Source organism: Papio anubis, chromosome 12 (assembly GCF_008728515.1).
Source record: "Papio anubis isolate 15944 chromosome 12, Panubis1.0, whole genome shotgun sequence".
Lineage (NCBI taxonomy): Eukaryota > Metazoa > Chordata > Mammalia > Primates > Cercopithecidae > Papio > Papio anubis.
Window position 1 is genome coordinate 69,896,522 of NC_044987.1, and position 144,179 is coordinate 70,040,700.

The 144,179-nt window shown below is 44.2% G+C and overlaps 2 protein-coding genes across 2 annotated transcripts; both read right to left on the bottom strand.

Moving 5' to 3' along the window:
• Positions 1 to 13,412: 13,412 nt before the first annotated feature.
• Positions 13,413 to 29,648, bottom strand: LYVE1 (lymphatic vessel endothelial hyaluronan receptor 1). The gene is made up of 6 exons (XM_003910226.4): positions 29,155 to 29,648; positions 24,838 to 25,009; positions 24,575 to 24,714; positions 16,751 to 17,053; positions 16,074 to 16,152; positions 13,413 to 15,548 (listed from the first exon to the last, which is right to left on the bottom strand). The coding sequence occupies exons 1-6, from the start codon at positions 29,237 to 29,239 to the stop codon at positions 15,362 to 15,364; spliced, it is 966 nt and encodes a 321-aa protein (XP_003910275.1). The 5' UTR covers positions 29,240 to 29,648; the 3' UTR covers positions 13,413 to 15,361.
• A 3,833-nt stretch (positions 29,649 to 33,481) lies between these two features.
• MRVI1 (murine retrovirus integration site 1 homolog) lies at positions 33,482 to 121,200 on the bottom strand. Its single transcript, XM_021926088.2, is given in 21 exon segments — positions 33,482 to 36,974; positions 40,824 to 40,958; positions 42,236 to 42,355; positions 51,643 to 51,707; positions 53,597 to 53,704; positions 54,255 to 54,304; positions 61,007 to 61,148; positions 63,261 to 63,392; positions 64,550 to 64,690; positions 66,875 to 66,905; positions 69,876 to 69,999; positions 84,715 to 84,793; positions 86,883 to 87,500; positions 88,626 to 88,673; positions 88,879 to 88,931; positions 89,656 to 89,733; positions 90,447 to 90,620; positions 92,887 to 92,957; positions 93,520 to 93,626; positions 111,395 to 111,589; positions 111,592 to 121,200. Coding segments are annotated over 21 exon segments (2,784 nt in total). The 5' UTR covers positions 111,661 to 121,200; the 3' UTR covers positions 33,482 to 36,730.
• Positions 121,201 to 144,179: the final 22,979 nt, after the last annotated feature.

Sequence of the window (144,179 nt, forward strand, 5' to 3'; positions counted from 1 at the left end):
TTTCCTCATATAGTCACATATAGTCCCCTATATCCTTGGAGTGTTGCTTTTCCAGCCAGAAACCTCTGTGGCCAGTGGCTCCTTTGCCTGAGTTTTGCTCAGGCCCACTGGGTTTGTTCTGCCCATTTGGCCTTGCAGGCTGCACTCGGCTCACACTACTGGCCCAGATCCCATGCCTGCCAAGGACGAACCAGGCAGAGTGGTGAGGGGTGTGTGAGCAAGTGAGCATGAGGTCTGGCTGCTGTGCACAGCCAGGCACACCAGCTGTGGCGGGGTGGGCGGCTACAGGTGCCAGCATGGGTACCGGCTCCTGCAAAGCTGTGGCTGGACCCGGAGTACCACAAGTGACTTCCACTGCTGGTACCAGGGAACGTGGTGGCACCTGGATGCTTTGAGATGCCAGGAAATGCAGAGCTCCAAAGAGGGTGTTACAGTCCTGGCTCAGGGAGCTCTTAGATCTGGGCTCCCAGAAGTGTCAGAGCTCTTCTGTCCTTCTCTCTTTTCTGCTTCTCGTCGCTTGCAACACGGGGAGTGAGGGGGTATTTCAGCCCTGTTTGTGTTACAGCTCTTTCGGTCCTGCCATTTGGCAGGTCCCGAGTTCTTGTCCCACATCCAGGAATAATGAGGTATGCAGACAACTGGAGGGTGAGTAGGGGTGAAGAGGTGCTTTATTGAGTGACAGTGCAGCTCTCAGGAAACTCTAAGTGGGTAGCTTCTTTCTGCAGGCAGGTTGTCCGGATGTCTGACCAGCTCTCAGCTGAGAGGAGACCCACAGTGGGTGGCTGCTTTCTGCAGGCAGGTGGTCAGGATGTCTGCTCAGCCCTCAGCGGAGAGGAGACCTAGAGTGGGCAGCTCCTACATGCAGGCAGATTGTCCCCATGTTTCTTGAGTCTGGCTGGCTGAGCCTAGGGTATTTATGGGCTCAAAAGGGAGGAAGTGCATGATGATTGGTCCATGGGCAGCAGAAAAAGCACCATAAGTTCTCACTCCAGTCTGAGGACCTGGCAGCCCAGTCCCCAGGCTTCAGACTGTCAGTTACGTAAAGGTAGGGTTTCACTGAGGACCCACCCCTTTTTGCCCAGGAGTCTGTCTACCTCATGTCACTGTCCATGGCACCCAGGCTGTTTGGGCCAAGGGGAGCCTGCAGGCCCACACTGAGCTGCCCTCAGTACCCCCTCAGTTTCCCCTCCCATGCTCATCAGCATCCAAAGTCCAGAGGGGGCTGAAGTGGCAGGGGGCTAGCATGTCAATGTTGCCCCAAGCATGCATGCACCTGCCAGATTGTGACAGCATCTGAGCTTGGCCACAATTTTGCTCTGCCCCAGAAGCAGGGAGCGGCCGGACAGCAGGAGCAGGCACTTTCAAGCCTGTGGGGGCAAGGGGCTTCCTGGGCCCCTGAGAGCACAAGGATGCCCAGGTCCACAGCTGTGGTTGGGCAGCTGCAGCTGTGCCAGGAGGGCAGGGCTCCCACCCCACCAACTCGGAAGTGGGTGGGGCTCCTGCCTTTTCCTGTTTTCGTGGTTCTGTGGAGTGTGCAGCCCTGGCCAGGCCTCCCTCACTGCAGCTTGCATCTTTGCAGCAGCTGCTTCAGAGGGGCTACCACTGCCATCAATACTATATATAAAAATTAACTAAAAATGGATCATACATCTAAATGTAAAAGAGCTAAAATCACAAAACTTCTAGAAGATATCTTAGTGACCTTGGATTTCTCAAAGACTTCTTAAATATGGCACAAAAAGCACAAACTGTAAATGAAAAAAAAGGATAAATTGTACTTCATCAAAATTAAACGCTTCTGCTTTTTAAAAGTCTGTTAAGAAAATGAAAAGGTAAGCCACAGACTTGGAGAAAGTATTTGCAAAACATATATTTGGCAAAGGACTTCTAACTAGGATACATAAATATCTCTTACAACCCAATAAGAAGACAACCCAACTTTTTTAAATGGGCAAAATATTTAAACAGACATTTCACCAAAGATTTATAGATGACAAAATAAGCACATGAATTAATACCATTAATCATTAGGGAAATGCAAATTAGAAAAATAAGATTTCACTGTGCACTGTAGCTACTAGAATGGCTAAAATTTGAAAGACAGATCATATCGCATGTTGACAAGCATGTGGAACAACTGAAATTCTTGTATACTACATGTTGGAAATATAAAATAATACAACAATTTTGGCAAAGAGTTTGGCTATTTCTTAAAAGCTAAATATACACCTACCACATGATCTAACCATTCTACTCCTAGGTATTTACCCAAGAGAAATGAAAGTGTATGTCTACACAGAGGCTTATACATGAATATACATAGCATTAATTGTAATAGGCCCAAACTGGAAACAACCCAAATGTCCATCAATAGGTGAATGGAAAATAAATTGTGGTATATCCACAAAATGGAATATTACTAAGCAATAAGAAGGAATGGTTAGTGTACCTCAACAACGTGGATGAGTCTCAAAATAACTATTTTGAGTGAAAGAAGCCAGATCCTCCCCTGCAATAAAAGAGTACCTGTGGTGTGATGCCATTCATATACAATTCTAGACAATCCAAACTAATCTGTAGTGACAAAATGCAGGTCAGTGGTTGCCTGGGAATGCGGGGGCAGTGTTGTGGAGATGGGTGGAGCAGTAGTACCACAAAGGGGTGAAAGGAAACTTTTTGGGGTGATGGATATGTTCATCTTCTTGATTATAAATGATGGTTTCACAGATGCATATGTTGAAACTTGTCAACTCATACACTTTAATCATGCATAGTTTATTGTATGACAATTATACTTCAATAAACTTGTTAAAAAAAAAGACATAGCTAGTTGAATTTTAAAGGGCTTTGTATTGTGACCTAAACAGTCATGAAAAGTGCTCTGCAGTAATAAAGACAGTAATAAAGATTATCTTAAAACCAAAATAGAAGATATTAGAAATCCTCTGTGGAATAGGAATTTTGAAGCTACTTTGCAGCAGAATAAGGAAACCTTTATTTTTCTTACATATAAAAAAGTATGAGAAAACTATTTCTAGGAAACCACATGTATAAATAGTAAGAGTTATGGAAGAAGAAGCCATTAAGTTTTTTATAAGTTTTATAAGTTTTTTGTAAGAAGAAGGATCATTTTGCCATGAGTCTTGTAATTTGTATGTTCAGATTTTCATAGTTTTTTAAATAAGTATTTTTCAGTTAAAGAAAACACAGAGGCTTTGATAAATTCTAATAAACATGGTCCTGTAGTGAAGATCAGGAAAATTGGCGACTTTTGGAAGGGCATATTTTTTCATTTATTTATTTATTTATTTATTTATTTATTTATTTATTTATTTATTTTTGAGGTGGAGTCTTGCTCTATTGCCAGGCTAGAGTGCAGTGCCGCAATCTCGGCTCACTGCAACTTCTGCCTCCCAGGTTCAAGTGATTCTCGTGCCTCAGCCTCCTCAGTATCCGGGACTACAGGTGTGTGCCACCACGCCCAGCTAATTTTTGTATTTTTAGTAGAGATGAGGTTTCACTATGTTGGCCAGGATGGTCTCAATCCCCTGACCTCGTGATCTGCCTGCCTCGGCCTCCCAAAGTGCTGGGATTACAGGCGTGAGTCACCGAGCCCAGCCTGGTATTTTTTTTTCTAGGAAAGTACGTCCAGTGTCTCATGCTTTTTTGTAAGATTACTAAGCATCTGTGTTAGGACTGTGGGAATATATGAGGAAGACCCTAAGTTGCTATGGATTATAAACATTTTTGACTTTCTGTATGTAATTCATAAAATCATAAAGTTGAAAAAAACTGCCTAACAATCACCTGGTCCAATATTCTTCTTTTAGAGGTGAGGAAGCTGAGACCCAAAGATGGAAAGTGATTCATCTAAGGACTACAGAGCAAGTTAATTAAACTGGGCTAGAATCCAGATTTCTTGGCCACTAGTCTAGTGCTTTTCCTAACAATTCATTACTACTTTTAATTCTATCAGTGTAGAATAAGAGGAACACCTAGTCACCTACAATTAAGATGAAAGCTTCATCATTTTCTAGGACTTTGAAGCTTTTCTATCTCGTTAATTTCTTCTTTCTGGCTGCATCTACTCAAACTTTGTTCTCAGCCCCTCTGCTCTAATTTTTTAAATGTTTGTGGGGGGTGGGGCAGGGCTCATGCACTCACAGCTTTAATTTTCACCAGAATTCAGATGGTTTCCAAATCTACATTGCCAATTATTATCTTTCATTGGTGTTCTAATCCTGTATTTCCATATTTACACATAATACCTCCCATAGGAATGAATGTACCACAGCAAGGGTGCCTTGATTTCCATACTAAAGTGGCTTCAGAATTCCAGCATATCCATGCTGGTTTCAGTCAATAGCAACCACAATAGTACTTGGCAGAGATGGCAGAGCCTGGAGAATTCTGTGGTTGCTGTAGGAAAAGGCAGCAGTCTCCATTGGACAAGACATCATGTAGAGAAGTAGCACTGTTACTTGGTAGATGCCACCTAGGATATTACCAGGGAATCAGCAGTAGAGTCTGGGAGAGCCAGCAGTGCCTTGTGGGTGTGGCAGTGCCCAGAAGATATAGAAGCAGCTAGATGTGGTGATACCTAGAGGAAATAGTTATGGAGGAAAATGGACAAAACAAGTGGAAGTGGTCAGTATGCCTAGTGGGAGATATGATAGTACTCACTGGAGTAGAATTAGATCAAGAGCAGTGGGAAAACACAATGCCATATGTAAGCTGATCACACTTGTTCGTGAGCATATTTGAGTCACCTGCTTCCAGATATTTTAGAAGTTTGTTGTTTTGTAGGGAGCAGGATTCTGCTTTAATCGATTCAGAGAAAAGATTACATTGGCACATCCCAAGCCATCATTCTGGGAAAGGAGAATAAAAGAAGTTTGGATATTACAACAAAAATAATTATCTTTGCCCCAATCCATACTTCATTAATATCAACTAATAACCCTCAGCACAGAGTTCTCTGAGAAAACTCTTTTAAGCATATGGCTTAGGCCTGGAGGCCTAAGTAGGATCCACAAAGAGAAAGATGCAACAGGGGCTATGAGTCGAGCTATCTAACTCCATATGTAGAATAGAAGTAATGGTAGAAAGTGGCTAACCTGCCTCTAGGGCTCAAGTCCTGCCAGAGGCGGAGACAGGAAGCAGACAAATGAGTACCATGAATGGATGCTGAGCTTTAAGGTAGCTCAGCTACCTAGAAGTTTAAGGATAATCTCACGCATCAGTAAAATGTGTGTGCTTACAGTAAAAGTCTTGGTCTTTATCAGTAGGCTTAGCAACTCCTCTTCCTATAAGGGGGGAATTGGAAAGTGGACATGAAGAAGTGGGAGCAAGGATGGGAATATTCTACTGCTTATGTTACAGTCTGAAGTGTTCCCCAGCTCCGATTGTCACCACATGAGTTTTTTCCTTCAAGCAGATGCAGACTCCCCAGCTTTCCCACTGACTACTGAATGATTATTATATCGTTTTGATTGAGTATATTGGTGCTTTGATCTACCTGCCTTGGGGTTTCAGGCTTGGGGCGAGATCTCTTGCAGGCAAAGTCTTGTTTCTGTCCAAATCAGGATCAAGTTTGCCTCTTGCCTCTGCGCAGATGCCAGTCAATACCAAGTGTGAGTTGACATCATCTCTGATGCCTACTAATGGTGTATGCCTCATCCCACCCTCCTTTCCAGATTGACCACCCAGACATATTTTCCATGCTGGATCTTCAGATTTGAATATTCTTTCCCGATATTTTTACTACATAGAAATTTCTATTATGTTCTTTAACTTGCTAGTATATCTTTGATACATTCTTTTACTAATATTTACTAATGGAGAAAATGTAACATGATTTTAAGATATTTGGTTATACTATAACATCGTATCGATGTTGTATAACATCAATGTTTTACAACATTGAAGTCTTTATTATTACTGTTATCATTTATGATGTTGACTTTGCTTAAGTGGTGATGATCTTCATAGGTTAAAAATATGCAGAGTGGAGTACTGAATTAGGTCTTTTGGTATTTTTTTTTTTCCCAAGACAGAGTCTTGTTCTGTCACCCAGGCTGGAGGGCAGTGGCGCGATCTCTGCTCACTGCAAGCTCCACCTCCCAGGTTCATGCCATTCTCCTGCCTCAGCCTCCTGAGTAGCTGGGACTACAGGCGCCCACCACCACGTTTGGGAAGTTTTTTGTATTTTTAGTAGAGATGGGGTTTCACCGTGTTAGCCAGGATGGTCTCCATCTCCTGACCTCGTGATCCCCCCACCTTGGCCTCCCAAAGCGCTGGGATTACAGGCGTGAGCCACCACGCTCGGCTGGTCTTTTGGTATTCTTAATTGGTTTTGTCTTTTTTCTATCACAAAAATATTTTCAACTTCACCGAAGGCAAAATTCAAACGAAATAACAGTGGAGTTGTAAAATGAGTCTGGAAGTTATCAGAAAGGATTCTAATTTTCAGAAAATGATAGCATGTAGTGCAGAATTTCAGATTGCCAAGAAAGCATCCTAGGCTTCAAACACTAAAATAGAAATATGGAGACCAAGGAATCAAATCTTTGCCAATACTTACTAGCTTTGTTGTTACTGAGGGAACTCAATTTGTTCTTAATTACCCACATTAAGTAATTAAGAATTACTTAATTGCAGTTTAGTTTCTCTATTAAGATAAATATCAGTTTGACTCACAGAAGTGAGTCAATGGCCAACTCAGAGAGTAAAGTTCAAGTATAGTAGCCTTTATGCATTCTTCTGGCTTGTTCGCAGTTGCATTCTACACCAAAATAAAGTCTTCAAGAAGAACAAAATTTAAGTGGACAGAAACAGCCCTGTACTGAGTGATCTTAGCACTTAATGCAGATAACTGGATAAAGGTATAACTTGCAGCTCATGAAATCTTAATGAATGAATGTATACATGATGAATGTATATACATGTATTCATTCAACAACATTTACTCACAGCCTACTCAGTAAATGTGCTAGATTTACATATACTACCCAAGTGCTAAGAATGCAAGGAAAAATAAAATATGTACACAATTAACATAATAGAATGTGGCATATAACACAGATATATAAACAAATTTTAAAAAGAAGGAATGAGAAAAATTCATTAATGTGGTAGGAGGCAGCCTTCTAAAATGGCTCCCAATGATCTCCACATCTTGGTATTCATGCCCTTCTATAATCCCCTCCCCTTAAGCATGGGCTGGACATAGTGACTTGCTTCCAATGAATAAAATATGGCAAAAATAATTGGATGTCACTTCGAAGATTAGATCTAAAAGATGATGACTTTCATCTTGCTTGTGCATGCTTCCTCTTTGGCTCTTCTTGCTTGTTGTGCTGATGAAGCAAACTGCTATTTTGTGATCTGTGTCAAAGGAGAGGTCTGCTAGGAAAGAACTGAGGGAGGCCTTTGGCCAACTGCAAACAGGGAACTAAATCCTGTCAACAACCACGCGAGTGAACTTGGAAGCTAATTCTATTCCAGTCAAGTCCTGAGATGACTAAGCCCTGGCAGACACTTGAATTGCAGCTTTGTGAGAGACCCTGAAGCAGGGGACCCAGGTACCCATGCCTGGTTTCCTAACCCACAACAATGTTAGATAATAAATGCTGTAAAAGTCATGAAGTTTTCAGATAATTTGTTTTGCAACAATTGATAACTCATACAATTAGGAAGAAAAGGAAGGTGATTAAAATAGAAGGAATGGCAGTTGCAAAATGAGAGGGCATCGTAGATATTAAATTCTAGAATGGTAAATGAATTTGTGTAGTCATAGCATGAAGTATCCTTGCAGGAATGAATAAGGTTTGAAAAGAGGATTCAAGGTCAAATTGTAAAATGCACTCAGCGTCATTTATTTTAGTGTTCTCTTACAGAAACCTCGCCAACTATTTTAAACAACAAAAAAAAGTTTAAGACAGGAAATTAGGTACTTATAAAATCATTGGAAAGGCTGGAGTAATTCTAGTCTCAGCCCCAGGAATGCCTCCCAGAATAATTATCTCTGAATGGGTCTACTAGGGAAGTTTCCATCTCCTCCATAATAAGAAAAGTAGGGAAGCAGGAGATGCAACTGTAATAGGTCTGTTGCTCAATGTGTATGGGAAGTCAATATGCCAAGACACGGGGGTTGCAGCAGAGAAAGATGTTTAATCATAGACAGGGCTGCTGAATGAGGAGACAGAAGGAAACTTCAAATCTGTCTCCTCAGGGAATTTGAGGCTAAGGTTTTTAAGGGTTTTGGAATGCGCCAGAGTATGGAGATCATTGACTGGTCAAGGAGTGTGGGGAAGTCATGTGACAGGGAGGTAAAGAAATGATATTCTCTCTCTCTAAAGAAAAGGAGGGAGCAAGAATTCCTTGAAGAAATGGTTGATTCTAGAACCAGGGCAAAATAAGATACCAAAAAAAGATACAAAATAAGAGGACACTGGAGCATCTTATAGTGCCAGAAAGTAGGGAAGTGCCCAATAAAAACACAAAGAAGGGAGTATGTCAAAGGGATACAGGAGCAAATGGAAAGAGCTCCCAATAGTCAGTCTTGGAAAACATTGAGCAACAGCATAAATAAAATAGTATTGCATTATTACCTAAAGTAGAAAATATTCTTGAGTCCATAGTGATATGAATAAATTATTTAAAGAATAAATTAATGAGGGGGAATAGATGAATCTCCTGTGCAGGAAAAGCCCAAATAATTTATGTAGATATTCCACTTTTGAGGCAGCAGAGCATAACTCCTGTCTAATTAGGTGTGGGTTGTGCATAGTGATGTCTTTCCAAAGAATATGGTATAGAGAAGAGTAACTTTACGGTGGAGAAACCTGACAAACACTACCTCAGCGAGGTGCGTAAGGTGAACATCAGCAGTGATAGATCATGTTTATATTATGTACCCTTGATATAACACGATGAAAATGGCACTGTATTTCTGTGGTCTTCCTTCCCAAAACATATAGCCCCAGTGTAGTCATAAGAAAACATCAGAGAAATCCCAGCTGAGAGATATCCTATATAATACCCAAATACTCAGAACTGACAAAATTATCAAGAACAAGAAAAGTCAGAGAAGTTGTCACAGCCAAGAGGACACATGATGACTAAATGTAACGTGGTGTGCTGGGTGGGATATTGGAACAGTAAAAGGACATTAGGTAAAAACTAAGGAAATCGGAATAAAGTATGGACTTCAGTTAATAATAGCATATCAGCATTGTTTCATTAGTTGTTACAAGTGTACCATCAGATAATGATAACGGGGAAACTGGTGTGGGTGTATGGGAACTCTTGCACTATTTTCACCTTTTTTTGGTAAATTTATTCTGAAATAAGTTTATTTTTAAAAAAGTAAATAGTCTTCTAGATGCTAAAGGAGGAGATCTTAAATCACATCAGCACTGTTTGGAAATTTGGGCATTTCCTGAGGAACATAGAGACAGGAGAGAATTCCTATTTGATATTAGTATTACGAAAAATGCTCTTAGATCAAACTTGACCTTATATATAGACTATTACAGGAGTAACCCACTAAATTTTATTTACTTTAACTAGAAAATCCAACTAACAAATAATTGCTTTTCCTCGTGTTTGGAGGCTATGATATTACGATTATATAAATATTAATATATTGGTTTTCATCCACAGTTCCTGGCTCATAGCTCCCAGAGTCCTTGTTACAGTCTTTTGTTACAATGTTGAGGTGCTTTAGGGCTCAGGAGCAGGTCTCAGGAAACAGAATCTCTCTCTCTCTCTCTCTTTTTTTTTTTTTTTTTTTGAGATGGAGTCTCACTCTGTCACCTAGGCTGGAGTGCAGTGGCGCAATCTTGGCTCACTGCAACCTCTGCCTCCTGGGTTCAAGCAATTCTCCTGCCTCAACCTCCCGAGGAGTTGGGACTATAGGTGCACACTGCCATGCCTGGCTAATTTTTTGTATTTTTGTAGATTGGGTTTCACCGTGTTGCCCAGGCTCATCTCGAACTCCTGGGCTCAGGCAATCTGCTCGCCTCAGCCTCCCAAAGTGCTAGGATTATAGGCGTGAGCCACTGCGCCCAGCCAACAGAATCTCTTTCTCTGACCTTCTCCTGTCCCCCTTTTACCTGCTTCAAGGCAGGCCTCTAATCTGATTGTGGATCAAAAGACCATCATTGCAGACAGAGTCCTGACCCATACTCTGGAGGAAGAAAAGCTGCACAGAGAGGCCAAGGGGAACCCCAGGCAGAACATGCGGTGTTTGGTTTTCTGTCCTTGTGATAGTTTGCTCAGAATGATGGTTTCCAGCTTCAACAGGTATGCCTTGCTGGGCTTCCCAACTCAGTCTATTCGTATGAGGTCATACCCTTTTTGTCCAATCACATTTCTATTCAGTTGTCAATCATGCCTATGTGAAAAACAAAAAGGACAGGGTTTGGAGAGCTTCTGGATGGCTGAACACATGACGATTACTGGAGGATGACAAGGGCATGGAATCTCTGTGCCCCTTCCTCCCTGCCTGGCCCTACGCATCTCTTCAAGGTTATCCTTTGTAACAACCTTTATAACAAATCTGTAAATGTGTTTATCTGAGTTCTGTGCGCAGCTCCAGCAAATTAATTGAACCCAGAGAGGAGGTCATGAGAATCCCTACTTAAAGCAGGTCATTGGGAGTTCTGGAGGCCCAGACTTGCGATTGGTGTCTGTGGGGTGGGGGGCAATTTTGGGGGCCGAGCCTTCACCCTGTGGGATCTGACGCTATCTCCAGGTAGATAGTGTCAGAATTTAATTAGAGGATACCCAGCTGGTGTCTGCTGCTTGGTGTGTGGGGAAAAACCCCCTTACCTTTGGTCATTGAGTTCTTTGTTGATGACTGTTTTGGTGGTGTGAAAGCAGAGGAAAACCAAGGCTCAGGAGGTTTTCTGAAACAGAGGCTTAAAACATTTTCTTTTTTCTTTTATTTTATTTTCTTTTTTTTTTTTGTACAAGCATGATATTTATTTATTTATTTTGTCTTTTTTATTATTATACTTTAAGTTCTAGGGTACATGTGCACAAGGTGCAGGTTTGTTTCATATATATACATGTGTCATGTTGATGTGGTGCACCCACTTAACTCATCATTTACATTAGGTATATATCCTAATGCTATCCTTCCCCTCTCCCCCACTCCATGACAGGCCCTAGTGTGTGATGTTCCCTACCCTGTGTTCAAGTGTTCTCAGTGTTCAATTCCCACCTATGAGTGAGAACATGTAGTGTTTGGTTTTCTGTCCTTGCGATAGTTTGCTCAGAATGATGGTTTCCAGCTTCATCCATGTCCCTACAAAGGACATGAACTCATCCTTTTCTATGGCTGCATAGTATTCCATGGTGTATGTGTGCCACATTTTCTTAATCCAGTCTACCATTGATGGACATTTGGGTTGTTTCCAAGTCTTTACTATCTAGAACTAGAAATACCATTTGACCCAGCCATCCCATGACTGGGTATATACCCAAATGATTATACATCATGCTGCTACACATGCACATATATGTTTATTGCGGCACTATTCACAATAGTAAAACATTTTCTTTTTGGTGTGAGAGACCCTCCCATTCTTTAGTAAAAATGTATTTACTTGCATGTTATTATTGTCCTTACAAACTTGTTTTTCCCTAGAGCAATTGATTTTGCTTTAGGTACTAGCTGAAGGTCTAGAGGCAATACAATTTAGGATTCTTGTCTAGAAATCAGTATGATTCAATTCTGTTCAAGCCAAATGATATCCGTAGACTCTAACTGTGTGCAAGCCCTGTGTGGAGCCTCAAGTCATCTGTGTTAGTCCAGCTTCCTATTCTTGGAAATCGGCTTTGCTTGATTGGACCTATATTGGCAAGTTAATGTTTGATAGTGGCCTGGCCTTTATAAAAGCATACAATTTTGCAGACGACTCCTTCTCAGGATAGAGTATCTTTGCTCGAAGGAGTGGATTTATTCTGTGTGAGCCAGGGAGGCAGGCATGAAGAAGGGGCATTCTGAAAGGGCAGGGAAGATCTTTTGCAACAGCTGAAAATGCCATCACATGGCTCTCCACCTGCCTCTTTTGAAGATTGACTGTGGAGAGGTGGACTGTAGGTCTGAAGTGGGGAGATACCTTATATTCTTCCAATTTCTCTTTGTTCAGTGGAGAATAAAGAAAATTTAAATAAAGAGAAGATTTCTAGACCAAGTGCTAACTTTAGTTATCTGTGACATTGGGCTTCATTTTATTTACTCTGTGAATGAAGGGTTTAGAGGAAATTATTCTGGATCCTTCTAAGTCTTACATTTTCTGACCCTATGAGCTGGCTTAGGTAGGTCTTTGTTGAGGTTGGTGTCTACAATGAGGAGGCAGTTCTCAAAGTTCTTTAGTGGTTCTCTTTTTCTTCTTGTCATTGCCAACGGTTTTAAGATAGATTCTGTGAAGTTGACACAGGAGTCCTAAATTGTTTTCCTTACTTCACCCCTGTTGTTTTTGGTAAGTGTCCAATTTCAAGCTTGCGTATTGGAATAGTTTACATTTCTATATTGTCATTTGCAAGAGAAGCACTGTAGTGTAGGGAAAGGAGCATGGGCTTTGCAGTCACTCTGACCTTTACCATTTAACTAGACCTGTGACCTCAGAAAGTAATTTAACTTCTCTAAACATCCAGTTTTCTAATTAATAAAAATGGCAGTAATTATTCTCACCTCTCAGGGAAAGTGTAGAGATTAAATGGGGCAACATGTAAAATGACTATCAGTAGATGCTCCATAAATCAGCCAGCCCTCCCTTCCTTCCTTCCTTCCTTCCTTCCTTCCTTTCCTTTCTTTCTGTCCTTCCTTCCTTCCTTCCTTCCTTCTTTCCTTCCTTCCTCCCTCCCTTCCCCTCCCCTCCCCTCCTCTCCCTTCCCCTCCCCTCCCCCTTCCTCCCTTCCTTCCTTCCTTCCTTCCTGCCTTCCTTCTTTCCTTCCATCCTTCCTTCCTTCCTTCCTTCCTTCCTTCCTTCCTTCCTTCCATAATGATGGAAATTACATTTTTATCAGTATGTTTGCACATATTTGGACTATTGAGGGATTCTATGTGGCTGGGTGGGGTTTTTCTCCTCCCCCCTTCCTCCTCCTGGATAGGGCACAAACCCGTTTAACAGGAGAAGACGGTAGCATTCTAATCTGTAGTAGATGCCCACAAGATGGGAGATGTGGTGTGGGAGATCTGGTTTTTTCAGCTAACACACAGAGAGAAGACCACTGCTTAGGTGCTTTCCCTCTTTTCTTCACTCCCTGAGAACTGGATGAAGCTGATAAAGCTTAAGGATTGACAAACCAGTTTCAAACTCATAGACCTACAGGGCCAGGCAGGTGATATATATGAGGGACATGGGCTGGGTGTGAAAAAAAAGGCAACAGCATGAAAGTTCATAGGAAAGGACACCTTTACTTTGGCATGAGTGTGCAATAGAGAGTCATGAGGACTGTGGTGAAACAGAAAGCAGACCCCATTGAAAGGGGACAGCCACTACTCAGTATCAGATAATGATTGCTATGAGGGAACATGGGTTCTTTACTTCCAGATCTTTCCATTTTTAGAGGAAACCTAGAAATGTAAACATGTGAAATCTCTTGATTTTTAGTGCCTGGCAATGAAACCAAATTTTAAGATTATACTCCGTGGGCCAACTGAAAAAGATTATGCCAGTAGGTTGTGGCATCTGGGCTAAAGGAACCACGGAGCTGTGGGAGTCACTGGTGAGGGGAAGAAGATAATTAGCAGTCTAAGGGAGAGGGAAAGAGAAAACTAGAAAAGCAGGGCTGTCAAAAGTGAGACAGGTGAGCCATCCTGAATCTCTAGCTCCCTGGTGAATTCTGAAATGGATGGAAATGTAGGGCCAGCATCTTGAGTAAAGGACTGCTTAATGTGTATGTACTCGGCCAACTCAAAATAAAATGTTTGGAGCATGAATAGCCCCATATGATATATGCTGTTTGGTTGACATATGCTTGTATTTTAACAACCAATGTTGTCCCTTTTATTTTTGCAAACAATATGGTATGATCTGGTCCTCACTTTAATTTTACATGAAAGGTATAATGCATCTATGTAAATAAGAGAGCAAAGAAGTTTTCTAAATGCTTTAATTTTTTGTCACAAATATTTCTGCCTCTCTCAGGCCCTCCTTGCTGGAAAAAGGAGGGCTAGTGACACATTTGTTAATGGCACTTTAAAAATGTGCTTTGGTATATAGAGGTAAAAATGTACTTCTTGGGTATGTTAATAATAAATTAAGGTTATAATGGTTGCCATATTAGAGAAAATGAATAAGATTAGCCTCAGCAGAAGTAAAAATTAGTTTGGAAGTAGATAAGCTAGGGATATCAAAACTGAAAAAAAAAATAGATTCCCAGATAGCATTCTACTATATGCAATTTTTTGATGAATAATATTCAATTACAGAGTGTAATACCTTGCACAGCACTTGACATATAGTAGCTATTCAGCAAACGTTTGTTGAATTTTATTACGTTTTAAACAAATTACTGAGTAATTTCCCTCAGTAATCATTTCTGTAACTCAGATAAAAATAGAAATTTATGTTTTTATTTTTGTTACTTATAAAAGTATATTTCCTAGAGAAAGTATCAGCAGTGGTAGAGACCAGAAAAAGTAAGTGTGTGTGTTCTAAACAGTGATTCCAACTCAGTGTGTTCAGAGAAGAACACTTTGACCCTGTCTGTGTTTACAGTCCCTGATGACAGTGTTCTGTCGGTTTCCTCAGCCTTGTTGTATTTCTTTCTTTATTTTGGCTTTACAGACATTAGGTCTCAAGTTATGAGAATCTCCCTGGCCTTCAGGACCTAAACTTTTCTGTCATTCTGTTGCTTTTACCAGGCTCAGAAGGACATGCCAGGTGGGATACGTGTTTCTCTTCAGAGCTGAAGAAAAGGTCTGAGCTGTGGAATCAGTAGAGAAAGCCTTCGTCTCAGTGACTCCTTGGTTTTCAACCCACCTAGCCTCAGGCAGCCCGGAGGCCCTTTTACCGCTGGATACTGATGAGATGTTTTAGGTCCTTGCACTTTGCAAAACTCCTTTCTCCCAGTGGGATATTATTAGGACATAGCCAGGCTAGAAAGACCGTGGGAAGCTTTGGAGGTAGGAGGATAGGATCCAGACAGGGTTGCAATAAGAAGTAGGGCATTCTCTTTGGTGCACTCCATAGTCCAACGGCAGTCCTGAGCTGATTCCAGTAAGGAACTAAGGGTGGACTTTCTTCTTTGGTTCTTTGGCCCGTTTGATTTCCTCAGCTGGGGCAGGGTGAGGATGGTGAAAGAAACCAGCCTCGGGCGTGTCTCCTCATTTCTGTCTCATCTAAACTTCAGCTTCCAGGCATCGCACGGTAGTTTTGCTTGGACTCTTGGGCTCTTCTGGGTTGTTATCCGTTTTCTTTGATTCTTCATTAAGGTTGATATCATCGGCCTTCTCCTCCTTTACTACTTTGGTTTCAATCATTTCCTTCTGCTGATTCTTGTTTGTAAAAGGGAAGGCCTTCACATACCTTTAGGCATAAACATGAAATAAAAGTGAGAGGCTGTGTAACACACATAATAATAGATAACACTTTTTTGGTCATGGTACATATTGGCACAGTACACTGGATACCTTTATTTCAGGGTGATGCTAGCACATGCATGCTCGAATACATTAACACATCACCACCTTAATGGATTCATTTAAGTGGGAAAATATGTTTGCAGGCCAGACTTTAGGCTGACCACATAATTCTTCCCATAAAAACAAAGAACCAAAAATCAAATAGAGCATATACATTTTCCCCAGATGTCAATTTTTTTTATTTCTTGATTTTCAAAGGACAGTCATTGACTGATGGCTAGATGACATGCATGTGCTGAAATAGAAAAGACTGGGCGGAAGGGAGAGAGATGAGATGAGAGAGAAATTTACAGTATAAGAGGACTGCTATCTCCATTTTGATCAGCAAAATGCCAATAGCGACCTTGAAAAAGCACAGGATAGAAACTTGACAAAGATTACAAGACTATCAGTGCACCAGTAACCCTACCTTTTGACATAGCAAAATCCAAGACCAGCTGCAGCACCAAAAAAGAGGAGAGCAAGCACTAGCAGAGCCGTGGGGACACCTGCAAGGAACAGAGACATGGCCTGTTGGTCCTTCACTTAAACATTGTGTGTAATGCTCATTGAATGATCCAGGTGATTGAGACAGTAGATAGTGCAGGAGAAAAACCTTCTCTGTAGCCCTTTACGATGTTGGGCCCACACCAGCTTCTTTGCTTCATGCTTGTAGAATCATTGGCCTTGCCTCTCATACTCTGTCAATTCTATCAGTTGCAATATGACAGTTCATTTCTCCTCCATGGCCTTGAGACCTACTCTAGTCAACAAGCCTGCCTGAGAAAGCGATGACTGGAATAAAGTCATAGGCCTTTAGGGTATATATTTTAAAAAGAACTTCTACATAGGAACAGATAGTGATTTATTTTTAAAAGTCTTGAGTTTTCAACAGTGAAATTCTTTTATACTTATACTTTTTAGCTTAATCACTAAGGTTCTTTACAGCTCTCAGATTCTATGACTATGAAAGTTGAGTTTGTGTTAAGCTTTTGTTAGTATTTGACAGGTCCTGAGTGCCTCATCTAGAGACAGGCAGGATTCTACGAATTGTCTGTTATACATGAACATACATATATATGTAACGTAGACACAGAAACCATTTACCTCCAAACCCAGCAGCTTCATTCTTGAATGCTGCTTTATTTTCAACAAATGGTTCAGTTTCTGTAGACATGGTGCTAGTTTCCATAAAAACTTCTGTAATGCAAATCAATTTTTTTCTCCGTGGAATAGAAGTGGAAGCTGGAGCAGGAGTAGTAGTAGGGGCAGGTGCTGTAGAGTAAGGGGACGCCACCGAGTAGGTACTGTCACTGACAATAAATTCTGTTGTGTGTGTTGCATTTTGAGTGTTGAATATGGGATCTTTGGTGGTGATAATTTCTGGAATGCACGAGTTAGTCCAAGTATCTGTCGGGAGAGAGAAACATGAAATAAAAGTATTGCAACAGCCTCCTAACTGTTCTTCCTGCCTCTAGTCTTACTACCTCCAAATCCCTTATACTGCAGCTGGAATGGTCTTTAAAAAGCACATCTAATCATATCACTTCCATCCTTAGAAGCTTTAGTGGCTATCTCTGTTATATGGCCTACAAGGCCTTCTGTGATTTGGCCCCTGCTGACATGCCAGCCTCATCTGCTCTTTTTCTCTCATTGCCCCTGCCATACTGAAATTACTTGAAATTCCTTGATAAGCTTTATCTTACATCCAAGCCTTGCACCACGATGCTTTATTCACCTTTATGACTCTTTGCCTCTCTTTATTTAGCTTACTCTGACTCATCCCTCAGGTCTCAGATTGACCCTCTATTTTTCTCAGGCAGACTTGTTGACTTGATTGGGTCCCTAGGCATATGTTCTTGTACCTCCTTGTCACAGTTCTCATTACACTGTTCCCCACTGGACTGGAAGCGGGCTGGAAGCAGAAACCCCGTCTGTCTCGGTCATCATGGTATGAGCACTGTGTGTGGTACACAGAACGGGCTCAATAACTATTTGATGAATAGGGAAGGAAGGAAAAGGGAAAAGAAGGAAAGTATAGATTGGAAGACCAAATATACACATGTGGTGTCACTTCAGGACAAAGATATGCTAAGACTTATTATTTTTGGGCTCATTAAAAAAAAAGTGAACAAAAAGGGGCCAGGAGAGGGATAAGGGTTTGCTTTCCAATCTGTTGAATATGCTAGAGAGGAAACACTTGTTAAAGCGTCTTAATCTGAGTTGATCATGGCAGTAAGTGTTTAAACAGGTACCTCATTGAACAATATTATCAAACCTTTGTTTACACAGGAGGGAACTGAAGTTTCGAGAAATTGAATAACTCACCCAAAGTCACATGGCTAGTAAATGGCAGAGCCATACAATATATTATAATATAAATTTGCATCTATTTTAAGTCCCTAATTATTTATGGCAGTGGGTAGCATCAGTTGAAATGTTTGCTATGAATAAATCATTATTCTATTAAGTGATTCATTTTTGAAAATTAAAATAAATACCAATCAAAATAATGATACTATTGATAAAACATTTTGACCACATGTGTACTGTTTTTACACTATTCATTTTACTTTGAAAAGACCTCCATTCAAATACATATAATCCTTGGCCTTATCTTCCCGGAACTGTTAACTACATTTCTCATTTTTAGCACATGCTAAGCCCTTCCTTCAGAAAATGAACATTTTTGAGTGTCAGGGGCAAAAAACATACTGCGCTCAATATAACTGAAAATACAGAGAAATATAAGACATCGCTCCCACGTCCAGAAGAACAGAGGATGCATTTTGATAAGGATAGGGGGAGATCACTAGGGAGTCAGAGGACATGGCATTTGGGCAGAGTATGGAGGATTAATGTGTTCATTCAACAAATGCTTATGGAGCACTTACTCTGTGCCAGGCATGGTTCTAGGTGCTAGGGACATGGAGCAAACAAGACAAAGGGTCATTCATGCTATTGGAAGGATAGAGATAATAAAAAATAGTAATAAATAAGCCAGAAATTTCAGAGGATAATAAATGTTGAAAGGAAAATTAAGCAGGAGATGAATTAGACTGATGAGGTGGATAATGGAGGACAGAGGGTGATAAGTGAAGGTCTCTTGGGGAGGCAATATTTACACTGAGTCCTGAATGATGAGAAGTAGTCAGTCATTGAAGATCTGGGGCAGAAACATTCAAAGGAAAGAGAACAGAAAGTTTAAGAGCCCATTTGATGAATAAGAAGGTCAGGATGACTGAAACAAAGAAGCAGCACATCTAGTATAGAAGAGGGAATAGGATATCCCAGTCAATAGGAATAGCATAATCTGAGAATCCAGAAGTTTTAATGTGTAGTTATGTTAGAAAAATGACAATGAGCACAGTGTGACTGGAATGTAGGGGGGGTGTGTGTGTAAATGGAGGTATGAAAGACTGCAAGCAAGAGATGAGACTGGGAAGATAGATTGGAGTCAGACTATCAAGATTTATAATTGCTATGTTAAAGAATTTGGAATTTATTTTGTAGAAGAGGGAATTTTCAACTGAGTTTCACAAATCTTCCAAATTATATACAAAAGTCCTCATATATATGCACTTTCATGTACAAAAGGCTTCACAATTTACATCATATTCTCAAATGGGAGGTTATCTGAGGCTATGGAGCAGAGCGGTAAAATAATTATCAATGGAAGTGTGTGGAGGATGAGATGCAGAGCAGAGAGGGTATAGTCCAGGAGCAAAGAAGGAGGTTATTGCAATTCCACCGAAATAGGAGAATCAGAAGTTTCTGGACTCCTAAAACCTAGAGATCTTCTACGGAGAGGTGATTCCCACCCTTGGCTGCAGGTTAGAATCACCTGAGAAGCTTCTAAAAACTACTGATGTCCAGGACTCACCCCAGGCCTTGTATATTACTGATATGTGGTCATCATCCTGGAAGGTGCTACACTGAAATAGCATGACCCAATACAGTTTAGCTCAAGATTTAAATCCTGGCTCTGCCCCTTATTGACCATGACCACAAGAAAGGTACACTCTAAGCATCAATTGCTGCTCCTGAAAGTAGAAATGATTCACAGGTTTCATTTTACTGAGGATCAATGAGATAGTAAATATCTAGGGCCTAGTATAATGTCTGGGCGTAATGGTAAGATCTGCAAGAATTTGTTTCCTTGACCTCTCTGTTCATACATGTGCCTGAGAAGGACACAGTATGAAGGAGTAAAAGCAATTAGTGGTCCCTCCAAACTACAAACAATTTCTGTAGAATGTGTTGAGTGCTCTGATAGATATTAAACACAGGGTGCAGTGGGAGCCCAAGGGGAGAGAGAGGGTTATGGAAAATGCATCTGGAGAAGATGGTACTTGATATGTGAATGAAGAGTAGGAGCTGGCCAGGTGATGAAGAGGATGGGCATTGTGGCAGCAGGAACAGCACTACACAAGTGGTGTGTGCAGAGCATTAACAGCGCTTTGATCCCCAGACCTCACAGTAACAGCAATAAAAAAATAAAGTTAGGACTAGGAGTGGGGTTTGATCCCCTATTCTCACAAGGATAACAACAAGAAAGACAATTAGGATAAGGTTTATATGGAGGGTTAGGGTTACTCTGATCCTCAAATCTCACAAGATAGCAATAAAAAGGAAATTACAAAAACAAAGAAAATTAAGGTAAGGTCAGGATTAGCATTAGGATCAGGGTTAGGGAACTCTAATTTTCACCAAGATGTCAATGGACACACACACACATGCACACACACGAGTGCACGCACACACACATTTTGAACATCTAGGTTTCTATCCTGATGATATATCTCCATAGATGTGAAACAACATATTTTCAAGGTTACATACCTTTGAATTACTTTGAATAGAAAAAGATTGGAAATAGCTCAAAAGTCCATTAATAGAGGATTAGTTGAATAAACTATGATACAGCCACCCAATGGAGTACTATGCAGCCATTAATAAAAGAGACAAGTCTGTATGAACCAACATGGAGTAATTTCTAAGACTTGAGTGGAAACAGTTAGGTGCAAAGTGGTGTATATAGTATGCTAGTTTTTGTAAGAAAGGGCAACAAGACCACATACAAACACACTCCTTTATACACAAAGCAACACAGAGGAATAAACCAGAAATGAATGAAAGTGGTAGGTGGAAACTGTGGAAGGCATGAGAATAAGACTTCTTTGAATACAGTTTTTAAAAAGTGCATTTTGGATCATTGAACCATGTAAATATTTTAGTTATTCAAAAAATAAAAATAGGACAAAAGTCAAACCCTAAAATTGATTACAAAGAGAAGTGAATGAACTTCAGTTATTTCAAAATGATAATATAACTGCACAGAGTAGCAAATGTTTAAAGTCACTCCTATACACAATTCACTGACTGTACATCCTTAGAGGAATATCTTCTAAGGACTAAAAGATAGGCAAAGAAGTCTTAATTTTACTTAGTAGGTTATTATTCCCAATGCTGGTTTTGTAAGTTTGAAACTTGTAGGATAAGAAAATATATTAATATTATTTATTGTGAATTAATATTTTCATTATAAGAGATACAAACATAAAACAAAGTAGGCTAACAAGGAACTTGAATTGTTAAATTTGAGTTGGAACTATCAATATAAACTTATGTACATAAAATTGTCTATCTGTCCACTGATAGGACTGAAAAGCAATGAAAACTCCAGGAGGAATGAGAACAACTTGTATCCAAATCTTGGTTTCTAATTAACATTTCCCTTTAAAAGGAACTAAGGCTCCTTGGAGAAATAAGTAGCTGATTCCATGCCCGAGATACAGAAAGTACGAAGTGAGCCTGGGACATGGTATTGTATAGGGAAATCAGGAATTACCTAAAAGCAAATGGGATAAAGGACACACAAATCAACTAGAAGGGGCTCCCACTTGCCAGATTCAGGACAATTTGAGCATCCAAACAAACAAAAGAATAATAATTGTAAAATGGATTATAAGACGTTGAACATATTGAATAAGTAAAATGCATGTGCCCATGATAGTGTAAGAGGGAGGAAAAAAGGGTGTGTGTGCATCTGTGTAGGTGTGTGTGTGTTTGAGAGAGAGAGAGAGAGACAGAGAGAGAAAGATTCTTCATCAAAGATGCCAACTAATAAATGTAAAAGGAAGGATAGATTTAGAAAAATCGCCATTTTCAGTCCCCCATATAATAACTGATTCCAAGAAGGATCATCAATGACTGCTTAAATGTCTAGGTAAAAAGTAGTTAAAGATCAAGATATTTGCATGGTGTCAAAATATCACATTGTAGATCACCCACTAATTGCAAAGGCAAAGATATAGTGTTACAGTTTTATAAGCGAGATAGGGCAGTTGCCACTTTAATCAAGTAATCAAAGTTAGCACAATTAGTAGTGGGAAATACTGACATTAAGTGTCTTTTGTTGTGATGTGATCCAAAATACATAATATAATCTATGAAGTACTTTTGCCAAAAATATTGAATATGAGCCTAATCAAGCCTCTAGACTTCACTTTCAGCATAAGAAATACACAGAAAATGTGGCACATATACACCATGGAATACTATGCAGCCATAAAAAAGAATGAGTTCATGTCCTTTGCAGGGACATGGATGAAGCTGGAAACCATCATTCTCAGCAAACTAACACAGGAACAGAAAACCAAACATCACATATTCTCACTCACAAGTGGGAGTTGGACAATGAGAACATATGGGCACAGGAAGGGGAACATCAGACACTGGGGCCTGTTGGGGGGTAGGGGGACTAGCGGAGGGATAGCATTAGAAGAAATACCTAATGTAGGTGATGGGTTGATAGGTGCGGCAAATCACCATGGCGCATGTATACCCATGTAACAAACCTGCACGTTCTGCACATGTATCCCAGAACTTAAAGTATAATAAAAATAAAATAATAAAATAAAATTATCTCTGGAAGAAAAAAAGAAATACATGGGATAGGAGTACAAGTTAAATGAAACCATGAGGAAATAGACAAATCCAAGTCCTCTTTCTCTGGCTCTTCTCTGTTTAGTCAGAGGGCTGGGTATCATCACATTGCGGGCTGGCAGGAAGGCAGCTAAAAAGCAAAGTCATTTGACAGGCATGGGCTGGTATGAGGTATGCAGGCATGTAGCTTACCAATTCCCCAGCCAGTGATGAGAGACCAAAGAGGCAGAGAAGGGAAGGAGGATGGCAAATACAATGTTAGGAAAAGCCCTATGTTCCAGTCTTGATTCTGCCACTAACTGACTGTAGGACCTTGAACAAGCTAAATCCCTGTTCTGAATTGTAGTTGTTTCATCCATGAAGTGAGGGAACTGGTCAAAGTTTCTCCATGGGCCTTTTCTGTGCCAAAGCCCTCCGGATCAGAGAACTACTTGGATCCTATATTGCCTTTCTGGGACAGCTTTTGCTAATATTGGCTGGTGCACATTTATCTCTGGGATCTTAGAGAATGATTTTGAAATCTATCCTGCGTATGACCTCTCAGCCACCTAACCTTCACAAGGTCAGATAGATGAGTATGTGTGAAGAGTAATAATCAGACAGGGGTCCTTATGACAAACTGAGAACAAGTGAGTATTTATTAAAAGAAAAACTTTCTGAGAAGTGCTTAGGTGAAGCACTTGGGCTAAGGCAGCCAAGGTCTTCAAGCAAAGTTAGTGGGTGACTTCATGACCACGAAAAAATCAGTGCTACCCTCTAGGTGTCAATTTCTTCCTTCATAAAATGGAGACTGGGTCTGGTTCTTAAAATTATAAAGGAATGTTGAACAGTAGAAAGAATGTGGTTTGAGTTAGACCTGAGTCTGAACCTTTACAGTAATGAGACCTTAGACAAATGCACTTAAATCCTTTGAACTCGGTTTTTTTTTTCTTTCTTTCTTTTTTCTTTCTTTCTTTTTTTTTTTTTTTTTGAGACAGAGTCTCACTCTGTCACCCAGGCTGGAGTGCAGTGGCTTGATCCCGGCTCACTGCAAGCTCTGCCTCCCGGGTTCACGCCATTCTCCTGCCTCAGTCTCCCGAGTAACTGGGACTACAGGCGTCCGCCACCATGCCCGGCTAATTTTATGTATTTTTAGTAGAGACGGGGTTTCACTGTGTTAACCAGGATGGTCTCAATCTCCTGATCTCGTGATCCGCCTGCCTTGGCCTTCCAAAGTGCTGGGATTACAGGCGTGAGCCACCGTGCCCGGCCTGAACTCGGTTTCTTTATCTGCAAAATGGGGGTGATAAAGCATACCTCACAGGGAAGTTGTCAAGGTTCAGTGAGATATCCTAGTACAGTAAGCCCTATGGATCTGTAGGTTCCATGTAGGCGGAATCAACCAACCTTGGATTGAAAATATTTGGAAAAAAAAATAACAATACAACGATAAAAAAGCAAATAATACAGTACAGTGACTATATAGCATCTACATTGTATTAGGTATTGTAAGTAGCTTAGAGATGATTTAAAGTGTACAGGAGGATATGTGTAGGTTATATGCAAATATAACCCCACTTTATATCAGGGACTTGGGCATCTGTGGATTTTTGTATATGATGGGGTGCCGGAACCAATCCCTCACTGACACTGAGGGATGACCGTGCATTGCTTTGTCCATAATGGATGCATTAACATATCATCTGTACCTTTGTTTCCTTCCCTTCTGCCTGCTTATCTTATAGGATGCAGGGATGGCGGCAGTGGTAATTGAGCCTCCTGAATGTCTTCTCCTGTGTCGCTATTCAGTCACATTTCTCCTAACTTTTTCCTCTGAGGGGCATATTGCCACCCCTAGCCTGGCCAGAGAGACAGTTTTGGGAGAATCAGATGACCGTGGCTGTGATTGCTTCTGCTGCTGCTCAGGGTTACTCTTTCCAGACAGGTCTCAGATTGAGAGATACCCAGAGAATGCCACATGGAAAGGCTGCAGATCAGACTCACCAGAAGAGTTGTAACAATAGGCTGCGAACTGTCGGTTCACTGCAACTTTCCAAATCAGGACACCCACCCCATTTTTCCCACACTTGGGGTTTGGGCTAATCCTAGAGATGACCACGAATCCATCTCCAATCCAGCCATAGCTGTAAAAGAATACACACTAGTTGAACAGAAAAATGATTAGAAGGCATCATCTCTATTGCTGAACAAGAACACAGAGCTAAAAAAGAACTCCAGCAGCGACAGTGAAACCAGCTGTTTCTCACCTGCAAGTCTCAAAGCTAGCCTTCCAGGCTGTTTCAACTTGATCTTTGCTGGCCAAAGTTAGTCCCAGCAGCCTACAGGCCTCCTTAGCTTCTGTGAAATTCAGCTGTGGGTTTGCTTTTTTGCTCACAAGGGTGATCCCCATAATTCTGCATGACACCTGGATGGAAAGCTCTGCAAAGGAATCATATAAGTCCTCAGTTTGCTGCTGTCCTTGTTTCCAGCCCTTAGGCTCTCCTTCCTAGCAGAGCATATTGTCTTGATGCAGCAGGGAGGTCTATCTGGCTGGGACTGGGGTTTAGAATAACAGGACATAGACCAGGCATTTTCCACAAGGACCATCTGCTGGGCTAGATGGATGCTTGTTCTTGTCCAAGCTGTAAATGTCACCCGATCAAAGTCTATCCCATCCCACTGCATTAAGATGCCTTGCCTTGCTCACCACATGGGGGCTTTGGCTACCAGTTGTTGGGGTGCAGTCTAAGGGATGAAGTTACTGCAAACCTTTCTGGAGTCTATAAAATGAAGCATCCAAGACTTTGAGAAAGATAGAATTCAGGGCTCTAGTTGATAGCATAGTTAGCAATACTCCAAACCAATGTGGTTTGGGGACACTACTATTTGTGAGATGGGCTGAAAATGTCACACTTGTTATAAAAGAATGTGAGTGCTCTCAGTTCCAAGTCTTTTGGCCATTGGGGGGCAGGCTTACTCAGAAGTTCCTGGAGGAGCTGGCAGTAAACCTTGCATGGCAGAAAAACTAAATAAAGAAAGCAGAATTTTAGAGTCAGACTTGGGCTTAGATCTAGCATATGTCACTTGCTAGCTCTGTGACCTTAGCCCAGATACTTCATCTCTTTAATCTTCAGCTCTTTGAGCCTCCTTATTTATAAATCAAGAGAGTCACAGTGTCTACTGAACAGGGTAGTGAAAGTTACATGAGTAAATTCTAAACAAATGTTTAGCATAGTGCCTGCCACATGGTAGGTGCTTAATAAATCACACATAACATTATCATTGTCTTTAAAGCATTTTTCGTTTTGGTCTGCTAATGATTGATTACCCCGCAGAAGCTGAGGCTGTTGAATAGGTAAGATGTGAATAATATTTCTACTCAAAATCTAATGGATTTGGAAATTCTTTTGAACCCTTTTCTCTGGGTTCTGGGATGTACAGACCTGTATGAAATTGCCAAGCTGTATTGTATTCAAGTACATTATTCCTACTGGGCTTCATCCATGAACATTCATAAAAGGGCATTTAAATCTCTCAAATAATTGCTTGTACACAGCTCTGCGTATTGGATGCTCAGTCAAATGCTTTGACCACTTTCTAGGTTGACATCTAATGGAAATTTTTTTTTGAAAACATGAAAGGAGCATTTCTAAGTCCTCCATGTGAACCTTGCTGTGGTGGCAGATTAGGAGCACACACTCAATTATGCCTGATTCTAAAACCCCATTTCCTTTTTTTTCCTTCTTCTTTCCCAAGGATGGATCTTGCTGTGTTGCCCAGGCTGGTCATAAATTTCTGGGCTCAAGCGATTCTCCCGCCTCAGCCTCCCTGAGTAGCTGGAACTACAGTGTGCACCAGTACGGCCAAGTAAGAACCCCAGTTCTTTTTTTTTTTTTTTTTTGAGACAGAGTGTTACTCTTGTTGTCCAGGCTAGAGTACAATGGCATGACCTTGGCTCACCATAACCTCCACCTCCTGGGTTCAAGCGATTCTCCTGCCTCAGCCTCCCGAGTAGCTGGGATTACAGGCATGCAACACCACACCCAGCTAATTTTGTATTTTTAGTAGAGACAGGGTTTCTCCCTGTTGGTCAGGCTGGTCTTGAACTCCCGACCTCAGGTGATCCGCCCGCCTCAGCCTCCCAAAGTGCTGGGATTACAGGCGTGAGCCTCTGTGCCTGACCCTTTTTTTTTTGTTTTGAGACAGAGTCTCATCCTGTCACCCAGGCTGGAGTGCAGTGGCATGATCTTGGCTCACTGCAACCTCTGCCCCCTGGGTCCAAGCAACTCTTGTGCCTCAGCCTCCTGAGTAGCTGGGACTACAGATGCGAGACACCATGCCCAGCTAATTTTTGTATTTTTAGTAGAGATGGGGTTTCACCATGTTGGCCAGGCTGGTCTCAAACTCCTGACCTCACGTGATCCACCCACCTCGGCCTCCCAAAGTGCTCAGATTATAGGCATGAGCCACTGTGCCCAACCCAGCCCCCAGTTCTTAACAATGACACTGTTTTACCTTTCACCGTGCTATAAGGAAATGAACACACACACACACACACACACACACACACACACACACACCCCTAGGTTGAACCCCCTGAACACACCATTTACCCTGAAATTTGGCTCTTTTAGCTCACGAGCTTGCTATTGCTCAGGTCTCTTATATAGCTACTTCTTTGGGAATGGATCGCAGAGGTTTATTTGTCACATTATCAGGTGGTCTTACTATCCTCTCATCATATGTCATTTGTACTCTAAATACTATTATTTAGAGCAGTGATAGACTTATTCTAGGTGAATAGACTTAGCTTTGAATATTATTTTCTGTTGTTAACTGGCTGTTGGGACATCAAGCAAGTCAGCATTCTCATCTGAAATGGGGATGGATATATCTTCTTCACATGATTTTTATCAGAATTAAATTAGATAACTTGTACCTAGCAGAGGCGGGGCCCAGTAGGAAGTCAACAACATTAGTCATTTTATGCTTTCCTATTTCATTTAGGGATCAAGAGAGGCAGTTGGAATCTAAGGGGGACTCTAGTAACTCCTCCCTTAAGATTTCTCAGGAAACAGCAAACATAGTAGAAATAGTGTATGCTTAGGAATTAGATATAAGGATGTGGAATCAGATAATAGTATATGCTTAGGAATCAGATAGGGCTGAATTCAAACCCATTATTTATTATGTACTGCCTGCATGACATTGGGCAAGTCACTTCACCTATAAACTGTCTTCTTGAGAGGATTAAATGAAATCATATATACACACCTAGCTCTGGATCACTATATAATTGGCCCTCAAAAATAGTTCCCACCCCCATTCACTTACCTTCATCAGCTACTTTATTCTGATATGGTTATGATGACTTTTGGTTGTTGCCAGAAATGTAATTTCCTTAAGAATTTTTTTTCCCTTGCTGAGTGTAGTCCAGAGTGTGATGGAGTCATTTTCAAAAAAACAGTGTCCAATAGTTTCAAAAATGGCAGCTTTGTGGGGAAAAATAGTCTCCCCAGAGGATTTAAAAGAAGACCAAACTTATTTGAAAGTAACAGTATTTTAAAAAAACTAATCATATAACTCTGACCTCCCTTATAAAATGTAATGCAACAATACATAAATCAACTCTGGATGTCTGTTTCTAGCATATTTTATATCTCAGGTCATCTTCCAGCATAGGAACACACATTTTCCTATTAAAGTGCTCAGATTTTCATTTGCCCAGAGCTGCAATGAGTGATTTGTGGTTACAATTTTTTGCCTACAGTGCAAAATGAGGTTTCCATTTAGGCATCTGAAAAGCCCAGCAATCACTTTAAGTCATTCCTTTAGTAGACAGCCGATGTCTTAATTTTCAAACTTATATTTTTACAGATTTTTTTCCTGTTAACTTGCTATTTACTGAATGTTTTTTTGAAAACATTGCACTTCATTCATGGTATGATAAAATTAAAATTAAAATAATTATGCTAACACTCCCAAAAACATAAAAATAGGCCAATTGTTGTGAAAGTTACCCATTATTCCCAAGCTTAGTGATTGCTTTACATTTTTTACAATCATGGTTTGCTTCTTCAATGAAATCTTAATAAAAATTATTACTTTTAATTTTTATAAATAATCTTTAAAAAAAGTATTACTTCTGGATGCAGTGGCTTATGCCTGTAATCCTAGTACTTCGGTAGGCTGAGGCGGTAAGATCACTTGAAGTCAGGAGTTCAAGACCAGCCTGGGCAACAAAGCGAGATCCCATTGCTACAAAAAATTTAAACACCACCCATACAAAAAAGAGTAAAAATCAAATGGTTTCTCTTCAATGTTTTATTTCAAAATGTCCTCATTAAAAATATTCCATAACCAAAAGTAAAAGTCAAGATGATTCAAAGGTAAATGTCAATCATTTTGGTGAAGCTGACAATATGGTAAAATATTTTTGCCAGAGCAATACCACCAATTAGACCTGCTGTTGACATTGAGGGTCACCCTCATTCCCAGAAATCCATAGTCAACAGCTTAGGAGGCTTAGGACAGTTTGCAAGATCTTGCCTTGCTTCAGTTTGGAAATCTGGTAAGAAACCTACCTTCTGCATGCAAAGAGCCTTGGACCAGGAGCCTCGTGGTCCAGATGGAAACGAGAAGCAACACCAGGCTGAAGCACCTGGCCATCGTGCCTACCCCTTCAGGGCCAGGGAAACACCTCAGATGGCCACTGGTGGTATGAGAGGCAGATGCTCAATCACTAGTCTGGATGGAGAGTTCGGGAACTATGCTGAGGCTCACACTCACTGCTCCACTTCATAACTGAGACATCCGGATTTCCCTGCTTTCAAGCTTCTGACTTGTCAAGGTCACTGGGGGAAATGAGTGACGTCCCTTGAACGCCCAGGCTGTACTTTGTGGATGGTCTTCTGGAAAATTTAGCTAATGCTGACTCAGAAAACACACAAATGAGGAAGGCAGATAGCACAGTGTGAACTGCTAAAGGTTCTCCCAATTCCCATATTCCCTGCCGTTCCTCCTCCCCCAGCAGCTCAGTTCTCACACCATTCACTGTTACTGCCTGTGGAGTCCATCATTTATGTACTCCTAGAAACATCTCTGTCCCTAAAGGAGACTGAGCATAGGTCGTGCCTCTTTTCCTCCCACAATTAGTGATTTTTCCACCCAGCTGTTCAGCCTTGTGATCTGCAGGGTATGATGCTGAAGCTCATGAAAGTAAATGTCCATTGAAATACTGAGTCTAGAACCTTCTGCCTTCCTTTGAGTCTCCTTTTACACATTTGAAATCTCTACACCACTACAGGTGATTCCTTTTTCAAAGAAACCAGGCACATATAAACATTCACATTTACATAACACAACTAGGAGGGCAATTTACAAAATTAAACGTTTTACACTTTCCCCAAGGATTTTTAACTTTACAATAGTAATCACCGCAGGGGTGCTTTATAAAATAACTTTCTCTTAATAACTCCTTTAATATTCTGGTAGGCCAGAATTCAAGTGAGACTCCACCTTTCTTGTTCGATGAACACGAGGTTTATCTGTGCTGTGTACTAGCAGAGTGTACTCTATGTTTTTCTAGCTGGATTTTCAGTGGTTTGTGCTTCATGGTAATTATGGAGTTCCGGCTTGTAAGCAATGTCTTGGGCAAAGGTTTATGAGATTTTTCCAAAATGAATGTTTTTTATAGGAAAAGTATATGGATAATGAATTCTTTTTTATATAAGTGGTACTGGTCATAAAGTTAGATATTTTTTGTGAAAAATATCAATTAAAAAAAAAAGAATCTGCTCTAAACAAATGCAGGAAACTTCTAAGAGACCAGGGAAACAGCCCTTACACATCTCCAATACAGACCTCATGACCTGGGTGAGCACAAGCTCCAGTTTCCCAGAGACATGCATGAGTCTATCATCACAGTACCAGGGAGGCAGACAGTCAGAGTCCTGGCCTCTTCGTGATTGTTCTTAAAACCTAACACCATGCCCGAAAGAGAGCTAGCTTTCTAGCATTTGTTCACTTATTACAATAAGAACGAAGGAAGACAGGAAGGGGAAGAATGAATCATGGAAGGCAAGGCTTTGTGTCAAGGAGGAGAATGAGAGCCACAGCGATCACCAGCCATAGAATTTCTGGAATACCAACGAAGAGGCCTGAGAAAGGCTGCTGTGCCAGCTTTCTATTGCTGTCCAACAAATTACGATAGACTTAGTGGCTCAAACAGTACTCATTTATCATTTCACAGCTTCTATATATCAGAGGTCTGAGTGGGTTCAATTGGGTCCTCTGCTTTGGGTCTCAAGAAACTGACATTAAGGTGCTGGCTGGGCTGGGCTCTTACTCAGAGGCTCTGGGGAAGAATCCACTTCCAAGCGCATTCAGGTTGTTGGCAGAATTCATTTCTTTGAGGTTGTGGGAATGAGGTCCCTGTTTCCTTGCAGGGTGTCAGCCGGGGACCATTCTCTTCTCCCATAGCCCTTCCATTTTCGAAGCACCAATGACGCACTGAGTCCTTCTCATACTTCTAGTCTCTCTTTCACTTCTACAGTTAGCCAGAGAAAGCTCTCTGCTCTTTTAAGAGACAGGGTCTTGCTCTGTTGGCTGGAGTGCAGTGGCGCCATTGTGGCTCACTGCAGCATCTACCTCCTGGGCTCAAGCAGAGTTCTCTGCTTTTAAGGACTCATCGGCCCACCTGGATAACCTCCCTATCTGAAGGTCAACTGTACCATCTAATGTAACACAACAAGAGTGACAGCTCCTATTCAAAGGCTCCAGGGATTGGGGTGGGACATTTTTGGAGGGCTATTCTAGAAATTCCGCCTTCCACAGTCACTTAACCTTGATTTGATTCTGATCTGCTTTCTGAGAGAAACTCCCACATCCACTGCTTTCCTCAGCCCTTTGCATCCCTCTGGGAGATTAATTTGTATATAATCTTCCTTGTCCACATTTGAAGTGGATATTAGGGAGTATGCCCTCCTTGGGAATAGCACAGCCTTTGCAGTCTGCTTCCTGCTGGTGTAAGCTAAGATCCCAAAAGTCTTCTTAATTTTTGTTAAAATTTTATTTTTAATCAATACATAATTATACACATGTACATTTTGATGTTTCCATACAAACAAGATGTAGTGATCAGATCAGGCTAATTAGCATATTCATCATCTCAAACATTTATCCTTTGTGTTCGGGGTGTGCAATATCTTCTCTTCCAGCTATTTGAAAATGTTATCATTATCTACAGTCACCCTATAGTGTCATAAAACACTACAACTTGTTCCTCCTAATTTTATGTCCTTTAGCAAATCTGTCTTTTCCTTTTCTCTTCCCTTTTCAGCCACTAGTATCCTCCATTCTGTTTTTTACTTCCATGAGGTCTTTTTTTTTAGCTTCCATGAATTAGAACATGTGGTGTTAACTTTCTGTTCATGGCTTTACTTCACATAATGGCCTCCATTTCCATCTCTGTTGCTGTGAATGTCAGGATTTTATTTTTTACGGCTGAATACTATTCCGTTGTGTATGTACACCATGTTTTCTTTATCTACTCATCTGTTGCTGGACACATGTTAATACCACATCTTGGCGATTGTGAATAGTGCTGCAATAAACATAAGGGTGCAGGTATCTCTTTGGTATATTTTCTTTCCTCCCAAAAGCTGTTTCCTCACTTGAACAATCAAAGAGGATTTTAGTCCTGACTTGTGTTTCTTTGTAAATTTCCTCACAAAGTTAGATTTCTGCTTCCATGTGCCAATAATCATACCCCAAATCCTTTCCCAGTCATAATTCCCAGAAGTATTTCTTGTTTCTCAGCACCATACCCCTCAAGTTTAGTGGTGAATACACTAAGTTCATTAGAACTCACAAAGGGCCACATCCTTAATCTAGCCTTTGCCATAAGGCTGAGTTGATCTGTTCGACTGAGACATTTTATTGGCTCCCACTCAAAGCTCTTTTTAGTCTGTCTGGGATTTAGAAGTTGTCAGATTTTCTTACCCTTCAATCTTTCACATTTCTGAATGCTCTATATTCTTTTTCATTTCTGCTCCCACATAGCCAATTATTTCTCCTATAATACCTTGCTAAAGGCAGCCGAGTTTCCATACTCCAACACTGATCCTTTCCACCACTTATAAAGCAATAGGCTAACCATGAGATGCTTTCCAAGTAATCACAGGTAAGACTTTACCATCTTACCATCTTTCTAGCAGTTTTCTTGTTTCTCACCACGTAGCTGGTAAGCTAGAACCTCATATTTTGGAATTTTGCTATTAAAGTACCCAATTTCTGGTTCAAATGTATGCATTAGTAGGGTAGGCTAACTATTATAAACATTCTGGAATCTCTGTGGCTTAATACATAAAAATCTTATCTCTTATTCATGTCACAGTTCAAAATTGGGAGTGCTCATTCAAAGATCCAGCTTCCATCTAGTGGTTCTGCCATGTTCTTGGGTCTCAGTGTTCTCATCTGAATCCTCTGGCTTTGGTAGGCAAAGAAGGGAGTAAAAAAAGGTGTGAAGTATTGGGCGGGAGAGTTTATTTTTAGGGAACTAGATTTAGAAAGTCCACATTCCCCTGCAGCTAACTGTAAGAAAGACCAAAAAACAGTTCAGCTGTGGAAATCAGGTTGGTTAAAAACTCAGCAAACTCAATCACAGCAAAATGTGTTAATTTAAAAAATCATAGACCAGAAAGATACAGGAAACTGGGATCAGGAATGGGGAAGGGAAGAGGAGTAGGAACTGATCCAGCCCCTGTGAGGTAGCCCATAGTACAACGACCAAGGGTTGGGGACCTCTGACTTGGTTCTGGGATGCACTAATATATCCAAAGGCATCTAATTCTTGGTTGGGGTAAGACTGTAACTCAGCTCCATAAATGAGGAGGCATTTGGCTGCTGCCAGAGGTTTGGAAATGTGCTTTTATTTTCAAACTCAGGTATGTGACACTCTACAGTTCAATGCTAGCACACCTGTGTGAGGCTTAACAACACGAGGAACTGACAGCCAGTGATACACAAATCCAGCACTCCCTCTCCATTTACTCTGTCAGGCTGTATATGGGGAGCAACACATATGGCTTTGTGGCAGCCAGAAAGTGAAGGTCTTTTTAGGAGGTGACATCAACAATGACACAAACACATTACTCTGCAACTGAAGGCAGGGAACCAGACTCCTAGGGCTAAGCAGAGATGTCAGACTTCAGAGGCATTTGGGGCGACTCTTCTTTCAGATCCACATCCTCATTGAAAATCCAGGGCCTGTTTCTCTCCAGTTCACTACTGCTTGGGCAGCAGCTCCCACTGCTTCAGGCTGGTCTTTGCTTTCCAGAAAAGATAGACCCATGAGCACTTTTTCAGTCGTGCCCTTGCACATATGGCTACTCTTATGCTCCCTTTTGGAGATGTCCTTTTCCTTGACCTCCCTTCTTACAAATGGAATAGGGTGGGAGAGGGCCTGTGCCTGGAAGTACTCTTGCAGGCCTTTCTGTGGGGCAGCTGGAGGTGCAGGAGCTTCCACATCTGCCTTCCTGGCTGTTACTCATCCAGAAACAAAGGTGGGAAAATTGTGACCAAGTGAACAATAAGAGAGGCAGAGATTGAACATTCCCCACCCGGAGTCCTGCTTCCATGGCCACTCTCTGGAACTCCATTTGCATCCTGTCTTTGGCTCTGAGGGCCTCATGTAGCTAAAGCTCCTTCAGTTGTATCCAGACCCCCTGAAAGAGGCCAGGAAAATCATCCACTTGTGCCTCCAAAGTCCCTCTGCCCTGCTCTGTAGCTCTTTACCTTAATGGCACATCCTTGATCAACCCTGGCTTGGGCCTCAGTCATTTTCTAGCTACTGTAAAGGATGCCCCCTTCGGTAAACATCCTGTTTTAAAGTGGGGCATCCTTGGGATGGGGGTCTCTCTGAAGGAGTGACTGCATTGAGCCCAGTCCTTGAGCTTGGAAATGATGTTGCTAGTCTGGTCTCATTCCTGCTCTCTCACAGAGTAGACTGAGAAACAGAATAAGCTGAGGTTAAGAGAGATGTTGCTTTTTGCATTGTGATGGTGGTGATGGTGCTGGTACTGGGAAGCATGCAGCATGTCAGCTGTCCCCAGGCTGCTCTCCACCACCTTGAATGTTTGTTTGTTCTTTTGAACAATATTTACCGACCAACATTCGAACAATGCTCCCAAGCGTCAGCCACCATGCTAGGCACTCACCCGAGAGATGGGTAAGACATGGTTCTTGTCTTTGAGGAAAAATGCTAGGGGAAACATAAATAAATAGGCTGTGATATACTATAGGTAAAGGTCAATAATAATAATGTTTAAAAAGTGCCAGAAAACACAGAGGAGAGTGACCTATTACATTGTGTCTGGTAAGGAGTATGGAAGGAAGGTCATCAAAGTTGGTATGGAGGGGATAATTTTTGCACTTGGTCGAGAAGAGTAACCTGAAGAAAAGAGAAGAACAGCTGGAGAAAAACTAGTGAGTGGAGGTCCAGTGCTATGAGAGAAACTGTTTAGTTTGGGAGCCAGAGATGGAGTAGCTGATGGGCCACTTTGGGGAGTGAGACTGGAATGTGAGGCTTCCAGCTAGGAGACTATCAGAAGAGTCAAGGGGAGCACAGCTCTGGAGCCAGCCTACCCTGGGGTTGAGCTCCAGCCCCATGATTTACTAGTTGAGTGTCCTTGTCAAGTTACTTGTTCTTTTTGTGCTTCAGTTTCCTTATTTGAAAATGGGAAGGGTAGTATCCACTTCATATTTTTTTTCTTTTTCTTTAGGACTTAAATGAATTCATGCCTATATAATACTGAGAACAGTGCTTGGTTCATAGTAAGTCATATATGAGTTTTAGCAATGAAAGCAAACAATATCAATAACAAAACAAAACTGCAAAACAATGACAATAAAACCCACATGGAAATCAACACCCCTACAAAACTGATGAAGGCAGTGGCTGTAAAAGTGGGGAGAGAAGTTGAAGAGGGGATGTGCTCTTTCCATTCTGTGCTAAACAACTGGGGATGCTCTGAAACATCCCCAATTATACTTGGGTTGGAAATCCTATTTGAACTGAAGCACTGAGGTGCAAGTTTACCCTTGCATGTAGTCACACACAGAGTAAGAGACTGAAGCAGAAAGCACATCTTCTCTCCTCATTCACCTGTGAGGTGGGTTAACTGCTTTCAAAGAGAGAATAGGGAATAGATTGTGCTGTACAGCAGCTCAGAGTCAGCGTTTGAAATGGAGACTAGTGAGTCTGCCATTGAAGCCATGAGTTTTCAGTGTTTTTAAAACATCTTCAATCCATGTGGACAGCTCATTGAACAGGTGCCTGGTAACTGCCCCACACTAGTGAAAATCTGTGGGTTGGCTTGGCATGCATCTTATTTATCCAGAGGTACACACCCAGAGCACACTTTTGAAGGGTTTTTGGCTCTGTGCACATGCATGTTGTATGTGTGTACACAACAGTGTGTGTGGACAGATGCATATATATAATAATTCATATCTTCCCATTTCAAGCACTGAGCTAAATTCAGCCTGTACTTTTTTTTCTGAGAGCCTTTCCTACTTCTGTAAAAAGAAACTCTCATTCCAAAGGAGAGAATGGGAGGCTGAAGTTATTGAAAATGAGATGGGAAATGGGAAGACAGTCACTTTGCAACTCCAAATTCCAGGTCTGATCCTTAGGGTATTAATCATTAAGCAAATTCTTCCTGATAACTGATTACAGAGAGGAAAAAAGAGAGTAAGTTTTTTACTGCCCGCTACCTCCTCCTCCCCTATGCCCCGCTCCCTACCCCCAACCACCAGTGAAGGTGTTTTAGTTCTCCCCAGCCACCTGAGCTAGGGGCAGGAGACCTTCCCTTCCAATAGAGCTCCTTGGTGAAGGTGACTTCTTTATCCACTGGATGCTTTCCCAGGGCAGTTTTGTTGATCCTCAAAGAATATCAAGTCACTGTGTATGAATAGCTCCCACAGAAGTGCCAAATGTTAAAAGAAACCTTCCTCATGACCTGATGGGATGGGATGGGATGGGATGGGATGGGATGGGATGGGCGGCAGTGTGTCCACACCTGGGCCTGACGTTATACTTGGGGAAAGGGTGGTAGTCTGAGTGTCTCACAGCAGGGCACTGGCTAGGTGTGAGGTTTCCTACTGCTCTGTAGGCTGCTCATGCTGGAGTCCTGAGCTCCACCAGGAGTCCCTCTGGGCTGCAGAGCAAGTGGATCTTCCAAGGGGCCCATCAGCCTGCTCTGCACAAGAGTTATAGGAATTGTAGAGCCCCAGCACAACAGTCAAGACCAGCATCACTGCAGCCATCATCCAGATCACTTGCCAGTGCTGACACAGTTTGGGATACATGACTTGTAAGAAATGGACCAATTCTTCAAATTTGCTGTCAATGAAAAAAACAGGCAGAGGCTTTAGTATACGGGGCACACATATGATACGCAGACCCATAGTTCTCTCTGCGGGTAGCTTCTATGCTGTCTTGAGCAATAGTTCTCAAACTCAGCTGTGCCTAGATTAGGTTGGCAGTAATTGTTCAAAATACTCCAAGCATACTGAACGAGGATATCCAAAGTTACGGTCTAGGAATCATTGGCTACATTTTCCCAGGTGATTTTGATTCCACCAGTCCACAGCCTTGATGTTGAGAGCTACTTGTCTAGATCATTCTACCTACTTGTTTGATCATCCATCCATACATGCCCTCATCTATTCATGGGGCGATTCCTGATATCTGCACTCTCCCAAGCCTGGGAGTACAGGTTTGGCTGGCCATGTATCTTTTTAGCACCTAGCTGCATTAATGGTCAGTTCCAAGCTCTAACCTGTCCCTTGCCTCAGATGCATAATTCATTGTTCTCAGTTCCACATCTAACTGTGTCCAGAGTGGAAGGACTGTGCTAAACTCTAAGAAGCTTGATATCTAGTGATAAATGACAAGGGACTAGATCAACCTCAAGAGTTCCCTTCAAAACATTCAAGAGCAGGCAGAAGATTAGAAGCCTCTTGCAATGTCTGGGTGGTTTGTTCATGATGTTATCTCGACCTCATTAATATTTATTCTCTAATTTCTCCCTCTTCCTCCTTTTCTTTCTTCACTCTCTCCACACTTCTTTCTCCTTCCCTTTCATGTGTCTCTTCCTCTCCATTTTTGCCCCTTTCCCCTCTTGATTCCTTCCCAACTATCTTTCATTTTGTCCTCTCTCTCTCTCTCTCTCTGTGGTGTGGTGAAAAGACAACAGGCAGATGGCCTGCTTTGACAAGTCCATTCTAGAGCTCTCTGAAGAAGCCCTGAGCCCCTTCATTAAGCTAGGATTTCCTGCTGTTTTTAACCTCTAATTCAATTTAAAAAAATAATATGAAAAATGAGAATACTGAGGATTCCTAAACCAAGGAGGTGGGGAAAGTGACGAAAGTGCTTTCTGAAGATCCTGAGGCTCACACACACACTGCAATGACCAAGCCATTGGCTGAGAAGCAGAGAGCTCAAATTCAGAGCTAGCAGAAAATGCATGACTTGCAATGGATTGAAAGACCCAATAAATGCCATCCTTAGAAAGGGACCAGTTGCTCAGAGTGCCTGCCTGGGATGCTAAGGCCACAGGGAACATTGACAGGTTTCTCTTCCATGTGGGAACCCCATCAGATCATTTCAGTCACAATTAAGGGAAGCACGAAAGTGAGCACATTTGCTGATTTGAAAATCATTAACTATTTTCACAACTGTTGGGAAGGGAGGGTTTAGAAGTGGAAGCTTTTTTTCTCTCAGCCCTTTGTAGATTCTCTAGATTCTATTTAGATAGAGTTGGATGCTAAAATGGAGACTTTGGGGCTGTATTTCTATCCTCCAAAACAAGCTGCCGGAGAGGCCTCTCCCTACTCTAATCCCACTCTTAATTATGGCTCCAAAGGAAGAGACCAAGATCTGGCTGTGTGACCTTAGCTGGTCACCCCATGCCTGGCCTATAAGAGAGGTTAGAAATAGATTAGAAATAGAATTTCTTTAGAAGTCAATTTTTGGCTGTTATAAGTAAACTTCTGTTTCTTGAGAGTTATTGGAAAAGTAAAGGAACCAGAATGTCCTCTTAACCCCACAGAGCTGGTTTGAACAGCTGTTGGGAGAAAAGACAAAAGTTTTATTTTGTCCCCTTATGAGTCTCACTTGTTCAATGTCAGAAGGCTGTGCTCTCTTTTTTAATATGGTTAAGATATTGGGGTTCACCCAAAGTTTATTTAAACTGATCCTCAGGAGAGCAATATTTGTAATATAAATTGTTATATATAACAGATATGTGACTCAGACAAAAAGACTTTAATGTGTGATGTTGAATCTCTTAAGTGATCAGCAGCTGGGCTGAACCCAGTGTTTTAAAAATGCAGTAAGTAGGACATGGAACTTTTAATAACCTCAAACCTTGCTTGTGAGTGAGGTACCAACATTTCAGGGGAGAAATCATGTTTGAGAGCAGGTGCATGATAAATGTTACAGGCACCATTGCCACGCACTGATGACCAGGAGCTGGACAGAAAGGAACCAACCTAAGCCTTACTTCCCCGGGGGGTTTCATGAAATGGGAGGGAGCCAACAATTGCCTGAGATTGAACTAGTTAGATAAGACATTGATCCCCTTGCTTTGCAAACCAGACTGTTTATATTCCATGTACTCTCTCTCTCTGTTTATTTCTCTTTTGTTCTTTTTCAGTGTTTGGAAGTGTTAGAGGTTCCAGTTGGTTTCTGCTGTATTCACGGGTGCCAGAGGAAGGGCTTTTTGTCCAGGGCTTTGGTTGACCGCATTAAAGGGGAGGAGGGCAATGTGGTGGCCTGAGAAATACGAGCAGAGAACCCTCAGGAGGGAGGTGAGGCCTAAGGAGAACAGGATCTGGTTGCTTGGAGTAGGGATTGCACTTTAATTGTTAAACCTGGAGGTTCTTTCACTGTGAAGGCAGTGTGTGATTTGTTTTCAGTGGAGAAGCGTTTCTCCAGTTCTCCTAGTGGCTCTTCCCTTGAACAATAGGGTTGACTAGCATGGGTGGAGACCTCTCACTTTAGTTGAATCCTCCACCAACTGGGCTCTGTTGGTAGCTCCTGTGTGCCTATCCATTTTGCTTCTAATCTTCACTTCATTACCTATTTGTTGCATGCATGTGGTTTCCAGAGTTTTCCAGCAATGAGGCACAGATACATACCCGGATTAGATAATATTTCAGCAGCTGGTTAGATATTTTGTCTGGAGCTGCCCTGGACCCCAAGATAGCCCAGGGGTCTAAAAGCAAAGATTTTGGTAAAGTTTTTCCAAGGTGGCTATTACTACATTTTAAAAAATCAAGATTCAAGACTTGTGGTTTAAATACACTAATAGAGACAACACAGCTGAATAAATGAAATTGGGCTGTCCTGAAAATCCAGAATGTTGGCATGGTTATTATATCTATGGGGTAGAGTGTACCTCTTCTATGGGTGCTAGTTTATCCTATCCCTAAGCATGTACTTCTGCGGGATAATTCAGGCCAGGTGGGGCGAGACCTCATTCCCATAATACTTTATTGCATGGAGTGCCCTGGAACTAAATGAGGTCATTTCTATGGTTCTGCATCCTAAAGGCCAGGCAGGAACCACAAGTGGGACAAGATACAGGTCTATATTCTCTTTATCTACATGTTATATTCTCCTCCCCCAACTTAGGGGAACGTACCTTTGAAATAGAAAGTATTTTAAAAGAAAACCCCAAGTATTTCCAAACTAAAGTGAAAACACTGTCTGGGTGACCAAGCTTGATTGGTCAGCATGGTAGGCACCTGCTGGAGACTCACCTTTGCCACTGAGCTGAGTTTGCCCTCTATTCCATGTGTCCTCCCTGTCCCTGTTCTTGTAAGAAACACACTCCAGGCCTTCAAGTCAACTCTCTTGGTCTTGGGCCTTTTCATGCGGATGGCTATCCATAATTTCGTCTGGGAAATGAGCTAACCATGGCTGGGCTGGGAGGGACTCCACTTAGGGCCCTTCTCCCTTCCCATGACTGCCCCTGACCTCTCAAGCTCTTGCAAACTTCTCATTGCTAGCTATCTTGGCTCTTTAGGATTTCCTCTACTTCCTTCCCAACATGCGTGCCCTCTTGGTTTCTTTGGCTACTCACTGGGGCCCGAGATTCACTGCTGCCCTGGACTGGCAATTCCAAATTAGACGAATTGTAACCCATTTCAGCAATGGCAAGGACTCCAAACACAGGCTTCCTACCTGCTTCTTGGGCCCTTTTCCTCTTCCTCAGTTTCTTCTACCTCTTCAGGTTCCTCAGGACTCTCACTCTTCTGTTCTTCCTCCTCCTCCTTCAGGTCTTGAAGTTCTTTGGTCTTCTTTAGACCTTCTTGGAATCTGGGGGGCAAAAAGGAACAGTTGAGTCTGGAAAGGCCAGGTGCAATGCATCCTCTCCTGAGTTCCTAGGGGAGGGGACTTGAGCAGCACCTCCAATAATTATGCGCTTCCTGTGGTTCCACAAAACAGGAAAAAGCTGGGAAGCTCCACTGAATCCCAAGGCAGCTCGTGCCAGTACCATTTCCCCTCACTCCTCAGTCATCCTTCCTGTTTACGTGAAAGTGTGATAAAACTGACAGGGAAAAAATGTGGCACAGGGTCTCCTGACTGGGTTCTTAACCCACAAAACATTCTGTAGGGCTGAGGTTGTATTTGTTCTCCACGTGACCGTGGAGCTTCAGCCTCTCATCTGTAAAAGAGGAAGGGTGACACTCATTTCGCAGGGTGTTGGAATGCTTTTTGGAAGCGCCAGGCGCATGGCTTAACCTAGAGAGGTACTCAGTAAATGTTTACAAAACCAATGAAGGAGTTCATGCCTATGCATTCCAAGGATAGAGGACAGTGGTGGGTGAAAAAGGCAGACTTTCCAAGAGAAACCTTTGTGGTTTTTCTCCCCCAGGATCAATATTACCCCAAACATACTCTGTTCACTTGTCCTACGCTGAGTGTCTAACACTAGCAGTTTGGCTGGGCAAACCTACCACTGAAGTCCATGGATTCTGTGTCAGTGGGAAGCTACGTCTTTCTCATGAGCTATGGAGACAGGAGACGCTTAGGGCACCATACATGGTTGGAGGTCATTCTCTACCTTGAGGCTTGGGCCCTGCTCAGGACTTGGTCTCTCCAGTGCTGACAATTGGCCATGGGTGCTATTGAAGCTCAAATGGAGGAGGAGGCAGTTGGAAGTTGAAGAGACTCCATTTATAGGAGGAAGGAGTAACCAAAGCAGTTTTAGGAAGCAGAGCTGCAGCTGCTCCTGGACACTGCTGGCTGCAACATGACTGCTCTGAGCACGTGTCAGGAAGCCTCAGGCACCACCAAGAGGAACCCACCCAGGGCCCCTGATTTCCAGACTATTCTTAGCGGTGGCATTCTGGTGGCTCTCTGCCTAAAAAGAGGGCAGTCTCGTTATTGTCTAACCACACCCTCTGACCCTGCTTCCTCCTGTCCTTCCTGTGGAACAGTCTTGCTCTTTCCAATGTAGTTCCTTCCCGTGGCAAGGAGGTCCTGTGGCCACTGGTTACTTCCCTAAAGCCTCTAAGAAACGGGAAGGACCTGTGGGAAGGCATCTTCTGAGACCTGCCAGGTGCCCTCCAGGTGGCTGAGGTCTGACTCACCCCTTGCTGTAGGCTTCTTCCTGCATCCTGGCCTTGGTCTCCTGACTAAGCTCCTCCAGGCAGCTCAGGGCCAGCGCAGGAGCACAGGCTTCACAATCTGGGTCCCCATTTGTCTTTCCACTAGTGAGAAGAGAGAAGTACAGGGCATCATTTCAGAAAAAGGTGGAGGCCTAAAAACAAAACCATGTTTTTGGCCCGATTCCTGATGAGGAGTGAGGAAACTCAGGCTTTTTCAGTAGCTTTCAGATTTTTTCTCAATCCTTCTACCCTGAGACAAGATTTTATAAAGGTCCTAGTCCATGAATAGTCCCCAGCCCATTAAATACCTCACCAGCTCTCCTTCTCCTCATGCTCCCAAACTGGCATTTATTCTTATTCCAGGAGGTGCTGTAATGGGTGCTCTACAGCACTGAGATAAGGAAAATGGGGGCAGACCAGCATGTTTAAGGTCATTCCATTCCTGTTGTCTTTCACCAGAAGACCCTCACTCATTTTTTCAAATATCCACTTATTTTTTCAAATAAGCCACAGGCACATTGTAATGTGCTGGGGGCACATTAGAAAATAAAGAAATGGTTTTTACCAACATGGAACTTAGCAGAAGGAAAAACCCCAAAAAAGGAAAGAAAAAATATGTGATTAATTACAAATTATAACTTTTATGAAAGAAATACTGTACAATGACAGAAAATAACAAGGAGAGAATGTGTTTAGAGTGAATAGTTAGAAAAGGCCTCTTTGAGGTGCTGAAGTTGAAGTACAGGCCTGAAGCATGAGAAGTCAGATGTATTAATAGCAGACAAGAGGGCTGGGAGCAGTGGCTCATGCTTGTAATCCCAGCACTTTGGGAGGCCGAGGCAGGTGGATCACCTGAGGTCAGGAGTTTGAGACCAGCCTGGCCAACGTGGTGAAACCCCTACTCTACAAAAAATTCAAAAATTAGCCAGGTGTGGCGGCACATGCCTTTAATTCCAGCTACTCGGGAGGCTGAGGCAGGAGAATCACTCGAACCTAGGAGGCAGAGGCTGCAGCGAGCTGAGATCGCACCACTGCACTCCAGCCTGGATGACAAAGTAAAACTCAGTAAAAAAGCAGAGGAGAGATCATTCCAGGAAGATAATGCAGGTTATTTAAAGACTCTGAGACACAAAAGGTGCTGAGTTGTTTGAGAACTTAAAAAGAGGCAGAGTGGCAGGAGTTAACTTTTGGACAAGAGATATTTGCAATGCCTGTGAGGTATCCAAAGGGAAATGTCAAGTATACAGTTGAATTCATCAAAGTGAGTCAGGGAAGAATTTTAGGCTGGAGATATTCATTTGATGTCATCAGAACATAAATGTTACTTAAAGCCATGGGGATGGACAAGATTGCTTAGGGAGATAATATGAGGAAAGACAAGAAGAGGAGCCAGGACCAAGCCATGAGGCTTTGCCACACTTGGCTCAGGTGGAAAAGAAGGCATCTTCAGAGGAGGCTGAGCACTAGCAGCCTGAGAGGTAGGAGGAAACCCAGGAGCGGGTGGAGTCTTGGGAGCCAGGAGGTAAGAGCACATCAAGGCGGGAAGAGTTAACAGTGCCACACACTTCTGAGTTTGAAGCACACAGACAAGATGACTATTAGATTTGATAATACAGAGGTCAAGAGGAGCCTCTATGTAATGGTGGGAGCCAAGCACAGGTTGGAATGTAAAGTAAGAAGGGGAGGTGGGAAAGGGGAAGTCACAGACACAGCAATTCGAGTAGGAAGGAGTGTAGAAGTGTGTGTTGGAGGGAGTGTGCAGCTGAAGTAGGTCAAGGGAGGATGCACATTTGAAGGTAGGTAGAAATGATCTAGTAGAGAGGATGAGAGAAAGGGATGCCCAAAGGAACTCAGTCTTTGCAAAACGAAACAGGGACAGACTTTGGAAAAGTAGAGAATCTCTCCTTGTTTGTAACAAAGGGAAGATGATGATGAAGTTGTTGGGCTGGAGATCTGGTGAAGGAAAGTGAGAGGGCTCCTATGGGAGTGTAGCTTAGGTATTCTCTATAAAGTAGACAGCAAGGTCATCTGCTGAGAGTGAGAGGTAGAGGGGTCTAGGAAGGTCTGTGGAGAGAGGAGAGGTGTAAAAGAGTTATATGAGAAAGAAGAAAAACAGACATGCTAGAACATCATGGTAGGATGTCTGGGTGGTGCTGGGAGATCATTGCGGGTATGAGATCACAAGTTTAAAGGAAGTATCCAGACGGCTATGCTTTCCCTAGAAATCCTGCAGCCCACCTTCGTGTCCTGATTCCCAATGGGAGCAACGTCGTCATGGAGGAGTCCTCCAACAAGGCAACACTGTGAGCGGAGCTTTCTAGCCAGGACTCTGAAAGATCACAGCTGCCACCCTCCCTGACCTCTTAGACAGGGTTTATGAGTGAGCCTTGTATCTTCTCCTCATTCTTGGCATCAGTTTCCCATCTCTTAGTTTTCCTCAGACCTTTTAAAATTTACATTTAGTCAGGCTGGAAACCACAACCCATTGTGAACAAGAAAGATAACGCTCTAAAAATACCAGCTATTCATAACATTTCTCCTTTTGCAAATTACATTATCCACTCCCTTCCATGTGACCTTGGCCTAATGTGCAGTTTCCTATTTATCCAAATCACTAGAGCAAGAGGAGAAAAACATAGCTACAGCCAAGGGCAGGGAAAGTAATTCTTTCATGAAATATATATATATATATGAAATGAGATACTGGTATTAGACTTCTGATTTATACACAGCTGTCAGCCTTAGAGGTTCCTTAAGGTTAAGCATGCATGAAGGAAGACAGTGTAGTATAGAGGAAAAAAACTTGCCTGAGGCAAACTTGGATTCAAATCCCAGCTCCAAGACATGTAAATTATTTAATCTTCCTGAACTTCAGATTCCTCAACTGTAAAATGGGGATAGTAATACATACCTGATGGTGGGGGCGTAAGAATTAATGAAGAAATGTAAATAAACTTTCTGGAATATGTTTATTTACATACTCAAAAAATTATTATATCTGCTATTATTATTGTTATATAGGAAATGTATTGGTTCATTTTGGGAGCAATCTGAGCTACCTCCAAATATGACTCATAAAAAATCCAGGCAATTATTTATATCATCAAGGAAGAATTTGTTATATATTACTGAGACACGTCAGAGTCAGAGGAACCCTAAATGTGAACCAATTTAAGGTATGGTAAAATTAAAATTACATTTTCATAAAATGGCTTTAGGAAATTTCTCAGGTGCACATGTATTGCATGTCATCACACACTATGCACCTTAGAATTTTGCAGAAGAGTGACTGTAAACAAAGCTCTCATTGTCCTTGGGTCATTGATCTCTAGAGAAGAAAACTTTTCCTTAGCAGGGCCAGGAAGCCCATTTCCTTGACCCTTTTACATGCAGATCTTCTGTCCATTTCAGCTCCCCTATAGGGCTCTCATATACATCCTCTCACTTGATCTTTCCAATGATGAGAAGAGCTAAAAATTAACTTATATGTATCAGACTGTGGTCTAACATCTCACTTACGGCTCACCAATGACCCAAGAAGGTTTTACTGTTCTCTGTTTGACAGATGAGGAAACCAAGGCTCAGAAAAATTAGGCTGAGGCATGAGGATCGCATTTCAAGTGATTTCATATCTGTCATATGATCTTGGGACCAGCCCAAGATCATACAACCAGTGTGTGGTAGAACTCAAATTTTACCCTGTGCAGTCTGATATGCACCCATTCTTCTGACTACACTATCTGTCACCTAGGTGGGGTATTATCCCATTTCACAGATAAGAAACCCGAGCTCACGTTGACTAAGTGACTTGCCTAAATTCACGTTATTGGTGCTGGGACTCTCATCTTGGTCTTCTACCTTTGTGTCAAGATGGACTTTCTAGCCCCCATGAACCCCTGCCTTTCTTTCAATAGAAGTCTCTTCCTTTCACTCTGGTGAGTGAAGCCCTTCCTGCCCTCAGACTGGACTGTGGCTTCTATGCTGTCCCTCTTTTCAAGGCTGCTTGTCTAGAGTGTAAGTGGTTGGGAGGGCCTTTGTTTAATGTGTGTGTGGGGGTTAGGGGGGAATGGAGGGGTTGTGGGTAGGGTGGGAAGTGGGGAAAACACAATATGTAAAATGTTTGCTGTCCTCTCCTGACCTCTGAACTGAGCTTGTAGTTTTTTAAATATCTTATCTAACTATCTGGAAGTTTCTCCCTAAGCATCTTTAAGACTAAGCTCAAATGTCTTCTCTGTGAAACCTTTGCGGGTGTTCTCCCCTCTCCCACACCCTCTGGTTAAAGTTGATCTCTCCTTTTTTTTTTTTCTTGAGACTGGGTCTCGCTCTGTCACTCAGGCTGGAGTACAGTGGCATGATCTTGGCTCACTGCAACCTCCACCTCCCAGGTTCAAGTGATTCTCCTGCCTCAGCCTCCCAAGTAGCTGAGATTACAGGAGTGCACCATCATGCCTGGCTAATATTTGTATTTTTAGTAGAAATGGGGTTTCACCATGTTGGCCAGGCTGGTCTCGAACTCCTGGCCTCAAGTGATCCACCTGCCTTGGCCTCCCAAAGTGCTGGGGTTACAAGTGTGAGCCACCGCACCTGGCCCTCTTTCTCCCTTTATTCTGCAACCACACCTCTATGACAGCGTGACTCACAGGGAGGGCATTGATGTTTCAGATACCTGCATATGACTGTAATCATAGGAAGGAGGATGGTGTTTGGGTCAGAATGGTGCCTGGCACACAGTGGATACCTTTAAGTGCCTGTCAAGTTGCATCGGTTTCACTATGACTTATCCAGTCCCCACCTAGGAATGTTGTAAAAGGCACAAGTCCTCTCTGTAAATGGTTATTTCCTGAGAACCCAGTGTTTGGGTTGGGCTAAAGAAATCTGTAATCATGGCTGTAAACTGGAGCTGAGCACAGCCTGTGCCTACCCTAGGGATTTCTGGCCCAAAGGCTCATGGATCTTGGCATCTGTTCCCTGCCTGAAATCCTATGTGCTTTCTTTCTGAGATGATTCATGGAAATAAGGCTCATTGTTCTCACACATGCACCAGGTCAAAAATGTTTGTCATTGTGCTCAGCTCTCAGTAATGTGAAGAACTATTTAGTCAAAATATGTTTTTGGGCAGGCAGGTATATTAGATTCAACTTTTCCCATGTGGAAAATAATATTTGAAAGTGACTACTATCCTTTGTGATGGGCATATCTTCTTGGGCTCAGCAATGTTTCCAAGTCACCCCCACTGACATGGTTCCCTCTGACAAGCCCAGCCCAGGGAACCCAAGCTTCCTTACTCCCCGTTACTCAGTCCTAGATACCTGGGGTCCTCCACAAGTTTATTGGGGGGGGGTGGGGGGGCGGAATTCACTCCAAAATACCACCAGCAAAGGGGAGTTGCTGACTGTACACATTTAGCGTCCTACGAAATCTTTAAGGAATTTACCCTGGGTGCTTCAAGAGTATAGAAACATGGCTAGTTTTAGACAGTTAAAATTGCTCTGTGATACATTAACATAATAACCCCTTTCTGACACTAACGCTGTGCATCATCTACATCCTGGTTTTGCTGATCCCTGTGTGAACGGTTCCACGCATACCCTGTCTCTCACCCCAACTCTGCTCTCCATTCCATGCCCAGTTGGTCACCAGGCTCTTTCAAAAATAGCCCTTAAATTCATCCTCTTCTCTATGGTCACACTGAACTTCGTTTTATCCTTCCAGTTGGGCCGTCTATTAAAAGGGTAAGGGCATGTGCTCTGCTATCTACCAGCTTTGTAACCTCAGGCAAGTGACGATTTCTCTGAGCTTCAGTTTCCTCATCTATAAAACAAAGATATTAATAGTATACCTACCTCATGGGATTACTGTGAGGATTAACTGAGATTCTTAATACAAAGCACTTAGTAAAGCACTTGGCATAAAACAAGGTGCAGTAAATAGTTAGCAGTAATTGCCATTGTCAACAGTGCAGTAAATAGTCAACAGTAATTACCATTGTCATCGGTTACCATTGTCATCCTTATCATTATCATCATTCCTTGAATACTCCATACTTTGTCACATGGACAAAGCCTGGAATGTTGCTAACCTCCTGGTCACCTAGTTAATTATGTACCCTTTAGATTTTACTTTAAAAGTAAGTTCCTAGAGGAAAACTTTGTGGGGTTTTTTGGTTTTTTTTTTGAGACAGGGTCTTGTTCTGTCACTCAGGCTCCAGGCTGCAGTGCAGTGGTGCAATCTCAGTTCGCTGAAACTTCTGCCTCCTGGGGTCAAGCCATCCTCCCACATCAGCCTCCTGAGTAGCTGGGACTACAGGGGCATGCCACCATGCCTGGGTAATTTCTATATTTTTTGTAGAGATGGGGTTTCATTATATTGCCCAGGCTAGTCTCAAACTCTTGAGCTCAAGTGATTCACTTGCCTTGGCCTCCCAAAGTGCTGGAATTACAGGCGTGAGCCACTGCCCAGCCAAGGGGAATCATTTCCTAAACTCCCTCTTCCCCCTACCTTCCCCACTTCCCCCAACCTTACACCAAAATCGGGTTAGGTGCTCATTTTCTGCTGCGTCCTTCCCTAGCAACCTACACTTCCTTACGATCCCACCCATCGTGTTGTATTAGAATAGGCTGCTTCCCATCTGTCTTTCCCGCTAGACTGTGAGCTCCCTGAGTACATACTATGTGCCTGGCCCTTGGTGATTAATTGTTAAAGGAATGAAAGAACAAAAGACTACAATTACATAGCTATTTCTACTTGCAGAACTGCTCTTGGGCTTTGTTTTCTCTTCAAGACTAATTTTAAATATCACTCTCCACCCATATGTTTAAGTCTACAGGTTTCTAGGCCCTTGTTGAGTGAAGAGCAGTTCATTACTAAATGACCTCCAAGAACAAGGCTCAGCATTCTCTGAAATCTCACAGAGCAGTGTAATCAGCTCTCAAGTATTTTCCTGTCAACTAGCCACAGGGTATTTGACCTTCTTATCCTTTGCTTAGCCAGCACCCTTCCTGCTTCGTCACTGTATGCTTAGGAAAGGTGAAATCATTTTAATACAAAGCTGAATACAACAATCTCTGAAGCAATGTATATTAAACTATAACACATTATTTCTCTTTCACAATATGGCTAGGGCAGCTAGAATTGACTAAGTATTTGTGTATAGGACAGAAGATAAGAATTCACTTTTACTCATATATTGTCTGATTGTTAGTCCATTGGGAATCAAGTAAATGTTTCCAGTTTTTATTTATTTATGTATTTATTTATTTGTATTTTTAGTAGAGACAGGGTTTCACCATCTTGGCCAGGCTGGTCTTGAACTCCTGACCTTGTGATCCACCTGCCTTGGCTTCTCAAAGTGCTGGGATTACAGGTGTGAGCCACCATGCCTGGCCGTGTTTCCAGTTTTAAATGGAAATCACTTAACATCTTCGAGAAATCCAGAAGGGGAAGCTGTTGTTCATCCTGAACCCCTCTTAATCTGAAGATGCCCTCCCCTCTTTGCAACCATTCTTACATGGGTATATTCCCAACTGGAGAGTCAACCCCAGTGTGCTTGACTTGCCTTAATCCCCACTCTGTCCCTATCTCTTCAGGTTCTATAAACCCCTGGAAAGGTGATGGCACTATTGACCATTACCCATTGACGCTCCTAATTTGGGGCTGCTGCTTCTTGTCTCCAATTTTGTACCTCAGTTTCCCTTACCAAGGATAATTCATGTTTTCATGATCCCCACTGCCTTGGACAGAAGTGCTCAAATGGCTTGGCATAAGTTCTACAGAGTTCAGGCCCTGCTCTGTCATGATTAGAGTCTGTTGAAGAGATCTTCTGCCTTGAGTGGCTCTGCAGGCCTAGAGTTGGGAATGGGGCTAGAGTTGAGGGTTCTCTGAAGTAGGGATTCATGCACCCAAAGGGAAGGTTGGCAAGGAGAATTTTAGTGGGTTTCTCAGTCAGAGCATCAGGTGACCATTTCTGGAGAGATTCTATGACTCTAGGGTGAGGATGAGGCCCTATGACTCTAGGGACTTGGTAAGTTTCTGTAAACTCGGTCACTTCCACATGGTCCACATGGTGGTGGTTGTGTCACCTCTTGACAATTTCCCTGTAGGGATCAAGAAAAGACAGAGAGAGAGACCCCAAGAGACCCTCTATAACACGAAGGACCTGTGAGCTTATGGGGGTGAGGTGGTAAAGAGAAGAAATGCTGGGCAAACTTCAAGACTAACAGGGGGCTAATCACTGGGTGATAAGCTGGTGGCTGCACATAATGAGAGATGTAGGAAACAGGCTGGGTCTGGAGGTGGGAGCCTGTCTGTATTGAATAGGGTCCCAACATACACTTTCCCTGCCAGATAGCAAAACTTTTCTGACAGCAAAGAAAAACGAAGGACTAAAGCTGTCTTGAGGCAAGAAAGAAGGAAGAATAAGGTATATGTTCTACCAAGTGAGAAAAGACACAAGGGGAAAATTCCGAGAGGCAGCAGGTGTGATCCAGATGTTTCTCAGCAAACAAATGAAAAAATTCGAAAAGTAAGCTATGAAGTCCTCTGAGTGCATAGAAACAGCCTGCCTTCCTCTGGCTGAGGATGAAAAGATCTGCACATTGCACAGATGCCTAGAAAATCACAGACACTGCTGGCTGCCAATCCAATATGCATTTTCCTTCCTCGTTCCCAACAGCAACATGATTCTGTTCAGGAATTTACTCTTCTTCATGGAGTCATTTTGCTTTTTGGGAAGCTGACCCTCTCACCAATCCCAGGGAATAGTGTAAATCCCAAGATGACAATCCCATTCCCAAAGTGATTCTTTTAGAAAGGGACCTCCTTCCAGATTTGTCAATGAGATAATAGGGAAGACTGGCGAAAGGTTTCTGGGTTTATTCCTAAGAAAGGAACACGGCAAGAAACAGGCCCTTTCTTCCTCTAGGTATTGTCTTGTCTGGAGTGGATGCCAGGAACTACCAGCCGTTTGCCACAATCCTGATGATGAAGTTAACATACAACGTGGCCAGAGGCAAGGAAGTTGTAGGCATGCTGAGCTAGAGCCCTGCTGTGCCGTACCAGAAGCAGCTCTACCTCTGGACTTACTAAGTCCCATTGAGTTGGGGCTTTCTTTTGTCTGTAGCCCAAAGAATCCCAACTGGCAGAGAAGGCTCCAGTCTTCTCTGGGCTCTCTCAGATTGGGTACACTTGGCCTCAGTCAGGGCATCTTCCCGGTTCAAGAATCTTGCAAGCGGATTCTGAAATCTTTGTGGGTCTCAGACTCTCATTCATTTCCCTTAAAACTTAATTTGCTTTCTCCTGCATTTTGGGGATGAAAATGGGAGGAAGGAAAGTAAAATGGGGAAATTTTCCTGAGAGATCCCTGAAGCAAAGAGGAAAATCAACAAACTTACTTTTCCAAAAGTGCAGGCAGTGCTGAAGTGACAGGTAGGCTGCCTTTCCCATTGGGTGATTCCGACTGAATGAAAAACAGAAGACAGAGAACTGAGGATGTGCTATGCAAGGAAGAAGCCAGAGCTGCTGGGTTTCTGATGATGGGAGGGGGGCTGCTGCTTCTCCTCTTTCCTCCATGCCCCCACTTTCCAATCTTCATCTGAGCCCAGACCTCGGCCCTTTCCCTCGGGCCTTCCCTGTCCTCCTTTCCTCAGCATTCCTTTCCTCTACGGCACATGCAGCTTGCTCCTTTTCCTTCGCCTCTGCTAAGTTTCCTTAAGCAAAGAGGAGAGTTTACATCTTGAGGCTCCATTCTGGAGAGAAGCCATCAGTTTTTCTCTGTCCTGTTTACTGACTGTGACTGAACACCAGTGGGCCTCCTACAAGTGCAGGTCCCAGGCTCCCTGTGATAGATTCACACAAGCCCATCACTGTCCCGAGAGACACAGCTCCAGGTACAATTCTCAAGAGATGCCAGTACTATTGAAAGCTCAAACAATCAGAAATTTCATTACAATATGTTCCCCAGGATTTCTACGTTGTGTTGTTGCAATGGATTTGGTTTAAGTAATGGTTCTCAATGTTGGCTGCACATTAGAATCACCTGGGGGAAGTTTTAAAAAAGTATTGATCCACTCCAGAATCTTGGTGTGGGGCCTGGGGGAAGAATGTTTTAAAAGTACCCTGTGTGGTTTTTAATCTACGGCCCTGATTGCCAGCCCCTAGTCTAAAGGAACATATATTTGGAAAATAAATTTATGCTTTTAGGCAAAGTATGGGAAGTAGAACTGTTAAAACACACTAACCAGTCTTCTCCAATATCCTTAAACATTTTTTTCAGGTTATTCTATTTTAGTGGGTAATTTGGGAGTTTAAGTTGATTTCATACATGATTGAAATGCTTGAGGCAGGAAACAGTGAGTACCACCCATTGGTATTACATAGGGCTTGAATTTCCAATTGCTTACACAATCAGGTTGTTTCCTTATACGGTAGTGCTAGTCATAGGCAGGGGATAGAGAAACCACTGAAGAAAGAATTAGAGAGAATTAACCAGATGCACAAAGGCCTGGGATACAGAAAATATTTTGTTATATCCAAACCGTCTTTGCCTAAAAGAAATGGAAATGTATTTTTCCTGATTATTACTAATACATTCGTATTATAGAAATATAAAAAGGCATCAGGAAGAAAATAGAAATGAACTATTTTACCATTGCCTAGAGATAACCATTGTTAGCTGTTTCACGTATCTTCTACCAGAAATTTCTGTCTACGCACAGAAACACACTCTTTTAAATAGTACAAAACAGAATTATACTGTTTATACACTAGGTTTTGTATATCCTATTTTACTTGCTTTTGATTCATAATAAGTTATGGACCATTCTACAGAAACCCCTTATAGGGATATCCATTTGCTTAACCAGTCTTTTATTAGTGAACACGGAGTTGTTTCCCGCTTTTCATTGTTATGAACAAATGCTACAATGAACTGAGGCAGGAGAACAATGGGTTGGTTGAAGAACTCAGGCTCCTGAAACAGAGAACCTAGGGTTCAAAGCTGTTCTACCACCTATCACACATTACAAACTTCAGCTACTTAAGCCCACTGCAGAGTAGAAAAAAATTATAACCACCTTGGCGGATTGTGGTGTAAGCACAAAAAGAGTTATCGTTTGCAAAGAATGCTGAGCTGCCAACACCATGCTCAAGGGCAGTAGGACTTCCCAGAGTAGTAGAATACATGCAGCCTGGTCTGTATTGGGTTTTTGAGCCTATCACTCAGATTCTATTCTGGAAATTTCCTCTCCTTGTTGACCCTGCCCCCATTTGGTCACCCCCCTAGGACTGAGTATGAAGGAAAGGTTATTTTACTATTCCGTGCTGGGAGGCAGGCACCATCATACTTACCAAGGCTGGTAAGGAGGGGATGGGTGATGAACTGGGAGTTTGGCCAGGCAGATTCAGGGCATTAAACTTGGGAACAACGGCAACGCTGACCCTCCGGCGAGGCATATTCTGTGGGGAGAGAAGTGACCAGGCTCATTGTCTTGGAGGTAGCAATAGCCATAATTCAGAAGGGCTTGGGAAAAAAACCTACTCATTTCTAATGCCGAAATGGCATTCACTGGATATTTTGGTTTTGCAGTAGCAATGATGGAATTGGTGCGGAGAGAGTGGCCAAAGTTGACCCAAATTTCCCAAATTGGTGGTGAGTGAACGCTCAATCTGTTCTATTTTAGCTTATGAGATCTTGGAGATACAGAATGGAAATGACCCCACAGTCTCTGGGTAACACCCTGGAGACTGTATTAAAGCTGCCTGTAGCAATATGAAGGCTTATGATCATTTCATGTTGATTCAAGGGATGTATACATAGTTAAGGAAACCACGAGCAAGAAAGGTAAGATGTCAGAGGCTAAACTTGAGACCGTGGGAAGCCGAATAGAAACTCTGTTCAGAGATTCTCTGGCATCCATGGATCCCAGAATGAATGATTGTTTGGGTGACCATGGAAACTTCTGTCATACTCTTTCCAGGAGCCCTGGTATTCCTTGAACATGCATACCTTTCCCAGCGTGAGGGACATGGACCGTGCCGTGCGAGGGACCCCATCTTCTGCAGCAAGAGGGAGCAGAGAAGAGAACACAAGTAAGTTTCAGACTAGGCACCAGCAGGAAACAGAAACTAGGCTATGGTATCCATGAGCCAGAACTGGCCCTCAAGGGATAGCCCAAGGATCTGGGTGTTGGGGACGCTGAGTTTGGCACTTCATCCTTTGAGATGGGGCTGCAGAGTGGGGTTTTTTTTTGATATAACCTTTATCCTAACTCCGCTTCTCACTATAGGAAGCCCCAGTCTTGGACCTCTGATCTTTATCTGACCCCACTAAACACACTCTGCATAACACCCTAGATAGTGTATGACAACTACTCAGCAATACCAAGACTTATTGGGTTATTTCATGCTCGTTCAAGGATGTACAGTCAGAGAAACTATGAGCAAGGAAGGTGTGGTGCCAGTAAATAATGAAAACTTGCTGACAAAAGTAGTTTCAATATGTTACCTACCAAATGACTCAGAACAAAGGAAGCTACCACCCCAGGATTTTCTTCTCCTTACTGCATACATTAAGTGATATAACTCATGTAATTTGTTTAAACTTCCCACCTGGATAATACTACCACCAGGAAACACCTGAGTACTTTCAGAGAAAGGTATTTGCTAGCTCAATTCAATTTGATTCAGTTTGACCAATATTATTTGGTCAAACTGCATCTCTCTCTCTTTCATATCCATGTATTTTTGGTGTGTCTCTTGAAAAGCACATAGCTGTTTTTTTTTTTTTTCAAAAAAAAATTTTTTTTGAGACTGTCTCACTCTGTCACGAAGGCTGGAGTGCAGTGGCACGATCTTGGCTCACTCAACCTTTGGCTCCTGGGTTCATATGATTCTTGTGCCTCAGCCTCCCGAGTAGCTGGGATTACAGATGTGTGCCACTATGTCTGGCTAATTTTTGTATTTTTAGTAGAAACAGCGTTTCACCATGTTGGCCAGGCTGGTCTCCAACTCCTGAGCTTAAAGTATCTGTTTGCCTTGGCTGTCCAAAGTGCTGGAATTACAGGCATGAGCCACCACGCCTGGCCTGTTTTTTTCATAATCTAATCTAAGATTCTCTATTAACCAATAGATTTATACTAGTTATAGTTCTTGTGATTAATATATTTGTATTTATTTCTACCACGTAATTCTATGTTTTCTATTTGTTTTATTCATTTTTTCCACCCCTCCTCCCACCCTACACATTTGTTTGGAACTTATACATTCTATTTTTAACCTTCAGCATGTCCTCTTAACTTTTGAACATATTGACTTTAAATTTAAAATTAAACAAGATCTCTATTCTTTTTTTGAATAAATCTTAAAATAATAACCCTCCCTCTTAATTATATTGCTTTCCAGTATTTTTATTTCACCTTGCTTTTGTATTCCTAAATTATTCATTATGTTTGTTGGTTTCTACAGAGAGTGCTTATTTAGATTTACCTACATGTTTACAAATGTCTTTGTTGACTATTCCTTCTTGTATCCTACTTGTTTCTTTTGAGCTCAATTTTTTTTTAACTTTTATTTTAGGTTCAGGGTACATGTGCAGGTGCATTACATAAACTTGTCATGAGGATTTGTTATACAGATTATTTCATCACCCAGGTACTAAGCCTAGTAGACAGTATTTATTTTTTCCGTTCCTCTCCCTTCTCCTACTTTCTACCCTCAAGTAGGCCCTGGTACCTGTTGTTCCCCTGTTTGTGGCCATATGGACTCAATGTTTAGCTCCCACTTCTTAGTGAGAACATGCAGTATTTGGTTTTCTGTTCCTGTGTTAGTTTGCAAAAGATAAGGGCCTCCAGCTCCACCCATGTTCCTGCAAAAGAGGTGATCTCATTCTTTTTTATGGCTGCATAGTATTCCATGGTGTATATCTACCATATTTTCTTTATCCAGTCTGTCATTGATGGGCATTTAGGTTGATTCCATGTCTTTTCTATTGTGAAAAGTGCTGCAATGAACATTTGTGAGCATGTGTTTGAGTTCAATTTCAATCTTCCTTAGGTACATCCTCTAGTTGTTGTTTCAGCGAGGGTCTGTGAGAGGTAAACTTTCTCAATTGTCTCCAAATGGTCTTTACCAAGCCCTCAATCCTGCATGGTATCTTAGCCATTTGTGTTATCTCTAGGTTGACCGTTATTTTCTCGTAGTTCTTTTAAGAGATTATTCCATTGCCTTCTTCTACTATTGCCATTGAGAATTGTCATTCCTTTGTAAATAATCTTCTCTCTTTGATGACTTTTAAGATCTTCCCTTTGTCTTTACTGTTCTATAGTTTCTCTTTGGTGTGTTTTTATTTTTCCTGCTTGGAATTCACTGTATTTTCTGAATCCAATGATTGATGACTTTCCTTAGTTCTGGAAAATCCTCAGCCATTCTTTCTTGGAATATTTTCTCTCGTTGTCTTTCCCCTTTAAGGATGGCCTAATAAATGTATTTGGGACTTTCTCATTCTACATTCTATATCCCATATCTCAATGCTTCTTTCATAATTTTAATCAATTTATTTCTCTGAACTGTACATTGGGTAACTTCCTCAAACCTATCTTCAAGTTAACTAATTTTTCTTCAGCTGTGCCCAATTTGATTTAAATGTTATAATCAATCAGGCTAAGCTAGGTTATACTAGTTTAACAGCATAGTAATAATAAGCAACTCCAAAGTATTAGTGGCTGATAACAAGGAAGATGTGATTTGCTTATGCTACACGCCCATTTACTTCTGAGTCTGTAGCAGGCTTGGTTCAGTGTTTCCTCATTCTGGACTCAGCCTAATATTGGCCTTCTAGTATTCTGGAGCAATAATGGTTATCACGTTAGGAGGAAGAAACATGGCAGATTGCATACTAGTTCTTGAAGGCCTAGGTTCAGATGTGACACGTCCTTCTACTCACATCTCATTCACCAAAGCAAGTCCCATGGCCTTGCCTTGTGACTTTAAGGGGATGGGAAAATGTGCCCAGAAGGAGATCTGGAATAACGAAGAATGGCCTCAAATATAGTAACTAACACACCTAAGCTCTTGAGTTTTTAATTTCCGTGACTTTATTCCTCACTTTGAGAAGTTCTATTTTATTCTTCTTTGATAACTGTTTTCTTTTACTCTGTTTTTGATCCATTCTTTTATGTCTCCAATGATTTTTAAGTTAGAGACAGGGTCTCACTCTGTCATCCAGGATGAAGTGCAGTGGCACGATCGCAGCTTACTGCAGCCTTGACTTCCTGGGCTCAAGCGATCCTCCCACCTTAGCCTCCTGAGAAGCTAGAACTATAGGTGCCCACCACCACATCCAGCTAATTGTTTTTTATTTTTATTTTTTGGAGAGACAGGGTCTCACTTTGTTGCCCAGGCTGGTCTCAACCTCCTGGCCTCAAGCAATCCTTTCACCTTGGTCTCCCAAAGTGTTGGGATTATAGACGTAAGCCACTGTACCCAGCTACCCCTAATAATTTTAAGCTTATCTTTAAAAAAATTATCAGATCATTTTATTTTCCGAGGTTCTTCGGATATGATCCTATTCTTTGGGGTACCTGATGATTTTTGTTCATGACGAATTGTTTTCTTGCGTATTTTATAATTTTAGGTTGTGAAGTCATCTTCAGTGAGGCTTTATTAGAGGAATCCTGTGTGTCTGGGTGCAGTGTCTGTCTCTCCAGATTGCTTTTCTACTTATTTCTAACATGTCTTAGAGGCACCATCTTGCTGTTCTTTTCAAATCCTCTGCATATTGCATCATCACTGCTATCACTTTGTGAGTATGTACTTTTCCTATGAGGAAGGAGAAAGTCTTTTTTCCTACTAGAGCCCAGGGTGAAACAAATTTCCTTGTTTCTCTGCTGGTTGGTGATTATTATTTTTCCTTATCCAAATTCCATCTGAGGATCTAGTCCTTGGACAGCCTTAACTTTCTGTGGGAATCTGTGTCAACTCTCTACCATAGGTGTTCCAGGCCTTGTCTCAGATCACAGGCAAGTGTAAAAGCTCAGCTCCCAGATAACTGAGGCTGCCACTTGTCCCCAAGGAAGCTGCAGGGTCAGCTTGGTTTCAGTTCTCTTTTCTTTTCTCGTATCTGGATATTTCAATTTCTTTTCTTGTGGATTCAGCTATTTAGACATAGGTTTGCTTTATTTTGTCCAGCAGAAATTTCTAAGTGCTTGTGGTCAAAAGATTCTCAAGTTTTCCAGTCAGCCAAAACAGCAGAACCAGAAAATATTCTTTACATGTGAAGAGTTCATATACATTAGTAAACTGCCAAGCTTACAAGTGGACAAAGATCATAAATACAGAATTTTTAAAAGTAGAAATACAAATGTTCCATAAACATTTGGAAAGGCTGAGAAATACAATTAAACCAGTAAGATAAGACACAATTTTGGCCCATCAAAGTCATGGATACTTACAAAAAGAAAGAACAAGAATGGTGTCAATGGCACAGTGAATTGAGTATTGTAACCCATTCAGTGAAAACATAAATGGGTTATTTGAAAATAATTTGCTTTAAGAGCCTTAAAAAATTTCTTTCCCCTGAGCTAGTATTTATACTTCTAGAAATCTACATTAAGGAAATAATCCAAAATGCAGACAATTGGTAAATTTCATATTCAGAAAGAAACATATTATATTTTAAAAATGTATATCACCTTCCTTGAAATCAGGGATATTTTATTGACTGCAGTCTTCAAAACCCCAGGCTAGACAAAGATTGCAGAGGTTGTATAAAAGGCTTAAGACACAAACACTATTAGGGAACAGTCATAGAGTGTCTTATGGAAACATCTGCTGAGTGGTTACGGCCCCTCTGCCTAGCCCAAGCTGAGGTATAGCTTGGAAGAACAACTGGAGTGGAAACAAATATTGGAAAAACATGTACAGCTATCGTTGACCTTTGCTATGGTAAGCGTTTTATCATCCTCCTAGACTGAATATGGGACTCTGTCATGTGTTCTGCTTGGAAGTCTGCTTTCTTCTGTCATAGCACTGGCTACACTGCCTTGACTTCCCAAAGGTTGGGAGCTCCTTTGGGTCTGTGACTGTATGCCCTTTACCTCTATATTCCAGTATTATATAGGGCAAGCCAAAGGTACTTAGTAAATGTCTGTAGAATGAATGAATGAGACATGGGTAACTGCTCATCCATAAATCTTAGATAAGGTAGTTTGCAGGAGGCCTTGTGCAGCAATAAATGTAGGAGCCCATGGCATTAGGATTCCTTTGGCGACAGCTTCCCCAGCTTGCAACATGGACGGAAAATGGTTTGTTAGAAGCCCAGGTGCATATGGGTCAGGAGCCTTGCTGACAGATCCAAAGCAGACAGTCTGGAGCATGTGTGCATGCTGCCTTTGGACTCTGGGACGTGTCACTGATATTCTCCAGGAAACTTGTGAAACCTCCTGTTTATAAAGGTTTCTCCATCTGTTATACTTTCTGTACTTTCCCTTCTGCAGCTCTTGGTAACACGGATGTTTGCATTCCACAGGGATTCCTGTTGCTAAAAGGTCTGTTTTCTCCTGCTGGCCACCCTCATCAGCCAGAGTCCAAACCCTGACAGTGCCCACAGAGAGATCTGGTCCAAGGCACCAACCTCTTCCTGCTGGACTGAGAAAGAGTCTCCGACTGTGTCTCTCTTTACCTCAGCTTTTGCACACCTCCAATATATTGTCCACTGAAGTCAGAATAATCTAAAAATAAAGCCTGATTACATCATGAGGTATAAACTTACCATTAACTCCCCATTGCCTAGAGGTTTAAATTGCTAGCATGGCCTGGCATGTGGGCCTGGTCTACCAAGTCTCACTTCCAACCTGTCACTACCACACCCCGACACTGCCACTATGGAAAACTGTTTGTTTCATCTTCTTTTCACCCCCAATCTCCACGCCTTTGTCCATGCTGGTTTCTCCACCTGGGATGTATCTTCCTCTACTGACTGGAGAACTCCTATTTTTACTTTAAAACACCAAGATACCAGCCCTCTTTGAAGCCTTCCTTGTCTCCCTTCAAGCAGAATCAGGTGGGCCCTCCTCTGTGCTCCTATGGCAATTCATATAGAACTTCTAAACAAGAATATTTCTTTGAAACATTTGTCTTATCCATGAGTCTACTGTTTTTCTCCGTAACATCTTCAGCCAGACTCTCACTCCACCCTAGCTGCCCAGGTTTCACCCCTCATCTGGACCGTTGCAAGAACATCTTCATGGAGTTTTCTGTCCCTGGTTTGTCCCAGTAATGTAATTGCCACACCATAGTTCAAGGGAATCTTCTTAAGCTACATATATGATCAAGTCATTTTCTTGATTAAAATCATTGGCTGGATCCCTAATGCTTTCCAGAATAGAGCCCAAATTCCTTAGCATGTGCTGCCTAAAAGGGGGTCCCAAAGCACACAGACTTACAGGGTCTAGGGTCACTCTCAGACCCTGTAAGTCCAAGAGTTCTAGTAGCCTGTGGGCTTTGTATCCATGGTCAGCCACTGTGATTTATTGCTTTGGGAGTTAGGAAGTCACTTTGGGAATGCTCATGTTTCCTGGTTCCAGACTGCCCTGCCAGGCCCACTGAAGCAGCTGCTGGGAGGCCCCTGTGGACAGTACTGGACAGGGGTGCTGCTCAACTGGAAATAAGTCATGGGGCTGCTCTGACAGCTCTAATCCTAGCCAAGAGCTCTTGGAAGTCTACCTTGTAGGGCCAAGATGGGGCAGGAGCCTAGGTCCTTACCAGAAGGGCCACAGCTGCGGCTTGAATTCTGATTTGCAAGCTTTTTAAACTCCATGAGCTCCGCATGGTCCTTCTCATACGTCCTCTTTAGATTCTCCACATACTGCATCATCACTTCTGTTGCTTTCGACATGCGCTTTTCCTGCAGGGATGGAGGGTGTGAGTACATGAGGCCACTGGAGGAAAGGCTCCATTGGCACTTATTTGCTCTGATCAAGCCCAAGGGTCTGGGCTAGGAGAATCAAAAGGATACAGGGACGAGACTCTGCCTGAGCTGAGAGGTGGACTCAGCACCTGCACTCAGGGAGAATGGGAAAAACACAGCCACCACACTGCAGGAGGTGAGAGGCAGAGGAGAGTTGTTTCTGCTTGCAGAGAACAGGTCAGGGGAGGCTTCATGGAGATGGAATGAAGTGGATATAGGATGTGAACAGCATCTGGGCACATAGACAAGGGCAGGAGGGACAGAGCATTCAGGCCAGGGAACTCCAAGAGGATTCTAGAGGCAGGGAAGCACAGGGCTTATATGTAGATGAGGTTTTATCCTCTGGAAAGGAGTCCTCTGGAGAGTGAAGAAAGGCACTATGACAAATTGTGCTGGGACAATCGACATAAACCAGGGCTGCCCAGAAAGCCCAGACACTACAGGTCTCCTGCCTCTGTAGGAATCAGCAAGCAGTTGGGTCTATTTGTAAGTCTGGGTTGTGAAGGACCTCGAATGCTAGACAAAGGAACTTGAACTTACTCTGAAGGAAAAGGGAAGCCATTGAATATCTCCCTTAAAGTAAGAGAGTAACATAATCAGGTCACAGACAGAGATGGGACTCAAGGGAGTGAGACTGGTGGCAGTGAGAGCAGCACGGAAAGACCGAATGAAGTCTGGCCTGGCCCAGTGGAGCCAGAGAGGAAGGCAAAGACTGAGGCATAGAAGCCAAGACGAGGGAGCCATTTGGAGAAGGGAGCAGATGGCGTGAGTGGCAGTTGGGCTTAGGCACACGTTTGGGAAGCCTGCACACAATGAGAACAATTTCTCTCTGCTCATACCCTGGTTAGATCCCTCAGAGGATCTAGCTCAGGCCCTGCCTGGCCACAGAGGGACACACCCAGTGGCTTTGCAGGAACAGGTCCCACAGCCATGCATGGCTGAGACCAGCCACTTCCCTAGAGTCCTCCTGTGTTGCTGCTCCCAGCTGGAGTGACTTCCTGCGCACCACTGCTGAGTCAGGTGTCCTTGTCCTGAAGGACACAGGGTGGGACGGCCCAGCGGTAGGTCCTTTAACAGGAACTGCTCAGGGCTGCACCATCCCAGGAAACTCCTCTCTTGTAACCAGAGCAGCAGGACATAGATTCATGTCATAGCAACATAATAACAACATCCAAACGCTTTACAAGTACGGCAGCAACCCCCTATGGGAAATACTGTGACCATCCTCATTTTATACTTGAAAAGACTGAAGCAGAGAGACCTCGGTAAGCGGCCCAAGGTCACACAGCGAATGAAGGGTGGAGCCCGGATTGGAACTCGGGCAGTGTGCTCCTGCTAAAACATGCGGGGCCAGGGTGGGGCTCTCTGTGGTTCAGGACTTCAAAGTGGCCAAGAGAGAGACAGACCTGGGCCTGTGTCCCGCTCTGCCACTCACTAGTGCTTTTACTTTCTGAGACTCTGCATCTTCATCTGGGAAACAGGGTATTTATAGGGTTGCTGGGTGGATTTAATGAGACAAAGCAGGTTTTCCTAAAGCATGTTTTGCCAAATACTAGCTCCATGGGAGTTGAATAGGTATTTTTTGAGAAAAATAAAATGGAGGGCTGTGGGGGGAATTCTTCAGTTAAATATGTTTGGGAACTACGTAGGTAAAGTGAACCAGCCTTCTCCACCACAGCCTTGATTAGGCCAATGTGTTAGACACCACTATCCTCCAATCAAAGCCTTGATTAGGCCAATGTGTTAGACACCACTATCCTCCAATCAAAGCCTTGATTAGGCCAATGTGTTAGAAATTTCCAAGAAAGAAAGATAGTATGCAGTAGTCCCCAAACTTGTGCGTCCACAGAAACCTTTTTCCACAAAGCACCTTGAGGGTTCAGTGATCTGCCAAAAATACTCTGAATAATACTGCAATGGTATACATAGGATGCTTGGCCCAGAGGAAGCCACCTCTAAGTGGTATCTGTAGTTGCCGCTGCTTGGGTGATTGCTCTACTTTATGTAAGTGGAGCAGAGTCGGCAAGACCGGGGGCTGGAGAGGCTCACCTGGCGGACGGCACCCACCACCTCAGCTCGACTGGAGAGGCGGGCAGCCAGGCGGTGCAGGACAGCGATGTCCTCCAGCAACTTCTGATAGGTCTCCCGGTGCTCACAGTGGTGCCAGAGTGAAGCTGAGGACTGAAGAGGAGTAGGAGCATCAACTGGGGTCCTCAAATAATGTTATGGAGTAAATCAGCAGTCCCCAACCTTTTCGGCCTCAGGGACCGGTTTCATGGAAGACAATTTTTCCACAAACCTGGTGGGGGCGATGGTTTGGGGATGAAACTGTTCCACCTCAGATCATTAGATTCTTATGAGGAGGGTACAACCTAGATCCTTCGCATGCTGGGTTCACAACAGGGGTCGTGACCCTGTGGGAATGGAATGCTGCTGCTGATCTGACAGGAGGTGGAGCTCAGGAGGTCATGCTCTCAGGCAGCTCACCTCCTACTACGCAGCCTGGTTCCTAACAGGCTATGGTTCGGTACTGGTTTGCGGCCCAGCCCAGGGGTTGGGGACCACTGGGCTAAATGTGCCCCCCACAAAATCATCTGCTGACTTTTGGGGGGACATATCCTAACTCCTCAATGTGATAGGGAAGTGGGGCCTGGGCGAGGTGATTAGGTGAGGAGGATGGAGCCCCCGTGAATGTAATTAGTGCTCTTATAAAAGGGACTCCAGAGAGTTCTGTTCTCTTTCCACCACGTAGGATATAATGGAAAGGTGGTAGTCTGCAAGCCAGAGAGGGCCCTCACCAGAACCCAACCGTGCTGGTGCCCTGATCTTGGACTTCCAGCCTCCAGAACTATGAGAAATAAAGGTTTGCCATTTAAGCCACCCAGTCCATGGCCCTTTGTTACAGCAACTCAAACTCACTAAGACACATACCAAGCCTAGACTCAGCTCTCATGAAACCAGCTCTGGGCCCCATCCAGGCTGAGAGAAGTGGCCTCTGCCAGGCCTGGGCCACAGTTTCTTCTGGTGCTTGGAGAAGCTCGATGTGAACACACTATCCCTGGCTGGTCTGAAAGGAGGAGTCATACCCAGGCCACCCTGCCCCCTTCTGAGAAGCTCCCAAGGGTTCGGAGGACTTGCCCACAGCCCTGAGGGAACCAGGCCTTTGGGATCTCTGCCTCAGTTCCCCCCAGCTCTCTGAGGAACACTCTGTCAGAGTCTTGGCTCAATTTTTCACTTCAGGAGACTCTACTTGGTACCTGAGAGAAGGATGACACCCTGTTTGGCCCTTGGAGACAGTTCCTGCTCCAAGGATTCCTCACATCAGGCTCCACAATTACCGTAATGGAAGCTTTGAAGTTTTCCAGTTCCTTCTCAGTGTTCTCCTCTGTCAGGTTGCGTTCCCTTTCAGCCTGGTTAATTCTAGATTCCAGAGTGTAGCTGTCATTTCTAAAGGCCAAGGACAGTTGTACAAACACGTTCTGTTGGGAACAAGAGTGTGAGAGAGGTGCTAGGAGGAGTTATTGCAGAGGACAAGGCTACAGGTGTGTTCCTTGTATGAGTATTTTGCAGCAGTCCCTGGAACCAGCTGCCAAAGCAGCCATGTGCAAGTGAAATGCTCACTTCACAGGAAACCACAAAAAAGATGGTAAAGCAGTAACCCAAGGTCCATGCTAGGCCCTTCCCAGAATTAGAGGGCCAAATGTATTCTACCAAAAAATAAGAGAATAACACTTCACTTTTCCCTGAATTTTAAGAAAATAACATCCTGTATCTGGATTTAGATAAACTCAGGCCAACAGAGCTAATTGTGTAAGCATTTGGATTTATGCTGGGATTTATTGCATGGGGGGTTTTGGAGATTTTGCATGAAAATACTGTGTTGAAAGAAACTCCATGTGAGATTTAAGCATTGGTGACTTAAAGCAAACTTCAACCAGCATCTAGCCCGAGTATTCCAAATTGTATATCGATAGAAGCTTTAAGTAGCTGCCAGGATATTAAATAAGGCCAGGTATGATTCTGTTAGGTTAAGCTTTCTGGAATGAATAAATATTTCATGCCAAAATTGCAGGCTGCATGAACAGACTTTGAAAAGGTAGTATTGGTTATACATGGAATTCCCGGAATAGTAGGAAACTACTAGGGAGAAGAAATAGACAGATGGACGTCACTCAGGAAGGAAGCAATGGTCTTCAATTTTTTAGCCATCATCTGCCCTGAGTGGTAGCAGATTTATACCCTGCGGGGTCAGTAACCACAGGGGCTTCTGAAGTTCATGTAACATGGCCCATGGAAGGCAATCATCTCCAGATACAGAACTGAAGGCACAGAATTGACCCAATGATGATGTTCATGGCAATATTGAAAACTACTCCTTGTTGAGCATCTACTATATGCCAGCACTGCTATTCACTCTACAAATTCATGTGATCTCACAATAACCCTCTGGGGTGGGAACTGTTATACCTGTTCATGGGTAAAGAGACCAAGACCAGAAACATCATTAACTTGTTCAAGGTGACACAGGGAGTAATGGAGCCAGGATTTAACCTCTGACTATCTGATTTGAAGCCTGTTTTATTTCCACCATGCTGAAAGCTGTGTCCATATACATTTGCGGTCAGCATTTGGACATTAAACAAACCGCCCATGGCCCATCTTCACAAATGTCAGGGGGTGGGCTTTGAACTCATAGCCCAGTGATGGAAATTTTCTGCCTTATCCTGCCTTGGTCAAGTCTATGAATAATGCTCAATGCTTAATTTTCTATACTTTGATTACTCCTTAACAGCAGTGTGACAAAACAAGTTCTGAATTCAGTGAGAACACTCGGATCCAGGTCTTGGTTTTGCCAACTACAGTATCTAGAAACTTGGTGCGGTTATTTACTCACTCAATTTTCTCTTTTGTGCTGATTCTTGCTTCTTTTCAGAGCTGCTGGGAGGATCAGCTGAAAGGATGGCTATGAGTGTGTTATAGACTGCAAGTGCAATGCCTATGTGCAAGTTATTGATACTATCTGCGGTAGATACTTCATACTGTCTGTCTTCCTCTGCTCATCTGGTCCACATCAGCGGTTCTCACTGTCTCACCTCTGATAAGTTCTCTTTGTCCACCACAGAATGAAATGCAGATTCCCCTCAGCTCTCTCACAACCCTGCTGGGACAAGGAGGCCCCAGTGAGGAATCAGGGAAGGCCGGATTGCTGACAGCACAGCTTCCTGGCTCCGCTGAGCTGGCATTCTTGTAGCTGAAACCCTGAGGTGGCCAGCCCCCTTTCCCACTAAACCAAAGCTTAGAACTTGAAATCTGATCATTTTTCAGTAATTTTGAAATAAATTTGAAACAATTCTGCAGGCTCCCAGCTGGTTTTGTGTATCTAAGTCACACATTTAAAGAATATAAACGATCCTTACAGAAATGTAAAATTTCCAGCTACCTTCTCCCCTCTGCCCAAATTTGTCAAAATCTTCCATGAACGGACGTGGGAATGGGGATCTCATGGTTCAAGAGGGCTGGTCATGAATGTTCATACTATCCCACAGTCACTCTTTCTCATTTTTGTCTAAAAATGTCAGGGCTAGAGTCTGGAGGAAGAAATGTTTTAAATAAGCCTAGTCAAGCACAGGCACTAAATTTCATAACGCACTTGAGCCACTTACCTCAACTTCCTTTTCAGTGAGTGGAGGGGCACTGTGAAAAAGAAAACACACAGTTGAACTTTATGCAACCTAGTCAATAGACCCAAAGGTGACTCTGAATGACCAGCAGACCATGTGTTTCCCGGGGTGGAGTAAGCTGTGTTGGTGAGAAGGAAAAGATGCAATGTCCCCTTGCCTGTGCTCTGTCACCTGTGAGATACTGACTCTTACAGCACCACAACTATCTCTGTGACTTTGGACAAGTTATTTAATCTCTCTAAGCCCAGGCTTGCTCATCTGCAAAATGGGAATCACATCACCTACCTTACAGAGGTGCTATAAGCACTATACGTACTCATGTATATATGTATATGTGTTTGTATGCATAAATATATGGCATCCACACTCAGTGGGCTCTCAGGAAATGTGACCTGTTCATGTTAACTATGAACTCACAGCCTTGCTGTGAGAAATAAGAAAATACCTGTGATAAGGACTTGATAACTCACACACATCTAAGTTGCCATTGTAGTTGTTCTGGGGATATCCACCCAGGTCTGCAAAGCCTCACCCTCCTCTGTCTCTGAGGGCCGTGACAAAGGTGCATGCAGGCCAGAGAATAAATGGTAGGAGAGAGTGACCAGGGTTCTTCTCCACAGCAAGAACTTCTGATGGCTAGAATCACAGAGTGGCAAGAAAGCCCCAGCCGACACAGAGGTGTCCTTTTGAGCAGCTCCTCCTCTGTGCCATTCCCACAGCCAGGGCTCTCCAGCCATAGGCAGTCCCTGTATCTGCACGTCCACTCGGTGTTGCTGCTGCTGCTGCTCTTGCTGGTAACTAAAGCTGGTCCCATCTGAAGCCCAGACAATGTAAATAATACACAGGCCCTTTCCTGTGCTGGGGCGGGGAGGCTTGGGAGGGGTCCTACCAGCATCACAGGACTTGGCAACAGAGCATGCCATTGATAAGCTTCTCAGGAAACACAGCTTCCTCTCTTGAACGGGTGTGAAGGGACCCCAGGAGCAAAGGTAAGGGTCAGCCATCTCTGCAAGGGGCTGGTTCTCACCCCTAGGGAATGATATGAGTGCCTTCCTGTCAGGATGAGGTGACAAGACTCCATGGCCATGAAGTCAGCAGAGTCCAGAACACGGGACAAACAGCTGCAGGGATGTTTGATGCTTACAGTTCTTGTCACACCCATCAGACCCTTGCCTTAACTGTCATCTACAGCATACACATGTGATTTAAATGATTTGGCAAAACTTGCCAAGTTTGTTTCTGACTCCTGGGTTTGTTGGGATATTATGTGAAATGTACGTATTTTCATAAATTATAAACCAAACATTTTTCTATTTCAATGACTAACATTCTGCTTTTTTGCTATAGAAGACACCCACCTTATTTTTATTTTATTTATTTATTTTTGGGGACAGGGTCTTGCTCTGCTGCCCAGGCTGGAGTGCAGTGGCAGGATCACTGCAGAGGTGGCTTACTGCAGCCTTGAACTCCTGGGTTCAAGCAATCCTCCTGTCTCAGCCACCAGAGTAGCTGGGACTATGGGTGCATGCCACTACACCTGGCTAATTTTTTCTTTTATTTTTTATTTCTGTAGAAACAGAATTTCACTCTGTTGTCCAGGCTGGTCTTAAACTCTTGGCCTCAAGTGATCCTCTTGCCTCGAGCCTACAAAGTGCTGGGATTACAGGTGTGTGAGCCACCACAGCCAGATAGAATATACCCACCTTAAAAAAAAAGTGGGGGTCGGAAGGAAGCTCTGAGGACTCAGAGAAGTATGATTTAGGCAGAGAAGCCACATGGCATGTCTGGTGTCTGATACAGATAACTGTGCCTCATAAATGAGCATAGGTACCCGGGGGCAGAACTGTGAGCCTCTAAAAGGACAGAGCATCTTTTTATGTGACCATTTGTATATCTTCTCTGAAGAAATGTCTATTTAAATCCTTTCCCCATTTTGAAAAATTGGTTATTTATCTTTTTATTGAGTTGTAAGACTTCTTTATATGCTCTAGAAACAAGTTCCTTTTCTGATAAGTGATTTGCAAATATTTCATTCTGTGGGTTGCCTTTCACTTTCTTGACACTGTTTGCAGCACAGAAGTTTTTATTTTGAGGAAGTACTATTTATTTTTAAAATCTTGTCTCTTGTGTTTTTGGTGCCGTATCTAAAAAACCCAAAGACATGAAGACTTACATTTTTTCTTTGAAGAGTCTTATAGTGTTCTCTCTGACATTTAGGTCTATGATCCATTATGAGTTAATTGGTGTGTTTTGTGTGAGGTAGGGGTCCAACTTCACTCTTTTGTATGTGGCTATCCAGTTGTCCCAGCACCATTTGTTAAAATTACGATTTTTTTTCCTCTGTAAATGTTACCAAAACCCTTGCATGAGTGGCTTCTTTTTGTCATTTGTCATTTGCACATCTCAAATTATCACTTTATCACAGAGGCCTTCCTTGACCTCCTACCCAATGTCCCACTCCCATGCTGTTCTCTAGATGTGCCCTATTTCATGGTCTTTCTACCAACTTTACTCTTTCAAATCATTCATTTGGTTACTTAAATGTTATTTGTACTTTGGGAGGCTGAGGTAGAAGGATCACTTGAGGCCAGGAGTTCGAGATTATCTTGGGCAACATAGCAAGACCCTATCTCTACAAAAAAGTTTTGAAAACTTAACTAGTCATGGGTAAATGGTGTATCTGGGATTGAAACCCTTGTCTCCTGGCTCAAAGTCCATTCTCTGCTGCCATGAGCTTCTGGTGACCTTCATGCCTTCATGAGCTGTGCCCACCTAAGAACCCCACCTGGTCTTTGAGTTGAAAACACCCAGCCTGGCCTTTCATTATTCTTTTTGTTTTGAATGCATTATCCCTATCTAGACAATTGGACTTTGGCCCTTCTGGGTTCAAGAATTAATACTGGTGTTCCTCTGTGTCCCACCTAGAATCCAACACAGGGGCCACTCCGTACAGGGTCTTCTGTAACCCACATCCTGATTTTACCTTCCAGGGAGACTCTTGTGGACCCGCAGTTTGCGCAGCAGCACATCAGAAATATTAGGCATGACATCTAGGCCACTCTTTGACTCTTCTTCCTCAATAGCTGGGGAGAGTTCAGAAGAAAGCCCTGAAAAAAAAGTGCTTACTTATGAAATGTCTCTTTGAAATCACAGTAGTACTGTTGGCAGTTAGCTTCAAGGGGCAAGGAAGAGCTTTAACATTTATAAGTATCCAGTTCTATGTTATGGGTTTTTTATTTGTTATCTTACATTATCCTCACAATAAGCTAGAATTTAGTCATCCCATTTTACATGTGGAAAAGCCAAGGCTCAGGAAGGTTAAGTCACTTGCTCAAGATTACAGAACTAGCAAATGGCATGGCCAGACTTCAAGGTCTACCTGCTTCAAATGTTATGTTCTTCCCTTTGCTTCCCACAGTATTAAGCTGGCAATTGGAAGCTGGTTGGCTCTTTGGCTATAATGTTTGGGGAAAAAAACCTACTCCTTGGCAGGCTTCTCAGGAGACCTGTTGTGCAATTATTCCTCCTCAGATAAATTAAATTGTTCTATATTCTGTATACTACTTAGAAATTAGCATCTGATTCCATACCCCATAGATAAGAGATTTTCCAGAGTAAACCTAAGGTTGCTAGATCTGTTACAGATCTCAGAAACATAAGTGCCTCCCAGTCAACAGAGACAATGAACAGCTTTTTGTTTTTTAACCTTCTAAAACTATCTTGGGTCTGTGCTTTGAAGACAGAATGAACAAACCAAGTATTCTCTTTTCCATAAATCTTTCTCCTGTTTGAAAACAGCTCCTGTGCCTCTCTAAAGCTTCTCTTCTCCAGACTCCATTTTTCCAACAGCTCACTGTGGTCCACTGTGGCCCATGGTCTCTAGACACCATCCCATTCCTGCACACATTCTGATTTGTTGCTGTTCCAGAGGCCCAGACATTTTCTAACAAGCTCTTAGCACAGGAGGACTTTGGTAAATGTCCCTGGCATTGATGTTTGTTATCCATGCAGCACAGATTTTGTATGCCTGACTACAGGCTTACAGTATACTTAGCATTAAGCAAAACTCTCAACCTCTTTAGTTGACCCAAATCAGGCATCCTCACATCCTGTACAATGGTTACTTTCCATTTGCATGCAGAACTTCATATTTATCCATGTTTTACTCTTTCTCATGGATTTTAACCTAGTATCTTTCCAGTCTGCTCAGTCATTTTCCAGGATCCTAGGCTAGGCTAGAGACCAGGACTATAGGCATAGTTGTAGCCACCTAAAGAGTTAAGATTGGGAATCATGTGAATAGAAAGAAGTCTCACCAAGGGAGACCATGAAGAAACAAGAGGATATCTAGTTTGGCTCAAGGTAAAATATATTTAAATACTTTGAACTTGCCAATAAGAGAATGGTAGGCATGGATTCCTTGGTACTCAAGGTATCCAAGTGAGTTGAAGGATCATCTGTCAGAGATGGGTCAGTTAGCAACTCTTCTTTGGATATAAGATTGAACTAGAAGTTATCTTAGCTACCTGTTACCTCTGTGGTTCTGTCCTGGCATTTATAGCTCTCTGACAAGGTTTCTGTGGTAAACCTTGTGGCACCCCTGGCATCATTCTACTTTTATGTTTGTATCCCTACCACACTCAAAAGAGAGTCAACCGAGCAGCAAACTCCTGAGATATCTATAGGATGATTGAAACATGTGAGGTCTAATAATCAAGTGAAATCCATACCAGGGTTTTTGCCTAGAAAAGTTTCCCAAAATGGTGCCTGAAGAGTAATGCCAGAATTGGTGGGTTCCAGGAACCAACCTCCTTCCTCTTGAATTCAACCAAATTAACAACAAAACACTTCAGAACAAAGAAAAAATATACCAGAAACTCTAAGATACAAGAAAAGGCAATAGTCTTTAAAAACATTGACTACAGAAAGAATAAACATGACTAGGAATAAATGTAGGGCTTCCACCCATGATAGCCCTTTCTTCTTCTCCAAAGAAACAGTATTGAAAGGAAGATGGGAGAGAAAAAATTCTTACAAAGAGTGCAACACCACAGAATAGAGAGGGAAAGGGATGGAGGGGGCAAGTAGGCAGTTGTCAGAGGAGATTCAGAAAGTTTCCCTAGAACAGAAGGTTCGCCATTCCATCTTGCCAGCATTTCAAAGAGAGAAAAAAACCGCCTGGGCTGCCTGCCATTTTGCTTTTCTTACTGATGAGAAGAAGAGAGGAAAGTCAGAATGATTGCACAGAGTGGATTATCTTGAATGATATGAAGGGATTTATAAGGAAGGAACACTAAAGATAAAGTAAATAAAACATGCCCCTCTGAAGGAGTGAATGGCAGGAGACACATGGAAAGCCTCAAATACCATGTTCTCCCCCAACTCCTGAAAACCAGTGGCTAAACTCCTTGGAATTGTCTTTTTTTTCCCTTCCTTTCCTGGCAGAGGAGTGAGAGGCTGTTGGGAAGCATTGGGTCAAATCTGGAAAATAAACCCACGGACAGCCTGTCTCTACAATTCCAACCCAAATTGGTGAAACAATCTGAAACCCACTACTAACCAACCTCCAAAGGAATAAGATGTGCCCCCAATTTGGTATAACAAACTCATGTTTTGGACTATGAAGAGAGTTATGGAAAAAGAGCAGAAACCAATTCTACAAACAGCTCTATCTTAACTTCCCCTTTTCCCCACCACCCAAGCAGTAACAAAACAAACACAAAATATACAATCCTCAACTAAAGCACTAAAGGGAAGGCAAAGAGATCTCAGCTAAGGTGGGAAGGAGTCAACAAAAATTAACTTACAATACAATATATCTAGGGAAAAGGAATCAAGGTAGAAATGTACAAATCAGAAAGAAAGAAAACGAAAACAGATGGCATGGCAACTATACAAAAATACTACAGACAAAAGAGGAAGGATGGTAGAAAGGAAGGAAAAGGGAAACTTGAAGGAGACAGATGTCAGGATGGAAACATAGTTGCAAGAAACACATCAAAAAATGCAAAAGTACACTTCTGTGCAAAATATATACCATAAATACTTTGACTCTAGAAAAAATAAGAACTTGAAAAAAAATTAAGAAATTAGAGTTGGGATGAGAAGATCATGCAAAGATGGAAGATGATTGCTATTTAAGGAATCAAATTGAAGACCAAAATAAAAGGACTAATCAAGAAATTGGGAAATATACAACCAACCAATTTATTGGAAAAATGAAGGAATAAAGCAGATATAGCTTCAAATGGAATTACAGGAGGGTAGTAGAGATTGGGTAACCATAAGGAATGCAAAGAAGGAAAGAAAGATTGAAGTATATAGAGATAAAATAATGGACCTGGAGTTGAGACACTGATGATCAATCTATGCATTATGTCATCTCCAAAGTAGTGAACAAAACAAATGGAACAAAGGACATATTCAAAGATATAACAGAAGAAAAATTTTCCTCACTTGAGGGGAAAGTTGAACGCTTCGGGTTGACAGACCACATCATGTTGAAAAATATATTCAAATGCTTCATACAAAAAAAACAGACAGACATCTACAAGGGAAAGTGAAGATTAAGAGGTGCTAGAAATCAGCTGGTCCCAGCCTTCTCCATAACTTTGAATACAGTGGAGCAACATCTACACAGTTCCAAGGAAAACAGTCACCCAAGAATTTTATAACCATGCAAGATGTCCTTCAATAATTAAGACAAAATTTTCAAATGTGATAGAACTCAGGGAACATAGCACCTCTGAACTCTTTCCGGAAAATTGTTGGAAAACAAAATCCAGCTAAACAAGACATAAATCAGAATAAATTTGGGAAATATGAACCATGGTAAAAGGACCAGTGGTGAACGTGAGATCCTTTTACATTTAAGTCTAAGGCTAAATAACTGTGGAAACCATAATTACAGAATATGGAATGTAAATGTTATAACCTTGACGATGTACAAAGAAGAATTCAAGATGTGTAGAGGTAGAAATGGAAAGGTAGGAAGAAACGTGAAGGTGGGAAGATATTCGGCCATTCTCATCTTTTCCTGCAGGAAGTCAGTAGCTACCACTGTAGTGACTAAATATTCTTATCTTCTGTATTCTTGATATTCTGTCACTTGATGACTTAATCCTGGAGAGACAGCCCCTCTCAAGGCTAGCTGATTCTTAGAGTTAGGAAACAACTCTCCTTCAAGTGCGTCTTTGAAATACAAACCAACCAATACAGAACCCATACCTGCAAACATCGCCTTTATCAAATTCTCACACACCAAGCCAGTACTCCCCCTAAATCACCCCAGGGCCAGTACCTGACAACTGGGGGCCTAGAACCTGCCAAAATTATTCACACTAGCCAACTCTAAACATACTCAGGGTACCTACCCTGCCTCTACCTTTCCTTCCCAAGAAAACCCCAGTAAAGGCTTGGGGCCATCATTCCCCTCACCACTTCTACCTTCTGACCCACCCTGGTCCTTCCCTAAGGGGCTTTGTGTGATGTGCCACATGTCCTGCTATTAGGCATCTGTGAGTACATTCCTTCATGAGAATCATTTGCAGGTCTCTATGTCATACCATACCTGATTAAAACAAATGCCAGGTCCAAAGTTTAGATCAAATTTAAAACATATAGTACAAAAACACTACCTCAGTAACTCCAAACCCTTTATGCATTTTATAATACATTTTTTGTACTTTTAGAAACCAATTTCTCTTCTTTGGAGGAAGCAATTATCAAAATCCAGCAAGTCTTATAGTTCCACTTCAAATTCAATTAAATTCTAATACTTTTAATTTCAAAAAAGTATATGTAGTATAATCTCCCTCTTTTTCCCTTCTTCCTTCTGTATTTGTGGGGGAGGAGGTGTTTAGTGTAAGCTATTTTTACTTTCTTCCTTGTATTTTTCACTATTGGTTGAATTTTTAGATATGAAGATAAGCCACTTTCAACAAAAGTAATGCAATTATTTTCAAATATATCTCCCAGTACTATCTCATTCCAATGAAAATACTTGTTTCTGACCATGTCAGCAACTTGCAGAAATTGCTTTTGGGGCTCTGGTTAAAGATGCTCTGAGTCCCAGGATGGTTCCTAAAAGTCAAAGCTGCTAGTTGGGGATAAACTTTCTTTACCTCTTTCTTCTCAGGGAGGCCTCTTTCCTGCCCGAGACCTGAGGCTCTCAGTCTAGACTGGGGGTTTTGGAAGGACTGTCCATTCAATGTACTTCTCTGCCTCAGCCTACGTGTCCCTCAAAATCCAGGTCCAGATAGCCAACTACCTCCTAGATATTGCCACCTGGATAAGGAGAATAAAAAATCATTTCAAGAGCCACCATTTACTGAACATCAACTATGCAGTAGATACACTTTGTTACTTCTTACAATAGTCCTGCAAATAAAAAATAGCTTAAACACGTCCTTATCCACAAATAACAGAAGTAGCAAGGGAAAAAGAGGGAGATTCTACTAGATATACTTTCTTGAAATTAAAAGTATTAGAATTTAATTGAACTTGAAGTGAAGTGAAACTGTAGGACTTGCTGAATTTTGGTAATTGCTTCCTCCAAAGAAGAGAAATTGGTTTCTAAAAGTACAAAGAATGTATTATGAAATGCATCTTCTGGAGAAACTGAAGCTCAGCTAAGTTAAAGTGATTTTCTAGGGTCCAGCTCATCGCTGTAGAGCCAGAATGCAAAACCACGTTTGTCTGTTGCATTCAAGTTGTTTTCCATGGGCATTTGGCATGTCCAAACTCAAATTCACTGTCTTCCTTCTCAAGCAAACTCCTCCTCCTGCCTCACAATTCATCACCCTCACAGCCATACAGACAGGTACCTGGTGGTATTCCTGGTCTGCCTCTCAGCTCCATCTCCTCGTCAAGTCCTGACAAGCTGATCTCCAATAGCTGTCAAACTGTCATGTCCACATTCACTACCACCTCATTACCTCTCACTAGGCTACTTCCCTATCCTTTTACCTGGTGTCTCCCTGTCTCTAGCCTCTCCTGTTTCAGGCCAGCTCTCACAATCTGTCCAGAAGAATTATTCTAAAATATAGATTTGGGCCGGGCACGGTGGCTCAAGCCTGTAATCCCATCACTTTGGGAGGCCGAGACGGGCGGATCACGAGGTCAGGAGATCGAGACCATCCTGGCTGACACGGTGAAACCCCGTCTCTACTAAAAAATACGAAAACTTAGCTGGGCGAGGTGGCGGGCGCCTGTAGTCCCAGCTACTCAGGAGGCTGAGGCAGGAGAATGGCGTAAACCCGGGAGGTGGAGCTTGCAGTGAGCTGAGATCCGGCTACTGCACTCCAGCCTGGGCGACAGAGCGAGACTCCGTCTCAAAAATAAAATAAAATAAAATAAAATAAAATAAAATAAATAAAATAAATAAAATAAAATAAAATAAAATAAAATAAAATAAAGATTTGATCCTGATGTTTCCTTACCTGCAGGCTTCTCTGACTTTCCAAAGTGTCCTAAATGAAATTCAAACACATTAATTGGCCTTCAAAGCCTCCACTTACCCTGGTCCCAGCCCACTGTTCCCACCGTGTTGCCCATCTCTCTGGGACATGTAGCTCACACTTAGTTCACATGACATTCCTTCTGTTCCTGAAGTATGCCAAGCACTAAAAGATGCCTATATGCTTTTGCTTCTGCTGTCGCCCTGCTTGGGATGACTTTCTCTTCCCCAGATCAAGGTGGCTCCTCCTGAAAGCCTTCCCTGACTCAACCCCACTGAGCTAGCTGCTTCTTCCTCTTTGTTCCTAGGTACTTTACGGCCTGTTAAAGTTTTATCATAATTTATCGTAGTGACTTTTTCTATCCTTACGTTTCCTCTCCTAGACAGTGAAGGTGAGCTCATTTGTTCACACATTTATTTAACGTTTATTGAGTGTTTACTATGTCCCTGGCAATGAGCTGGGAGCTAAGGATGCAATGCTAAGCAAAACTGACATGCCACATCCTCTGGAGCTCATTGTCCAGAGGGACAGAGATTAATCAGAGAAACATCCAAACAATTTCACACTGAGAGATTTTACAAAAGAGAAGGGATCTGAAGGTACCAGCAAACCCTTCCCAAGAAAAGTGACGTGAGCAGATATCTAAAGATTGAGTGGGAGTTCATTAGGCAAAGAGGGAGAGAGGAAGAACATTCCACGCCGAAGACAGCATGTGCCATGCCTAAGAAGAGGAAAGAATGAGCTGCTGAAGGCAGGCCAAAATATTGTGAGTGAGAGAGTGTGGCCCTAGAATATTCTGGGGAAGTGGGTGGGGTTAACCACCCAGGAACTTGCAGGTTCTACTGAGGATTCAAGTGCTCTTCCTAAGAGCAGAATGAAGCCTCTGAAGATGCTGAAACAGATTTGCCTTTTAGAGATCCCTGCAGCTGCTATGTTGGCCATGGTGTGAGCTGGGTTGGGGGTTGGGAACGCAGGGAGAGGAATCAGGTTGCAGGCTGTTGCGATAGCCAAGGGGACTGATAATGGTAGCTGGGACAAGGCCTTCTCCCTGATGGTAGGGCCTGAACCCTTTCCACTTAATGCATCCCCAGCACACAACCTAAGAACTGGCCCAGTGTCAGTCTCACATCTTTGGCTTGAAATAACCTGCAAATGATCAAAGATCAAAACAGCATACAATAGAGTTTCTGAGAAGGGAACTGATTGTGTTGTTGGAAAGACTAGATGCCGCACAGAAATGAGCCTCCCAGTCCTCACAAACTGAAGCAGAGCCAAAATTCTTCAGACTCCAGAATGTTCTGATAATTATCTTTTCCCATTTCTCAAAGGAACAGCCAACAACCATCATAAGAGACTGGAGTTTTCCCCACGAGTTCATATGCAGGGTTGTATTTAGAGCCTATAAACATAATCTGAGCCAGCTCTCATAAAATGCTCCCAAAGCCTTTTATCCTGGGTCTGGGAGGGGATGGGGCTCTTTGATGGGGCTTTCAGAATATGAGAAAAGAAAGTCACAAGTCTGCAAGTATTCATTAAACACAGAGGGTTGCCCACCACATCTCTAGCACTGTGGAGCACAGTGTACGAAAATATCCATTTGGCTGGCAAGATAGAGTTCTGCAACCTAAATGACAGAAATGAAAATGTATGCCAGGTTCCTGCTGGAATCAAGACCAGTATCACATGCAAACATTACAGCAGCTTAGTAAAGTAGGTACTATTATTAACCTCCTTTTAAAGATGAACAAACTGAAGCGTGGAGAGAATTAGAACTTTGACCAAGGCCTTGCAGCTGGTAAGTGACGCAGTTTGAGCTCTTAAGCATCCAGACCCTAGAACTGACAGAAAATGAGAGGGAGTATATGTTGTTGGACACCGACCATGGTTAATTTTAGTTTTAAAATTTGGTGCTTATAGGAATCAAATTCATTTGACTGATAATTTTACTTCTAAGATCCATCTTATGCCCTATTAATATTGGATAATAAAGTTTTGCTGTAGGTAGTAGATGTCTAAATTGGTATATTTTTTGTAAGTTAATCTGGCAGTATGCACATATATATTTAAAAGTAAATACTTTTAATAAATCAATTGCAATTCTAGAATAGTAGCCCATGGAAAAAACAGATCTCTATAAAGATCTATGTAAGAGTGTATTCATTATAACATTGTTTTTAATAGAGAAAAAAGTGGAAACAACATAAATATTAATGAGATAGGTCAAATAATACAGTGTTTCTTACATAATACAATAAAACAGTTAAAAATGTTTAAAGTTCCGTATGCTTTAAATGAGAAACTGTCTACAGTATGTTGTTCAGTAGAAACGACAATGCGACAGAAGCACCTAGTCATCCCCCAACATGTCTTGTCTGCCTTCCATGCGAATGGAGTTTAATTTGGGCATAGGGCCAGCTGTCCCACCAGCAGTCACATTCCCCAGCTTCCCTTGCTGCTAGGTATGGACACGTGACCATCTTATCACCCACGCAGTGGGAGCTGAAGGGGTATGTGCAACTCCTGTGCTAAGAAAGGAAGCTTGGACTTCCATTGTCTCCCCTTCCCTCACATGAGAAGCCAGATTTGCCCATAATCCAGCTTCGACCTTGTATCAAGTCTAACACCTCAGGGCATGGCAAAATGACAACAGGGAAGGAGTGAGGGTCCCCAAATGATCATATGGAGCACTGCCTGCTGCTAACCTGATCAGTTCACCTTGGAGTTGTTTCTTGAGAGTGAAACAATCTTCTCTCTCCTATACATTATTGTATTTGGGTCTCTATGTTATAGCAACTTAGATGTTATCTTAACTAATGCAGGAAAGTTGCAGAGTACTTTAAAAGAAATACTCATATATAGAATTTGGTAGTACATATAAAAGAAATAAACTATGATCAAATGAGTTTCACTATCACACCACAAGGGTTTATTTCTATGGAAAATCATTTTCATATATGGGAAATATTTAATTTATTAAATATAATACATGATTTTTTCAGTAGATATCCATAGCACATTTAACAAAATTCAACATATATCTTGAAACTTGAAAAATATTTTCTTAAAGAAATAAAAAGTATAAATTCTGTATTTTAATATTTTATATTACCTATCATATACTTTAGTGTATAACTATAAAATAAAAATAGAAATTGTGCCTCTATTTAGTAACAAGATACAACATGATGCTTGAGAGAAAAATATAAAAAACAACTCAGTTAAAAACAGAAACAAGGCCGGGCGTGGTGGCTCACACCTGTAATCCCAGCACTTTGGGAGGCCGAGGCAGGCAGATCACGAGGTCAGGAAATCGAGACCATCCTGGCTAACATGCTGAAACCCTGTCTCTACTAAAAATACAAAAAATTAGCTGGGCGTGGTGGCGGGCACCTGTAGTCCCAGCTACTCGGGAGGCTGAGGCAGGAGAATGGCATGAACGCGGGAGGCAGAGCTTGCAGTGAGCTGAGATCATGCCATTGCACTCCAGCCTGGGTGACAGAACAAGACTCCGTTTCAAAAAAAAAAAAAAAAAAAAATCAAGGCACATGTTCTCCTTATCACCATTATTGAATTAGGGAATATTGCCAAAGTAGTAAAACATATACAGATACACACTGAGAAATACACACACACACACACACACAAGCATACAAATAAGACAAATGGCGAATTGGATAAAATAAAAATAACAGATGGTTTGATTGTGAATTTGAAAAAGAAAGGTGTTCTGCAAAGTAGTCAAGAGTCTTTTAAGTTAGACACATCTGGGTGCCAGTTCCGGCTTTAGCAATTAATAACCACGTGACCTTAACTTCCCCAAACCTTGATTTCCTTATTTGTAAAATGAGTGAAATAAGGTCACCTCCCAAGATTGTTGTGAGCATTAGGTATCAGAAGGCACTTAGCACAGTATCTGGCATGTAGTAATCACTCTAGTAATAATAATCATACTGATTAATCACTATAGTAATCACTCTACCATTTGGTAACAATATTTTTTATGCAAGAAACATGTATGACACCAAGCACTATTCACCTATGCCACAAATTATTAGCTAGAAAATCTAATACGAAAAGAGTCTTAAGCAAAAAGCTACATAGAATGTGCCCCAGTAAGAGAGATGGAAGATGTATATAATAGAGGAGAAAGAAGGAAATATGTAAATTAGTAGAGGAACAAACTATGTGCCTGAATGAGAACTAAATGTCTGCAAAGTACTTTAAAGGTCTATAAACTGTAAAGCAAACAAAACTTAGACAGTTCTTCTGAATTCAATGTGTAGGTTTACAGCAAACACAATTAGAATGTTATACAAAATAGTGTACATTTCAAATGGGAATGGAGGCCCACAGAGGTGGAGGAACACATTTAAGGACTCTGTTAATTGGTGTCTGGACTGGGACATGAGCTCAAATCTCCTGACTTGTAGTCCAATTGCTCTATTATTTTGCACTGAATCGCTGTATCTAGAATATCAATGAATATTCTGAAAAAGAAGAGCAATGAGGAAAAACTAACCCCATTGCACACTAAAATATAAGGCAGCAGTAATTAAAATGGGGTGGTATTGATCCCAATAAAACAGAATCAGGAGCCTAGAACTAGTTTTTGGTGTATATATAAAAAAGAATGTAACATATGACTAAGCCACAAGAGAACTATAAACACTATTAAAATATTATTGAGGTAAAAAGACCTTAAATCTTAAAATACATATATATTAAAATAAGTTTCAGAGGCATTAGCAAAATAAATGTAAACTAGTAAAAAATAGATCTATTATTACAACTGGGGAGAAGTAGTATTTTTATAATGATTGAAATAATAGAAGACTTCTCAAAGGGAAAGATAGGCAAACATGATTATATAAACTCCTTAAAATTCCTCTAAAAAAACACAAAACTTACTAAAAAGCAAAAAAAAAAAAAAAAAAAGACTGAAAATATATTAAAATACAGACCCCAAAAGGAGATAAAGCCAATTAAGGGCTATTATCTATAATATATCAAGTTTACATATATTACCAACAAAAAACAAACAAATCAATGAAAAACCCCAGACCCAAATGGATACACGGGCAAAGAAGTGAGAAGTTAATTCACCCAAAAAGAAAATAAAATGACTATTTTAACATTTTAAGTTTGAGCTTCCTAGCAAATTAATTGAAATAATAATGAAACTTCACACTAATAATAATAAAGTTATAACAATGATAATTACTGATTATTCTTAATATATTCTGAATAACAAGGAGCAGAAGCAAACACCAGTGTGGGTAACGCGTAAGAGAAAGATGTCCATTCAGTCTTTGTCAGTAGCATTATTCATTGCAAGTAATTTGGGAAATGCAAATGTTTCTACTCTTTAACTTTGCGATTCTCAAGTCTGAACATTTATCTCAAGGGAATAATTTAAAGGAAGAAAGAAAAACAGCTAACAGTCCATAATTGTTTATACTAGTGTTGTTAATCCTAGTTCAAAGAACAACAGATATGTTAATACAAAAGGAATTATGCACCCATTAAATCATAACTGAGGAGAAGTTACTCAGTATAAAATAATAAGAAAAAGAAGCCGTATCTATTCATCGAATCAACTGAAAACATTATAAATACAGGCAAATATTGCAAAGGAAAAAAATTGTTTTTCAGAATTTATGGGGTTGTGGGTGAAATTTTAAAGTTAAGGTTTTTTTCCAGTGTTTTAAATATGCTTTAGTAAATTTAAAATTATAAGTAGAGAAGTATACACTGCATTTTCAAAAGATCCCTCTAAAGATGGTTAATTTATTTAAAACATTTAGCCCTCGGGGAAAAATACCGTTTGAAATTTTACTTCTGGGAACCTTCTTACTAAAGCTGAATAAATAGGTAGGTGTAAGTTACTGTTGTTCAGACTAGGGGCTTCCACCATTGTTAGTGACATCCTGGACACATTCACACAAGCATCCATAAACAGAGGGCTCTTATGCTGAGACTGGCTCCCAGCAGCTTGAAGCGGGGCAAGGATTTTCAAATGGTGCTCTGTGAAGCCTGGGTCCCTGGAGGTACCTTGGGCCCACAGTCTCAGAAGATGCAGGATCCAAGCCCTTCTATCCCCTTCAACTAGAGCAGCCCCACTTGTGTCTCCCCAACACACTGGTCTCCTACAAATCAGCTTGTCTGAAATGTTGTACAGCTAAAAAAAAGTTGTAAAACTGTTCATGAGATGGCCAAACCATGAGATTTGGAGTCAGGAGATCCTTGGGCCTCAGTTTCCTCAACTATAAGAGCAAGAATCCCTGCTCCTCTTAGCTAACTGGGAAGATTACATAAAATCAGAGGTGAAAATGGTTTATACTGTGGAAAATGCCATGGGAAATTTATTAATTAAGATTGAATTTAAAGGAGTAAGTGACATGGATGAAACTTGAAGGTGTTTTACTAAGTGAAATGAGCTCGACACAAAAGGACAGATACTGTATGATTCCATTTCTAGGAGGGATCTAGAACAGTCAAATACATAGAGACAGAAAGTAGAAGGTGATCACCAGCGGCTGGGGAGGGAGGGAATAAGGAGTTATTGCTTTAATGAGTATGGTGCTTCAGTTTGCGATGATGAAAAAGTTCTAGAAATGGATAGTGGTGATGGTTGCATAATATGAATGTACTTACTGCCACTGAACTGTATACTTAAAAATGGCTAAAATGGCAAGTTGAAAGTTATATATATTTACAATAAAAAATAGTCCCCCACCCCCTCTGAAAAAGGGAATAGTATATAGAGTAAAATACAAAAGAAAGTCAAGAAAGGAGGAAGATTGCAGAGCTGGTGGGACTAACCCACTGCTTTAAGGAATAGGTATCATAGATTCAGAGAGGAAGGCAACAGCCCAGCAGGAGGGAGATGCCGCGGGGACAGAGGCACAGAGGCAAGAGGGTGAGTGGCCACAGAGAAGAGGCCCTGGGAAGAGGGAAGAGCCAGGAGTCTCGCCTGTTGGAAACACTCATTCCTCTCCACTTGCCCATGCCTCTTTGTCCACCTCACGGCCCTATGGTTACAATTACAGATTATTTTCACATACCTATCTCAACGCTGCTGTCACATCTTTTTAAAAATTTTTATTTTGAGACAGGGTCTCACTCTGTACACCAGAGTGAAATCCTGGAGTACAGTGGCACGATCACAGTTCACTGCAGCCTTGACCTCCCAGGCTCAAGCAATCCTCCCACCTCAGCCTCCCGGGCAGCTGGGACTACAGGTGTGCATCACCATGCCTGGGCAATTTTTGTATTTTTTGTAGAGATGGGGCTTCATCATGCTGCCCAGGCTGGTCTCAAAGTCCTCAGCTCAAGCAAGCCACCTGCCTCCCAAAGTGCTGGGATTACAGGCTCACCTAGCCCCCTGCCACATCTCATACAATTTCATTAGTTCATTCAACAAATACCTATGCAGGCCCTAGTAGTGCCAGGGATTGTTGTAAGCAGTGGACACACACACACTCCTGCCCTTGGGGACTTCTTCTCTAGGGATGATAATAGCTGACACCTAGATAACACCTGTCATATACCAGGTACTCTTTTAGGTACTTTACAGATATTAGCTGCTTTAATCTCCATAATCACCTAAGAAGGCAAGTACTGTTATTAGCCCGGTTTTATATGCAGCGGGGATCAGGCCCAGGGAGGCTGAATAGCTTGCCCGGGTCACGTGGCTGAGTGATAGCGGGGCTTACAGTTCCAACTCGCAGTGGGGCTCGACATACTCATGCTGGAGAACGGGGCCGAGGAAGGGTGCTGGGGGCACTGGGAACAGGGCTGGACCTGCCCAGCCAGATCTAGAGGGATCAGAACCCTACTGAGAACATCGGCAAGGTGAGTGCAGACAGGGAGGCAGGGTGGGGACTGAAGCCTCATTTTCAGAAGATGGTTCTGGCAGGAGGTGGGCGGGGAACCGGAGGCTCGGAGGAAGGCGCCTGCAGCTACCCAGCAGGGCAGGGCTGGGATATGGACTTTGTGGTGACAGCAGATTAGAAAGCAAGAGATGGTCGTGATGCCTCGAAAAGAGGAACTCTTCAATTTGGGCAGCTTCTTGGGTGTACGAGGAACAGGAAGTGTCAAAAGTTCAGGCCTGAGGCACCCTTCCAGGCCCACTAGATGCCAGCAGGGCTCAGGGATGGCTGGCAGCAAGGCCTGGGGGCTGGCTGGAAGGAGGCAGGTTTGGAGGTGCTGAGGGGGCAGAAGACACAATCGGATTCATTCATTCACCTGCAAATGTTTCCTGAGGAAGACACAGGAAGTCTTGTGTTTACACATTCACCTTCCTTGATCTGGCACAGATAAATCAGCACTCGCTGAGACAGTATCTGCCCCAATCCCACCTACCTTTTTCCTGCTCAGACGCTTCGCTAAGGTCCGGAAGCTTGAGCCCCACTAAGTTCTGATTTCTCATCAGGATGTGCTCCTTTGTGGTAAAAGAAAGAGACAACATTTCAGATGATGACACTGGGTTGGGTTGTTCTCTTGGCTCTGTCTATGGTTCTGTAACCACTATCTGAGGTGGGAAAGCGGGGCAGCCTGAGAGGTGGGTGGGCAGGTATGGCCATGGTGAGGCCTGAGAAGCACCAGGAAACAGTTCCTCTCCCAGTCCGTGAAGGTGCCTGAAACACTACTGTCGGCACCACATTCCACAGGTGAGGGACTACCCTCGGCATGGTCTTTTTAAACAAGTCTGTGGGCTTCAGGGTAAATGAACTGCTTGGCATCACTGTGGCTGAGGTTTGTAAAGGACATACAGGGGCAGAACTAAGGGCTCTGGGACAGGAGGGTCCCCTGGGTGTGTATGGCGCTGCTCCTGGAAACAGCTTTGGTGCTCTCATGGCTGGCTGGATCTTCCTGACTGCTCACTTCCAGGAGCTGCAATTAGCCCACACACTCGGGTCCTAAATGGCCTTTTATGGAACCTCTTGAGTTTTTAAACTCTCCAGAAAAGTGAGGCCTGAGAATTGCTGGCTTGGGGCCTCAGCTGGCAGAGCCCAGGGAGAGATGGGATGCTGACCACAGGTATGCGGCCCAAGTGGGCTCACACCTGCTCTAAGCCAATTAGCACCAGACCAAGGCCCTGAGTGAAGGCACCTGGCAGAGCTCCTTGCCCCTGTGACTTATGGATCTTCAGTCTGCTGTGTGGCAGAGGGCACTTGGGAATGGTTTGTGCCCCGAGAAAGGAGGAAAGGAAGGGGCCAGCAGAGGGTGCTCGTGATCCAAGTGGAAGTCATGGTCAAAGACCCTTTACCCATTTGCTTAGCAAGTCAGAGGCCCACAGCCCATCAGCTTCAGCACTCTGGAGTCGGGTAGGGGCTGGGCGCTCAGGTGCCAGGGTAGTGGTTAGTGACATGGGGCCTCCAGGTTCCCTGTAACTTCGCTGGGTGAGCAAAACCTACAGGAGTGTAGGGAGTGAGGAGGCTCTGATGACCAGAGGCCCATGAAGGTAAATCCCTGGCTGTCGGCCCCTTGGCTCCAACTTCCGCTAGAGATCTGGGACCTTGGCAACCCCTCTGGGCCCTGTGCTGTTTGATCCACTAGTTAGTTGGGTCTTTCTGACTAGGTAGAGTTTTGTGTGTAAAATGTTAACATCAGCAGCCACGCCCCAGCTCCCCTGAGCCTCCAGTTCAGAGTATCATGAAGGTTTCTGAATAGGATAGTGGCCAGCATTGGAATGTGTCTGTGCCAGCACAGAAATCCCCTCACTTGTGCTTGAGTGTTATCGGGCACATTCTTTTCTTCCTTGCCCTACATTCCCCTCTGTAGAGGAGCCAGGAGGAACCTCCCGCTCTGGGGGTGCTGGGCCCCACTCTGTGGAATCCAGGTGCCTTGGTTTGTATTCCAAGTGGGCCTTCTGGAGGAGACAGGACTGGTCAGGATTGCTTTGTCCTGTTATCTGGTCTCTATCTCTGGATGCCCCGCCATACCCTGCATAGGGCGGCAGCCCCGTGCGAGACCGCTGTGCCTGGTTTGATGGCCAGCAGAAGCTGGGGGGGACACCATGGGCACTGGAAGAAACTCACCATGGGCGGAGCAGCCGTCACACTTGCAGATGGACTTAAAGCCTTTGTTAACAGGCATCAGGAAGGAAGGCTTGGGGCCATCGCAAAGGAAATCACTATTTCACCCTTGCTAGCTAATCCTAGGCATGACTGGGCACTCCATCAAGGGATTCCTGTTTATGAGCCACTGCACTCCAGTTGGAGGAGGAAAGCAGCCCAGGACTGAGGGGCCCACATGTCCCTCCACACGTCTGCCTTCCCCTAGATTCTAGACTGAGCTCTGCCTGGTAACTGACATAAAAAGCACCTAAAACGGGTGTTTAGGAAAGAGATGCCACATAAATAGGCCTGACTTCTCAGAGTGGCAAAATTTACGCCTCCACAAGGCCCAAGTCCAGGCCAGAGCTGCCCTGGCCAGGGGCCCTAAGTTTACTTTGTTCAGCCCTAAGGTCTTCAGCCCAGGGGGTACCTGGAGTACACATTCTGCCCAACTGGCCCCCAGGAACCCACCTCTCGGAGCTTGGTCAGTTTCTGCATCCGCACGGGCTGCACTTGTATCTGAAAGTCTTTGAGTCCAGGGGCCTTGGCCAGCTTGCCACCGGCTTTGCCTGCAAAACGTTTTTCTTCCTCTGCCAGTGGCAGCTTGGCAAGCACTTTCTGCAGCCGGGGGCCAGGTTCTTCAGGTCCACTGTCCCAGGAGAGCCCTCGCAGCAGGGGGGGGCGGGACACAGTGGGTGGAAGCTCAGCTTTGGAGCCAGCCTTGGGCCCCATCGGCTCTCCAGCTGGGCTTCTCCCCTGGGGGGCTGGGGGAGCCACTCCTCCCGCATCCTGGGTTGGACTTCTCGGCAGAGGGCTGCCCTCCCAGGCCGTTTTCAAGAGCTGCTTCCCCAGCTCGCTCTCCACGGGGCCAGACTGAGGGCTGTTCAGGGCCATTTTCCCACTGCTGTTTGTGACAGGAGCTAGGCCTTTGGGTGTGGTCTCCCGGTACTGGAGGGGATCAAAGTTTTCCTTTTGTTCTATTGCAATCTCTTTGGACTTCTCAACTGGAGGAGGACGAGGAGCCAGCCTGCCCTGAGACACTTTCCTCTGGTCATTCTGCTTCCTGTCAGCTAGCCCTTTGGGGACATTCTGAAAAAGACAAGGTAGAGCTGGAACCCTGGGGGCAGGTTGAGGGGAAACAGGTGGGGCCACTTCTGCTGTGGAGTCTCTGCCCCCACACACCTTGCCAAGGGGCCCATTTGTATAAGTGTGTATGGGGTAGGAGTGGATGATGTGGAAGGAGAGGGCTTCTGCCTGAGGTTTGTAAAACAGGAAAATGGAACCTGCAATTCAAAACCAGCCAAGAATTTCCCAAGGGATAGGAGCTGAGGAAACTTGAATAGAAAGCAGCTTTGGCCCTAACTCAGTTGCCCCAGATCTAGCCTTGGTGCTGCTTAGCAAGGCCCTTAACTCTTAGGGACCCAGGTTGGTGAACCCTCTGAAATGACGTATGTGTATATCTGTGTGTGGAGGGGCGTTTTTCCAGGAAGAGCATCCACAGCTTTCAACAATTTCTCAGAGTTCCATGATCCAAAGAGGTTAAGGATCATTGGATGGGGCGATTCTTGCAAAGGTGATGTCTTCCTGCTCAGAAGCTCTAAGATTCTGCAGTGTTAGTTTACTTTGTTCATTCCCCAAGGGAAACCTGGGCTGTGAGCAGCACGTGGGTCTGGGGGTCTGTGTGGCTGCCTCAAGTGTGCTGAGACTCTTCCAGAGGACTGTATCCCCGACCCAGTTCCAGGTGACACTAAATTCTACTGCTGCGCTTGAAACACTGAGCATATGGGCCCCTCGTTGTGAGCAGGGTGGGGTGCTTCTGTTGCTCATCAACAAAGATGAGGTTTCCCCGGCTTCCTCAGACAGAATCCCAGGCAGGGGCTGGCGCTTTCCTGCCCTTTCCACTGGAGCTGACAGGAGCCAGTCTCACCTGGCCTGGAGGTCCCCCTTGTCTCCAACCAGCAGCCTGACTAGGGGTCAGCGCTGTGAGTATTGCCTCCACGGAGTTCATCCCCCTGAATCCTGCCTCCCCACCCCTCCACCTTAGACTTCTAGTCACTATAGGGCAGGGGAATCTGCTGTTTTCCTGGCCCTGACCCTCCACTCATACGTGTGCATGCACACACACTTGAAGGCTGCCCAGGGGCCAGCCTAGGCTTCTAGGAGACTGTGCCTCCCACGCTCAAATCATCCAAAGGGAGCAAAGCTCAAACTCACAGGCTCGCCAGGGTGAGGTGAAGAGATGTCGGCCTCATCCCCCTTCTGCTGGAGAAGGTGAACACGAGTCAGTCAGGAATGGGAAGAGACCATGTTTCCTCTTGAAATATCCCCAAGGGGGCCCCCTAGCATGCCTTCCACCCAGCACCCTCATCTCCAGTGGGTCACGAAGGGCCTCCTGGTATTCAGAGTAAGGGGAGAGACCCATTGGCATAGAAACAGCCCAGCAGCGGGGAGGGGTGGGTCCTGTCACCTGTGGTGGCGCTCCAGGCAGAGGGGATGGCGGGCCACTGCACACATCCAAACCTGGAAGGGTCCAGACACTAGTGAGTGAGGCCCAGCAGCCCAGGCCCTCAGCCGTGCTTTCAGCCACATCTCCCTCCCCAGACTATCCTCCCTTCACAATCTCAGGCCTGGAAGATTTGCTGACTACTTCCCATGTGCCAGGTTCTCAGGTGGGCCCTCACCGAATGTTCACAGAGACCACAGGAGGAAACTGAGGCACAGAGAAATCAAAGTCTCATGGCCAGGAAATGTCAGCACTGAGATTTGGGCCCAGCCTGCCTGGCCCCAACCTGAGCGTGCCCCGCTGTACTGATGAGGGCCAGCTGCCCTTCCTGGCACCCTCCCTCTTTCCTTGTTGGCTGGAGGGTGTAGTTCTGGGCACAGCCTAATGAAAGGGAAGAAGTCAGACCCCAAAGAGGCCTTTCCGTATAAGCTCTTGGGGGCTTCTCTGAGCCTCCCTGAGCAAGAGAGGCTGTCCTAGTCCCCTTTCCCACCCAGCCTTCCTGACCCTGGAGTACATCTGCCTCCCAACACAAGGCCAAGACACTAACAGAAAGTCTATCTGCCTCCTCTGGGTGGCCCAGCAAATGGCCCCTGGAGAGGGGTCTTGCTGTGGGTGTGAAGGGGCCAAACAGAGTTCTTGAAGGGGCAGCCTGCAGGCTGGCAGGCATGCTGATCAGTCCAGGCTGAGTTGCCACCCAGAGCAAGAGGCAGGGCGGGAAGTCCCCGGGCAGTTGGGCCTCACCTGGCGGGGTGGGGACTGTAAGCGAGTTGCTTCGAGAGGATGTAGGAGAAGCGCTGGGGCTGAGGTTTGGGGAAACAGCTGTGAAGACAGACACAAATTGGCTGGCATTCGTAAAGGTTTAGGACTTCAACCTGGCAAAGACATCCTTTTCGGTATTCCCAGGCCCTGGGAACTGGCTCTGCCTTGCTGGGCTCAGGAGCTGATGCTGGACTGCCATATGATGCTCCTGTTACAGCCCAACCCCTCCCTGCTGCTGCCCAAGAGGGGTGTCCTCAGGCCATTTGGGGGTTCGAGGATAGAGTCACACTCCTCAGCCTGTCTGGCCTGACCTCAAGGCACTGTCCAGAAACTGAGGCCTGGCGTTGGTTGTCAGGTACAGCTCCAGGAGCTGCTCCTTCTAGACTTCCCAGGGTAGCCCTGACTTCAAAAGCTCCCCTTGTCCTCCTAAGTACACTTACACACTTGCCCAACTTTTTGCTCAGGAAGAAAAGTGAGTCTAGCATAGAGGAAGCAGGAGGATTTCTGGGCCCAGGAAAACATTCCCTCCAACCCGGAAATTCCCCGTAGACCATCTCCCCTTCCCCAGAGGGCCTAGGATCCTTCCCAGCACCCACAGTTAGAGATCAGGGGAAGGGAGCCCAGGACAGAATCCCTACCTCTGCTGAGAGGAGCAGGAGAGTCCAAGGCAACCTCCTCAGAGGTGAGGTGCCCCCTGCAGCTGGTGCCAGGCCCTTCTCTCCCCACCCTAGAGGGGCTCAGGGTAGCCACCTGTACATCCCGGCCCACCCTACCTGATGGGGAGTCTCCGGGGCTGCTCCTGGACTTCCTCCCACGGCGGGTCAGGAATCGCTCACTCACTAACTTGGCTTCTTCCAGCAGCGCCAGGTTTTTCTTCTTGTCCTCCTCTGAGATGCTGATATCTGGCAGCTGGTCATTCACCAGGTCAATGATGTGCCCCGTGGGATCTGCAGAAGGAGGGTGAGCTGGGGTGAGAGCCGCTGCATCCATGGCCCCAGGCTGAGGCCATGCCACACCATGCCTCATCCCAGGGACTCTGCCCACAGCTGACCAGACAGCCAAACCTCAGCCCAGTGCCATCAAGAGAGTCACATAGGGACAGATACTGGCTTCCTCTCTAGGCCTGGCGCCTCTGGCTTATGGCCTGTGGTCCTCCATCACAAATGGTCCTGGAGCCATCTCAGGTTCACAGAATTTTCCTAAACTCTGTTGGGAAGGGAAGGTCACCCAGGAGCCCTACCTCTGGCGCCATCTGCACCCCCAGTGCATTCCTGTTTCCGGTCTGTTTCTTTCACAAGCTAATGCGCTTAAGGTTTGTGAATAAAAGAGGGAGACCAAAGATCATCGGCCACAGCCACAACCCCGTGACCACCTTCCCTCCACTCACATTGTTCACGCCCGTTTTTCTCCAAAACTGCCCCTCTGGATGAGGTGGGTGAATGGCACCACCTCTCACTTGGCTGCTCAGGATCACGGGAGTCATTCCCCACTTCTCCCTCCCCCAACATCCAATCAGTTGATCAAGTCCTCCCTGCATTTACCTATAAACATCTCTGGAGCCTGTTCCTCATCTCCATTCTTGCTCATTAGCTTTTTTTTTTTTTTTTTTTTTGAGACAGAGTCTCACTCTGCGGCCCAGGCTGGAGTGCAGTGGCACAATCTCGGCTCACTGCAACCTCCACCTCCTGGGTTCAAGTGATTCTCCTGCCTCAGCCTCGCTAGCACTCATTAACTCTTACCTGGACAACTATGTCTGCCACCTAAGAGGTCCCTGCCCTCAGGCAAGCCCCTCCGTCCTATCCCCCACTGCCTATCAGAGTGGCTATCAGAGCCACATCTGGCCAAGCCATTCTCTACCTCATCTCATGGGGATTTCTCATGCTCCTCAGTGTGGCATCCAAACCCCAAACTGGTCTCAGCCAATCTTGCTGGCCCCACATACTCCCGAGTCCCTCCACTTCAGCCCTGCTGGAGTGAACAGCTCCCATTTCGCCTCCATCAGGTTCTATTCTTCTTTGGGCAGCAGCTCCTTGGTTTTCACTTGGTAAAAACCCCTCTGATTCCCCATTAGCTAACCCCCCTCCCCTGTGCCAAGAGTGGGAATGTGGACCAGTCTTGGCCAATCAATGAACCCAATCCCCTTGGCCACAGAGATTGGCTCAGGGACGGCCATGTGAAGCCATTGAGAGGCAATCCTGGTGTGGAGTATATGGGGAAGAGGAACTCTCCACTGATGGGACGTAAGCTTGGAGTTGCTGGTAGCTGTTGGCTACCATGTGTTGAAGAGTCTGCCAAGAAGAAAGCTAACACACAAGAAAAAAGGTTCAAGAGATGGAATGGGACAATTGCTAATAATCCACTTTGAGCACCTGGATCTAGCACTACCTGAAATCACAAGCGCTGGCTTTTGTAAATTTTTTTTTGGTGTGAGGTAGTTTGAGTTGGGTTTCTATCATTTGAAAAAGTCCCAATTGGTACACATGGCAGAGCTTCAGTTGCCAGCAACATGCTCCATGGAGGTTCCTGCTCTTTCAGTGTGTTTCATATTCCCCCTGGCATGCCCTTCCTCCCTCGCCTATCTGTCCAGCTCTCTAAGGCACAACTCAAGGTATTCCTCCTCTGGAATACCTTCCTAAAACTTCCTCTCCCCAGAGAGACTTGCTCGGTCCCCTTCTTGCCTTGGCTGGCCTAGTTCTTCTGTGCAGGCCCTTATCATACAGGGTCCCAATTATCTGCTCATTTCTCAGTCTCTTCATAGTCTATGAGCAGCATTAAGGCAGTGACCAACTCTGTATGATATCTATGTTCCAACAGCCCAGGGCAGATCGTGAGCCACCATCTGGGGATGAGCAGATGACCAGGGTAGCCGGCCTTACACTCAGGCACCCACTCCAACCTGGATGTGGGCCTCTCTAGCAGAGGCTGGAGGACTCTGCCCCCTAAACCTCAGAAACAAGCTTCACTCAGCTGTTCTTTCTTTCTTTCTTTGACTTCTGCATCTTCCTCTTCGTGCCCTGGTCTTGTCTTTTGAGCAACGAAAACTGAATTAAATATGTTTCTCCTAGACCCAGATGGGCTGACCTACCCTGTCTTGTTGGGCATATAGGGAGGGACCACCTTGAAGAGAAGGAGAGAGTAAGGGGTCAAGCCCAGCCATGCTGCCAGACCTCAGTCTTTCTACTCAAACATGACTTAGATTGCCCTGGTCCTTACCCACAGATGTCAGGGAGGCAGTGGACACCTTCAAGTGTCTGTGAGAAGGCCTCTTGTGGGGACTGTGAACTCTGAAAGACAGAACAGTCATCTTGTTCAGAAAATCAATCCACGACTTGAAAATAGGTGAAAAGATGCCTGTATATTATTTCTTTCTTTCTTTTTTCTTTTTCTTTTTTTTTTTTTGAGACTAAATTTTACTCTGTCGCCCAGGCTGGAGTGCAGTGGCGCGATCTCGGCTCACTGCAGCCTCTGCCTTCCAGGTTCAAGTGAATCTCCTGTCTCAGCCTCCTGAGTATCTGAGACTACAGGCATGCACCACCACACCCAGCTAATTTTTGTATTTTTAGTAGAGATGGGGTTTCACCATGTCAGCCAGGTTGGTCTCGAACTCCTGACCTCGAACTCCCCTGCGGTGATTTATGCTTTTCTTAAAGACTAGCCCTTTCCATGGGAGGCCAAGAAATGGAAAAATTCCAATTTCTCTCTCGTATTTTGAAAAACTGCTTGATTATAGTTTAGTCAATAAAATGATACAAGAAAAAAGAAAAGATTTATTTAAAAATATAGCTGTCAGATCCTCATGTTCTAGGACATATTGTTCGTCACAATGCAAGGATCAGGCACCTGTACCTGTTGGCCAGGTTTTTGTCAGTTTCTCCTTCTGGTGAAGTGGCATCCCCAGTCAGGACAATCGTGGGGGGTGGACTGTAAGATATCCCTGTGGTAGGAGGACCCTGCTGGTTTAGAACAAAAACACAGAGTTAGGCTTGGGCTGGTGGGAGCTTCCAGGGGCAGGAGCCGGAGCATTTATTCTCACATCATGATGATCAGAGCCATCTTGATTAGGGGACAAATGCAGTTTACTCTTTATTCCCCCAGCCTTATTGAGGTATAGTTGACAAATAAAAATTGTATATATTCAAGGCATACGATGTGATGTTTTCATTACCTCGATACAATGTTTTTATACAATGTCATATATTCCAGGCATACAGTGTGACGTTTTGATGTGAAATGATTACCACGGTCAGGCTAACTAATATATCCACCAACTCACATAGTTACCTTTTTGTATGGTGGACAATACTTAGCAAATTCCAAGTACACAATACATTATGCTGTACATTAGATCCCCAGAACATATTCATCTCATAACTGAAATATTAAGTTGAATCCTTTGACCAACATCTCCCCATTTCTCCCACCCCCCAGCCACTGGCAACCACCATTCTACTCTCTGTTTCTGCAAGTTTGACCTTTTTAGATTCTACATATAAGTGAGATCATGCAATATTGTCTTGCTGTGCCTGGCTTATTTCACTTAGCATAATGTCCTGCAGGTTCACCCACATGGTTGCAAATGGTGGGATTTCCTTCTTTTTTAAAAGCTGAATAATATCCTTGTGTGTGTGTATGTGTGTGTATGCAGATACAATATTCTATTGTGTATGTATTTTTCACATTTTTTAATTCATCCATTGACAGACATTTAGATTGTTTCCATACCTTGTCTATTGTGAATAGTGCACACATACAGGTTATTTGGTTTACTCAGAAAACAAAAAAAGATAGGCAGTTTCTCCTTTATTCCCCCAGCAGGCTCTCACCTGAGCTTAACACAGTTCACTATTCATGCATTAAGATTAGGGACACTACAAGCTATCCCTCGTTAGTTCTCACGAGCAATGCAGGAAAAGAACTATACAGAGTCCTCAGATTGAGGCCAGCCTGGCTGGGGAAGAATGATGGCCTGGAGCAAACGTAGTGGCACCCACACACCCCTGATGTTCCATGACAGTCCTACCTTTGGGTAACTTTGACATTTCAGGAATCGTAATTTGTTAGAAGAGACTCTCCTGGAGTTCTCTCTTAGGTCCCTCCATCAACTTAAGAGGGTGCCTGTCATTTTCCTTCTCCTCCTTCCCACCCCCTTGACTGGCGTGTGCTGCCACTGCTCCCTCTGTGAGCACCCGACTGCCTTCGCCAAAGACCTGCCTCCGAGCGCCCCAGAGTGTGTCGCTGCCACCTCCACTATTGGTGCTGCCTCCTGCAGCTTCAAAGCAGTGGGTACCCACTGTCCCTACTGCCACTTTCCCTGGGGGGTCAAATCCTTCTAGAGCCCCTGCACATGAAATGTTTTCACCTCCACTAGCCCTGCTGGCGGAGGGTGCTGCCGATGGGCTGGAGCCTCTGGCAGAGCCAGGCTGTGTTCTCGAGCCCTCGATGCGCAGGTGTTGGTTCCCTGCAAGGCAGGGAGGAGGCCCGCTCTCCTTTTGACATTATGCCTTGTTGTGAAATGGGCCTCATACTGCTCTCTGGACTTCTTAAGTCCCACAATTTTAGTGAACCCAGCTTTTCCCATTTTCATTTTCATCTCTTCCCTTGTTTGGCCCCAAGCATAAGGCCACATGAGCTGGAGAAGTCTGGGTGAGAGTCCAGCCTGGGGAGCACCATACTGCTTCTCTTGTGGAAAGGATGCTTTTATGTGGAAACTCAGAGCCAGATCCTTGAGGAGATGTTCATGGGGCTCTGTGTTCTTATCCAGGAGCTCTTCAGTGCAGGGAGCTACCGTGGCTGAAGGAAAAGGAGGCACTCAGAATCTCCCGGGACACGAAAGGGAAGCTTGGGCTGTGTAGAAGCAGTAGGAAGCAGCATTGCCTATTGGAAGAGTCAGACAAACCTGGGCTCAAATTTAAACTACTAGCTGTGTGTCGTGGACAAGTTATTTAACCTCTCTATGCTCCATGATTATAAAGTCTAACTCACAAGGTTAGTGTGAAGATTAAAAATAACATTGATAAGGTACCTACTGCATGATTGATATTTTTATTTATTTAATTTATTTAGTATGGAGAGGGACTCTCACTCTGTTGCCCAGGCTTCAGTGCAGTGCCACAATCATAGCTCGTTGTAGCCTCTGCCTCCTGGGCTCAAGGGATCATCCTGGCTCAGCCTCCTGAGTAGCTGGGACTACAGGTGTGCACCACCATGCCTGGCTGACTTTAAAATTTTTTTCTGCAGAGACAGGGTCTTACCATGTTGGCTAGGCTGGTCTTGAACTTCCAGAATCAAGCGATCTTCCCATGTCTGCCTCTGAAGGCACTGGGATTAAAGGTGTGAGCCACGATGCCAGGCCATGATTGATATTTTTAATGTGCTAGGCTTCTAGCATATGATTAATATTTTAAATAAATGTTTATATTACTTCAGATTTCTTTCTCTTTCATTCAACAAACACTTTATGGTTATCCACTATGTGCCAAAAGCAACTTGAGATATGAAGAGAAGACCCTCAAGGGCTCGCAGTCAAGCAAGGGATACAAGGAAATAACTCATAATAAATATAAGGTAACAAGGGATGGACCACATTCTGTGAAAGTTCAGAGGAAGGAAAAGAAAACTCTTTAGTGAGAGGAGTTGAAGAGGACTCTATAGAGGAGTGGACTTTTGAGCTGGGTCTTGAAGGATGAATAGGAGCTTGCACAGCAAAGATGTTAGAGGACAGGATTCGGCCAAAGGGAATAGCATTAGCAAAAGGCATTACTGGGAATCAGGGATTTGTTAGTGTAGCTGTTGCAGGTGCATGGACTATGACATGTGAGATAGGAGAGGTCAGGGCTGGGGGAAATGTGAAACTAAAATAAGAGATTGAGCCAGCTTCTGAAGGACCTTGAAGCTACTCTAATGAGTTTGGTCTTTATGGTTTTGGAGATGGGAAGTCCTGAAGGTTAGGCCCGAGAATAGCTTAACTACCCAAAGGGAAATACAGAAATGTTGACAGCAGATCATCCATGCATCCCTCTATTCATACTGGTTGAGATGACAGAAGAGGCCCAGTTATTAGAATATCCATCATTCCCTATAGGAATTCTGAGGAATTCCCTGGTAAATTGGAGCTGTGTCACTCTCCATTTGGAAACCTAGAGTTGGCCAAGAGGGAGTGACGAGAAGTCGGCATGGTGCTTGCGGCTGAAACCAAGACTGGCTGACCTGTCCTCATGACCCCAGAGCTCTGGTCCCTCTGAGGACAGATACCCATGCTTCTGTCAAGGACTCCCCCTAGAAGAGACATCCAGGGAGTTTTCTAAAAAGCAACAACTCATTCTCTGGATAGTATGCCTTGAGGGGCTGGTGACAAGCTTGTCCTGCTGTGGCTTTATCCCTCCGTTCCTATAAGGGTACAATGGCCAAAGGCCTGCTCTGTCTCACAGGAAGATTATGCAAGTAAAAAGAAATGACGAATGTGTATACACTTTGATAAGTGTCATATGGTCTATAAGTACCCTTGAGTCATGATCTTTATTAAAATTAACGGTGGTTCTATTCAAGGTGAGCCAGTTTTTCCCATCTTTTGTCCAGTGGGCTCCCTTGGTGGGAGGCCAGCAAGCAGCAGAGAAGCTGGGGATTTCCAGGGGACCAGAAGAGAGGTGGAACAATGATCTGGGGCCCTGAGGACATGCAGTGGAACAGTATTCACACAGGCTGGGGAGGTTAAGAAGGGGAAGCAGCGTGTCAAATGGCAGGTGGCCAGATAGAGGGGGCAGCAGGCAGGGCCAGGGGCAGGTGCCAAGCTTAATGGGAGAGCCAGGGAAGAAGAAGGAATAGGGAATTTTCTACTGTGTGGGTTTTCTGGTGAGTAGGAAGAGCTGAAGTCTTTCCAGAGGAATCTCTTCACATCATTAAAAGGGAGTAGCATTAGCAAAAGGCATTACTGGGAATCAGGGATTTGTCAGTGTTTCTGGCAGGTGTGATCTCTTGGATGTCAATTGAGATGAGCATCCTCTGACACATATTCTGAGCTCAGAAGTGCAAATTAGAGACCCATGTGCCTGTTTGCTAGCAGTGTTTACAAGTTTTTAAATTAGTTACCAATGTTCCATAATTGTAAGAATTCACATAAAGGTCTGGATAGCCTGCTTTTCCTTAAACTGAAAGATCAAACAATCTTGGGCCCACATTTCTGCAGAGTAACCCGGTTTGAGCTATCCTAAATTGGCTTCCCTCAGTGATTTGTGCTCAAAGGCATCTGAGTTACTGCCCTGTGTCATGTAGTTTTCATCCTGGCCTGGTTTTCTAGAGCACAGGAGGTTTGTGCTTAAAATCTCTCCCGCCCACATCATCTGGGCAGCCTCATGCCTATCACCATGGGAACGCCAATGGAAACTCTGACTGTGCTTATAGCATGCACGGGCTTCTTTCCCTGGATTTTATTCTGACCGTGAAAATTTGAGCTCTGAAAGTTGCCTTTTTCATGTCTGTCATATTTAGAGAATTTCTTTCTTGTATGAGTCCTCTGATGAACAAGAAGAAATGCATTTTGGCTAAAATATCATTTTTACGTGCATTCTATCATATGGCTTCTACCACCCCTTGTGGTGGGGCTTTACAAACTCCTGGCATGCATTGATGAGGATGAGCTATTTAAAGTGGCAGGAGGGCCAAGCGTGAGCTAACTCCATGTTGTAGTCTGAAAAAATAATTGTGGTGGTATTAGGAGAGTTACAGTATGTATCCATTTCTAAGAGTTTCATATATTCAGGCTGCAAAATAAGTAAAATACATATTTTATTTTATTTATTTATTTATTTTGAGATGGAGTCTCACTCTGTCTCCCAGGCTGGAGTGCAGTGGCATGATCTCGGCTCACTGCAACCTCTGCCTCCTGATCAAGCAGTTCTCATGCCTCAGCCTCCCGAGTAGCTGGAACTATAGGCGTGCACCACCATGCCCAGCTAATTTTTATATTTTTAGTAGAGATGGGGTTTCACCGTATTGGTCAGGCTGGTCTCCAACTCCCGGCCTACAGTAATCTGCCCTACAGCCACCTAAAGTGCTGGGATTACAGGTGTGAGCCACCACTCCTGGCCTTTGTTTATTTATTTTTAATCTTATTGACACTATCTACTTCTCAAAGCGATTTAAAGTAACCAACAATAAAATATAAGACATGAAAACATGAGACTATATAAATGGGGGAATGATGGATGATTTGACAAACATAAATATCCCACAGACAAAGAGAAGCTCATGCTCCTAACTGTCTATGATTGGGGGTTGTGGTTAAACTATTTGCCCTGAAACCTAATGAAGCCGTGATCCATGTAGCCCAGTCTCTGAGAAGGCTCGCCTTACAGAACTGTTCAACAGAAACAAAACCAACAGAGAAGGAACTTCTTTCTGTACTCTCACCTTTCAAACGACATGGAAGGGGAACAAATCTTCACTCCCATCCTCACCTCTCCTCTGCCTTTTTCTCTTTGCTTCACTTTTCTCATGCCCTGCTCTCTGATGACTCTTCCCCTGCTTGCCTCGCTGCTCAGATCCTCTGTCTACCTTCTCTCTCAATTTCTCCCGCTCCAGCCTTTACTCCCGCAGCTCCATCTAGTTATTTTTTGTGCAGATTGTCTTCATTTGTTCGTACAATTGACTCACAAACATTTACTGAAGAGTCTTGCAGAGCAAAGAACTTCTCGGAGAAGAGAGGGGCACTGGGCTGGCAGTGATCAGATTCTGTTTGGCATCCAAGAAAGGCATGTAGTCTGTGAACACTCCCACATTATTGGACCTTATTCTGTCCATTCATCCAGCAAACATTCATTGAATGCCTGTTGTGGCCAGGGTCTATGCTAGGGTCTGGGGAGACAAAGGTGAACTGGGCAGGCCTCTGCAATGCTTCTCATTCATTAGCATGATGGAATGGGGAGAGAAGGGGGAGTAACCTCCACTGTTATTACTAATAGTGTCCTTGGTGTTGATACCTACCAGGTAAATGGGTACAAGGCACTGGAGTGAGCTGCCTTCTGATAGAAACTTTCTCTGCTTGCTGGCTAATGGCTACTTGAAGCAAAGCTCTCCTGACTGTAGGCACCTCACTGGGGAGGAGGACCAGGGCAGAGGTGCCCACACAAAAAGGCAGAAACAAGCCATGGGTGGCAAGTGCCAAGCATGTAACCGCAGACACTCACAATTCTAAGTGGCTTACAAGGCAGGAAGCATAAAGCAATCGGGGGAAATCCTCTAATCCCTTGATGGAACATCCTGGAAGGCTCTTCACGCTTGCCTTCTAATGTGTGCAAAATACCCAAGTCATAAAATCATAGTGTTATTTCCCTCATCAGCTCACAGAATCATTGAGCAAGCTCTGGGCGACTTCTCCTTTTCTGCAAAACTGTTTTTGTGGGAACATTCAGGTCTTGTGGGGGCTGTTTTTCACTCTGTCAGGGACTGGGGAGACAGTAATCCAGGAGAGAGTGTGTGGGAAGATTCTAGAGGCCCTCTGGGGTGAATTCTGCCAGATTTTAACGCAGTGCACACACGTATCCCTGCTCCCATTCTGAGCTGCCAAACACAAGGCAGGCGTTCGAGAAAGCTTGGGAGAACCGTGAGACCAAGTATCACTGGCCAGGCAACTTACTGGCTTAGGGGCTTCCGGGCCTCAGGCTCAGAAGTCACACCACCTTATGGCATACTTTTTAGCTGTATAACCTTGGGCAAGTTACCTTGCCTCTCTGTGCCTCTGCTACCTCATCTGTAATGGAACTATCTCACAGGGTAGTTATAAGAATCAAACAGGTTGATATAGAAATAGGATTTCTGGATAAAGCACAGGATGTCCCTGTTATATTTGAATTTCAAATGTACAACAAATAACTTTTTAGTATAAGTGTGTCTCAAATATTCCATGGACATAACTGTATTATTTCTCTCTCTCTCTCTCTCCTGAATCTTGCTACGTGCCCAGGCTGGTCTCAAATTTCTGGGCTCAGGTGATCCTCTCACCTGAGTAGCTGGGACTGCAGGTGTGAGCCACCATGTACAGCACATAATCATATTTTCATTTGCCAAATCTGGTAACCCTAGATGGCAAGCCTGTGGAAGGGCACCTAGCACTGAGCAAATGCTCACTAAGCATTAGATGTTATGTTCCCTTATTATTCCCTTTGGGATTGAATTAATGACTTTAGCATTTGGTTTGGAGAAGATTGTTGCTCTTAGTTCTGGGTCTCATCAACCATTTGGAGTTAAATTGGGAGGGTCCAGCATCTCTCCTGCGGCTTCTGACCACATAAGCCCAAGTGATGAAGGACCCACCTCCAAGGCCACCTTCACCTGGCTCCACTCCCTCTCTCACCCTCTGCTTCTCAAACCAATCAATGCCCTTCCTGGGTTACAGACATGGAAGCACAGAAACAAACGTGGCTAGAGGGAAGTGGCAGTTACTCAGGTCCACTGTATGGTGGGCCCTGTCCCAGACCCTCCTTGTGTTTTCTCACCGAATCCTCCCAGAAACTCAGTGAGTAAACAGGACACCATCTACAAATTGGGGGTGATAATACCTCTGGCACTCATAGAATTGTGAAGAGGAAATGAGAAGATGAAAGTGCAGGCCACGAGCGTGGAGTAGAAGATTGATATCTTTCTTTTTTCTCTTCTGCTTTTCTATTTTGATCTCCACTTTATCAATGCAAAAATTGATTTGTCCAGGGCTGTGCCACTTGTAAATAGTGGAAGTGACTGAACACAGGCTGTGTCCTTCCCATGACACCATGCTGCTCTTACAGCTGCATCCCCAGTCTTTGGTCTCACCTCCTCTGGTTCCCGGTGCCCTGCTGGCCTCTGACACTCTTATTCTTCCAAGCTGCACTCTCCTTCGCAGAGGGTACCTCTTCCTCCAGGAAGCCTTCAAACCAGCACGAGGCTGAACACACAGCTGGAGAAAGGGACAGCAGGGGCAGAGGATGCCCTTGGTTCACTGCCCTTCTCACTCATCCGTGGGCCCAGTCTCCCTGGGTGTCCATTTCCCTTCCCTGGAATCAGCCAAGCACTGAGGGCTGGGTCATCTCCCAGAAGCTCACCCTCGAATAAGCCAGCAAGCCACATTTTGTTCTCCTTAAATAAATCTTATAGAAACATTTAAATGTTTATTTCACTCATAAATTCTCAGGAATGCACAATAGTTTTCCTAACTGCCTGGACACAGGGATAAATATAGGCCAGTGTCATAGGTGGGAATATTAGCTTCCTTTCCCCAGAGTCACACGGCTAGGCTCAGGCTAGGAAACTGTAAGGAATAGCCCCAGCCCCAGCTCCAGTCCACTCCAGCGCAGGCAGGCATTGGGGGTTTAGATCCTGTAGATGGGCACTGGCAGATAGCCCAGGAGAGGAGGACCCGCTGGGAGGCAACGCGGGCTAGTGAAGAAGTCGGGTAGGCCTAGACCAGAATCCCACCTGGGTGACCTTGGACAAGTTACTAGTTACCAAACTTCTCTTTCATGGTCTAAAACATTATATAGAGCTAATAATCACTATTCTCTAGGCTTGTTTTAAGTATTAAATGAGAGAAAGCAATAATAATGACAGTGAAGGTGCTGGTGGTGAGTGGGCACTGTGAGACTGTATCCCCAGATCCCTGTCTTATAGCCTGGAGGGCAAACAGGGTAGAGAGGAGATCCAGCAGCAAAAGCAGCCAGTGCTCTTACAATAGGATAAAAGGACTCTCTGGGCCGGGCGTGGTGGTCCACACCTGTAATCCCAGCACTCTGGAAGGCCAAGGTGGGTGGATCACAAGGTCAGGAGATCGAGACCATCCTGGCTAACACAGTGAAATCTCATCTCTACTAAAAAATACAAAAACAAAATTAGCCGGGCATGGTGGTGGTCACCTGTATTCCCAGCTACTTGGGAGGCTGAGGTGGGAGAATGGTGTAAACCCCGGAGGTGGAGCTTACAGTGAGCCAAGATCACACCACTGCACTCCAACCTGGGTGACAGAGCGAGACTCCATTTCAAAAAAAAATTAATAATAATAATCTCTGGGGACTTGAAAGAAAATTATTATCCCAGCGGCAAGTCCTAGGGGCACAGGAGAGAGCAGAAGTGACTCGGCTGAGGTCTGCTGGACATGGGACTCCTCCCTACCAAGCACAGAGGGCCAGTTCCCTGGCTCCCCGAAGGCTCCACGGTGTCCTCCCTTGCACCATGGGCCTGCCCTGCCTCTGGTGGATCCTCTTTCCTGCCATTGTGCATTTATTTCTAGAAGTCAGGGATAAAGAACAACTGCCTTGTTGATCACTGTTTTTACTCTCATGCCAACAGACTCTGGGAGTGTGGAAAAGCACACAATGTGTGTTAGCTTTATTCCAAGGAGAGTAACTCAGCTAATAGTTCATCCATCATATCTTCTATCCTCCCTTCCTTCCTCCCTTCCTAACACTACTCCACCCTCCATTTATTCTGCTTTTTAACGCAGTCATTTAATTATCTAGCCAGCCAATTATCTACCCAACCTATCACAACACAATCAAGCATCCATCCACCTTTCTACCCATCCCTCCCTCCCTCCCTACCTCCTTCCCTGAGCTCCCACCGCAAGCTGGAGCCTATGCTTATGGGTGGAGATACACATGTGAAAGGCACAGTCTGTGGCCCCCAAGTAGCTCACACATAGCCCGATGTGGGGAGACAGAAAAACAAACAACAGCAATCTGTTTCATTTGCTTACAATAGGAACTAAGGGAAAATAATTGTAATATGCATTTCTGACTGTCCGTAACCGTCAACATTTCTAAAACACTTTTTGCCTTGTTTTAGGCACTTCCACAGCTAAATTCTCACAGCTCTTACCCTGTGACCAGAACCACTAGAGGCCAGCCTGGTGGAACTGTCCTCTTGAGCTCTTTTTCATAAGGATGGGGCATCAAGCACCTGCTTCCCATGCCTGGGGCCTCTGGTGTCCTTGCCAGGGCCAGGAAAGGAAGGACAACCTGGCAGGATGACATCAGCAGGAAACTTGAGTTTGAATCTCCATTTGACCATAGCACAGCTAGGTGATCTTTGACAATTACATAAACTCTCAGAGACTCCATTTCTTCATTTATAAAATAGAGATAATAATATCCACCTTGGAGGGATTAGACCACGTACCAGGTGCCCAGTATTTGCTACCATTATCTTGTATACCAGATACTAATATTTTACTGATAATTTATTTTATTTTATTGAATCTTAATTGAGGCTGTTCTTGCACAGGATGTGATAAGTGGAAATGAACTCAGAATATGAATTCAGAATCCTCGATGGAAGCATCCAAGTACTTCCTGGTTTCTGGTGATTACAGTGCCCTTACCTGCCTCAGTTTTCTCATCTATAAAGTGGGATAACAGTCATGCCTGTGTCTTGGAGTTGTTGTGAGTTGTTATGTGTAAAGTACCTAGAGCAGTGCCTGGCACATGGGAGGCACCGTATGAGGGTTCTCACTGGGAAAGTTGGGGGGCAAGGGGATCCCTACTCTACACAGTTCTTACCAGGTTCCAGGTGTTTTACATGCTTTGTCTGTTTCTTCTTCTTCTCATTCCTGACAGATAATTGGTCCTTTGGGTCATATGACTTTTCTCCAGTGGGGGAGCGCACACGGTTCCCAAGGAGTTTCCAGGGAGGTATAGGCAGAACCTCTCTGTTGGCCAGTGAGGACAGGGCTTGAACAGCCAAAAGGAGTCAAATGGATACAGAAGTTGGCAATCTGCCTTCAGCAGTAAAGTATATGGCTAAACTCGAGATATTCCCATAGACAGCACAGAACAAGGCTTCTCCAGGTCCTGATGGGAGAAGGCCGTGGGAGAACACAAGAGCAAATTGGATCCGACAGAACTGGCATTTGGTAGTAAATCTACCAGGAAGTGAGCTTCCTAAGAGCAGGACCTTAGTTAGTTAATGCTCAATAAACATTTATTGAGCAAAATTCAATAAACATTGACTGAGTAAATGTACTTCATTTCCTCAATTCCATATTTATTGAGTGCCTACCATGTGTAAGTGAATAGTCATCCCTTGCCTCTGTGCTCAAGCTCTATTGCACATAATGGGGTATTTTTGGAATAGAAATAAGAAAACAATTAATTATAGCCCATTTCCTCAGCTTACAACCATTAGACAGTAGAATCAGGCCTTGCTATTTCCTTATTATGTGATTTTCAACAACTGGCTTAACCTTTCCAAGCCTTAGTATCCTCATCTGTGAAATGTATGTAGTCATCACTACCATGTAGGAGTGTGTTCTGAAGGTTAAATGCCTAGAAAACACTATGAACCTGTGTGTTAGTTTCTTTCCCTTCATCTGGATGAGATACCTAACTTCTCTAAATTCACACTTTCATGGGGGTGACTCTCTCTGCTCTGTCTACCTCACAGTGGTTTTGCACTTGCAATGACACATGTGGAAACTTTTTGCAAACTATTTTGTGCTATAGGGACTGAGCACCTCTTGTGAGCTAAGTACTTTGCTCATCACTTTATATATACTATTCTGATAATTAAAGTCAAGCTGACTGGGTTTGAATTTAGCCTCAGTCACTTCCTTAGCTATGTTACCCACTGCATATTACTCTTCCGTGTTTAAATTCTTTATCTGTTAGTGGGAATACTAATAGTATTCCCAGGAGTATTGTCAGAATTAGGTGAGATAATGTAACATACAAAACAAGCCTAATATGGTGCCTGGCACATAGTGAGTTCTCCATAAAGGTTAGCTGTTGTTAGTGGCTATTCCTATAACCCTTAGTTTCTAGATAAGGAAACTGGGGCAAGGTGAATCACTTATCCAAGGTAGCAGTCAAGGATGTGAAGCCTAAGTTCTTCCTGCTCTGCCATGCTGCTTCTACCTCACATTCCTATGAGCCTTTCCTGTACCTTCTGGAACTCCCGGCTGCTTGGTCATCCTCCTCTTCTAAAAGGACAGATGGGTTGACTCTGAGCCCAGCCCACTGACAGAGGATGTAAGCCAGGAAAGGCCTCCTACAACCTTGCTCACTATTTTTACTCTCATGCCAACAGACTTTGGGAGTGTGGAAAAGCACACAATATGTGTTAGCTTTATTCCAAGGAGAGTAACTTTATTCCAAGGAGAGGATATCTACTATCCTCCCTTCCTCCCTCCCTTCCTAACATTAGTCCTCCCTCCATGTCTTCTGCCCTTTAATGCAGTCATTTAATCATCTAGCCAGCCAATTATCTACCCAACCCCAGATTTCTTATGGTGGCACTTATGTCAGTCCCCATTTCTGAGCCAAAAGAGGAGGAAGGCTAGCAGCTCCATGGCCAGAGGTTCTAGGTGCTCCACAAGCAGATCCCTTCCTATAAGGGCCACACAAACAGGACTGCTTCTCTGGCGCACACTCCAACTTCATCTTGTTACTTAAAAGTTAGGGGAGGGGAGGGGCGTGGATGCCACTCATCAGTGGAGTGCTGCAGTGACCTTAAGTCACAACAGCTACTGCATAACAGGGCTGAGCATCCATGTCTGCCTAGAGCATCAACGAATGAAACACAACGTAGATGCTCGGGGAGACCCAGAGTGTCTCATGTATGTGGCCTAAACCAGGCAATAGCATGGTGGACTGTGTTTCTAGGAGTCGACGTGCCCTTCCCCTTCCTCAATGTGTCCATGCCCCTTCCTCATTCTTCAGCCAAGCAATCAGACAGCCCACTCAGGTTAAAGTTGGGCTGTTTGATTACCTGGCTGAAGGAGAATGAGGAAGGGGCATAGACAGGCATGTGACATGCAGCTTCGGTTGCTGGCCCCATGAGCTTGTGCTCCCGAAGGGCTGGCAGGCAGAAGGGTGATGCTTTGGCATTCCCCTGACAGCGAGCTCTGAAGTTGGCCCCTCTGAGGTGAGTGGCTTTGGGAACACAGGACAACGTACTGTTGGCCCAGGTCCCAGAGCTCTCACAGAGGACCCAGGGGCAGTAACAGTGCTCAGTGCAGGGTATGGACTAAGCATGGGCTCTGGGGTCAGGCTGCCCAGGCCTGGGAATGATAATACCTACCATAAGGCTAATTATAGGTTAAATGAGTTAATACGGTAGACAAGTGCCTGGCACAGGGTTAGCTATTATTATTAAGTGGCTCTGTGTGCAATGGAGGTAGGGGAGCAGGGGGAGGTGGTAGGTAGCTGGGGTGCTGGAACTGGTGATATGAAGAGGTGAAGTCTGCTTATGAGTTCACACTGATCTGCCCCTGGGGGCTTCTAAAACCCTTTGGAAGAGGATGGGAGTTGTTCAGGTGGAAGCGAGAGCCAATGAAAACTGGGCTCTTTCAGTTAACGTGAGCCTCTTTGTACCCTCAGGTTTACAAGGCACTTCTGAGATGCTGCACTGTCCAGGTGAGTCAGCTTCCTACTGTGGCTGCTGGTCACAGTCCAGGAAATCATCCAGGCCTAGGTAAGATTGCATCTGGAGCCTGGGGCCAGGTCCGGGACCCTACAGTGACGGGGAGGTGGGCTGGTATGTGTCCTGAGCGGAGGTTAGGAAGGCTCTGAACACTGTCATGGGAGCAAATACTGAAGAAACTAGAGAAAAAGAGACTCTGGGAAGACTCAGAACTGCCTTCCTGCATCTGTAGGATTTCACCCCACTATAGGTTGTATGGAGGGCAGAACCAAGGGAGAGTCTTGGGGGAGGCAGATTCCAGCTTGACCAGGACAGAGCTGGCCAACCAGTGCACAGGCTTCCTTGGGAGGTGGTGAGCTTTTCATTATAGAACTATTCCTACAGATTCCTACACCAGGCCCAGTGGTACATGCCTGTAATCCCAGCACTTTGGGAGGCCGAGGTGGGCAGATCACTTTAGGCCAGGAGTTCGAGACCAGCCTGGCCAACATGGCGAAACCCCATCTCTACTAAAAATACAAAAATTAGGCAGGCATAGTGGTGCAGGCCTGTAGTCCTGGTTACTCGGGAGGCTGAGGCATGAGAATCACTTGAACCTGGGAGACGGAGGTTGCAGTGAGCCGAGATCACACCACTGCACTCCAGCCTGGGTGACAGAGCAAGACTCCATCTCAAAAATAAAAAGATATATTCCTACAGATCCCTGAGACCTACCTCAAGAGATTCCAATTCAGTAGGTCTTGGATGGCTGAGGAATCTGGTATTCAAAAAATTCCCAGGGTGACTGAGTGGGGTTCACATTATAGAGAGCTTTGCCTGCCTAGGCAGAGCTTAGATGTGACCTGGGATTCTTCTAGCACTGGCAGTCTGTCATTCTGTGGTCCCCTAAGGTCCCACGCTTGTGTCCTGACAGCGTCTATTCCTGCTAGAACCCCTTGGCTACAAACTCTTCCCTTTGAGTCTCTCCCTGTTCAAGGGCCAGTGCAGAAAACCCCACTCAGGACATAGCCTTGCAGAGTACATTGTTGCGGGGCTTTTTTTGTGTGGTATTTGATTGCAGCTTCTGATTAAGGACCTGAAGGGTATGTCTGTCTGTGCATGCATGTGTATCTGCGCATGTGTCTGTGTGTGTGTATGTGTGTGTACATGCAGAAAGAGAAACACGATCTAGTCCTACAGATTTTGTGTTTGTGTGTAAGAAGGCCTCGGCTAGTGCTCATGCCAGTGATGGGAAATAGGGGCTGGAACCTGAGGAATCACAACTAGGGCTGGACCCCTGGGAGCTGTAAACTTAGAGGGATGCTCTGTTCTTTGCCTGCTTCGCAGACTGGGAATTCGGGCAGGATTGGGACTTCCAGCCGAGTCATCCTGGCCAACCCCGCTTCCTTGGCTCCCTGGCCTCAGATGCTCCTAGGGACTCAGGTTCCAACCCCCTGAAGGCTCCAGGCCAGCTCCTGAGGCCTGACCCTCCTGAGGCCGTGACTACCTGAGAAACCCAATGTGGGTTGTCTGGTGGGTGCAATAGTGGGAGAGGCACTTTACCCACCATGCCTGGTTGCCTTCTGAAAAGCTTTGAAATGCCCAGGGCAAGGCAGTAAGGGAAGAGGGCAAAAGAAAGTTGAGTTTGATGTGGACTTTGGTTGGGGAGTCTAAACTGCCCCAGCTTCATGGTCCCTCAGGCTATAGAAAGCACTTGAGGGCTGGGCTGAACAGGCAGAGTCCAGGAGGCAGCAACTAACCCTTGTACTGGGTAACACATAAGAAACCAGCAGCACGGCAAAGTTGACAGACTTGGTCTCAAGTTTCTTGGCCAAGACAAGGTCTCTTGACCAGAACGTAGAGGAGCTGGGATTGAAGCCCAGCTTGGTATGACTGCACAGTTTATATTCTTAAATCCTGTGCTACGTGTCCTCCCTGATAGGATCTAGGCCTCCCAGCTCCCGGCTCCCCTGAATTCCTCCTGGCCTTCCTAACCATCGTGGTTTCAAAACGCTCATAGGTACAGCACCATTAGGTTGGCACGATGAATTTCTAGAGGTTGCCACAATGCGGGGAGGGTTCCATGAGCCTGCCTGCCACGAAGTTGAGAGTAAGGGATATCTGATTGGCTAGTGGGAGCTCCAAATTCCAGTTCCCCACAAGTTCAGTCTCCCTGTGACCCTGAGCCAGAACCAGACTCTTATTAAATAATGGATGGTCTCTGAAGACCCTTCAAGTGCCATGATTCTCTCTGCGCTCATGGGAAATCAAGACTATAGAGAGAATGTTTGCAGGTACTGATAGCTTCTGCGTTATTGGGGCCCAGCAGAAGGACCCATGAGGGAAGAATGCATGAGGGAACATTATTTTTACAAATGGGTAGATTCTTAGTGAATATTCTCAAGTTATGATTACATTTGTTTTCTTACACATTACAACTCTGGGAACTTAAATAACAAACACTTTAAAAAGAATGGCCCTTTGGATCTCCATATCCCAAACCCATAGGATCAAGATATTGTAGAACTTGGCAGTCTTGTGGGTGGGGAGATGCCCTTCCCTTGAATGTCTAAGTGACAGGTGTTTATGTTGTCTGTTTTGTGTTTCCTGAGGATATACTTTGAAAGAACTTTTAATTATAAAGTTTTGTAACCAGGAAGAACTTAACTCAATATAAAAGCCTGTCTTCACTGACAGCAGAGGTGCATCTTTGCTGGTCTTTCATTATCTTATATTTTAGGAATGCTTTTATTCTTGGGGCAGCTGTTTGGGGGAGTTGCCCAGGATGTAGGAGCTAGATTTTGCCTGAGAATCTGATTCAAGGGCACTACCATTGTTAGTGAAGTGGAAGGGGCCAGGGATGGTCATTTTCAGAGGAGTCCAGGGTGAGGAAATAAGGATGCTAAGGAGACAGAGGCCAAGAAAGTCACGGCCTGAGGGTCTGGAAGCAGTCGCCTTTGAACGCAGTTGTGAGTGTCTTGTCTCCTTTCCTTAATCCCTAAGCTTTTGGAACTTGGCACCCTCCAGCAGCAGGACCCACTATTTCCCAGAATGGGGGCCTGGACTTGATAAAACCCTGGGCTGGGCTGCCTGAGGCTGAAGGGCTAGGAGGTTGGCCCACTGTCACTTAGACATTCAAGGGAAGGAAAACCCCCTCACCCCTAAGGCTGCCAAGTTCTGCAACATCTTAATCCCATGAGTTTGGGATATGGAGCTACAAGGGGCCATTCTTTTCTAAGTATTTACTATCTAAGTTCCCAGAGTCGTAATGTGTCAGAAAACAAATGCCATCATAACATGAAAATATTCACTAAGAATCTGCCCATTTGTGAAAATAATGCTCCACTCACAGATTCTTCCCTCACTTAACAAGTGTCTATCCCACTGGCTCAGTCAGTTTGGACGACTGTTTGATATAACAGGATAATACCATTTCAATGCAAATCAACTGCAAAGTTCATGAAATCAAAGAAAACAGTGATGGAGAATTTCACATGCAAGGTCTTTGACCAAGGAGATCAGATAGAGCTTATCAATTAAGTGAAGAAAATACAATGAGGATGATGCTCAAATAGGTTCTTCAAAAGGGAATAATTTGAATATTGAGGGATTGAAAGAGATCCTTAGGAAAATGGATGAAGCCCTTAAGTATTATATTAAACAGATAGAGTCTCTTAATTAGGTGCTGTAAAGTAAAATGTGAAGAGGATATTACTATGTGAACAGATCATTTTGCTGGTATAATAAATAAATATACCCACACCAAAATCAACATTTTATTCTTTCTTCAATCTGAAAATTAGTACATAACCTATATTTCGTAATCTGTATAGCTAAAAATAGCTTGTTTTGAATGCCTCATTTGTACAATAAAAATCTCAATGTCCCTTTAAATTAACTTGCTTTCATCATTTCCTTTCTATTATAAAATTTCACTGAAAACCTTTTTTGCTATTTACTATACAATTTTGATCTCCATTTCAAGTGGATTCACTTTAAGTGGCCTTTTCTCGTGCCCACTCCCCTGACATAAGAGGTTCTCAGTGCTAATGGTTCTCATCTAAGTCTTTCCCCAGTTTCAGAGGGAGCCTGCGTGGTTTATAGTTTGGCTTCTGAGGCCTCAGTCAGACACAGCCTAGATGGTTGGTTCTATACTCAGAATATTTGGGGCCTCGGTCAATTCAAACCAACTCAGAGTAATTGGTTCCTCAGTATGGAAGCCACATACCTTCTCCAGGTACCCACTGCAACCTACATGAGCTGTCAGCAAACCCTCTGGCCAGCCTAAGAGCTGTGGCCTCAGCCCAGGGTGCTTGGCTTGGCCCCCAGCCAGGCTAGCTGAGGGCAGAGAGGGGGCACTTACTTGGCCGGCAGGGCTCTGGGCTGCCTGTGGCTCTCCGGGGGGCTCCTCGTCCTCGGGAATGTGGGGCATGGCAGCCTCCTGCTGGGAGTGGCCACGTGTGCCCGGAACCTCCGCTGCGTCAGCCCCAAAGATGCTCCAAGAGGCCTGGGCTCCACAGGCTGGGGAGACGCCAAAAGGACAAGTCAAATCCATTCCCATCCCTGTCCCAAGCTGGGTTCCATTTCCCGGAGCCACAAGCCACAGTGAGAGCCGGCTTGAGTTTGCATCAACACCGGAGGTCAAACCAGGCTAGGCGAGGGCATTTGGAATTTCATTTCCTCCGGCTCTCTGGCTTTGTTTACAAAGTCAGAGGTGACCTTAGAGATTTTGCATCTAATTTGGTCTTTACAGTAAACACAGCTATCCCAGAAGGGAGAAAAGTGCTTCAAACTCCTCAAAGCTGTAGCTAAAGGAAGATACTCCATTGAGATTAGATTGGCAGTTGTTTACCACTTACTGAGCACCTACTGGGTGCCGGGCCCTGTCCTAGGAGCATCACCATGATCTAATTGAATCCTCAAGATGACCTCTGATGTAGGCATTAATATTCCCATTTTACAGATGAGAGAACTGCCGCAGAGAGTGAAAGTCACTTGCCCCAAATCATACAGAGAACCAATAATTTGAAGCCAGATCTTCCTGATTTTGAGGCTGGGGCTCTTTCTGCTATACCACACAGTGTTCCTCAGCCATGTAGATGGGGAGTAAGGGGTGCTGTTTCCTGACTTCTTCCCTGACACCTCCCCTCATGCTCTTCTTACCCTCAGCACACTCTCTCTCATTTGAGTTCGGCCCTCACGGGGCCTACACCAGCCCTGCTAAAACCTGGAGGCTCAGGCAGGGTGAATTCCGTGTGCCCTGTGCCCACCCCCAGCAACCTTAGATTGACTCCCAGAAGCCAGGCTATCCCCTCCCCATGGTGCAGCAGCCCGGGGCCACTGGGGTCCCAATGCTGATCGGGACTGCAATCAGCACAATCTCATCCACCTCCTACAGTGACTGGCTCAGGGACAGACAATGGACCCAGCCTACATCCATGAGCTTCCAGTAGTGTTCTAGGACCAGATGTTTTCTCCTGCTCTGAGTGGTGGAGTGTGAAGATATGAGACCTGGTGCTATGGACACCATTTTGCTTCCATGAGGAAAGCGAGACAGAATCTAAACGACACACACAGAGGAGGGCAGAGCTAAGGCACCTGCAGAGAAACAGAACTGGAGCCCTGATTAAAGTATGCCTGAAGCCCAAACACTTTCTGGACTAGCCAGTGACACGAACGATTAAGCCTCTTGGTGTTGAAATCACTTTGTGTTGGGTTTTTGTTACTTGTAACTGAAAACATACTCCACTACTCTTTCATGCTTCTTGTCTGTCAAGATGCCTAGGAGTATGATCCTGCCAACAACCCTGAGCCAACGGGTCTAGCTCCTCTGCTTCCTCTTAGAAGAGGAGACTAGCAATGCCAGGTTTCCATAGGGAAAGGCAGGATAGCAATGTCGAAAGAACACAGGCTTTGGAACCGGATATCTGGGTGTGAGTCCTCACTCTGCCACTCACTGGCTATGTGACCTTGGAAAGTTGGCTTCATCTCTGAGTCCCGCTTTTCTTGTCGAAACAGAGATAAGAATGCCTCCTGAGCAGGATGCTCCAAGGATGAAACACACTCAGTTCAGAGTAGGTTCCCATAGAAGCCACCTGCACGGGGGTCTGCAGCCCAGGAAGTTTGGCCCAAGTTCCAAGGGCTCTGCCTGGCCTCTCCCCATTGTTAAACTCCCTTCTTCTTCTCTTAGTGGGGTGGGCAATACCTTCAGGGATCTATAGAACTAACAAGTGGCCTGGTTCTGCAACTTTTAGAGATTCCCCGAAGGAGCTGCTCCACTGGACAGTAGATTAAGACCACCGTGCAGATAACATAGGCAGGTGAACTTTGGCTGATGGGACACATGGTGGGTGGGCATGGAGATGAAGGACACTGTCATTTACTGAGCACCAACTGTGTTCCAGGTCCTCTGGGAGGTACTGCTGACTGCTGGAGGCTGTAGGAGGAACAGCCAGAAAGCCCTGCACCTCCCATAATACTTGGTGTTCTTCCTGTCCTTCAGAAAGGGCTCGGAAAGGCCCTAGAGCCAGAGTGCTGCAGAACAGGCCTGAGCTGCCATCAGCCCAGCTCTGACAGACCCCCCGCCACTCCCCACCAGCCAACACACATACCTCTAGACTCCCGGACTGGGCTCCTTGAGATAGGCAAGGTGTCAGATTCATCCCAGGTACCCAGAAGATTCAGCAAAGAATGATTGTTGATTTATGTTTAAAGAACTAGGGACTTGGAGTCCCAGGATTGGTCAAGGTGACCACCATCTTGACTGCTGTCTTTCTCTGCAATGAACAAGTTAGCCCACTCAGCTCTGGAACAGTTAGGGTAACCCCTACTGGTCACCTCAAGAAATCTCAAGTAGAGCATCCATAGAGTCATTCATTCTTTCACTGCCAACACTTTACACCTACTCTACCAGGCCTGTGCCAGGGGCTGGTGACACAAATATGATAATCTTGGCCCTCAAGGAACAGAGTCCAGTGGTAGGAGACACTGGAGAACAGTATAATGGGGTAAATATTTTGAAAGTGAGAAGTTGCAGGACCCCAGAAAAGGGTTGCCTAACTGTGGAAACCGGGATGGTGGGACATGATTTTAGCTGATTTTAGCAAATATTTCACATTAGAAATGACGTTTGAGCTGAGCCGTGAACACAAATGCTGAGTGGAATTTCTTGGAGCAGATTAGCTGGGCGTCTAGTGCGGAAGATATGACAGGATGGGGAGAAGCCATACTGGACAGACTTCACCTGGCTCTTGGGAATGAGAACTATGGGGCCAGGGCATGCTGTCTGTGTCTTCCATGCCAAATTCTTACTATATGAATAAACTGAGCATCAGGTTCACCCAAAGGTAAGCTCTGTGATTAATTTCTATCATCTTTACTTGGATTTCAGCAGCAGTGGCATCAGTGGTGCTGGGTAAAGTATTTGGTAACAGGGGTTGAGGGTAGCAAAAGAGTAGCTACAAACCCTGATTCTACTAAAGGAAGTTGGCTACATCTCCTAGGAAACCTTTTTAAGTTATGTGTGATGTATGTACAGGTCCAGGCTGTCTTAACAGGTGTATGGTTTCTAAAACATGGGAGGTGACTATTCCACTTTTCTTTTGTCTTAATCTACACAAAGTATATTGTGCTCTGCCTGTTAAGAAGGATTTAGACAAATTGGGACATGTTTTGAAAACGGGAAGCAGAAGCTAGGAGAACAAAATTTGTGTGTAAAGAGCTAGAGAACTTTAGCCTGGAGAAGAGGAAGTGCAGGGAGAAATAAAAATCTCTTCTCAGATGTTTGGAACGCATTCATGTGGTTCTACTGTCCCCAAAGAATAGATGTCATAACTAATGACTGAGAGGTCAGATGGCGGCAAGGGACAACCTTCTAGTGGTTGGAACCACCTGAGGATGAAACAGGCTGTTCTTTAAGGTAGTGAGCTCCCCATTCCTTGGAGGGTTCTGGTAAAGGCTGGGACAAGGGTCACAGGATTCCTAACCAGTTCAGGGGCCTTTCTAACTCTGAGAGTCCCTGAAATCCTGGACTCTTTTTAGCTACAGCAAACTGAAAGACCTGACAATTCCATCCCAGGATTCTGGGATTATGGTCTGAAGTCTCATGAGACATATCTCATTTTCTAACCCTCCACTTTCTTTCCTCCACCTCCCTCTCTTCCAAAAAGAGCTTAAGTCAGTCTCTGTGACAGAAAGCAAAATAGAACAAATGAATTAAGTCAGATGTCAGCTGCCACAACATAAAAGTAGAGTGGATGCTGGCTGAGGCCCCACTCTTGACAACATGGAACCCCAGGCTCCTCAGGGGGAGCCCCAGCAGCCCCGCCTGCCAGGGCCATTCCCACGCTGCTCCTGCCCTGTTTGCTGTCTCTCCCATCCATTATTATAAACTCACTGCTTAAAATAGCAAGGTAAAAGCAGAGTCCCTCCCCCAGGGTGACATCTGGGTTCTGCTGGAGCTTGTGGGCACACGGACCTCACATCCATCACAGCAAAGTTTAGAATATAATCTCCAGGAAGTGGTGATCTAGAGCACCAGCCCATAAAAGGAAAAAATATTTAGCAATGTTTGGTCTCCAAGCTGTTCCTTCTTTAACCCATGTTCAGGGCCCTTCTTGCTGCCTCTCCGGTCTGGTTAAGAAAGGGTTAGGTGGGCCAGTGCCAAGAGCTAATCAGCTCTTATGACTCTACTCATTCTGCCCCCAGCTAGTGCCTAAGTAGAACCTGGCCCATTTTACAGGCCTGGAAACTGAGGTGCAGAGACGGAAACAACTTGACTGGTTCAGCTACCCTTGTATCTGGTGCAAATTTTCCAAGAGACTCTGCTGGGATAACTATCCAATCATTTGTGCAACTGAAGAGGCTAGAAGTTCCTAAACCATATTTAAATATTTTATCTGCCCCTGCTCATGAAAGAAAACAAACTAATATGCTTTTGTTCATGCTTGCATTCTTCAGTTATTTCTAAGTTGCCTAGTGAGCATCAGACACTATGCTAGATGTATTTCAAGTGCTATTTTCTTTAACCCCCATGAGATAGGTTTTATTATTTCCATTTAATATATTAAGGATCTAGGGCTCAAAGAGGTTTCACAAATTGCTCAAGATCACAGAGCTAGTAAGTAGCTGGCGAAGGGTTATAATCCAGGCTAGTCTGACTCCTAGGCCCATCATCTTTCCTCTCTCCCACTCTGGCTTCTTCACCAGGAGTTCTACGTGAGTGTGGCAGAAAAGCCTGCCTCCCAGGGGACGGCTACAGTGAGTACTACAGTGAGGCTAAGGATGGTGGGAGGCAGAGGGGAGGAAACAGGACCTACACTTGGGTTGTCGGGCCAGGGGTCTTATGAGGGCTAAAGAGTGGCCTACAGTTGAGCCTGCATGTCCTCTGGAAGGTGATAGCAGCAGGTGGAGGAAGGGGAGGTCAACCCTGCCTTGTAGGCTTCAAAGGCCTTACAGTATCCTAGAAAGTACAGAGCCATCATCAGGACGCAGGGTTCAGGAACAGAATTTACAGAGACTATCTCCTTCAGTGCTTTCAGCAACCCTGTGAGATGGGGAGAGTAAGTAGTATTATTATTAACATTAAAATTAGACCCACGTTATAGATGAGGAAACAGAGGCCCAGAGACTTGCCCAATGTCATCACTCATGAATGGCAGTGCTGGGAATTCACTGAATCTGGGTCTGATGCTCCCCTTTCTTGCAGGGCCAACACTATTCTCGGCAGGCAGCAGCAGTCTCTCATCATGGCCCCAAAGATGCCTCTCCCAGAGCCTTGTGACCTGCCTAGAAGAAACCAAACTCCTCTCTGAAACCACAATATCTCAGGAGCACGGCCTGTAAGCTGAGCGGCTCTCAGATTCTCTCTGTGAATCTCTGAGCATTGAGGGAAGAGCCAAGAAGCCTTTTCGGGAAACAATGGGTTAACCTAGCCTCCACTGACCTTTCTGGAGTGACTCAGTATTCTCAGAAGGGAGTTTTTTTTGTTCTTCCAGCTTTGAATTTTTGCTTTCATTTTAGCAGCACAAAGAATGTGAAAGAGATTAGGTTGCTATTAATACCACGGGTCGATCTCTAGATGAACAACTGATGGGGGGAATTGTTTGGGGTGACTGCACATGGAGCTCTCTTAGCCCTTCTGCAAATCCAGAGGGTGACGGAGGGGCCACTGGGAGCCCACCAGTCTTACCCATGCACCCGTTTTTACCAATGGGGAACCGAGGCCCAGAGAGGGGCAGGCATGTGACCAAGGCCACACCCACGGGTGAGGGGCAGTCAGAGGGGGCCCCAGACTCCCCACGCCCCGAGCCCGGCTGCTTGCGGCAGCTTTCTGACTTTTCATTTTGACGGTTTTGCTCATAGTAAAGGGTAAGCCATTGTGTCTGTGCTGTGAAAGCAGGTGTCCTTCGGCAGTAGCTCGTCATTGTCCTTACTCTCATGGTCACTCTCGCAGGAGAGAGGATGGTCCCCACAGGAGATCTGCTGAAAGTGCTGAGAGGTGCCTCTGGGGATCCCCTGGGCCTGACCAACTGCAGAACTGAGTTCTGCACCTCCACACGTGAGCCGGAGGGGGAGCCCGCCTCGGGAAAGCCCCATCCTGCTTCCTAACCTTGGCCTGCTCACGGGGCTTTGTTGCTTTGCAGATTCCGTTCTAATTCTTTCTCTGCCTCTCCCTTGCTGGATAAATCTCCCCTGGCCTCAGTTTCCTTATTTGAAAATGGAGGTAATAGCACCTACCTTTTAGGGTTGTTGTAAGGATTAAATCAGGAAATACATGCAAGCTGCTGGCACATAGAGGACACTCAGCGCCCTTGCCATTCTCCAAACAGGGCAACTGAGTTCTCTAAGCACAGCATCAACAAAACCAAGCCAAGGCTCAGAGAAACTCTGGTGTTCATCCTAGTTGGCTCAGAGCTCCCAGATTTGTCTCCTGCAAGTAAAAGAGACTCAGTCCTGGTCTTTGCTGTGGACAGTCCCAGGTCTGTGCTGTGCTCAGTCCCAGGTCTGTGCTGTGGTTGCCCCATGTCCGTGCTGTGCTCAGTCCCAGGTCTGTGCTGTGGTTACCCCATGTCTGTGCTGTACCCAGTCCCAGGTCTGTGCTGTGCTCAGTCCCAGGTCTGTGCTGTGGTTGCCCCAGGTCTGTGCTATGCTCAGTCCCAGGTTGGTCTGGTTTCAAAGCCACAGTTCTTTCCACTATCCCTGTACTGATGATGACTCCCTGAAAACAGAGGTTTTCATTCCACAGGTGAGACATGAGGCCTAGCGTGGACTCCCTCCTGGAAGAGGGTCAGCCACAGTGTCTGGCCACGTAGGTATTTGTGCTGTGCTGAACAAGTGGGTAAGTGAGTGACCGAAGGGGGTAGAGCCACCCCCAGTGTGTGGTAGAAGCCCCAGGATTCTCTCTTGAAAGTGGATCTAGATTGAAGGGAATTGTGGGGGAGCAGGAATGGTGAAGGGTAGAGATGCAGGGAGAAAGCCTCGGTGGCAACAGAAAAGGGAGGATGAGGAAGTAGAAGGCACTTCCCCCATGACTGTGTCCCCTAAACAAAGTCGTGCACCCCAACACTCCTGGGGTTTGCACCTCTGTGGGAAACCTTCTCAGCGCCTGATATTCTCCAGCCCTGCTCTCCACTCCTGTGGATCTCGTATAGGCTTTGTTGGCTGGGGGTGCCCTGGGAAGGAGCCAGTACCTGCTCAGACCAATGACAGGAAATAAGCCCAAACATCTCCCCAGGTTTCCTTTCCGGCTTGTTCACTTCAGGAATTCTTTTTTTAAAAACAGGTCCACTTGAAAAATTTTTTTCTTCTTCAAAATATGTGCAATTGCTCAATCGGAGGCAGTTCAAAGGCACCGAGAATAGCAGCAAAGTATCTGAGCCTCCCATTTAGTGCCTAGCAGATATAAATCTTGCCCAGTTCTGTTTGTTCCAGGCTGCTCAGCAGCCTCTTCCCTGAGTCACTCACTCCAGAGTGACATGAGTCATCATCCTGGGGTCAAGGACCACACGGCATTCCCGGGTCTGTGAGATCCCATAAAGGGCAGGGCACCGAGGGGTCTCCAGGAAGACATGGAGGATCAGGAACTGTCTCCTAGGCCCTAGGCTTGGCTCTGCCTCCCCACATGGGTGACTTTAGAGAGTCACTGAGCCTGAGAAGTAGGTGGATTTCTGGGACCTTCTAACTTGTACTTTGGAGGAATCTCTTTAGTGGTGCACAGGAGCCTGCTTGTTCTAGCTCATAAGAGTCTAATGCAATTTTGAAGAATTTTGTGAACTGGCGGTTAAACACAGACATTATTAAAAAATAAATTATAAGAACTTACATTAAACAGAAAGGAGATACTCAAAATAACTGCTCTTTAATTATTTTACTACAGTTTACTATTATCTATGCTCTTAGGAAGATTTATTTCTATTGTCTCTGCGTGGTGGAAACACTCTATAATGATCTGCTACTGCCCATCTCTTCTCAGTTCCATGATCAGTGAGGTGGAGTTAGTAGTTTGCCATTGGTCATAGGGGAGTATCTACACCATGGAAATCGGCAAATGCTACATACATATCAGGGCCTTTTCCCCCAGAGAGCTGGCTGTGAAATATTGCCAGCACACAACTGAGCCACTCAGCCCTAGGCTCCCTGATTCTTGCTCCTACCAGGGTGCAGAAGGAACACAGATGACTTTAATATCACCCCAAGATAGCATAGTTATGGAGATTTCATTGCCAATTGTCTTTGGACAACTTTTCTCAAGTAGACCATGGATCCCTGACACTCACCATGTCCCTGACAGAGCTCATTGTTTCTTTCCCTCCCCAGCCCACTCCTCTTGTGCCCTAGAGAATGGCACTCAAGCTACAAACCCAGAAGTCACCGTGACTCCTTCATTTCTGTCACCTTCCACATTCAATTAGATGCCTCTGAGTCCTGTCAATCCTAGTTCAGAAATGCCCTTCCTCCCATCCCCACCACCCCTGCCCATGGCTCTGTGTGACCTGAGTCACTGCAACAGCCTCATGTGTCTCCTTACCTCTGGCCTGGTCCCTTCCAATGACCCTCCATAATGATACCAGAGCAGTCTGTTTGAAACATAAATCGGATTGTCCTTCCCCTTCGTAAACTCTTTGAGGATTCCCTTTTACCATGGGGCTAGTTCTGAGTCAAGCTTCTAGCCCCTCTCTTGGGGCTGATCCCCTCTTTCAGCCTTCATACACCTTATGCCCCAACCATAGTGGACCAAAAGCCAACCTCCAAACATGCCCTGCTTTTTTTACATCCTTTGCATACATCCTCCTCCTTATACTTGGGCTGCCTTCTGTCCTCTTTCTATACCTTATGGGTTCCTACTTATCCTCCAAGACCCATTTCACATATCCCCTCCTTCCTAAACCCATTCCTCCTCTTCAGCTCAGGAAAAGTTATTCCCTTCCTGTGTTAGTTTCCTACTGTGTCTGTACCAAATTTCCACACATTTGGTGACTTAAAACTGCACAACTTCATTATCTTACAATTCTTGAGGTCAGAAGTTCAAAATCCATCTCAGGAGGCTAAAGTCTAAGCATCAGCAGGGCTGTGCTTCTTCGGGAGGCTCTAGGGGAGAATCCATTTCCTGCCATTTCCAGCTTTAGAAGCTGCCTACATTCCTTGGCTGGTGACCCCTTTTTCTCCATCCTCAAAGCCGGCAGAGTCGCTGGCATCTTTTCTCCCCTCTGATCTCTGCTTCCCCCTTCACATTTCCTTCTCCTCTGACTTTCACCGTCCTGCCTCCTTATAAGAACTCATGATTACATTGAACCCACTCAGTTAATCCAGGGTAATCTCCATCTAAGTATCCTCAATTCAATCATGTCTGCAAAGGCCCTTTTGCCATTTAAGGTAACATCTTCATAGGTTCCTGGGTTAGGATGCAGACATCTTGGGGAGGGGGTAGTATTTAGCCTACTGCTCTATCCTCCCAGGGTACTTTGCACAGAACTCAACCCAACTAGAATTTGAACACCTCAAGAGCAGGAACTCTGCCTTATTCATAGCTTTATGAATATTCTTATAAATATTCATATTTTTATGACCTGCCTCCAATACAGTGTCAAACACAGAGTAGCCTTTCACTAAATGTTTATTGAATTAATAAATGAATGACACCGTATTTCTAAAAAGAAGATAAGAAGGTTTTACATAGGCCAGGTGCAGTCGTCCATGCCTGTAATTCCAGCACTTTGGGAGACCAAGGTGGGTGGATCACTTGAGGTCAGGAGTTCAAGACCAGCCTGGCCAACATGGTGAAACCCCATCTCTACTAAAAATACAAAATGTAGCCATCATCTGGGTTGCTATATAAGCAGGTGGGTAGCCTTGCCTGCCCTCATTCTCATTGAACTTCCCCAGGTTAATGGCCAAGTTTTTCTCTCGATGATGTACCTGGGTTTCATGTCTTCCTTGTCACACAGATGTGCAAATTTCCCCCACAGTATTCAACAACTAAAACCTCACAAAAGGGCAGGGCCTCCTTCTCTGACACCTTCATGCTTCTATCCTACCACCTAGGAGTAATTTGCAAAGTGAGTTTTCGGATTAACTTATCAATGACTCTTCTAGCTTTAACCTAAGCCCAACAGAAGACCACAGAGCAGCCCCACTAGCCTTTCTGGCTTCGCTTGGAATGCTGACCAAACCTTTTCCTCAAACAGCTGGTTGTGTGTGTTCGAATGAGGCAGCACCCTCGTGTCTGCTACCATGGTACTCTGGAACCATCTCCTTCCTGACAGAGCAGAGCCAGGAGGCTTTGCAAGGTGGTCACTGTCTCTAAACCCAGACCTGGACTCATGGCTTGATTCCTGCTCCAGCAAAGGCACAGACTCTGGTATTAGGGGTCCTGGCAATCCAGCACCTGGGATTGCCCATTCCCATGAAGCAGACCTCTGGGAAATGTACCTTATTTCAGGGAGAAGGCAGGAGGCATTGCACCCGCCTGATGGGATCTCACTAGGCCTTGACAGCCTTGGCTCTTTCAGAAGCCAACAAGTGGGCTGAATCTGAGCCAATGGCCTCTTCCTTGGATCTCCTGGCCTCTGAACCTGAAGATGCCCTTTTCTTAGGACGGGGGCAAGGATGGATAAAGGCAAGCTGGTGTTTTGTCCAGGCCCAGAGATCTGTCAAGGGCCATCTAGACCACCAGGAACTAGAAGCGGCACCCTATTGCCTTGGATTCTTTAGAAATTTTGTTCCAAATAAAAATAAAACTTCCTTGCCTTGGCAACACCACAGCCGAATAAGTAAATAAATAAGTGAAAAAAGAAAAGAAAATTAGCACCCAGTTCCCAGTGTGGTTCTCTCATTCAGTTCCTCCTACTTCTCCTTCATCTCCCCTTCCCTTCCCAGTTTTGTTCTAGGAAGAGGTCATCAGGGTCTATTAGGAACATGTAGGAATACATACAGGAATATACGTAGGAACTGGTTTGGGAAAGTTAGAAGGAAAAGATGGCCTCCATGGTGCCTGCCTAAATCATTCAACCATTCTAGAAAAGCTTGTTGAATGCCTCCTATGTATCAGGTACTGTGCTGGGCACTGGGGCTCTGGGGTGTGTCCTCCAAGCCCACCTCCTCCAGAAGGGCCTCCCAGACCTCTCCTGGAAGCTATATTCTCTCTGGTCTGTGACAGCACTGTGTGGCTATCCCAGTCTGCCAAGCAGTGGTTTCTGCATCTCATTTGCAAAGTCTGAGGGCAGATAACTTTCTTCTATGCTGGGAACATAACACAGGTACAGAGAAAGTTCTCAATACCTGGTGGATCTCTTCTTTTGAAAGCAAGGGCTCTAGGAATCCAGCCTCACTTTTCACATGGCCTACGACACACCCAGCACAGTGTAGATATGCTAGCTCTTGAACCATCTCAGGTCTGTGAGAAAGGAATTATATCTCCACTTTACATATGAGGAAACAGAGCCTTAGACAAGCAAAGTGACTCGCTCTAGGTCACACAGTCAGAAGGCAGAGTCAGGATTAAACACTGGGTCTCCTGTGCCCAAAATGGGATGTTTGGCTCTTCCTTAGAGAGAGCTTATTCCTGTGCTTCTCTAATCCTAGCAAAGACAGAACAAGGGTATTAGGAGATATTTTTTGACAGGGCAGGGCTCTTGATCATTCCAGATCCCAGCCCTTCTTCAGGGCTGACAAGAACAACACCAGCTGAGACGCAGCCCCTCTCTGAGGAACTGGAAGTCCTTCTCACGGCATCCCCTGGGGTAGATAGGAAGCAGCTGTGACTGTGATCATCTAAGACCAGGAGGAGAGAGTGTTCTTCCCTGCTGGGATGGAGCACCCCAGCTCAGGTCCCTGCCTCCTGTTGCTCTCCACTCTGGGAATCCCAGTTCTCCAAAGCCATGGAAATAGGCCCAGTAACCTTGGACTGGGCTTCCGGGCAGAGTCTGGTGTAAAGCGTGCTACAGAAAGCTAAAACAGGATTGAGATGGGGGTTCAGGGACAGGGCCTTCTGGGTAGTGAAGAGCAGACTGCCGTGTTAACTGCCTGTGTAGGAATGAGTTCCTTCACCATTCAGGCCTCAGTCTCTCCATCTCTATAGTAAAGGCTGGGCTAACTTGCCAGCCTGATCCCTGCTTTCTGTCCCATGAGTTCAAGTCCATGTTGCCTATTGAAAGCAGTCACACAGTAGGAAGTTAGGGGTCTTCCTGGCATCCCAGGGCTGGAAGCAGCCATCACATCCCCCTGATCACAGTGATGGGCTGGAGGGTGAGCATGTGAGCTGACGAGAGCCAATGACATGCAAGAAGACTTTACTGGGCATCCTGGGAAAGCCATCCTTAACTGCAACTTGAGTTCCAGAGGGTGAAAACAGAATCCCTCTTAAGATGATGAAGAAGAACTTGTCTAAGGATGAAATCAATGTGAGACAGAGCACAGCTAAGAACCAGAAAGAAACTAGGTCCTGAGGCTTTCTTCTCAGGTCCTGATCAAGCCATGCCTGATATCGCCAGCCTTTTCTGTTTTGAGAAACAGTGAATACCCCTTTTTTCTTAAGTTGGCTTGTATGAGCTTTTCTAGTACTTGCAATAAAGAGTTCCAACTGGTGCAAACAGCCTATCCTTTATAATGCTGCCTGTGGGGTCTTTCTTGGCACCAAAGTCTTCTCTCACCTCTCTGCTCTGCTGCTTACCTGAGAGTTTAAGCTGGGAACTCAGATCTAGAGCTGATGAGCTCACCCTAAGTTAGTCCGTAACTTAGAATAGCACCATGCCCTTTTCCTCAGAACCTGTTCCTCTTTCTGCATTCCCTGCTACCATTGATGGGCCCAGCATGTGGCCAGAAACCCCAGTCCAAACCACAGAACCTTCTCCCACCTCTCCAGCATGCCTGTCCCTACTTCTTCCTACTAATACACACATCTAAACTCTTAAGGCTCCAGAGGAGGGACTCGGTTTGACCAACCTCCATGTTCCTGCCTAGAAGATAGACTGGTACACGCCAAGATGTGTTTGTTTAGTCAAATTTCAACCTACAAATGATTTTCAAACGTCATTACTTCCTGGGGGTGACCACTCCACCTGCCTATCCCTCAGCTCAGAGTTGGATAGGCTGTCACTCTCAGTCCTCCCCAGAAGAGCAGACCCCAAGACCTGGACAATGATTGACTGTGTGAACAGGCTCACATCCCTCTTCTTGGAATCCCAGCACCAGAGTTTAGGGTGGGGACTCCCATGCACAGGACAGGAAGGAAGCTCACACCTTGCCCATTGAGGCCAGTAGCAGGGTGGGAGCAGCTGTGGATGTTGGTCAGGGTCTTTTTGTCACCAGTAGACTCTGAGCTGAACTGCAGGATGGTGGATGTGTGCACAAGAAGCTACATGATAAAGTAAATGTCCCTTGGTTATCGAGATCAATGCAACCAGCTGCATTAGCTGAGTCTTTAAGCCCAAGTTGAGAACAGGCTTTGGCGAACAGTGATATGCAATGGCAGAGGTGGGTAGAAGCCGGGAGGGTAGAGCCTGGGAATGGCTCTCCCAACAGCAAGCTTCTGTGATTGGAGGCACGTGTATTTCAAGGTCCTACATGCAACTGTGACTGCTTAATGATATGAGATTGGAAGTAACCATAGAGAATTTCTCCCCAGGGGAGCCATTTTTCCACCATGGAGAGGTGGGGATGGTCTGGGAGTGATTCTGAGGCATTAGCAGGAGAGAAACTGACATTTATTGTACCAGGTGCTCTATCTGACTCTTTACATCCTTTATCTTATCCATTCCTTACAACAGCTCTGTGTGGTACAATTTTTCCCATCTTACAGGTGAGAAAACTGAAGCTCAGAAAGGTGAAGTAATTTGTTTCAGACATCACAATTACTAAGTAATGTAAACAGGGTTTGAGCTCAGGGTAGCCTGACTCCAAGGCTAGGGTTCTGCTCAGTATACCATAATGAAGTCTTCTAGGCCAATACAGAGCCAGGCGACAGCAGCAGCAACAACTTCAACCAAAAATGAAAGGCTGACATAGGACCAGAAGAGGTTTTTCTGGCTAAGGCTTCACCAGTTTGTCATTGTGGAGAAGGTATCATCCCTAACAATCAGATTTACCTATGTTCTCTGTTAGCCTGCAGTTTGTTATATGTGCAATATCTCTGCTTAACTGGTAAATAGCATAGAGTTTATCCAAGGGGTTAAGCTGAGTCATTCTTATGAAGCATTTTCTTGTTTTTAGAAAAATCTGAGTAAAGAGAGTTCTGAGGGCAGGTTAAGGCCAGGGTCTGCCGGGAGATGCCTCAGCAGTTTTGCAGGAGCTGTTCTGGGCTGTGAGTGGGCAGGCAGGTGAGTAGACCCCCTTTCTGGCCCAGGTTCCACGAGGAGCATAGGCAGTGGAAATCACTGGGTTTTGGCAGGGTTTTCTTGGATCACACTAGCAACATTACCAAGGCCTGAGTGGAGCTCCAGCACCTTGGGGAACATTTTCCCAGGGTGGCCCCCAGGCTCCTTACGTCAGCCCAGGCACCCCTCTTTCCTGTGCCCACAGTTGGTATTTCCTAGTTATAAAATGATTTTTTCATTAATGCTATGATAGAATGTAGAGGAATGTAGATACTTTCAATATGACAACATACATTTATAGAACAGAAGTTTTTTTTTTTTTTTTTTTTTTTTTTTTTTTTTTTAAGCACCTAATTTGGAGTCACCCTGGATCCTAGAAGCCCCAAAGGCCTGGAACATTGTTCTCTTGGCCTTTCATCTCTTTTCCTCTGATCTTCTGGATCCCCTACACAGGCCCTTCCTCTAGGGTTGGCAGAGTTTGGGAAAAGCAAAGGCCCTCTAGGGCCCTGGGCTGGAATGCTGGCTGGGGTATGGCTGGCAGGCTTTGTGGTTGGGACTGGTTGGGAGCAGTAGCAGAGCTGCTGCTCAGCCTGCAGGTCAGCACTGGAAGGCCCAAGTTGGGCAGGGGCCCCAGGACAGGAGGGAGGGAGCAGCTACTTAATGCTTTCCTGATATCCTCTTACTGCCTCAGTTACCTCCCAATTTCCTACTCATCAAAATCTAGCCATCCTGCAGCCCTGTTCATTCTGCATGTCCAGATGAGAAAAGCTGATAACCAGAAAATCAACTCCTGGGGTGGGTGGAGGGTGGTTCTCCTATGAAGTAATCCATCTTCCACACAGCTGGAATTCTAAAACATAGCTGTGGTTGCAGGCCTCCCTCAAGTCAAACACTTCAGTGGCCCTCTGTGTGCTGACTCCCAAATCTGGCTGCTTACTAGAAGCATCTGAGGTGCTTGATAAAACGAAGATTCCTAGGCCCTTCCCAGATCTACTGAATCAGAATATCTGGGAATAGGGCCCGGAAATCTGTATGGCTAAAAGCCCCTAAGGAGAATCTGATCCAAAGACCAGAACTGGAGAAACCCTGGTCCACAGATGAAGTCTGGGTTCCTGGGCACTCACGCAAAACTTTCTGCTCTGAGACTGCCAAACCTCTCTGTTTTTTTCTCTAGCCACTAGCACCAAGGGATCCTGCACCCCAGCCTCACCTAATGCTCAGTTTCCAGAATATTCCATGTGCCATCAAACCTCAGTGTCCCTCCCTCTGCCTAGAAGGCCATCCCCCCCATCTGTCTCCATGAAAGACCCTACTCACCCTTCAGGAGCCACCTCATGATCCTCACCAGATTAAACCCTCTGCCCCATTTCCTTTTAGCATTTTAAATTGTTTAGTTGGAAACATAGACTTTAACCTTCTATTTGCCACTTTCTAGCTCTATGACTTTGGCTCTTGACTTTCAATGTCCTCACAAACTATTATGAAAAATATTCAAATTTGAAAAGTATGTAAATATATGTAAATTCGATATACAGTGTCTAGTACAGGGTCTAGCACAAAATAACAAAATGGTAACTTTTATTATTATTATTCCTATATTATGATGGCATTCCTCTATTACAGAGTTCAACAAACTATGGCCTTTGGGCCAAATCTGACCAACTAATGGTTTTTGTAAATAAAATTTTTTCAAAATACAGCCACAACCATTCATTTGTATATTGTCTATGGCTGTTTTCATGCTATGAGGGCAATTGAGTAGTTGAGGCAGACACTGTCTGACCTACAAAGCCGAAATATTTACTAGCTGCTTTTTTTTTTTCAGAAAAGTTAGCCAACCCTGCTCTAACATAATTGCAATTATTTGTTTTTAGTTTGGTCTCCTCCATTTGACTGAGAGACACTCAAAGATCTTCATGGCAGACTCCTATTCGTCCTTTAAAACTAAGTCTTTCTTATCGTTGTATCTCTAACATTTGGTACATAATTAGGGCTTGGTATATGTTAAATTAAAGTGAATAATTTTTTAACCCAGTTTAAGTACACACATCTCCTGAAAGCCCTGGTGGGAAGATGGGGTAAGTGCAAGTGCCAGCAGACCTGGCTCTGAGCCTGCCTCGTTCCTGGCTTCAGGATCCCACAGTCTCACTGCCTCCCACCACCCAAAACCCAGCACTCTGTGCTTGGCAGCTGTAATATTTCTCCTGATAGAGAGGGGAGGAAGAACTCCTTCTAGGAAATTGGCTTTTCAAAGGTTAGTATATTCCCATTATCCAAGAGTGTACAAATGGATGGTCTAATGGTCCCCATGGTCCTTAGGGGGCAATTTGGTGGACCCATTTTTAATAAATGACCTAATGGATTGGTATTTTTTCTCTGGAGATTTATGTGTTGTTTAGTTTTGACTACCCATGAATTTGCATTTCCTGACCAAAGCTCCTTTGGAGAAGAGAACTAGGATTTCCAAGCAGTGAGACCGTTTCTTTGTGAGCTGGTTATGAAACTACTCTGTGACCTTGGGCCAGTCACCCGCCTCTCTGGGCCTAGCTTTCAGCTTCTGTATAACAACTTTCAGACTTGACTCCCTGGAGTTCTAGCCAGAGGGATGAACCAACTCATGGTGAGTGAAAACAGTGGCCTGGCAACATGCAGCTTGATAGAGAGTCTTCCCTTTTCCATGCTGCAGTAACACATTCCCTGTCCTCCCCAGCAAATACAGCGACTCATTCCTACTGCCTTTTCTTGAGACTTAAAGAAGAGGCTTTAGCCCTGAAGTAGATCTTCAGAAGATAAGAAAATGCCCTGGTGTGGAAAACTCTGTGCTGGATGAAATGGAAACACTCAGCTCTCCCCCGAGGCCAGATGAAAAGCACATGGATAAGAGCCAAAGTCCATCCCTTCCTTGAGCCTTTGGGAGCAAAAACCCGCCCCCTCTTTCAGAAAGTAGTTCCCCCGCTTACCCTTCACCCTCCTTGCAGACACCCCCATGGGATAAAATACTGAGCCTGCAGGATCCTGGTTATCTGGGGGCAAATCGGTGTAACTGTGGATTGAACTGACTTTTATTGATTTCCCAGCAGGTGATTTATAACTGCCTGCTTCCTAAAAGGGCTTGTGGCCAGATGGCAATAAAAACACTCAGAGGCCAAGTGAGTTAAAAATAAATGCTGAAAAAGAGAGCGGAGGAAAGAGGGAGATAGATAGCTCCACTAGCTGAGGTGGGATGACTGCTCAGTCCGGATAACAGGGATGGGAATCTTGCTTTTCAGTTCCTACTGACATAACAAATTGAGATCAGCAGCATCTTGTTTTTGGCTATTGCAAGAATTGCAGAGAAAGGAGTAGCTACATCTTGAGCTTCCAAAACTAACCCTTAGCCCAACAGAGAACAAAATTAAAGCGAGATATTGCATTTTAGAACTTGATAAAGCTCACTTCATAGAGGGACTCCTCATACAACTATGTCACCATAGTGTTCACACAACAGGATCTGGAAGTATTTTAAAGCCGGCAGTGTAAATCAAAATTCTAGGTGTTATGTGCATGTCTGAGTCTAATGGCTGGTCATCCACCCTCCCTGACATGGCTTTAGAGTAGTCCTTAACTAAAATGAGTTCTAGGATCATGCAAAACCATGCACAAGGATCCTTTAGCTCAGTGAAAATAGGCAGTGCTTTCTCATTCTGGCCATAGGTCAGTGTTATTTGGTGGTCATGGAGAATGAGTTATTTAACAAATCCTGTCTTCACTAGTTGCAACTAACCAGAAATCAGATCTCTCAAAGGAAAACTAAGAAGGTTATTGTTATGGGCTTAATTGTGCCCCCCAATCCTCCTCCTAGTTCTTATGTCAAAATCCTAACCCCCAATACATAATAATGTGACTGTATTTGGAGACTGGGCCTTTAAATAGGGGATTAAGTTTAAATGAAGTCATTAGAATAGACTCTAATCCAATCTGACTGGTGTCCTTATAAGAAGAGGAAATTGGGATGCAGAGGCACCAAGGATGTGCCTATACAGAAGAAAGACCATATGAGGACACAGAGAGAAGGTGGCCATCTATAAGCAAGGAGGGAGGCCACAGAAGAAACCAGGCCTGCTGATACCTTGACCTGGGACTTCCCTAGAACTGTTAGAAAATAAATTTCCATTGGCTTGTGATATTTTAATACAGTAGCCCTGACAAACTAATATAGCTATTGATGGAATCTCTCAGCCATATCAGATTTAAATTCAAGTCTGTTTCAAACACTTAATCTTTGAAGTTGCGATCAATACATTTTGGAGAATAATTGCTTTAGTATTTTTCCAGGCCAACCACAAAACTCCTTTCAGAACCTTTCTAATAAAATAAAAATTCTCTAGACTAGGTCCCAAGAATTCTACCTTTGAAGAAGTAAAATTATCTCTCTTTGCAGGTGATATGATCTTATATATACAAAATCCTGAGTAATCCACTTAAAAAACTATTAGGACTAATAAATGAGGTCAGTAAGGCTGCAGGATATATGATTGATAAGTACAATTAATTATATTTCTATACACTAGCAATGACCAATCAAAAAATGAAATTAATAAAGCAATTCCATTCAAAATAGCATCAAAAGCATAAATACTTAGGAATACACCCAACGGCTGGCCGGGTGTGGTAGCTCACACCTGTAATACCAGCACTTTGGGAGGCCAAGGTGAGTGGATCACCTGAGGCCAGGAGTTTGAGACCAGCTTGGCCATCATGGCAAAACCTCATCTAAACTAAAAATACAAAAATTAGCAGGGCAATGATGGCGCACACCTGTAGTCCCAGCTACTCTGGAGGCTGAGGCAAGAGAATCGCTTGAACCCAGGAGGTGGAGGTTTCAGTGAGCCAAGATCACACCACTGCACTCCAGCCTGGGTGACATGGTGAGACTCTGTCTTAAAAACAACAACAACGACAACAACAACAAACAAATAACAACAACAAAAACCAGAAATATACTTAACAAAATAAATGCAAAACTTTTACTCTCAGAGATATGAAATATTTTTGAAAGAAATTAAAGCCCTAAATTGTTGGAACGCCATCTCATTCCAATTTCATATGGAAGCACAAGGAACCAACAATAATCAAAACAATCTTTAAAAAGAAGAAAAAATTGAATTATCTACACATTGCAATTTCAAAACTTACTATAAAACTATTGTAATATAGTATGATACTCTACACTATACAAGAAGAGACATACACATCATACACATCAATGGAACAGACTTGAGAGTTCATGAATAAGCCCTTACATTTATGGTTAATTGATTTCAACAAGGATGCCGAGACAATTCAATGGAGAAAGAATAGTCTTTTCAACAAATGGTTCTGGAACAACTGGATAACCACATGTAAAAGAGTAAAGTTGAACCCCTTCCTATACCATACACAAAAATTAACTCAAAACATCTAACTGGGAGAGATATAACTATAGAATTCTTAGATGAAAGCATGTGAGTAAATCTTGGTGTCCTTGGGTTAGACAATGCCTTCTTAGATACAACACCATAAGTGCAGGCAACAAAAGAAAAAGTAAATAAATTGGACTTCATCACAATAAAAAACTTCTGTATTGAAAGTGATGCTATCAAAAAAGTAAAAAGACAACCCACAGAATTGAAAAAAATGTGCAAATAGCATATCTAATAAGGACTGGTATCCAGAATAAAGAACTCTTATTACACAATAATAAAAAGATAAGTAATACAATTTAAAAATAGGCAAAGTATTTGAATGCACATATCTCCAAAGAACATATGCAAATGGCCAATAAGCACGTGAACAGATGTTCCACATCATCAACCATCAGGGAAATACAAATCAAAACAGTAATGAGATACCACTTTACACCCATTAGGGTGGCTAAAATAAAAAAGACAAGTAACAGCAAGTGTCGACTAGGATGTGAAGAAACCAGAACCCTTATATATTGCTGGTAGAAATGTAAAATGGTGTAACCACCTTGGAAAATAGCTTAGCAGTTCCTCAAAAGGTTAAACATAGGATTACCGCATGATCTACCAATTCTCCTAGATATGTACCCAAGAGAAATGAAAACGTATATCCACATAAAAACACGTACACAATGTTCATAGTAGCACTATGTATAATAGCCAAAACATGGAAACAAACTCAATGTCCATAAAGTAATTAATGGATGAATAAAATGTGGTATATTCATACAATAGAATCTATTCAGTCATAAAAAGGAATGAAGAGCCAGACTCGGTGGCTCATGCTTGTAATCCCAGCACTTAGGAGGCTGAGGTGGGTGAATCACTTGAGGTCAGGAGTTTGAGATCAGCCTGGCCAACATGGTAAAACCCCGTCTCTACTAAAAATACAAAATTTAGCTGGGCTTGGTGCTGCGCGCCTGTAATTCCAGCTACTCAGGAGGCTGAGGCACGAGAATTGCTTTAACCCAGGAGGCGAAGGTTGCAGTGAGCTGAGATCATGCCACTTGCACTCCAGCCTGGGTGATGGAGTGAAACTCTGTCTCAAAGAAAATGAATGAAGTAATGATATGTTTTAAGTTTCATGCTAAAGTATGAAACTTAAAATGAATGAAAGGATGAACTTGAAAATATTATGGTAAGTGAAAGAAGCCAGTCACAAAAGGCCACACATATTATTTTATTTATATAAAATGCCCATAATAGAGAAAGCTATAGAGACAGAAAGTAAATTAATGGTTGCTTAGGGCTGGGAGGATGGGGAAATGAGACGTGACTGTTAATAAGTATGGGGTTTCTTTTTGGATGATAAAAAATATTCTGGAATTAGATAGCTGCATAACTCTCTGAATATACTAAAATCCATTGAATTGTACACTTTAAGTAAGTGAATCATATGGCATGTGGATTATATTTTAACAAAGCTGTTTAAAATATTTTTCTAACTTCCATTAAAAAAAAAAAGAGAGAGAAGGAAGCTAGCTTTGGTCCTTAGTGCCTTGTGACCTCTCTGGGCATAGATTCCTCAAACATAAATATTAGACATTAAGCTTGGTGATTTATAAGGTGCCTTCCATCTCTGAAATTGCTGAGTGTACATAATGTAAGAAAACAGGTTGAGGAAAAGAGATAGATTATGTGTCTAGGATGGGCTTGTGTGAGGTGAAATGAAGGAGGAGGCAACAACAAGAAGATTAAGAGAAATAGAGATGAAGGAGCAGGGACACGGGCTCAGAGAGACAGAGACATGGAGACAAGACTACACCCCAAAAGAAAGACAGACTCATTGGGATGAATGTGCAGATTACTCATCTGTTCTTCCATTTAACAGATATTTACAGAGCATCTACCAAGTGCCAAGCTCTGCGCAGTAGTAAACCAGGTAGACCAGGGCACTGAGCTCAGAGGTAAGAGACATAGCAGTAAGCAGGCAATTTGCAAGCAAGCACAAAGAGCGAGAGCTGGGACGCAGTAGTTCAAGATGCTCCAGAAGTGCACAGATGCAACACACACCCCACATCACTCAACATGCACAACATTCCCAAAGGTAGAATCATTTTTGTAGGGAGAGCCACTCCTCATCTGAGGCATTTAGAGTTCTGCTAGCAAAGACATTCAAATAAACGGGTTTTTACAAGTATGGGCACGAATGGGGGTGACACCTTTCAGTTCTCACCCTGAAGTCTCTATAAAAATGAGGCTGAAGGACAGGATTCATCCCTCACTCCAGAGCTTCCCAGTACTCTTTCCCTCTCATCGGGAGAGACTGGCTTTGGAAACAGAGAGGAATGTGGCCTACTACAAGCACACTGCTCCTCTGGGCTTTCAGCTGGAAACTTCCCAGAACACATTCTGTTCCACGCTCCTTTCATCCCATCCAGACCTGGCGACCTGGCCCAATAAAGGTATCACATGTTGCCCCTTCCTCTGTCTTGTGGCTTCTCTGCTGCTGACAGGCTCATGAAAGGGAATTAAAGCTCCACAGAAACGTGACTGCTCCCTGCACAGTGTCAGTTCCCTGCCTGACTCAGATTCAGCCTACTCTGAGGAGGGAAGGTCAGGGACGTTTTTGGATATCTCTTGCCCGGGTCCCTCTTCTTTTAACTCCAGATTTAGCAAGAATCCAAGCTGCACAATATTCCTGAAATAGCCTCAAGTCACATCCTAAGATGAGGGTTCATCCCCTCATATGAAGGATTCCCTTTGGAGAAGATGTTGGGGGCTTTGGACACCATGTACTGGCACACGAATAGGAAATGCAGAGTGACCCGGAGCAGAAAGGAGTGGGCACCGCCCTGTGGATTCTGGACAAGCTGCACCAGTACTGGGCTGGGAAACAGCCCTTGGGCTCCCTGAAGGCCTCCCTGGCTGTGCACCATTTGGAGCAGCAGTGAATTAATGTGATTCAGGCTCCAAAAATAGTAGCCAGAGCATCTAAAATTGCTTACCACCCTGGGCTGGGCCAGTCCCCTGGGAATGTCAGCATTTCTAAAATGTCCCCATTCACCCAGAGTGCCTTTGTCAGACCCCAAGTGGGATCTGGGCCACTGTTAAGCTCTCCTGGGTCCATTGGCTCCTGCCCAGTTCCCCTCTACTGTGTCATGTGCTCTGCCTCCCAAAGAGGAAATGCTAATTTATGCCTGCCACTTGTTGTTACCAGGTCCAAGAACTTTAACACTGCAAATGACTTGCAAGGGCAGAAATGGCTCCTTGCAGAAGTAGCCTGGGTGGCTCTCTATCATTGAGTTGGGACTTAATTCCTAATAATGATGACTGGGGAAGCAGAGTCACCTGAGGAACCCTGAGCCTCTGGTCTGCTGCTGATGCCACAGGGAGCCATTTCCACAGTGGCTTGTCTTTCTCTGATAAAATTATTTTGGAATCTCAGGGAATTTCATCATCATGAAGACTTGTCACTCTAGGCCTACCTCAGTGCCTTTGCACATCCTGTGCTCTATGCAGGAAACACCCTTTTCGCCCTCTTTCCTGACTGACAAATGCCCCTTCATCCTCTTATGTAGCGCCTTCCTAAGAGTGGGAAGCTGCAGTCTTTACTAAGTTTGTCAGCAATGAATGCTCTGGAATGGCCACCTTCGCCCAGGTTACACTCCCATGCCTAGAGATTCACACCCTGCATTCTCCTGCACACTGATCAACCATGATTCTCAGCTGCCTTATTTATGGACAGGAGTGAGGAAGGAACAAGCCTCTCCCCCGCCTCATGGAGGCTGGCTTCCCATCTAACAACTAAATGGCCAGGATCTGTAACCACTGCATGGGCTTCTTGATTTCAATGCACTTTGGGTATCTCTCTGCCTAGAGAATCGTGATTTGATCTTTATGATCATGTGCTTTAGTTCTCAGGTTCTTAGCTGTGATGCTCGTACTGCCTCTTAGTGGCTTCACTTTGCCTCCCTAAGAGATTCCAGAAGCGCAGAACAGAGAAAGTGATGGAGGGTGAGAAGGAGGATAAGTTAATCTACACCTTGGTTTCTTCCTATGCAGTGGGAGAAAACAGTTTCCACCTCAGAGTGGTTGAGAGGATGACATGAGATGTGTAAATGACTCAGCACAAAGTCAGTACTTTGCGGGGACAGCTGCATTTTTGCCCATGTGGCCCCCAGTCCCCCTTCTTCTGGCAACAGCAGCATATTCATCACACTTGTGCTTGGGATGGGGGTGGTCGACCCCACTGTGGAATTGGAGCTATAACACTGGACTGGCCCCACAGAATATCCCATGCTCCCAGCTCTGGGTTGTAATTGAGGAATGAGCACATGACTCAGACCAGGTGAATACATTCAGTTCGGTGGCTTCTGTTGGAACTGTTGGAGGAGTTCTTGCTGCAAGCATTGCTGAAAGGATAGGCTGGGAACTGCAGGTGCCACAGTGCCACCATGCAGGAGAAGTCACCTGAGAATACTTCTAATACCAAGGAGAGCCGAGAGATAGAGGGAATGAGGCCATGGATCCAGCCATGTCCGAAATTGCCCTAGAACTCTCAATGATACGATCCAGAACATTCTGCTAATTTGCTAATCTAATTTGAATCCGTTTCTACTCCAGGCAAACCAGAATCCTGGCAAATGCAAAACTCAATATGTTTGGAGGTTCACCCTTCTCACAGCCATTGCTCTGGGGCGGGGGTGCTCCTTGGCCTCTGCAGAGACAATGCCACAGCTCATCTCTCCGTCCTCAGTCTCTCGTTCTTCAGTCTTTTACTGCACTGACTGTTCTCAAACACAGGTTTAAAAGATGCCTTGACTCCCCACTGCCTGGAGATCATGTCCCAACTTCCTCAGATCCACCTGCAAAGCTCCACATCTGACCGTAATTCCCTTTGCGCATCTCTCCCATGATCTTCCCCTCTGGGTCCATGCATACTCTGTGCCCCACTCATGCCAACCTCTTCCCCACTCTGAAATGCTCCCTCCACTCTCCCAACCCTATCCCTTTCCCAGGAAGTTCCTCACTTCTTTCTTACCTACCTGGCAGATCCACAACTACCTTCTCTTCCAAGAAGGCTTCATGGATGGCCCCAGACTGAGTCAATGTCTCCTTCTCCTGAATCAATGTCTCCCTTGTACATACTATAGTACCTCTTGGTGGTTATGATGTGAGAGTAATTTATACATTTTTTTGAGAGCAGGGAGCATGTCTTACTCCTTTCAGGATCCCCTGGGACACTTGCACAAGATTTGCTCACTCTAGACCCTCTGTGAATTTTCTGACACAAGACTTTGGCTTCCAGCTGACAAACTCTGACTACCCTGTCACCTCCCCTCAAACATACTGTAGGAGAGGGGTGCCTAAACTTTGGGTCACGTTTCCTCTTCACCAGTAAACTTCTTTTTTTAAAAAAATATTATGATAAAATATGTGTGACATAAAATTTATCATTTTAACCATTTTAAAGTGTACAATTCAGTGGCATTAAGTACATTCACAATGTTGTGCACCTATCACCCCTACCTAGTTCTAGAACTTTTTCAATATCGCAAATGGAAACTCTGTACCCAGGAAGAAGTCACTCCCTGTTCCCCCTTTCCCACAGGTCCTGCCAACCATGAATCTGCTTTCTGTCTCTGTGGCTTTAACCGGTTTTGGATAGTTATATGAATGGAACTATAGAATATGTGACTTTTTCTGTCTAGCTTCTTTCACTTAGATGTTTTTGAGGTTTATCCACATGGTAGCATGAATCCATACTTCATTCCTTTTTATGGCTGAATAACATTCCATCATATCTATCTATCTATCTATCTGTCTGTCTATCTTATCTTATCTATCTATCTATCTATCTATCTATCTATCTATCTATCTATCCATCCATCCCAGATTTTGTTTATTCATTCATCAGGTGATAGGCATTTGGGTTGTTTCCTCCTTTTGGCTATTGTGAATAGTGCTGTTACATTGTTATACAACTTTTGTTTGAACACCTGTTTTCAATTCTTTTGCATATATACCTAGGACTGGAATTTCTGGGTCATATGGAAATTTTACATTTACCAGGAAGCTGCTTATCCTTGCTTTCTCCAAGCCTCACCAACATACTGGGTCTATTTAACTGCCTTCACCCTGAGAGAGCCCAAGCGTCTCAGAAGGAAGGGATTTCATCTTGTCATCTCCCAATGGCAATCCTTAAAGGATGTTCTTAGTTTTTAATACTGACCTCTTACTGTTTAGAGCTTTCCTTTGTCTAAGATATTTCAGACATATGATTTAATTTGTTCCTCACAGAAATACGATAAGAAGGAAACTATGATGTCTGTATTTTAGATGCGGAGGCTGACAGATTCAGAGGATGAAGTGATGCGGCAAGGCCACATGGCCATTAGGAGCCCAGCTGAGACTGACCCCAGCCCACTGCCCTTTCCACGCCACCACAGTAGCCCTCTCTCAGTTTGCCTTTTTTCCCAAAGTCTTTGTAAAATAGCCACCTTCTGAAATGTATTCTCAGACCCACCATTGTTTAGAAATGCCCTCTTGGTAGGCGACTGGTCGATGTTGGCACAGACCTCTGCACACACTCTGCCAGTTGGCACCTCATTTATAATCGAAGCTTTTTTCCTGGGGCAGATTCTGCCCGTACCAAACAGATCAATGTTTACTTTTTCTGGGTCTTCTGTCACCTTCTGCAATCCCAGGTTAATGTTCCCTTTTGATGCTGCTATGAGTCTAAATCTGAGTGTGCCCCGCAAGCTCAACCTCAGCTCTCTAAATTTCCTCCCTGTTCTTTTGTTCAACCCAAGGTCAACCCAACAGTATCCCCTTCCCTTTCTCAGGAGGAAACTATCCTTGGACCGAGGGATCCCCTGACCTCTTTGGAGTGGAAAAGAGGCACAAGGTCCTTCAGCCTGACATGGTGAAGTTGTCTATCCTGCTCCTTGGAAGCTTCCAATCTTAGTGTCCTAGTTCTACATGAGACCAGGGGACTGTAGAAATAAGCAAAACAGGCAACGATAACAATAACAACATTCTATCCATCAGAGGCGTAGAGCTTTTTAAAAGCATACGATTCAGTGGCATTAAGTACATTCGCAATGTTGTGCACCTACCTCCCTTATCTAGTTCCAGAACACTTTCATCATCCCAAATGGAAACTCTGTACCCATGAAGCAGTCACTCCCTGTTCCCCTTCCCCCCAGACCCTGGCAACCACAGATCTGGTGCTTAGTGCTTTAGGCATATTTACTCATTCAATCTCCCAACTGCCCTATGAGGTGGATGCTACTTTGCAGATAAGGAAACTGAGGTTCAATGTGATGCTGTGACCTCCAGAGTCACAGAGCTAATGGGTGGCCAAACAGGGATTGAAGCCTTCAGAGCCATGCCTTCCCCACTCTGGCCCACTGTCTGTCTCTCAGGCAGAAGCTTTGTGAGCTGACCTGGCTCACTGAGAGCCTTTCTTAGCAGTTCTGCAAGCAGCGAGGACTCTCTAGATGCCATGTGATCCATCCTGTGTCCACCCAAGTAGGGATACCACTAGCCACTTTTCCCAAAGTTGTATAGAGTTCTATACAACTCCAGTTCTGGGCGACGTTGTCAGGAGCTCTGAAAAGAAAGGTTATGTGTTTCATTATATTTGGGAATATCAGCAGGAGACAGGTTTCTGTCTTGCAGGACATCTCAGAGCCTTTAAGAAGCAAATGTGCAGTATAATCTCCAAGAAGGGGTGAAAGGATATAATATTTCCCAAATTTATTTGACCACGAAATGTTTTTCCAGGGAGTATCTCAAAGTGTCCTCTTTAAAACTCCACTCTGGGCCAGGCACACTGGCTCACACCTGTAATCCCAACACTTTGGGAGGCCCAGGCAGGCGGATCACCTGAGGTCAGGAGTTTGAGACTGGCCTGGCCAACATGGTGAAATCCTGTCTCTACTAAAAATACAAAAATTGGCCAGGCATGGTGGCGCATGCCTGTAATCCCAGGTACTCAGGAGGTTGAAGCAGGAGAATCAGTTGAACCCAAGAGATGGAGGTTGCAGTGAGCAGAGATTGCACCACTGCACTCCAGCCTAGGCAACAAGAATGAAACTGAGAAAGAAAGAAAGAGAGAGAGAGAGAGAAGAAAGAAGAAAGAAGAAAGAAAAGGAAGGAAAGGAAGGAAAAGAAAGGAAGGAGAAAGAAATATCCACTCAGAAATGCCCTAAACCCTCTCAGGTTAGAGGGTGTCCAGAGGTGAGAGGGGTAATTTTGTCCATTGGCCCTGGAGCTGTGCTGCCTGGGTTCATATCCCAGCCCTGCCATGTGACCTTGGGCAAGCTGCTTCATCTCTCTATGCCTCAGTTTCCTCACTTGTAAAACATGGATAATAATAATCGTGTGAATTAAGTAATATAAACTTCTTAGAACAATGCCTTTCGTGACATAGGGCTCACAAAAGTCCTAATAAGGTCCTTGGGGGCCGGGCGGGTTGGAGGGGGCAGTGAGAGGGGTTATGTTACCTATGATGCATAAAACTGTAAAATCCAGATAATCAATGAAAGATTACACAGATAGCATGGTTTCATGGTCCTCAGGGAGGGTCAGTGAGTTCCAGTGGGAGGAGAAAGTGCTATGCAGATGTTAGTCAGCTGCTTGATCCATTTTCCTGGGTCTTTTCAAGTTCACCAGGTCTCATCTACTTAGGGAGCTCTTAGGGGGTGCCCAACGCCTTCTGGAGGCCCCTCAAATTCTGGTGCCTATGAGTTTCATCCCTTCCAAGGAACAGAAATCCTGTCCTTTTGTCACCACCCACTACTCCTGTAAGGCATAGTCATCTGCTCCCAGAGCTGGAGACTTTGGAGAAGCTGGCCCTACAGTGTGAGAGGAGAGGGGCCAGGTTCTAGTGGCTGCCTGGACCATCGTTTCCAATCTGAGCAGTAAATATCTAACGCATGAGTCAAGAGCCTTGTTAATAAAAAAGAGAATAAATAGACATTCCCTTTAGCAGTAAATTTAAAAAAAAACAAAAAACACAACCTTCCATTAACTTTGGACCCGATGCCAGTTCTAACTGTCACCAAAGGATTTGAATGGGATTGTAGAAAGCAAACAATAACAGTTGACTCTTCAAACACACCTGCAGTCCTCCTGCTTGTCACTGACAGTGCCCAGCACAATTATTACTCTGGGACAGGCTCCATTATGCAACTATTGGGGTGAATCACTGGGCCTTCGGGGGTGAATGGTTCACAGATGAGGAAAATGAGAACTTGGAAAGAAGATTTGATTTGCTCAAGAGCACAACATGAGTTGAAGGCAGAACCAGGTCTACAACTCAGGACCACTGCTTATACGCTGTCTTCATTTCAGCCTAGGAAGTGGCACCAGGGATGGATGCTGGAAGACCTTAACTGCCCTTAAACCTGAGCGGTTTCATTCATGCATGCATTTGTTCATTCACTTAATGTCTCTACCAAACACCTGCTACAAACTTACCATGGTGCTAGCTTTCCTTAATACCTTTCTATAAACCTATAATGATCTAACCCTTTTTGAAATCTTATTGTCCCAGCTCTACTCTCTCCCAGCCTGATAAACTCCAAATATGAGTTTCTATCTCTTGATGGGCTGCATGCACTTTGCACCAAGGGCAATATGGCCTTGGCTCTGCCACTTTCTAGCTGTGTAATCCTGAGTGAACTACTCAGCCTCACAAAGCCTCCATTTTCTCATCAGTAACATAGAGTTATTATTATAACCTGTATCATAGGATGCTGCAAAAATATGGGATAATGTACGTAAAGAACATAGTATTTAGCTGGTGCTCAATAAATGACAGGTGTTACAGTAATAAGCACATTATTATTGTTCTTGACATGTGAAACAAGTCTCTGGAGATTCAGCAAATGAAATCTTCCCCTCTGGGACTCTAAAAAGTCAGGCTTTCTTTGTTCATATGCCTAAGCAACTTTTGTGCTTTATAAACTATAGGAATCGTGATATAGGGACAACTTGCCAAATGTTTTCAGGTCTAATGCAACAGATCCTTGATGTCTATAACCAACCATATCTTTTTTTTTCCGTTCTGGGCCCAGCTGGCCTGAGAAATAGTCTTCCTCTAAGTCTGATAAGGTCTGTGAACCCCAGACCTGTTAGGAATGTTGGCTATACGTGGAGATAACCACAAGGAAATGGGGCTGCCCTCCAATGTATTAACAAGGTTAAAAAAAAAAACAACCCCTATATCCAATGGACATGATTAGTTATCTATGGAAATAACCCAAGAAATTCTCTGTATATGGGGTTGCAGAGTTGGGAGGCTTAACAGATATCTCTAGAAGGCAGGACAGAGACACAACTTTAAATAAGTAGGTGTTGACATTCTTCGAAGACACTTTTACTTTAAGCAATTTTCCCTTCTTTAGTACGAACCCCTGTATATGACGGATGGCTTCCCCATGACCACATTTATACCCCACAATCCTGTCCCCTGGCCATGACTGATTGATCCTGATCAAAGCTGGACTTATCAGATTATTTCTCTCAAGAACTTAGAGACCAGGAGCTTCTGGAACCTAGTCAAACTGGGCCTGTGGCCTGGGCAGTGGTCTTCAGAGTAGAGTATGTCGTCCAGGGAATGCAGGATGATTTGGTGGGATATAGGAAGGAAATTTAAAATAAAAACCTTCAATTTTTAATTAAAAATAGTAACAAGGTACCCTTCTTAATATTTAATAAACAGGTTGGCAATGGTGCTGGTTCATGTATTGAAAGGCCACTGTTACGTCCAGTTTGTGAGCTGTTATAAGGGCTCACGGGGAGTTCTACAATGTTACGGAACTGATGTAGCACCCTCATGTATCCATTTGCTTTCCCTGAAGGGTGACACAGTTTGTGGGTGCCCAAGTAAGTAGCTTAATAAAACATATTTATGTAGTTTTAACCAAACCTACTATCATAAAATGGGTATGCGGCTTCAAAGGCTTATGCAAAAAAAAAAAAGTACAATGAAAATACTTCTACCAATAAAGCTAAAAGTAACTCTCAAAAAATTTTTTACAAACTAGTGGATGAAACTGAAAATTTAATATAATAATTCAGGAAGTAAGGATGTCCCTCTTCCACATGAGGTATCTGAGTTGGTTTTCCTCTGCCCTCCTTCCCTTTCTCTCTGCTCTGCCCCCTGGTTCTCTGCTGTGTGCTTCAGGATGACACCTATGGAATGTATAACCTGGGCTCCTTTGCTTGCTGGCTGAGTTTGGCCAATGGACCAGTAGGGGATGGGAGGAGAGAGAGGCCTGGGCCTTTCCTTCCTTGCTCCAGCACCACATCTCTGACAGTGACTGTGCCTCTCCTTAGCTACAGCTCATTCTAGATGGACCCTCTTCCCTGGCTGTTGAGCTCACCGGCTTCTGGTAACACGATTTTCTTCTCTTTCCCCTTGAAGAAGCACATAGAGTCATGACTAAAGAATACTTATTTAGGGAAAGCAGAAAAGTCATTGACACTGTTTAAAAAAAAATAAAGCATGATTTTCAAAATATTATTTCATCTTTCTTATTCTTTAAAAAATTCTATTTTATATGTTTTATAAAGTAAAACATTAGTACAATAGCTCATGAATATGATTTATAATAAAGAAATATACATAAATTGGAGGTGCGTGCTAAAAAAATTTTCTCTAAACTAATAAGATGCAACATCCAAAACACTTGAAGACCACTCCTGTAGAGAAAAGGCTGGCAAGTTCCTACTGCTGGGACCCGAAAGCTGCCCTGGGTCCTGCCTTCCTGAGGCATTGCTGTCTACCTACCTTTTCCTCTGATTTTCTCAAATACCTTATAATAAATCCCACTTTCTCTTAAGTGAGCCAACATAGGTTTCTGAGACCTGGCAATCAAAGAACTTTAACCAATATATAGGTGGGATCTGCAATTTCTTGTGTGCTGGAACAGACTATGTAAATATCACATAATAACCACCATTGTACAGAGCATTTTTCTACAGCAAAGAGAAAGGCTTGTCCAAACTTCCCAGAGGAAAGAGGCCCTTCCTGAGCTCTGGGGAAGTCTCTCTGCTGCAGGCAGAGGTGGCTCATCAGGCCGCATCACAGCTTAGGTGATCCACCCCTCAGAACTTTCTGCCTTCCCCTCATTGGAAAGGGCTTCTCTCCCATTATATATCGGCACATAGACATTCAGCATTGTATACTTGGCTGGGTGCAGTGGCTCACATCTGTAATCCCAGCACTTTGAAAGGAGGCTGAGGCAGGTGGATCACTTGAGGTTAGGAGTTCGAGACCAGCCTGGCCAACATGGTGAAACCCTGTCTCTAGTAAAAATACAAAAAATTAGCTGGGCATGGTGGCACATGCTTGTAATCCCAGCTACTTGGGAAGCAGAGGTTTCAGTGAGCCGAGATCACACCACTGTACTACAGCCTGAGTGACGCAGCAAGATTCCGTCTCAAAAAAAAAAAAAAAAAATTAAAAGAATTGTATACTTTAGTAATCTCAGTGCTTTAGGAGTTTAAGACCAGCATGGGCAACATAGCAAGACCCTGTCTCTAAAAAGAAAATGTTTAAAACATAAGTCAAGTGAGATAGTATATGCCTGTAGTCCTAGCTACTTTGGAGGCTGAGGTGGGAGGATCACTTGAGCCAGGGAGGTCAAGGCTGCAAGTCAGCTGTGACTATACCACTGCACTCCAGCCTGGGGGTCAGAGTGAGACCCTGCCTCTCTTGAAAAAAAAAAAAAAAAAATTGTATACTTCAGTCTCTTGTGAGTTTGATTATTGTGAGTCGGTCTCTGCATAAGCAATCAACTAACCAATTCCAGGTCACTAACCAGGCTTAGGGATAGGTCCAGGACTCTAGAACATCCCCAAGGTGATGCTCCTTGGGGAAGCCTCTTAGAAGCCAACT

Excerpts from the sequence above, each read along its gene's own strand:
- LYVE1 (XM_003910226.4), bottom strand. The coding sequence starts at position 29,239 with ATGGCCAGGTGCTTCAGCCTGGTGTTGCTTCTCGTTTCCATCTGGACC. Across the intron at positions 24,715-24,837 it reads GCTAGCTTTGAGACTTGCAG|CTATGGCTGGATTGGAGATG; the intron begins GTGAGAAACAGC and ends ATTCTTTTACAG. Across the intron at positions 16,153-16,750 it reads TGAAGCTGCTGGGTTTGGAG|GTGTCCCCACGGCTCTGCTA; the intron begins GTAAATGGTTTC and ends TGTTCCTTGCAG.